Source organism: Copadichromis virginalis, linkage group LG7 (genome assembly GCF_057382275.1).
Source record: "Copadichromis virginalis isolate Kocher_CV1m ecotype Utaka linkage group LG7, C_Virginalis_male_GT1.1, whole genome shotgun sequence".
Classification (NCBI taxonomy): domain Eukaryota; kingdom Metazoa; phylum Chordata; class Actinopteri; order Cichliformes; family Cichlidae; genus Copadichromis; species Copadichromis virginalis.
The window spans coordinates 34,290,499-34,434,365 of NC_140624.1; the positions used below are offsets into that span (position 1 = coordinate 34,290,499).

At 40.5% G+C, this 143,867-nt stretch overlaps 7 protein-coding genes across 12 annotated transcripts; 5 read left to right on the top strand and 2 right to left on the bottom strand.

Moving 5' to 3' along the window:
- The first annotated feature begins 2,053 nt into the window (after positions 1-2,053).
- c6.2 (complement component 6, duplicate 2) lies at positions 2,054-12,876 on the top strand. Its single transcript, XM_085463154.1, has 18 exons — positions 2,054-2,207; positions 2,555-2,726; positions 3,098-3,254; positions 3,958-4,102; positions 4,181-4,322; positions 4,857-4,995; positions 6,491-6,688; positions 7,001-7,244; positions 7,914-8,036; positions 8,144-8,310; positions 8,397-8,622; positions 9,290-9,458; positions 9,634-9,745; positions 9,836-9,968; positions 10,209-10,403; positions 11,360-11,447; positions 11,613-11,857; positions 11,942-12,876. The coding sequence occupies exons 2-18, from the start codon at positions 2,581-2,583 to the stop codon at positions 12,118-12,120; spliced, it is 2,808 nt and encodes a 935-aa protein (XP_085319280.1). The 5' UTR covers positions 2,054-2,207; positions 2,555-2,580; the 3' UTR covers positions 12,121-12,876.
- Positions 12,877-15,105: 2,229 nt separating this feature from the next.
- LOC146705481 (complement component C7-like) lies at positions 15,106-27,936 on the bottom strand. The gene is made up of 19 exons (XM_085463155.1): positions 27,884-27,936; positions 23,962-24,095; positions 23,778-23,830; positions 23,509-23,584; positions 21,839-21,980; positions 21,580-21,724; positions 21,220-21,358; positions 20,760-20,888; positions 20,386-20,629; positions 20,169-20,282; positions 19,898-20,064; positions 18,816-19,044; positions 18,543-18,714; positions 18,194-18,281; positions 17,950-18,082; positions 15,998-16,189; positions 15,696-15,792; positions 15,411-15,592; positions 15,106-15,303 (listed from the first exon to the last, which is right to left on the bottom strand). The coding sequence occupies exons 2-19, from the start codon at positions 24,025-24,027 to the stop codon at positions 15,128-15,130; spliced, it is 2,544 nt and encodes an 847-aa protein (XP_085319281.1). The 5' UTR covers positions 24,028-24,095; positions 27,884-27,936; the 3' UTR covers positions 15,106-15,127.
- Positions 27,564-60,451, top strand: LOC146705482 (growth hormone receptor-like). 4 transcript variants are annotated; one of them, XM_085463156.1, is made up of 9 exons: positions 27,564-27,898; positions 41,189-41,276; positions 53,697-53,832; positions 54,815-54,993; positions 56,376-56,554; positions 57,576-57,720; positions 57,894-57,984; positions 58,150-58,219; positions 58,574-60,451. In XM_085463156.1, the coding sequence occupies exons 1-9, from the start codon at positions 27,818-27,820 to the stop codon at positions 59,417-59,419; spliced, it is 1,815 nt and encodes a 604-aa protein (XP_085319282.1). In that variant the 5' UTR covers positions 27,564-27,817; the 3' UTR covers positions 59,420-60,451. The 4 variants fall into 4 exon arrangements, with proteins under 4 accessions (XP_085319282.1, XP_085319284.1, XP_085319285.1 ...); XM_085463158.1 differs by lacking the exon at positions 27,564-27,898 and adding an exon at positions 28,006-28,238; XM_085463159.1 differs by lacking the exon at positions 27,564-27,898 and adding an exon at positions 28,353-28,420.
- Positions 60,452-60,779: 328 nt separating this feature from the next.
- On the top strand, positions 60,780-68,434 carry ccdc152 (coiled-coil domain containing 152). 3 transcript variants are annotated; one of them, XM_085463163.1, is made up of 8 exons: positions 60,780-60,999; positions 61,405-61,510; positions 61,948-62,016; positions 62,823-62,887; positions 64,839-64,968; positions 65,738-65,865; positions 66,123-66,227; positions 67,646-68,434. In XM_085463163.1, the coding sequence occupies exons 1-8, from the start codon at positions 60,937-60,939 to the stop codon at positions 67,772-67,774; spliced, it is 795 nt and encodes a 264-aa protein (XP_085319289.1). In that variant the 5' UTR covers positions 60,780-60,936; the 3' UTR covers positions 67,775-68,434. The 3 variants fall into 3 exon arrangements, with proteins under 3 accessions (XP_085319289.1, XP_085319288.1, XP_085319290.1); XM_085463162.1 differs by having other exon boundaries at positions 60,781-60,999; positions 64,839-64,974; XM_085463164.1 differs by lacking the exon at positions 60,780-60,999 and adding an exon at positions 61,205-61,227 and having other exon boundaries at positions 64,839-64,974.
- Positions 68,435-70,474: 2,040 nt separating this feature from the next.
- nim1kb (NIM1 serine/threonine protein kinase) lies at positions 70,475-75,665 on the top strand. Its single transcript, XM_085463166.1, has 3 exons — positions 70,475-70,967; positions 72,712-72,980; positions 74,704-75,665. The coding sequence occupies exons 1-3, from the start codon at positions 70,703-70,705 to the stop codon at positions 75,460-75,462; spliced, it is 1,293 nt and encodes a 430-aa protein (XP_085319292.1). The 5' UTR covers positions 70,475-70,702; the 3' UTR covers positions 75,463-75,665.
- Positions 75,666-76,652: 987 nt separating this feature from the next.
- Positions 76,653-78,043, bottom strand: LOC146705485 (growth arrest and DNA damage-inducible protein GADD45 gamma-like). Its single transcript, XM_085463165.1, has 3 exons — positions 77,840-78,043; positions 77,518-77,725; positions 76,653-77,395 (listed from the first exon to the last, which is right to left on the bottom strand). Exons 1-3 carry the CDS (start codon positions 77,980-77,982, stop codon positions 77,282-77,284), a joined length of 465 nt encoding a protein of 154 aa, XP_085319291.1. The 5' UTR covers positions 77,983-78,043; the 3' UTR covers positions 76,653-77,281.
- A 4,025-nt stretch (positions 78,044-82,068) lies between these two features.
- On the top strand, positions 82,069-83,239 carry LOC146705486 (growth arrest and DNA damage-inducible protein GADD45 gamma-like). The gene is made up of 3 exons (XM_085465200.1): positions 82,069-82,184; positions 82,284-82,491; positions 82,614-83,239. The coding sequence occupies exons 1-3, from the start codon at positions 82,084-82,086 to the stop codon at positions 82,725-82,727; spliced, it is 423 nt and encodes a 140-aa protein (XP_085321326.1). The 5' UTR covers positions 82,069-82,083; the 3' UTR covers positions 82,728-83,239.
- Positions 83,240-143,867: the final 60,628 nt, after the last annotated feature.

The window sequence follows — 143,867 nt, forward strand, 5'->3', positions numbered from 1 at the left end:
AAAATCAAAGTACCCAGAAGAAACCCACATTGGCAAAAGGAGCACATGCAAACTCCATGAATTAAACTTCTCCAATTATACAGCTGAAAACAACGTACAGCGGGGCAAAAAAGTATTTAGTCAGCCACCGATTGTGCAAGTTCCCCCACTTAAAATGATGACAGAGGTCAGTAATTTGCACCAGAGGTACACTTCAACTGTGAGAGACAGAATGTGAAAAAAAAAATCCATGAATCCACATGGTAGGATTTGTAAAGAATTTATTCGTAAATCAGGGTGGAAAATAAGTATTTGGTCAATAACAAAAATACAACTCAATACTTTGTAACATAACCTTTGTTGGCAATAACAGAGGTCAAACGTTTACTATAGGTCTTTACCAGGTTTGCACACACAGTAGCTGCTATTTTGGCCCATTCCTCCATGCAGATCTTCTCGAGAGCAGTGATGTTTTGGGGCTGTCGCCGAGCATCACGGACTTTCAACTCCCGCCACAGATTTTCTATGGGGTTGAGGTCTGGAGACTGGCTAGGCCACTCCAGGACTTTCAAATGCTTCTTACGGAGCCACTCCTTTGTTGCCCGGGCGGTGTGTTTTGGATCATTGTCATGTTGGAAGACCCAGCCTCGTTTCATCTTCAAAGTTCTCACCAATGGAAGGAGGTTTTGGCTCAAAATCTCACGATACATGGCCCCATTCATTCTGTCCTTAACACGGATCAGTCGTCCTGTCCCCTTGGCAGAAAAACAGCCCCATAGCATGATGTTTCCACCCCCATGCTTCACAGTAGGTATAGTGTTCTTGGGATGCAACTCAGTATTCTTCTTCCTCCAAACACAACGAGTTGAGTTTATACCAAAAAGTTCTACTTTGGTTTCATCTGACCACATGACATTCTCCCAATCCTCTGCTGTATCATCCATGTGCTCTCTGGCAAACTTCAGACGGGCCTGGACATGCACTGGCTTCAGCAGCGGAACACGTCTGGCACTGCGGGATTTGATTCCCTGCCGTTGTAGTGTGTTACTGATGGTGACCTTTGTTACTTTGGTCCCAGCTCTCTGCAGGTCATTCACCAGGTCCCCCCGTGTGGTTCTGGGATCTTTGCTCACCGTTCTCATGATCATTTTGACCCCATGGGATGAGATCTTGCGTGGAGCCCCAGATGGAGGGAGATTATCAGTGGTCTTGTATGTCTTCCATTTTCTGATGATTGCTCCCACAGTTGATTTTTTCACACCAAGCTGCTTGCCTATTGTAGATTCACTCTTCCCAGTCTGGTGCAGGTCTACAATACTTTTCCTGGTGTCCTTCGAAAGCTCTTTGGTCTTGGCCATGGCGGAGTTTGGAGTCTGACTGTTTGAGGCTGTGGACAGGTGTCTTTTATACAGATGATGAGTTCAAACAGGTGCCATTCATACAGGTAACGAGTGGGGGACAGAAAAGCTTCTTACAGAAGACGTTACAGGTCTGTGAGAGCCAGAGATTTTCCATGTTTGAGGTGACCAAATACTTATTTTCCACCCTATTTTACGAATAAATTCTTTACAAATCCCACCATGTGAATTCATGGATTTTTTTTTCACATTCTGTCTCTCACAGTTGAAGTGTACCTCTGGTGCACATTACTGACCTCTGTCATCATTTTAAGTGGGGGAACTTGCACAATCGGTGGCTGACTAAATACTTTTTTGCCCCACTGTATAAAGTTCTGTTGTTGCATTTTAGTTTCTCTTATAGTGTTGCACGAGAACTATGTTTGGTGCCAGATTGTGAAAACACTTGGACAACTAAAGAAAGTGTGGGAAGACAATAAGCGTACTCCCCCCTTCGCTATCTATATCTGTCGAGTGTCAAGCACTGAACATCTGGTTTATGTCTGAGCAGCTGGGAAACTCCAGAGCTTTTTACTTCCCGTAACAAGGAGGACTTTATGTGCACTGATTGTTGTGGGGGGTTTTTTTTTTTTTGGTAGTTTAAAGTTTTTGGGCTCTGATTGGTCAAAGTAAGTCCAAATATCAAGCAGGTTTCCAAGAGAAATAACAGTGGGAGGTTTATGATTATTATTATTCCTGCTTTCAGGACCCTCAGAGTCACATTCAGCTCTGCCTGCAGTGCAGAGAGCATTTACTCCACTTACACTTAACGTTAACATTCAGCCAAACAGGTTAAGTACAGAATTACACTTGCTGAACAGGACATCACTGGTGAGTTTGATTTTTTTTCATGTTTTTAAAGAAATGCATTTTTTTTTTTTTTTAAAGGGAAAATACATTTTGCTGAAAGCTTGCAATTCACCAGTTCACACCTGGTTGCTTTGTTCTTTTATTTCTTTATAGTTTTCACTTACTTTAGTCTTATGTTATATTCATATAATGTGTCCACTGTGTGTTAAATATGATAAAGCATGCATTTTCCTACAAGAAAAAAGCTTCTCGCTTGCATTAAAAAGGAATTTTGTCCAATTGCAAAACACCACTTATGATATTTACCTGAATGAATAAAAGGAGATTGGGGACTTTCAATAATGAGCTGGGAATTACATCATCTTCAGTGGAGGTGAAACCACTTTGAGTTCCCATGATGGCTCCCTCCAGCAGCTTGGCCCTGCTGCTGCTCCTCAGCTGCCTATCAACCGGTCTGGGCTGTTTCTGCGACCGATACTCCTGGAGCTCCTGGTCTGCCTGCTCCAGCACCTGCAACCATGGCACACAGAACAGAGCGAGGTGAGACACACACAGAGCACAGACGGTGAAACCAATATAGACGCAAGCGATAGGTGAGAAAAGTGTATGATGCTGAGAAGAAACACAGGTGAGATGCAGCATAGATATCACAAACAGGTGGGACACTCTACAGAGTGCACATGTAATGCCTATTTAATCAAAACAGATAAAATGGCATGCAGAAGTGTCCTTTTTAGGATTTCTTTCAGAAGTTTTGCTTTTTCTTTTGTTTGCTGTTAAAGCCAAAGTAATTGTGCAACACTGTAAATCAAAAATGAATCCCTTTCCTCTCCCATTTTCAACTGCTGTAGAGAAATGCACATGATGCCAGCAGATGCTGCATGTAAAAGGATTTCATGCTTTTTTGACAGGCAGTTTCGGCATGATGAATATTTCTGGAAGAGCAGCTGCTTTCAGTTATGTCAGCAATACGACAGCAGAGCTTGCAACCAGCACGCCTGTCCAATCAACTGCCTGCTCACTGATTTTGGGCCGTGGTCCGACTGCTCGCCCTGTGCCAAGAAACAGGCAAGGAACTCGCAGTCACGGTGTAAAACAGTGACTCTCATCTTAACTCTACATTTTCTCCACACATTTCTAAACGGCCACATTATTGTCCTTGGATTAAATGGACAAAAAAAATGAACGACCAAAATAAGACGGTGTTTTTGAAAGCTCTGAAAAATACAAATAAAGGGTTTTATCTTTAAGAAAAAGCCTTTCATCTAAGAAAATATTAGGTCTACATAAGATTGAGTAACATAGATGAACATTTTTACCAAATAATAAACATAAAAAGAGTTGAATATATATAAAATAGATTTGATCAGCATTTGGGTCATACTGAGGGCTTTAGGTAACCAAATAGTTGGTTACTGGCTAAAGGGTGACTCCATATAATATCAAATATAATATTTATCCATCTGTTACTGTTACAGTATGTAGAGCTATCACTGCTGCTACATCACTGCTTGTAATAATCATGATCATTGTCATAAAAATATACCTCTATTTGTAATGGCATACTAAGGAGGAGTAATGCTATATAAATGATGAAATGAGCACTTGCCAATGCCTTACTAAGACCTTGATATTGTTTAATAGTGTGATATTTTTATAAAGTGCTGATTTGAGATTGGAGGAACAAATTAGTTTATAATGGAGGAAACTTAAAATCTAATATAATATAACCAGAATGATCACCGGCCTCATTCTCATGTCACTGGCACAGTTTCGGACCCGGTCTGTCGAGAGGCCGGCTCAGTTCGGTGGATCCGACTGCAGCCCCGAGCTGACAGAGGAGAGGCAATGCTATCCATCCACAGAGTGCAGGATAGAGTCTGTCAACTGCAGGGACAACTTCAAGTGTGATAACGGTTAGTGGTATATTAACATAAATGATATCTACATAATTGCTTCACAGTAAAAGAAATAGCTTCACATTCTTCCTGCAGGGCGCTGCATTAACTCGACACTGACGTGCAACAGACAGAACGACTGCGGGGATAACTCCGATGAGAGGGACTGTGGCGAGTTCACTGTTGTGTGTCCTGTAGAGAAGAGAGTGGCTCCAGGGTCTGACCTGGTGGGGAACGGGTAAGCTAAAGGTCAAAAGGTCACAGCTGAGATCCTGACTCATGTCAGTCCTCTTGCATTCCTCCCTCCTGTGTTCATATATTATGTTCCTCCTCCTCAGTGGTCCAGTCATATTTCTACTTGTAAACAGATAATCACCGTTTTGTTTTGTTTGAGGCTGATATCAAGCTTTGAAAGCAATTCAAATAGGAAAACAAAGCATCTGACGACTTGAAATTTTTGGTTTGTGCATAAATATAGAAGCATAATATTTTAAAAATATCACAGATAAAAAAATCCTTGAAAATTAAATGTTTAAATCTTCACGATAATAGTGAATATCATAAAAACATTTATAAACACAAAACTCTGACATAAAAATGCAGAAAATGCTTTCAGTACTTTTTATTACACTTTATTCCAGTTTATTTATTCAGAAATTTCAATATAAGCCAATAATGACATCGGCCTGTGGATGTACTTTTAGACTTTAAAATGGACTTTTTTCTTACAAGCGAATGAGATTTGACTTTCCCCCGATTTGTGTTCGTGAAGGTTTGATGTTCTCGCCCAGGAACCGAGGGGAGCAGTGCTGGACAACATGTTCATGGGAGGAACCTGCGTCATTGAGAGGCCTCCAAGCACATTACTCTACCACCGAGTTCCTTACAACTTTAAAACTTTGAAGATCAAGGTAGGTCTTGGTATTGGAGTCTTGCATTCATATGGAGCTGTTGTCACTTCCAGGTAAATAATCAGCAGTGACAGTCTTTACAAAGTCATTTTACTTGTGTCACTAAAGTGGTTGCAATAGAGTCAAATCCTACCCAACTGGCACATAATGCAAACCAGCAGCAGCCTGATCAAGCTAACACATGCACTGCCAGGTGCATCGAGCAGCCACCTTAAGACATTAACAGTATTTTCAATGTAATCTTTAAAAAGTGGAAAAGCTGAAGTGTTCCCAGCAACTTCCACACTTGTTAGCACCTAAGGAAGCTCACATTGAGTTGTACACAACACTGCTTGACATACGTTTATATAAACTGCTTGTGCAGCACAATGTCATGATGTGACGAACGACCATTGAGCAGCAAGGCTACAATCACTGCAGCAGACACACGAGTTAATGGAGCCTGTTCTTTTATTTTTATTGATCAAAGCTTGACTTTACTAAGCTTAACCCGGCAGTTCTGTGGAGCATTAGTGATGTATACCAGCAGCCCTGTCTAGGTAATTGGTAGCCCTTTATAACGTGCTGCTGATGAGCCACACTTTTCTCAAAACCTTCAGGGGTTTTTCCACATTCCAAAAAGGCAGATAAGCCACACAACCATTTGTGCACATTTATAATTAAAGCTTTCAAACAAAAGTATCCATAATAAGTACATTTGTGTTAAAACCGAATAACCCTAGAAATCCCAAATGAAACCCCCAAGCGACTCTCCAACCAAACTTCCCACTTGAGCTCTACCAGAACCTTTAAATAGTGTTCAAACCCCCGGGGACACATTTGCTCAAACACATTGTAGAAGGCAAAAGAGAGAACAGGCGCGTGATCGCTACACCACAAATCCACTTACACTAAGATCTATATTCATAATAATTGCGCAAATGCATTACCCACACTTTTCTAAACTACATAATAATCAACTACATTTGTGACAAGTACTGTCTCTTTAACTTACAGTATCTGTCCACCGTACGCCAAGTAGCCACTCGAGTGCAGAATCACACAAATCATTAAAATGTTCAATAAATATATTTATAAGTATATATTTAAGATCTCTAATGTGTACGTATGTTTCTTGATGTGCGAATGGTTTCCTAAAGTGCAGAGTGCTAACTAAAATGCAAATTTCCCCGAAAAGGCATCTGCTAATCTCTAAAATAAAAATCTAAATTATTCTAGACAAATAACGAAACGCCTCTTTATTACATGTGGACATTAGAAATGATGTACAGTATTTTTTATTGGTACTTATTAAAAAGCACTTTTTGTTTAAACACTGTGTGAAACATTCAATCAAACCACTGCTGTGCTCAGCCCAACAAAATGTGTTTTAAATGGAAAGGATGGTGCATTGAACGCCCTGCTATGTTACCCAAGAGTTGAACCGGTGCACCGCCTGTTTTATATGGCAGGGTTTGAAAAGTCCCAGGTAACAGATGTAGTTGTGGTTGTTTAGGTTGGAGAGCCAGAGGACTTCAACACTGAGCCTCAGCCGCTGCACGCCGAGTCCATTGATTTGAAGACCTCCCAAACGACGCCTGGCAGCAGCACGCAATCTCAAGGCTTGTTTTTCTTCCCGATCTTTTTCTTCAGTGCATCGTCTAAGTCGCACTCCGATTCTAAAAGTGAAGCTTTTGAAGCTTCAAAGAAGAAGGTGAGTCCAGAAAACTGTGGGATGCACTCACAAGTTTGACATGATGTAGTTTTGAGAAACCCAGATTCACATTATGCTTTCCCTCATTTTCTAATCATAGATGTAATGTTAGAAGGAGAAAGAAAAGAAAAGGAAAGAAAAGAAAAGACACGATGTTTACATTGTATAAAAAATGACCGCATTAGTAGGATCTGAAACACAGTCCCCACAAAGATAAATAGGTCAACATGTGTGCAGGAACACATATTTCTTTTTTATCTGTATTTTTCCCCTTATGATCTTCTTATTTATTTCTTGGATGTTCTTCTGTAGGACTCCAAGTTTATCAGAGTGAACCAAGTCCTTCCTGTGTCAACATTCAAGATTCGGGACCCGGGGGACCTCGTCCTGTCACAGCCCTTCTTACAGTTCCTCCACGCCCTTCCTCTCGACTACAACTACGCACTCTACAGGGAAATCTTTCAGCGCTTCGGGACACACTACTACAGCTCAGGGACATTGGGAGGCCACTATGATCTGCTGTACCAGTACAGCAGAGAGGAGCTCAAGAGTTCAGGTACAACAGCACAGCCTGGTGGAAAAAATGGAAAATGCAGCACTGGGCACATACAGTAAACTGAAAAATTAATTAAACACTAAAAACTGGAAAGAAAAAAAATGAAGGAAACACTCAAATACCACAGTACAACACAAAGTCAGTTAAGCTTCAGGGATATCAGATCTGTCCAATTAGAAAGCATAAAGCACTGTGAGGGCATTTCACCGGCTTCAGTGCAAATGAAATTAACAGCAAGTGCACTAGAGGAGCAACAATGAGACATGACATGTCACACAGCCAGAGTTTGACACAATGACTTCCACGTGGTTATTTGTGAATTTTTCTGACCAGTCTGTCAGAAACATCCTTCGGTGGCTCCTGTGCTCACAGCCCAGCACCGTGCCTCTTGACTGGCATTTGCCAGAGAACACCACAAATATTTTCGAGCAAGTCTAATTTTTTTTTGTACATCTGGTTAAACGAGGCTGAGTAACCATTCCTCCAGTTTTACCTCGCTTTCATCCTGACCTTTTTCTTTATATTCTCAACATATAGGGGAATGGGAGAAATACGCTTTGACCTGTTCACTCCTCAGAAACAACACGTTGTTGTCTACAACATAAAACACACAACAGCTTGTTTTGATTTCCTGCATTTCTGCATTTCTTGCTCTTTTTCTCTCTGTAGGTGTAACTGAGGAGAGCGCGATAGACTGCCTGGGCCGAGAGACCACCTGGACTATCATCCTCTACACAGAACACAGGCGTGAAAACCGATGCTCTAACAACCGGATGACTCAGAAATATGAAGGTAACAATAATACTATATTTCTGCCTCACTGCCTCAATAGAGAGCATTGATTTAGTTTCTACCGTGTTATCTTCTTCACTCTTTCCCTGCACATTTCTTTTGTCCAGGCTCATATGTTCAGGCATCGGAGAGGTCTTTCTCCATGGTGAAAGGAGGTCGAGCTAGAGAGGCAGCAGCTCTGGCCTGGGAGAGGCAGGGCGCCACTCCGGATAAAATATCCTTCAAGAACTGGGCAAAGTCTGTCCTCGAAAACCCTGCTGTCGTCGATTACAAGGTTAACTGTAGTATTCTTTCCTCAAGCATCACAGAAATAACCATCTACAAAAAATCTTGCACTTACATCTGAGTCGGCGTGTCCAGCTGCTTCCTCTCATAGATCTGGTTCATGGAATTCCTTGCGCTTCCACAAAGAGGAGGCACCTGAGGAAGGCCCTGCAGCAGTACATGCAGGAGTTTGATCCCTGCAAGTGCGCTCCCTGTCCCAACAACGCCAGGCCTGTTCTGTCCGGCACAGAGTGCAAGTGCGTTTGCCAGACTGGCACCTATGGAGCCAACTGTGAAATACGGGCTCCTGATTACACTTCAGGTATATCTGGTGCTCACCAGGTCTAGTTATAAAAACACTGTTGCTGTGTGATGTGGAAATACTTTGAATTTAAAGTGTCCTTAGTGAAATAGCATTGATATAACAGTGGGTTATTTCACAGTGTTCATTAAAGTGAAAGCCTGGGGGAAGGAACTGCCTCTGTGGCGGCTGGTCTTGATAAACAGTGCTCTGTAGCGTTTGCCTAAAGGCAGCAGTTTAAACAATTTGGGAAGATCTGCAGACTTGATTGTCCGTTGCAGTCTGGCTCTGTCCTGATGTATGGCGAAATGAAGCTTGTAGGCTAAAGCGCTTCGAGAGGTCAGTGAGACTAGAAAAGCACTGTTTGACCGGCAGTCCAACATGAAAAGATCCTGATCAGTGACGGAGCTGAAAATGAGGATTTTTTGTTGTTTCTGGTTTTTATTTGTAGACCGAGTTCTGCTAGTCAGTCACATTTTTTTTATTTGATTAAATCTAGAATATCTATTCTAATATGCCCCTCATTTTCTTAGGATCAACTTCTTATTTTGAACTTTGAATAATACTTCAGGAACTGCTAGCGAGTCTCAAAACCTTGAAGCAAACACAGTTAAGATGAAACACAGATTCTAATCAGGTTTTACTAACATTCACACTGGAAACATTATCTGCTTTGCTACATCCACAGAGGCGGTGGATGGTTTGTGGAGCTGCTGGGGGTCGTGGAGCAGCTGTGGAGCCTCCATGAAGAGACATCGGACGAGGCGGTGCAATAACCCCGCCCCTCTCAAAGGAGGACAGCCCTGCAGTGGCCCAGACAGACAGGAGGAGGCCTGTCACATCTCCATCTTCACAAAGTACTGTTTTTATTTTATATTTCAGTATAAGGAAAAGTTCTGTCAACCTTATATCTTCGCTGCTTTTACCCTGACACATGGACATAAGGATACACTGCTGCTCCTGTACAACAGCTGATTGTTTATTTTGACTATTCAGAATTACTGGACGATCTGATTTGTGTCTCTCGTTCAGACAGGAGACCTGTGACAATGATGACGACTTCACGATAGGCTGGAGGGACGAGCTGCCACCTGGTGTGCAGGGATGTCTGCGGCCAAAGAGCCCTGAGAACAGCTTCCTCCGCGTAAAACCAGACACACAAGCTGAAATGCGTCAGATTATGACATGTGCTTTATATAGACGCTCATATCTGCATTACATTATTTTGTGACAGAAAGCGAAGCAGTATTATACCTTTGGTGAGGACGAGGAGTTTGAGTGTGTCACTGGGTTTGATCTCGACGGTTTTCAGTACATCAACTGCCTTCCTGATGGAAGCTGGAGTCAAATAAGTGGGAGATGCATCAGTAAGTCTGTTTTCCCATTAAACCAGTCCACAGTTATCTTAGTGGTTTGCTACAATAGTCCTTAACGCACAAAAAAATGACAAACTGCTTAAGGATTGTGTGTGTGAATGTGTGTGTGAATGGATGTGTAAAGCGCTTTGGGGTAATTAGGGACTAGTACAGCGCTATACAAATACAGGCCATTTATCATTTACCAAAGATTAGCTGCGCCTGACGTCTATGTGATCCTGTAACCTTTAGGGAAGATTTGCCTTCCCCCTGACATCCCTGATGACACAAGTCTGTCTCCCAGCAAAGACGAGTACAGAGTGGGTGAAGTGGTGCGTTTGAACTGCAATGAGGCGGGACTGCAGCCGCTGCCGCGAGGTTTCTACAAGTGTGGTGACAGTCTCACCTGGGAGCCCCCAATACCTGCTGAACTGCGCTGCACTAATGGTACACTACACTGCTGGAGAAAACGGGGACCCTACTGGTCAAATTCTGATTTCTGACCTGCACTTTTCATTCATGTGTATTATTCATTAGATAAACCTCTGATTGGTTGGAGATACTCACCGGTCAGTGAGAGCAGGTGGTGATGGTTTTAATGAATAAAATGACATACACAGTTCTGAAGCTTTAGCTATTTGACAAGATTTCATTAAAAAACAAAACAAGTTCCAGTAAGCGGCCTTTAAAAGTAAAAAATCGTATCTGATTTGAAGTTTGGCAGAGGTTCCATTCAAGATCAGCTGCTCAGTTTTGTGCACCCACAGTGAAAAACCTCTTTTGCAGTTTTTACATTTTCCAAAGCCACCCAGTCAGATAGATTGGAAACTTTGGCAGGACATTCCCAAATGGTCAGAAGATTGAGCCAAAAACTGATTTTCGGTATTTGTCAAAATCTGATTGTCAAACATATCTCTCATGAATTATATCAAGACATTTTGAGCCAGAAAGAACATGCCAAACACAAGGTAGAAGTTGTAATGAGTTTTTGGCAAAGTGAATTTTATTTAGCTATCCTTTATTTATCGATGTATGGAGGCTCGTTGAAAACATTGAAGGAATTCCAGGCAATTATCTACAAACCGCCGCAGCGCTGGTGGACATCTGGTCGTTTCCCAGAGGAGAACCGTGAACAACAAATTGGCTAAATTTAAAGATTTTGGATTTTTGTGGACCTGTTCTCAAAACTTTTTATCTCAGATTTCAAATGAGAACCACATGTGTAAATGAGCAGTTTTGTTAAAAATTTGGCATATTTACATCAAAATTTTTACACCTTGATCTTTTTTGTTTTTACTTCTGAGTAGTTTAATCTGCTATAAATGATCATATCCATTAACCTGCTGACATAGTTTCTGTGGACAATACTTAGTTTATGCTGTTTCTGTATGTGCTGTGTGTAGAGGAACCATTTGTTCCTGATGTTCAGTGTGGTCCAGGACAGGTACTGCGAAACTCTCGCTGTGTCTGTGTCCCACGGGAGAGCTGCCTGTAAGTATTTACGAATGAACTGGTCACATTTGAATGGATTTTTCCATATAATGTATGCACTTTTACTTTTACAACAATCCTCTTTGAATGTTTGAAATGTGATTGACAGCCCTGTGTGTGTGTGTGTGTGTGTGTGTGTGTGTGTGTGTGTGTGTGTGTGTGTAGTTCACAGCCGGAGAATCTCTGCATCCTGAACATAGACCTCGGCGTCACAGTGTCAATGTCGCTCTGCTCCTTCCAAGCTGGTCGTTGCCACGGTGACCCGCTGTTCTTCGTCAGCAAAGCTGCGTGCGACGCGGGCACTTTGGACAAATTGGAGTGGGCCATGTTTAGGGCCAACATGTCCTCTAAGAGCTCTGTTCAGGAGCCTTGTGAACTTGACACTTGCTATGAGTGGGAGATCTGCTCTGGTGAGTTTCACCTCACAAAACCTTTAGCCTAACAGTATGAAGCACAAATAACTGACCTAATGTTAACTCACGTCTGTCCCGCAGTGTTTAAGAAATGTGAGTGCAGAGCTGCTCGGGAGTGCCCCAGAGTGAAACAGCACACGTTCTGCATAAAGCTGACCCGGCTCCAGAGGACTCGCAGCATGGACCTTTGCTCTATGGCCGCGCTTAAATGCTCAAAGTACGAGTTTGAAATTCTCAATGAAGGCCAATGTGAGTCGTGATGACGCTTTTAAAGCTTTTCTGCTGCATTATACTCAGCAGCACCTAACACTGAATGTTGTGTTTAAAACTGCATTCAGCACATATAGTTTTAGACCTCGTTGAGCACCACAAACATCAATTTAAAGACATAATAAACAACAACATGGTGTGAACTTTGACATAAAAAATGATTTTCAAAAAAGAAAGAAATATCACACAGTTACAACTTTTATATCTGGTAAAAGTAAAAAATGAAACTCCATTTCCAGGAAATGTTTATGAGGTTAAGAGGTGCTTTTAAGACTTGCATCATCATAACTTCCTGGTTGAAAAATATCTGCTTCTTCAGTTTACACATTGAGTGAACATGCCTGTGAGCACAAAATTTGGGGGAAAGTTAACAACCTCTCCCAAAGGGGAGCAATAGACTAGGCTGAATTGCAGGTTAGAGTGAAAAACCACGGCGAGCTTCGCTGAGCTCACCTTTACTTTGTTCTGAGTCGCTGTAATGGCCTCTGAGTTGCATGCCTCTCATTAGCCTATGAATATCAATAGCCTCACTTTAGTGATACTCTATAATGAATGAAGCAGTTTAAAAAAATCTGACTTATGTGTGAAGGAGGAAGAAAGCAGCAGCAGTCTGTCAGTCAAATCTAATTCCAGGTATTTTTATCCTTGCTAAATGTGCTTCACGTGCAAAAATAAAAACATAAAATTGTAACTTTGTTTTCATTTTCTCCTGCACTACTTTCTCATCCCTTGCCTTTTTTACACTGCAAATTAATGTGACTATATCAAATGGCAGCAACTCCGTGCACTTTGGCAGTTTGACATGCTGAGGTATCAGAATAACTCTCAAAATCAGTAAAGATGCCGAATTAAGTGACATGCAAGGATTTATAGAGAATAATAAAAAAATAGAAAATAGTTAAATAAATTTAAAAAATGACTTGATGATGTCAGAGATCAGAGGAGAATGGCCAGACTATTTTGAACTGAGCGGTAGTAACAATAACTCAAATAACTGTTCACTGCAACGAATGTATGCACAAGACGATGTCTGCATGCACAACATGTCCAGCCTTGAATGAGCAGCAGAAGACCACACCAGGTACCACTCCTGTCAGGTAAGAACAGGAAACTGAGGCTACAGTTCCACCAAAATTAGACAATAAAAGAAAAAACACAGCCTGATCTTATGAGTCTTGATTTCTGCTGAGACATTTGGATGGCTGGGTCAGAATTATGTGTAATGGCTCCACCAACAGCAAAAATAAGTCCTTAGATTGTATGATACAGTAACAAAAACGTTTTATTAACTTTCCGTATGTAACTAAAACAAGCAATTAGATTAAAACATTTGTGTGTACAGTGGGGCAAAAAAGTATTTAGTCAGCCACCGATTGTGCAAGTTCCCCCACTTAAAATGATGACAGAGGTCAGTAATTTGCACCAGAGGTACACTTCAACTGTGAGAGACAGAATGTGAAAAAAAAAATCCATGAATCCACATGGTAGGATTTGTAAAGAATTTATTCGTAAATTAGGGTGGAAAATAAGTATTTGGTCACCTCAAACAAGGAAAATCTCTGGCTCTCACAGACCTGTAACGTCTTCTGTAAGAAGCTTTTCTGTCCCCCACTCGTTACCTGTATGAATGGCACCTGTTTGAACTCATCATCTGTATAAAAGACACCTGTCCACAGCCTCAAACAGTCAGACTCCAAACTCCGCCATGGCCAAGACCAAAGAGCTTTCGAAGGACACCAGGAAAAGTATTGTAGACCTGCACCAGACTGGGAAGAGTGAATCTACAATAGGCAAGCAGCTTGGTGTGAAAAAATCAACTGTGGGAGCAATCATCAGAAAATGGAAGACATACAAGACCACTGATAATCTCCCTCGATCTGGGGCTCCACGCAAAATCTCATCCCGTGGGGTCAAAATGATCATGAGAACGGTGAGCAAAGATCCCAGAACCACACGGGGGGACCTGGTGAATGACCTGCAGAGAGCTGGGACCAAAGTAACAAAGGTCACCATCAGTAACACACTACAACGGCAGGGAATCAAATCCCGCAGTGCCAGACGTGTTCCGCTGCTGAAGCCAGTGCATGTCCAGGCCCGTCTGAAGTTTGCCAGAGAGCACATGGATGATACAGCAGAGGATTGGGAGAATGTCATGTGGTCAGATGAAACCAAAGTAGAACTTTTTGGTATAAACTCAACTCGTCGTGTTTGGAGGAAGAAGAATACTGAGTTGCATCCCAAGAACACCATACCTACTGTGAAGCATGGGGGTGGAAACATCATGCTATGGGGCTGTTTTTCTGCCAAGGGGACAGGACGACTGATCCGTGTTAAGGACAGAATGAATGGGGCCATGTATCGTGAGATTTTGAGCCAAAACCTCCTTCCATCAGTGAGAACTTTGAAGATGAAACGAGGCTGGGTCTTCCAACATGACAATGATCCAAAACACACCGCCCGGGCAACAAAGGAGTGGCTCCGTAAGAAGCATTTGAAAGTCCTGGAGTGGCCTAGCTAGTCTCCAGACCTCAACCCCATAGAAAATCTGTGGCGGGAGTTGAAAGTCCGTGTTGCTCGGCGACAGCCCCAAAACATCACTGCTCTCGAGAAGATCTGCATGGAGGAATGGGCCAAAATACCAGCTACTGTGTGTGCAAACCTGGTAAAGACCTATAGTAAACGTTTGACCTCTGTTATTGCCAACAAAGGTTATGTTACAAAGTATTGAGTTGTATTTTTGTTATTGACCAAATACTTATTTTCCACCCTGATTTACGAATAAATTCTTTACAAATCCTACCATGTGGATTCATGGATTTTTTTTTTCACATTCTGTCTCTCACAGTTGAAGTGTACCTCTGGTGCAAATTACTGACCTCTGTCATCATTTTAGGTGGGGGAACTTGCACAATCGGTGGCTGACTAAATACTTTTTTGCCCCACTGTATGTACAATGTCAAAATTTTCAGAGAGAAAAAGCCAAAACCAGCATCTTTATTATTGGCAGGGATCAATACTGATCACGTTGACCTGCTCTCCAGCACATCGCCTGGCCCCCGCCTCACATTCAGTCGTGGTCACGTGAGTGCTGCCGTCACCGGAGCTAACGCAGAGTGGAGTAGAGTCTTTGGGGCATTCTGATGCATTCCTGCACACGCATTTCCTCTCTGCTTCTGCAGTTAAAAAGCACAATGGTTTTATACAGCATCCTGTCACATATACATCCTGTTTTTGGCTTTTATTGTGAGAAAAGAAAAGAAAAAGTCTTCTATAAAGACACCTTGACAGATTGTCCCCGGCTGGCAATCCTCGCAGGATGTAAACTTCTTCTCTGGCCACCGGCAGTCGCTGTCACTGGTTAACACGAAGTTCCGGCCCATACACCGCAGAGCTCCGAGCTTACAGACATCTAGCACCATATTATGGTTTGCACGAAGTGTGGCACACAGCTGCAGAGAAGTCCTAAAAGAAGATAATACACAGAAACGGAGAGAATTTGAATTAGGTTTTATAAATAGATGGAGCATTTCCAATGTGCTAAATACAGAAATGGACATCAGCTTACGTGCACTGATTCGGCATTTTACAGACACACTCGTTCTTTCCCAGAGTCTCCCATAGTTTACATGTTAGGCCAGAAGGAGGAGAGGGAGCTGTGGGGGCTGAGGAAAGCATACAAAAAGCAGGATTCAACCATATATTAAAGCAGATATAACGTGACAAAAATTGACTGCACCTTACCAGCCCCCCACCAAAATGCAGCCAGAAAAAGTTATTGAGAAGAAAATACTGAACATATAACAGCTAGAGAGACAGAAGTCACCCTTAGAGAGCAAAAAAAGAAGAGCAAGATGAAATGCATTTTACCTGCTGTACAATGAGCAACAGCAGGAGAAGGAGACCACTGCAGACTGGGAGTGCAGATGATCTCCGACACCTCTCTGTCAATCACCGAGCCCTCGGGGCAGGACAGGGACACACTGTCTCCAATCTCATAGGCTTGTTTGGTTGGTGTGGCTACAACTAAATTGTTGAGTGAGGGAATCCCACATGTGGAACCTGGAACAGGAGGACAAAGCTTTTGAGCATCAGGCAGTGAGAATTACAACAAAACTGAACTTCCAATACAGTTACTAACAATGGAAAAACTTAAAACATGGAGATCTTTAAGGTTTTACTCAGTTCTGGGACTTAATTTTACTCCATCTTACAAGGCTGTGTAGGGTTTATGATCATGCTGTGTGCCCTGTTCAGCAGGTTGCTATGTCCAAAATTCAAGTGGTTATAAAGCAGCAAGGGGGAGGTGGTAGAAATGAGGCGAAACCTGCTGGTTCCCACAAACTGTACAAAAAAGATGGGCATCGCCACCAAAGACATCACCCGTTGAAGTTCTGCTATGAAGCATCCAACCATGGTTGAGGAGCATCTCTGACTGTTAGACTGTTCATATGCTAACAAGCACTCTCATGACCTGGATTATCCTCCTTTAAGGGCCCTAGAAATGATGATCATTTACAAAATTAACTTCAACTTTTATTCAGTAAGACCTGAAAATAGCAACTGAGTCCATGCAGTCATTAAAAAAACGTTTCTTTTTGCAACCGGAGGAGTCGCCCTCTGCTGGCATTACAAAACAATGCAGGCTTCAGACGGTTCATTAATGTTGACAGCAATATCCAAAATGTAATTCAATTATCAAAGTCTTATTTGAATGATTACCCTCATTACAGATGAGAGAGTGAGAAAAAGAAAGAGACTTGGGTGAGCTACAACTTTTCTCAACAGAAACCACCTCAACCTGTCTTATGTTATGTTCTGTAGGTTTTTTACTTTCAGTGGAAGTAACTGCATTAAGTGACTTCATCCTCACTTTGAACGCCCTTACTCCCAATCTGAGGCTTCAGGTGTACATGATCCCCGTGTCAAAAAACACAGCACCCACAGCAGAATAGAAAACAACAAAATGTAAGGAAAGTTTCTTCAATCTCTTCTGAGCAACATTTGATTCAGGACGAGCTGCTCAGATTTCACAGATATGGGTCAGCGTGAAATGGGCTGCTGCAACAGGACAGATCTGCTGACTGTCTTTTAGAAAAGAAAACACATCTGGTCGTATATTTGTTTTGATAACTGACAAAAACACCTAAGAAAACAATTCTCACAGTCAGGATGGACAAGTTGTTGAAGTGAGTGGACCCAGGCCCCTTTGAACCACGCACAACACCAATAATTTCTGACTCTTTTATCATCTAATCAGACAGCAGGAAATTTTTATCCGAAGAAAATATCGTGGTGTCTCAACCAACAGATAAGGCAAAGTTTTGACTTGGAAATCACCTCTGCATTACCTCAGTAAGTAACAAAGCTGGCTGTAGCCATCCAGTTCCCTCTTTTGCTGCACAAACCTAATGCAACCTGCCTAATTGTGACTATTGAAATAAATTTAAGATGACTGCAAAAAGAAGCCTCAAAGCTCCAGAAATCTCTGAACAGGAGCACAAAATGCTCATGTGCAAAGGTGTCAAGTAATGAAGTACAAATACATTGTTGCTGTACTTAAATAGAGTTGTCACTTTACGTTTTTGCCACCTCTGCTCATGTGAAGGAATCCGTTCATACATACTGAAGAATTCTCTCTGGACCAAAGCACTCATAAAACACCACATGGCACACAAAAAAATTACTCCATGACTCCAGCCCCTGAGTCCTGGCTTCTTAGCCAGTGGCTATATTCACACAGCAGTTTCTGGGATAACCTGATAGCAAAAGAAAAAATTATACACACACACAAAAAAAAATAAATAAATCACAAAACGTACTTTTACAAACCCTCGGTCCTGTAGTCCACTTCTGGTTTTCAGCACATGTTGCTACTGCATTTCCACTGAGGTAATACCAGTCCACGCAGGAGTACTCCACCGTGTTTCCAACCAGGTAAAAATCTCTGGGATTCTAGAAAAAAATGACAGGAAAGCTCAATCATCCTCAGCCTGATGGACTTAAAGAAGATTCTCAGTCCCAAACACCAGAGGTTCAGTAGCCTCAACAGCTGCTTAGCCTCACCTGAACAAATCCATTCCTGAGGTTTGGAGGAGGCCCACAGGTTTTTGGTGGAGTTACAGAAAGACTGAAGCACTGGGGCTCCATCATCCTGAACGCAAACAGTTTGCAGTTAGATGACTCTGATACTCCTAAATGAATGTCACTGGAGTGGATTAGTTTGCAATATCAAAATCACAACTTGTGGATCCAAATCATTAAGGACATTGCAAATAACCTTTAAAACCTTGAGATTGAAATGAATGAAAACTTTTGGTTTTGCTTTTTAAACTGTTTTATTTCATTTATTTATTTCCATTATATTGATTAAGTTACATTTACCAGACTAATACTTAAATAAAATGATTCTTACTGTAAATATTGGATGTCTGGGTCATCACAGGGCTTCTGTTCCACCTGCAGTCCCGTGCAATGTTGACCACCTCTGCTGGGGGCGGGGTTATTGCAGCTTCGGGTTCTTGACCTTTGGCCTCCAGAGCATGAGCCCCAGGAAGACCAGCAGCTCCAGCTGCCGTGGATCACCCCTGAAGAAAATCAGGAGAGCTTCAGTTTCCAGTTCTGTCTTGTTAGGAAAGGAGTTTGGATGGCACAAGTTCTGACCCCTCTGGGTTTTATGGCTGGTTACCTGGTTGTTCTCCAATCACAGCTCCGTTCTCGCATGCTCGTCCTGAGGTTCCCGGGCGGCAGACACAGCGACATTCGGAGCCCGTCAGCAGTGGCTGACCGTTGTTCTGACACGGCCGGCAGTGACAGGGATGCTCCTCCGCCAGGTACTCCTCTGTGGCCCTTTTCAGGTGGAGCTTCTTCAGTCCTGCACACTGCACTTCCTTAACCAGCTCATACAGAGGGCGCAGCTGAAAAAAACCCAACACATTTAAAACAAATACACATAATCCTTCATCAAGGAAGGTTATTTATTATGAAAAGAAACCAAATTATATCTTCTTAAGTGCAAATGCATAGCTTGCAGAAGCCAAGCCTAAACTCTAAACAACATTTATAAAGGCAACTCTGCAAAAGATCACGTCTCACTTCACTGAATCCAAACTCTAATTTTTCCCTTCCTGTGAGTCTGTTTGAGTTTCTGCCCAAACCAAAGAGTCACTTTATTTTTTTTGCCTATCCTGTTGGTCCACTTGATTGATCTTTATTATTGTTATTATTTATTTATCTATCATATTTTAAGTTATTACAGAATGGACAGATATGGATGGGGGATGGAAAGGAAGAAAGCAAGAAAGGTGGGAAAGAAAAATAGAGGGGAAGAGGGACAGTGAGAGAAGACACTAAAAAAATCCTCTCGATCACCTGATGGAAGAAAACAGAAAAAGAAAACGAGCAAAAAAGAGAACAACACAATAGGGAGACCACAGCAACAACCTAGATAAGTAGAGTAACAGAGTTTCTGAGCAGCATGCAAGACCGACAGCACATGGTATGCTTTGAGGCAGCAGCCAAGGAAGATATAGTGTGTGTCTATGAGCGCCTGCGTGCACACCTGTGTTTTCAAAAGGTTTCTCCATGTAACTATCTGCTAGAAGCTGTGGAGAACCATAGCCCTGCCCCGAGGGCATGAAGCAGGCACGAGTATGGTGAGGGGAGATAGGCCCCCACACCTGGAGGGGCCTGAGAAAGAGTCACTTAACCAGGATGAAGCAGACAATAGAAAGAAAGCAAATAGATGTTTCACTCTTTTCATTGTTATACCTTCTGGTTTATGACTTCAGGGAAGTCTTTGACAGATGAAGCCCAGTTATCGTAAACTTCTCCATTAGCTTCTGGGTTTTCCAGATCCAGAACACTCAGAGCACCAATGAGTCCTATATCTCCTCCGAACACATTGACCTTAATGGGCATCTTGTTAACACTGCTTCCTGTAGAAAGTAAGCGGAGGTTAAATCATTTATTTGGTTTCTTTGACCCTCTATGGGCCACTGTGTATGGTTCAAAAGTCTTGATATAAAAACCTTTCACCCACCGTGGCTGCTTGATACAGATTTTGTCAGTTTTTCACAGACTGTTTTGACTTTTTTCCTGAAGAAACGGCGCTTAACTTTCCTCCAACACCTCTGGTAATCTATATCTGTCGTACCTTTACAGAAAACAAGCCAGGATCAAACAGATTATCTCTAACGTGTGTGCATTATTTTAAATTGACTAAAATGCCTGGTGTCATTAATACCAAATATTCTTACTGGTAGATGCGAGTGCCTGACGGTCTAACTCCAACAAGGCTTGGTATTCGCCTCCAAGTGAGCCCTCGGAAAGGTAGTGTGTGCCATACTTCTGGAGCACCTGATGGTAGGCCGAGTAGTCATATGTGAGGGGCAGCAAGGACAAGGCCTTCCAGAAGCCTTCGGCCAGAGTCAGATACTGGGGGGCAGAGTTTTGAAACTGGGCCAGCTCCACTTTATTCTTCAGGATTATAAGTCGGTAGGCCTGGACAACAGATGTGGAAGGAAAAACTTGAGCAAGATGCTGACAGAGCCGACTGATCTGAGCCTAGGTACAGTTTGTTAATCTCATTGGAATTAAAAAAAAGACATAAACTGTATTTGTGTATACACACCTTGTTGTTAGTAACCTCCTTGTGAAACGTGCGCCGGTCGTGCACCAGAAAGGCGTTGCTCTGGATGTGCTGCATGTAGGACCAAGAGCTCTCGTAGGATTCGTCGCTCTCGTCATTGTCTACTGTCACCTGCAGCACAAACATCAGAGTTCAGCATTTTCTAAAATCGGACGTCAGCTTGTCACATCAGCTCCGTGTTGTTCAGGCTGTCAGTCAGCTCACAACTCAACAACTGCAGGCAATTTTCTGCAAACATTTATTATCCAACAGTTGGACAAATCAAACAGAGTTTTCCTCAAAAGACCATCATCCAAAGCAAATTTGTCACTTTGAGTGAACTTTTACCTGCAACTACTTGATGTCAAATTGAGCATTCTTTTATTATCTTACTGGGTTATTCATAGGAGTCAGCTCACCAACTTTATTTTGCATGAAAACTACAGGTTCCTGTTTGACTCACCTCAAAGTTATATCTGAGGATGTTGTGTGGCAGTCTGTACAAGACTTTATGGTCACCGCTGAACACCTTCCTACACTGCCCTCCAAAGCTTCGAGTGTTGATCACACCTGCTCTCAGTTTCCCTGTTAGCACATCGTACCTGCACAACACACACACACACACACACACACATCAGTTTTACACCAAACTGCAGCCTCAAAGGCTAGCATGGAGACAAATTGTTGAGTCCAAAACTTAGAGGAGAACCCACTGAGGTTATGCAGTCTATATTCTAGACACATAAGTTAAATATTCTCCTTCCCAAAAATCATATTCTGATCTGCAGTCACATTCCTGGTGTTGGGAGCTGTAGCTACTTACCCTCGACCTGTGAAGTCAGAGTTTGGAGGTGTTTTGTCGAGGTCACACGTGGCCAGGCTGTTGTCTTCGCCGCAGTTTCGCTCGTCCAGCCCGTCCTCACAGTCCTGGTCTCCATTACACACTAGAGACTGGCTGATACACTGACCTGCATGATGGTTTCAGTAAAGAGGTTTATCCACAGATTGCAAAAAAACCCCCAAAAAATGCTGTAGAAGGAATTTTAATTATTTGCGATATTTTTGTTTACACTGCAATTTACCAGAGTTGCAGCGAAACCTGTCTCCACAGCCTGCTTCCAGTGGACATCTTTTCTGTGGGACACATGTTTGTGTTTGAGTGGCCTCTCCTGAGCACGGCACACCGCCAAACTGGGCAAACACTTCCACGTGTCGAGTTCGTACCTGTAAAAAAAGTGATTAAAAACATGAATAGTCTTTTTGCACGCTAATACTGCTAGTGCACCCTATGTAAGCTCGCTTATTGGCATGGTCACATGCACTATTGAAGCTCAATTGCCTACAATTGTTGTTTATCAATACACTGCTTTGAAACCCACTTCCACCCCAGTTCTTCCTTTTAGCTAGTATCTGACTTCATAAATATCCAATCCTTGGTCACTCACTCCTGCTCTGTTTGGTGATGACCTTGCTTCTGCTAAGATAGAAACATTACTTCTCCTTTGACTGCAGTGGCTCTGACTAAACTGTAGGCATGCAAGTGTAATGAATAGATGGAGCGCTCTCACTGTGTTTCCTCTCACAGTCCTGAGGCCTTTCGTTTCTGTTGGCCTGAGGATTACACAAAGTGCAAATCAGAGTCTTCGTAATGGACTTGGGGGATCAGGCATCACTGAATGTGTGACTGCTGTGTAAACAATTTGTGTGTGCACTATATTCATTATGTCACAGCAAAGGGACAAACTGTGCAGAAATAATGCACATCTCGGGACAAAACACTGATCTTTAAAACATTATACTATAAGGATTGGCTTTAAAGTGAAGATCAGAAAGTGAAGATCAGAAGAGACAGAACCAAAAAAAACAAACTTGTGGGGTGATCTTTGCCTATGCCTCAAACATTTTTTGCATTATGTAACAGTTTGTTTAAACTAGGGGTCAGGCAGGCAAGCCAAAACTAAAGTTTGTTTTTAAGTTCCTAAAGATATTATTCAAAAAGTAGGGCCAAATTACCCATACAGCAAGATGCATGTGTAAAAATTAGATTTCGCTTCTAGTTCTCAAAGTAAAGCTAAAGTGGAAGTGCCATAAAGCTGCATCTTTCTAAAGGCCTGCAGGGGGCGACTCTGGCATCTTTTGTTGTCTAGAAATCTACGTGAAGAAAAAGGCCTAGGCTGTAAAAAGTTTCTGTATGATCTCAATAACTAGTTTTAGGCTCTATTTAATACAACATGACACTAATATTTTAAATTATCACTCCATTTAAAGCTCCTCTTCAGTAATAAGTGCTGTATAATTGCTACTCTTCAGAGTACGGAAGAGCAACTGCTGTTCGACATTTACACACGTCTTATTTCTGACTCCATTTTTGTTTATAACTGTTTCTGGCATGTGTGATTGTCAGCTTCCCCAGTCAAGTCTGGGGCTGTAGCTTTTCTCCCTCCATGCAGTGCCAATTTCAAAATTGCAGTTTGGCGTTCAGTTTGAGGTTTCACAACAGGACTTCTCAAATCAGTAGTTGATTTGAGATCCCATCTTTTATATACAGTCTATGGGTTTAGAGCTGTTTTAGGACTGGAGAGTTGATTCCGAGGCACTCCTTGTGCTTAAGTGTCCTTGAGCAGGAGTAGAAACACAATTACTCGTTAGAATTTACAGTGCCTCAGGCTAAAAGGCACTCTATTTACGTGCAAAGCTTTTAGCTACATGTCTCTGCTGCATGTAAGTGAATGCTGAAGCAGTTCCAATGTACCTTTGTACTTGTGCAGCCATCACACTCAGACCAGTCTCCATAAGGCCCCCATCTGCAGTTTACAGGCTGCTGACAACTGGGGATGAGGATGGGACAGTGTATTCATTGCAAAACAGTTATGTTATATTATATTATTTAAAATGAACAGATAGTAGAAAAACCTTTGATAATGAAAAAAAAAAATCTAAACTATGATTTTTGACAAACAGTGTACCAGAGATAAGTTTAACAGCCAACAGTGTCAAAGATTTCTGCATGTGTGCACCTACCAAACAGGAGAGATGAAGGCAAGTGACAACGCCAAAGCAGCAGCCAAATTCAGCTGTGAAAAAAATGCAGGGAAAGAGTTCATTTAATGTAAAAACTCCTCATTTAATAGTAGTTATGCTCGATTAGCCAAAAAAATACCTCCCAATTATTTTTAGATATAATCTAAATTTGATAAGTGCTTACCTTCATGATGTGCTCCTCAGAGTTCAGCCGTCTCCTCTGGACTAGCACAATAGCACTCAGGCTCATATAACCAGCTGGAGAGGGTTGGAGGAGGGTTGGTGGTTTTTACTCATTAGAGTTCAGGAATTCCCACACTGAAGAAACACCCACAATTCATAAGCCGTGAACAGAGACTTGGCGTTCTTTTCCACTGCTTCCATTTCTCCACCAAACTTTGTGTCACTGTGTGTCTATTTCCAGTAAAAATATGTGATAATCCTGTTTGCCTTGGGAACAACAAGAACGGTGTGCTGTTTTTTTGTCCTTTTTTCATTGTAGGAGAAAAGCAGCAGCTACGTCACAGCTGTTTATCCTGGATAAGGCTTCCATAAGCTGAGTCAGCGTGATTTAGCCAAAGGTCACATAGACTCATATTTGAAAACATTCGATTTTTTTGTTGCACAATTCATGTAGAAAAGTCCCAGGTATTAAATACTGGCATAAGTCCAGATGCCTTCATTTCAAGTACTTAAAACTCCCGTCAGAGGTAGAACTTATACAGGCAGACTGGATTATAGCCCAGCAGTGGTCTGTCATTATGCAACAAATAGCTGCAAGAAATAGTTCAAGTCTTAGGAATTAACCAGGATTTTTACATTAATTGGTGCTAAAATGACGAAGTTGCCCTTCGGTGGTCTAAACATAATGTGTAAGGCATGATTGAGAAAGCAGAAAATCTTTCACCTGGTGTGTAAAATCAGTAGATCAAGAAGATATTATGTGTGAAACTAAAAAAATAGAAAAGAAAGATCACACCCAAAAAATGTAAAAGTTTGCTAATGATGTTTAAAAGCACAGTAGCCTCTATTTTTGTCAGCCTGATGGAGCATAATAATAGAAGCTGTAGTTCTATTGTGTTTCTGCCTGTGTGCACACTTGGTCCTCTAGAGGGCACTGGTTACCACTGTGACAGTATCACAAGCCTGTGCTGTAGTGGTGCTTGATGGATGCTCAGGACACAGGACTATAAATTCTTGCTCATGTCTTTTTTTTTCTTTTTTTTTTTGTGAAGTGTTGTCGTTCGGGTGATTAGTATTTTGAATAATAATATAACTCTAGCATCAAATGTGCTAGAGCATTTGCTCTTACTATTTTTTACATACTATACTGCTGAGTGACTGTCTGCTCCTCGTCAAATACATTTCACTGCAATGTTGACCCTGTGCTAACTTGCATATGACAAATAAAAACTGAAACGGAAATGTCTTAGAAAGATTAACATGTTTTCTTTCCCTAAACCTTGCCAAAGTAACATGAATATATGGATTTTACACACATGATACATAAGTGAACACTCACACTTGTACAAACAGGATATTCACTATAGGCCACACAACACAGCACAGACTCATTTTGCACAGCAGACACACTCCACTTGAAGAACTACACATAGGAACCAGTTTCCCATGAGGCCTTTCAGGGGGTGACTTCCAGGTGAAATCCAGGTAACAGTTTAGTAAAATAAGAAGGCATGTATGCAACAATAAACAAAACAAAAAACTAGTATGGAGATAATTGTTAAATATTTTGGGGACGTCTTTATTGAACCTCTGTAAGTTATGCCAAATACATCTTCTTCTTCTTTCGGCAGTTCCATTTAGCGGTCACCACAGCAAATCCTCTTCCTTCACCTCACTCTCTTCTTGCATCTTCCTTTGCCACACCAACCCTCTGCACGTCCTCCTTCGCCACATCCATGAACCTCCTCTGCGGCCTTTCCCTTTTCCTCCTGAATATATCCACCACCCTTCCCCTGCACATGTCTAAACCATCTCTATTGGAATAAATTCAGGATTCTTACTTTAAAATACATCAACATATGAAAAAAAGTCAACCTATTTAATGCATCTTGGTAAAGATTCAACCACATCTGCTCTTCATCCGACCAAAAACAAAGCAGCTCCAAATCATGATGATACTGATGATAATAATTTTTATGAGATTCTTTGAGTTACTGTGACTGAACTGTAAGAGCAGTCTAAGTATATACCTGGTGAGAATTTCAACATATTAAATTAACAGGGTGTTCTGTGATTTTGTATCCTCTTCCCCTGAGAGTCTAATATCACTAACAGCAGGCTTCTTTTATAACCAGAACTTTTCACCTATATTGACTGAGTTTGCGTCCTATCTCAAATATCAAAACTGCAGAATATGTGTGTGTCTCTGTGTGTGCTATGAGATCCTATATGTTACCCTCAAACCACCCAGCATGTGGAGAGTGCTGGGTGGTTTGAGGGGTGGTCTGAGGACAGGGTCAAAAACAAGCTGTAGCTGACATATGATTGGGTAAGGACTCACATGTACTGCTGAATGGAAAAGCACTGAAATGTGACTCCACAGGCTGGGAGGCATTCGCTCTGTTAGTCTACGTGTAGAGTCCAAGCTGAAGCTGAGCTTTTTTCAGCCATTTGTTAAGTTTCTCTCACAGTTTCTCTCAGCACCCACGGCAGCTACCAATTAGCTGTAAGAGCTTTATTAAAAAGGTTGACTAATGCACGTAATTATGTAAATATATTAAATTGTTTAGATGATACTGTGTTATCCATTTTTTTCCCAGAGCATTTTCAACATTGACAGAAAAATATTGACATTTTTTATAAAACAAATAAAGACAAATGCACATGACACACTTATGATTATTGCAAAGGACAAAAGGTGAGAGTGAAAAAATACAAGACTAAGAAAATACTAAAAGGTTTAGTTTTTTTGTAAATTTTGTAAATCAACAAGAAAAAATTGTTAAAATTGGAAGAAATAAGGCAAATGTTTTGGAAAAAAATTGGTATATTACTTACTCAAAAAAATAGAAATATATAGGGAAAAAATAAAGATCTAGCAAATTCACATGAAAAAATATGAATTTGGTCATATTCAGGAGACAAAAAGTGTCATATTTAGGAGAAATTGAGAAACACAAAAACAGCAAATTGAGAAAAAACGTGGCAATTTTTTGCATTTTGCAAGAAAAAATTGTCAATATTGTCAAATATTGACTAAATTGAATTAATGAGAACAAATGCAGATTTATTGTTAAATATGTGACAAAGTTATTAGAAAAACCTGAAAATTTCATGAGAAAAAAACTTTACAAGACAAAAGCTGCCAACAAGGCAAATTTGGGAAAAATAAATAGCAAATGTCCACTTCTCCTAAATTTCCCAGCATGTTCTTCTCTTGCCCTAACATATAGGATCTCAGTATTTGTGACACCAACTCAGTACATTTAGGCATGTAAAAATGGTCAAGAGGGGCAGGCTGTTGTGTGTATTTCAGAAACTACTGATCTAGTTTTCCCACACAACCATCTCTCGAATTTACAGAAAGGACACTGAGTAAGTGGCAGTTCTCTGGGTCACAAGTCCTTTTCTCTGGTAAAAAAAAAAAAAAAAAAAAAAAAGGTACTTGTTGATGACAGAGTTCACAGGAAAATGGCCACACTGCTTCAACCGCAAGACATCAGAAACTCAAATAACCCATCATTACAACCAAAGTGTGCAGACAAGCATCACATCTTATGCAAAACTTTGAGGCAGATGGGCTACAGGAGCAGAAGACCACACCAGGTGCCACTCTTGTCTGCTGTGAACAGGAAACTGAAGCTACAATCCACACAGGCTCACCAAAATAGATTTCTGCTGTGACATTTGGATGGAAGGCTCAGAATTTGGCATAAACAACATGGATCCCTGGATCATTTACCAGCACAGCCTACCTGATCGTTGCTAACCTTGCCCATCCCTTTATGAGCACAAAGGAGAACACACCATGTCTCAAACTGGTTTCATGGACATGAAAATGACTTCACTGTGCGTAAATGGCCTCCACAGTCACCACATCTAAATCCCACAGATCCATGAAGACAGACAGGAGCAAGGTGTACCTAATAAAGTGTCCGGTAAGCGCCTTCTCACTGTTTTCCTGCTGTTCTCAGACTCCACCGGTAGATGGCGCCACTCTTTGCTTCTCCACAGCGTAAACACATCACAGCTGCTGCCGACTGACACACAGCGAGGCGTTCTTCGACAGCGCTGCCAGCTCATCCCGCATTCTGTGAACAAATACAAAAATAAAAGTAACATAAAAACCATCACGGCTCGCAGCAGAGATAATCCGGAGGTCATTTTTTCCTGAGCGAAGTAGGAGTTTTAGTTTTTTTTTTCCTTCTTGCGTGCGTTCGCCTTTGCCACAGCTTTACCCAGGACAGCAGTGAGACCTCCAGGACCGAGCACACTGCGGTGAGTTACAGATGTGTGTTGTAACCCACGCGGATCTAAAAGCCACCAGTGGATCTGGGAATCCCACACGCAGTAGATTAAGCCTTGCTTGTGTTGTGTGTGATACTGTCAGAGCTTCTCGTTCACGTTTTCATGAGGTTAGCCTGAAGAGGGGGAAGGACACAACTCCGACTGTGTAAACAGTAAGGGTGCTGCCACCTGCTCATTACATTTGTTTAGAACTACTTTAATACTAATTTAATTTTTACTTTGGTTATTTATTATTATTACTTTGAGAAAATACTAATTAATCAATTAAGCTATGTAATGTTTCCAAGCAAAAATTCTCTAGTCATGTGGATTTCTTTTCATGTGTCTTTTCCTGAGGATTTTCTCCTTTCCTTCGTCTTAAATGAGTAAACTGAGCAATTTTGGGGTTTTAGATCTTTACGAAACCTAAAAGAAGTTTACTTTTTGGATTGTCACACAAAACAGAACTTGGGGGGGGGCAGGGGATTACATAAGAAGCACATATTAATCAATTCGTTGATTATTGGAAAAACAATTAAAAAATAATCAAATATTTGGCAATGACACTAAAAGTGAAATACTCCAAATGCCTCATGGATTTTAGGAACGTTACAAAGGGAAATAATTAACTCCTACACTATGATGAATTGCAGCGCTGCATTCCATGTTTAATATCTTCAGCTAACATGTAGTGAAAATATATTTTGATAATATGAAAGTTAGAAATGAGGGGTGACTCAAAACTTTGGCACAGCACTATGTGATTATATGACTCTGAATGCAAAGTGGCATTAGATGTATCTTGTTTGAATCAGCAATTTTTGAAAATGCATCTAGAACCTGTCTAGGCTCCTCTCGTGGCAACCTTAGGGGACTAGACATAATAGTTTAGAGACGTTCAAAAGTGTGCATTTAAGCTCCTATAATTAACGCTGCATGTCAGGACAAAATCCGTTAAAACCTGTGGCGAGGTGCTGATCAGGGAGAGGGTATGAAACCGTTTCTAAAGCTCTGAGGGTTCCTGTGAACACGTTGGCTTCAATAACTCAAAAACGAAAGATATTTAGGGCCACCAGTAGTAACTAGGGCCTCAAAATAGCCTGGGATGCCTCTACCACTCTAACAGAGCTTTAGCGGTCATCTGGAGTACTTGCTGTGCTAGAGGACTCTTGGATTTCCAGGAAGAAGATTCTCTAACTGAATGAGTCAAAAACTGAATCATCTGGGGAGAATGCTAAGAACTAAGGTTGACAATGTCTCTGTATTTTATCAGGAAAATAGGAAGTAGGTGCAGAGATTTATTGAAACATGCAAATGCAATTATTCTTGTAATTTCTTTATGTAGTTTTCAGGACTACTTCTCCGGGTCTCTCAAGGGACGTTCAAAGCTCTTTGCTCTGTTCCATTGTCTGCTATCTTTTCTATCCAGGTCTGCTTTTACTGCACTGGCAGTGTGTTTGAGACTGTCATGCTGAAAAATTAAGCATATCAGATGCCTTCCAGATGGAATCAGAATGGTAGATCAAAATCTTACTGTACTTCCTTCATTCATAATTTCCTAATCAACTTTAACAATATCCCCAACACCGCAAATTTAGCCCCAATCCATGACACAGCCTCTCTGAACTCCATGACAACAATTTGAACTATCAATTTTAAATATGGATTCATAAGACCTGTTGTCACTGTTTTTATTCCAGTTCTTGTATATTATGGCATACTTCAGTATTTTCTCCCTGTTTCCCTTGGAATGGCTTCTTGATAACCAACCTTACACTGAGACAATTTCTGAGAAGCTTCAGTGAACAGTAGATGGATTTGCTGAGGACACAGATGTATCTTTCAGGTCCTGTGTCAGGTCTTGCTGGAATTTTTCCTATTTCTTTACGGCTTGACTTTTAGATACTGTTTAAACAAACAAACAAATAAAACAAAATTCCTCTGAAAATGATCAGATACAAGGACTGCACTGAATGTGAGTGACATCCTGGAGAACTATTCCTCAGACCAGTTTGAAGAATTAGAAGAAAGTCTGGTTTTTAATGAATGGAGGGTGGTGCTGGAGATGATGTGCTGAGAAGAATGTCTTTCCAAAACATCTCGAAGCTGAAGGGAAAAACAGACTTCCATCAAATATTGAACTAAGAGGCTTTTCTTAATGAGAAAATTCTCTTCTTATTTGCAGGAATAAAATCTCATTTGAACGTGGCTGGATGTTTTGTGAAGTAACTGAGTGCAAAGCTTTAAAGTCTTAAACCTAAGGTGGAATTTCCCTGCCTGTCACGGTGTTAAGTTTCCTGTTTTCATCAAATCTGACAGCCCTGTCCTAGTTAAAAAAAAAAAAAAAAAAAAAAAAAACCCAATGCAGTCTCACCCAAAAGATATTTTACTGTTTTGTTTTCATTTTTTTTAAGGTCCTGAAATGTTTAAACTGAGAAAATGCATAATTTCAAGACAAGTATGAGTAGTTTTAAAAGGGCTGGAAAATGGAGTTAAAGCTGTGCTTACAAATTGTGAAACAGTTTTAGTTCCTCAGTATAAAATGACCAAGGGTTTAATATCTCATCATCCACATTGCATGATGCCATTAAAAGATCTGGAGAAATCTCTGTGTGCAAGCGCCAAGACTGAAAATCAGTATTGGATACTGTGATCTATAGTCCCACAGACAGCACTGCATTAAAAATAGGCATGATTCTGAAACCACTGTCTGTGAGCACAGGTCACTGTGTCATCCACAAATGCAGGTTAATGCATTTGTTCATGCAAAGAGGTAAACATGATCCAGAAACACTGCCATCTTCTCTCGTCCAAAGCTCATTTAAACTGGACTGAGGTAAAGTAGAAAACTGTTCTGTGGTCAGACAAACTGAAATCTCAAATTCTTTTTGGAAAACATCCTCTGGGATCATCTGGCTTTTTATCAGCACTCACTTTAAAAGCCTGCATCTCTGATGGTTTGGGGCTGCATTATTGTCAGTAGGCACCACCATCAATGCTTTAGAGCAACAATGCTCTCATTCAGATGATGTCTTTTTCAAGGAAGGCTTTGCATATTTCAGCAAGACGATGCTAAACCGGAAGCTGCAGCTATTGCCTGCGATCCAGATCTACCCTAAACTATTTGTACGACAAAGATTCAGGACTGGTGAGCAGCTAGAGTCCTATATGAGACATATGGGACAACCTTCCTCTCAGCTATCGCAGATGTTTATAGACTTGTTAAAAGAAAGAGTGGATGCTGCAGAGTAGTAAACACAGCCCTGTCCAGACTAGGGCTGGGCGATATGACCCAAAAGTCATATCTCGATATTTTTTAGCTGGATGGCGATATAAGATATATATCTCGATATTTTTTTAAGCCACAAAGTAAGAACAAAAAGAGAGTTCTTAGTCACACTGTGTCCCAGATGTCACACAAGCACTTTTATTAACATACAGCACAGATGTACATGAAAAATTACTCAAAAATAAATTATGAGCATTCATTAAATAATAATGCTCCATAAATAAAATAAAACAATGTTGTTTTTGTGCATAACAAAGAGCTCACAATTGTGCAGTCAAAATGTAAACTAAAAGACGCTGAGCATAGTAACAAAGAGACAGATGTCACAGCAGCTCTATTTCCAAGTTTTACTGCGTGACTGACAGCCTGGAGTTTGAAATCCACTTCATAACCACGTACGTCTCTTACAGGTGCTATTTATGGTCCTTATACACACACAATACGGTAATATTACGTTGAAGCACAGTACGTATCACTCCGCGAGGCTCCTCGGTAGCCGTAATGCGCCGACAATCTATCAAGCGGTGCAGCTCCGTAGCTGACCAAAATCGTACTCAAACATTTTTGACAGATTGCTGAGCGCCGCGTACCACATAAAATCGGTTCGCGGCCATCAAGCACAACCAGAATTCATACATAAGGCGCGCTGTCAACTTTTGAGAGAATGAAAGGATTTTAGGCTATGCAGCCCGTAGGGACTAGCGCGGTTAGCTCGTTAGCATGGTTAGCTCGTTAACACGTTGACGCCGTCCAGCCCCACGCATGGGGCGATGCGCAGTAACTCGTTAACGGAGATTTGCCGTGTCCATCTTGTCGCTGCCTGCACGTGAAGCGATGGGGGAGGAGGGGGAGTTGTCTTCAGTGAAGGCGAGGCGGAGTAATGTTGCGTAGAGACAAAAGTAGACGAAAGAGAGGCAAACTTGCGGCTCCACAACTATAAGTATAACGCAACATAGACTATATCGATATAAAGGATATTGTCACATCTTATATCTCGTATAAAAATATATCGATATGTTTTAAAAACTCGATATATCGCCCAGCTCTAGTCCAGACTTTGTTTTTAAACGTGCTGCTGCATTCAAATTAAGCCAATATTTTTTTCATAAAATTGTACATTTTCTCAGTTTAAACATTTCATATGTTTTTCATTGTTCTATTATAAATAAAACATGGGGTTGTGAAATTTGCAAATCGCTGGAATTTTTATTTGTATTTTACAAAGTTTCCCTGGGTGGAAAAGGAAAAGTGATAGTATTTATACTGTAACCTTTGTTTTGTTTCAAGTAGGGGTGGGCGGTATAAACGGTATACGGTAGAAACAATATGAATTTGGCCAACGGTAGTGTTACGGCCCTAGCAGGGCCTCTCTCTCTCCTGAGGGTGCCTGTGTGGGCACTCTTTTGTTGTTTTGCCTTTTTTATTTTTGGAGTAATCCTGGGCGGGGATTAGTTCCCTGTTGGGGGTAGGCAATTCAGGGCTCCAGTCGCTGAAGTTTCGCCTTTCAAGTTGCCTCGAGCCCGGCACGCTCCAGAAGATAGGTAAAGTTTGTTGTGCTTAGGAACTGGGTAAGTTGTGTTTGTTTAGTGTATACTGCAAGAGGTAAGTTGGTCAGTTAAAGTAAGTTGTGTAGTTTTCCATTAATCGGTTAATTATTGGGTAGTCTGCGTGAGTTGGCAGACGGGTGTGGCAGTGGTCCTAATTAGGTGGTGTGTTTCTAACCCTTCACCATCCCCAAAATGGTTGACACAGCTGCTAGTGTACAGGTGTCTAGAGGCTTGTTTGTGAGCAATAACATTCACCTGGTTCCAGACTTCTGTGAATCCAGTGTTCACAGCTTTTTCAGTGTGTTTGAACGCCTGGCAACTGCACTGCAGTGGCCTTAAGATGTGTGGGGGGTGATGTTGCTGTGTCGGTTGACAGGTAAGGCTCAAGAAGCGTGTTCTGGTCTGTCTAGGCAGGACGGCCTGGTTTATGGAAAGATCAAAAGTGCCGTCCTCAAAGCCTATGAACTGGTACCTGAGGCCTACAGGCAGCATTTTCGACGGTTGGAGTTGGCGCAGGGACAGTCCTATCTTGACTTTGCCAGGGAGAAGGCGAGGCTCTTTGATAGGTGGTGTGCAGCAAGCCAGGTTAAGGATGTGGGGTCCATACGTGAGCTTATGCTGGTGGAGGATTTTAAAAACTCTGTTCCTGAGTCTGTGGCCCTTTATTTAAGTGAACAGAGGGTTACAACTCTACAGCAAGCTGCCACCCTGGCAGATGAGTTTAGGCTGACTCACAAAGCAAGTGCTGTGGGACAGGATATCCCTCTGCACTATAGCGCATCCTGGACAGGTGAGTGGGCCAGCTAAGAAGGAAAACGCAGTTATGGTGTTAAGACCTAGGCCCAAACTGTGTTTTTTCTGTCACAAGCCTGGCCATGTGGTTGCCAATTGTGTCAGACTGGCACTCAAACAGAAAGCCCACTCAACACGAGAGGGGCCTGTTTTGAGTAAAGTCAGTCGTGGCTCTCAAACTGACAAGCCTGCCAGGCCTACTGATAGGCTAAACCTGGAGCACAGTTTCTCGGTAGCACCCCGTAATCAGTGTATGAGGCCAACTAACCCTGAGCTGCCGCTGGTTGACCCATGTTCAAAACCACCCTTCAGACCTGCACCCCTTGCTAACAATCATGTTTGTGTTTCAGTGAAGCCTGCTAGCTGCCTGCTGGGTTCTCCACACGCGATGGTTCGAAGCCCTGGCTATCCCATGGGACACTGTTTTGAGGGTCTGGGGCCACTCTCTGGTAATGTGGTGAACCCACTGAGATGGGATTGGCAGCTCCCGCAGGCCATGCCTAACCGTTGCTACGCGGTTTGGTAGGTGGAAAGCCTGCAAAATTCGTCATGAAACGGTTATGGACTCATTTTTGGTTATGGTAATTTGACAAACCATGGGTTTGCATTTATGGGAGGGGGTGTTACGGCCCTAGCAGGGCCTCTCTCTCTCCTGAGGGTGCCTGTGTGGGTGTGTCCCACTACCTCCTGCCTGATGTGCCACCTTTCCCTCCTGTACAGCTGACTCCCATCAGCAATTAAGGGTATTTAAGCCCAGAGCAGGGTGAGCTCTGGGCCAGAGTGCCATTTTGTGTGGGCCCAGCTAGTGAGCTGAGTGTCTTGTGGTGTTCCCAGCTAGTGAGCTGTGTATTGTGGTTCCCAGCTAGTGAGCTGTGTATTGTGGTTTCCAGCTAGTGAGCTGCGCTTTCCTTTTGACTTTTTGCCTTACTGACCGACGCCTGAGTTTTGTTTGTTTCTTTTATGGTGATAACGGCTTGTCCGTCTCCTTTAGTTGAATTACTTCAATAAAACTGTTTTATTTAACTGTTTTGCCTCCCTGACTCCTTTTTCTGACCCGGTCACTTTTGTTACTTCCCCCTCCCCACCTAGACCCCTCAGGGGAATGTAACAGTAGAGATTTTGACTATACCACTGTACCTCGATCGCGCATGTTGATGGTGTCATCAAGCCTGTTTTGGTCGAAAGCATCGCAGTGGCTGCAAGCAATATCATCTGCAAATTATGCCGTTTGGCAGTAATAGCAAAGAGAAGAAGCACGTTTTGGAATATGAGGAAAACCAAAAACTGCGCTTCACTTCCGTACCATTGATTCATCAATGTTGAATTCTCTCGCAGCTGCTCTATTTCCATGTTGTTGCAGTAAATTAATGACTAACCTCGTATTGTGGATGGATTATCTCAGTTGTTCTCCTGACTGAAGTTTGGTCCATTTAAAGCATCATGCCATGCGATTGCATTTGTCTCTAACCATCACGTTAACCTTTATCGAGTGGAAAAAGTTAGCGTTCATCCTCTAGCTTCACTGTGTTTGTTATGCTAAAATAGCTGTGTCGCTAGCGGTCACGTAGCACATCATTATATACCAGCTAATCCAACTTCACTAACTCTACAAAAGTCACTGTTGTTTAGTTTTCTGTCTTCATTTATGCTGGAAGTGATAGCAGAGCTGTATGTTTAAATTCTTTCAGAAATCTCTCAGTCAGAACATGCAATATCATGTTTAGGTGGAAACTAGCGAGCTAACTTCCTGCTAACTTCTAACTCTGTTAAATTTAATAAATTCTGTTTTCATGCTTGGATGTTAAACTTAATTGTTACACTTGGTAAAGCAGCAACGCTGATCATTATACTAAAGATGAAAAATTTAGACAGTTTTTAACTCTCAGTGATGCCGCAGTGTTCGTTTGTCTTTAGGACCTGAAGCAGACGAAGTTTTGGACCCAGATTACTCCACGAGGCTCCTGACTATGGTAGTTGTAATGCTCCCACAATCCATCAAGTGGTGCGGCTTCGTAGCTTACCAAAGTCATTCTAAAACATTTTTGACAGATTTTTGAGCGCTTGTACCACATAAAATTGGTTTCGAGGTCAGTAATCACAACCAGAATTCATAGATAAAACGGATTATAAGGTGCACTGTCGATTTTTCAGACAATTAAGGGATTTTAAGCGCACCTTATAGTGCGGAAAACACGGTATACAGAGGAAAAGAATATATCGCGATATATATCGTTACCGCACATGCTTCAGATTATACTGTGATACGGATTTTAGGCCATATTGCCCAGCCCTAGTTTCAAGCATAAACAGATTTATGATCTTAAATAATTTCTCACAGTTAGTTACTGTATTATCACAAACAGGTTGGATGTATTTGCCAACTTGACCCATTCAATCTCAGAGTGATGGCTCTGACTCTGTCTGTGGGCAACACTTTTTAGTTAAAAAGGTTGGTGAGCAAAATAAAGACTTGGCATGAGATAATTTAATCTTATTAGATAAAACAGATACTGACAAAATGTAACTTTGAGGCGAATCATTTGCAGTTGAAAAAAAAACCCATGATATATCCCAGTATATGTTGGCATAAACATATAATATATCACAGTGTTAAAAATTGCAATCATATCAGATTCTATTAAATGCTAGTTATTTTTTAAAATAATGCTTTCACTAATTAGCAATATATTTGTGTGATATACACAAAAACTTCAAGAATTTCAAGCTGTTTTCTTTTTACATTGTCATTATTTGGTAGTGTGTGTGGAATTTTGAGGTGAAAAAGGAATTTAATCCATTTTGGAATAAGGCTGTAACATGAAAAAATGTGGAACAAGTGAAGCACTGAGAATACTTTGTGTACTTCCTCCTTTGTCCCCATTATAATTACTGCTGCTGTTGGACACAGGGCAATCAAGCCTGATCGTTAGACATAACTAAGGCTCATAAAAATTATGAAAACTGAAATTATGTCTGTTTGTGCAAACACCGGTACAACGAGGCCCTGAATACATGTTAAAAAGTTATGATAAGCTTCTCTAGAACCTGGTATTGGCCTTGAACATGGTAGCGGAGCCCAGGTGTGTTTATTTAACAGGCTCTGACCTCTGCAGCTGTGAGCAAAGTTTAGTCTGGAAGAGCATGAGTTAAAAAAAAAAAACCCTCAAAAAAACTGCACATGTAAGAAACCTACTTTCTTAACTCCGTGTAGACAAACAGAGGTAAACACTAACTTACACTACTGTGTGCATTTTGACTCCACTTTATAAGTTAAAGGTTATGTGTGATTTACCTACAGAAGTGTGGTATCTGCAGGTTTCCAAATCTGCTGTCAGTGATCACATATATTGAAACATTTTAGGGCCAATCTGTGTTAGCTGCTGAGAATCTGTTTTCTCAGAACAATACTGTGAGATATTTATCCTAAAAAAGTTAAGCTCAAGGACTTTAGATAATGGGATTTCAAATGGGCCCTCTGAAAACGATGCTAGAAAATCATCTAAAAACAGCCCTGCCTGTAGAAAAATAACCACAGTAGAGACTTGAAATTTTGCATAATTCCCGATAAGTGCAGCTTTTGTTTTTTCAGGCAAATCCAAGATTGTCAGACGGGAGGAATTCGATACACTGACATCGAATAACCCTGATCTAATTGTGTGAAACTAACTGATGCATTTATCAGTCACTTTCTTCATTTTTAATGATGTTCTGTATAAAATGAGTTTGAAAGAAAAGGAGGAAAGTTATCAGTGATTGCTGTAAACCAAACAAGTGTCTAATTCTGATAAATATTTAAAGTTAAAAGAATACAAAAATACACATGTACCTACTGTAAGTCCTGATATCATTCAGTAAACCTTTAGTAAATTAATATTGGGTGATTTGTAAATTAAGTCTAAGAAAGTCAATGCTCCAAAGTGAGCTTAGTTGAAGAAAGAAATATGACCTTGCTGCACATCTTTGAATAGCACGGCAACAAATAGCAGTGAATATATTAGAGTGGAGACGGTAAACTGGCAAGACGGCAGACATCAGAGAAACATTCATGTAGATCGAAGCTGAACAGGCTTAGAGAACAACATGAATGGGTTTGCATCAGAAGGTCTCTGCCTCTTCGAATGGAGATCAAACCACATCTTTGTTGATATGTTCTGAGGCAGGGATCGCAAACATGAGGCCCGGTGTCCAAAATTTTGCACATTCATGTCTTACAATTTAAACCTAAGAAGTCATGTTGACACATTTCATTCATTTACTAGAGCAACATGTTTTTTTTTATCATGTATAAACACTGAGACATGCTGTTTAAATTGTACTTTTTCTTATTTTAGGATACAGTATGTCAGGGATTAAATGTGGAGGACTTTCACTGGTCCGGTCCACTTAAGCAGTATGTAGCCCACGGTGTAAAATGAGTTTGACATCCCTGATCTGAGGTGTGAAAACTCATCATTATGCATAGAAGATCTTTATTTGTGAAAGAGTTAAATTATTAAAACATAAACATTTTGAAACCACTGAAAGTGTTTTCTGAGTTGTATGTGGTGCAGCGTCATTCACAAGGCCTACAACAAATACCGCCTTCATCCTAACATATGTGGTTTTGCGTTTTCTTTAACTTTTGAAAATTCCTTGGCACAAATTTATAAGCTCCAACAGTCTGAGCAGTGCTAAGTTTTTAAATGTTATAATAAGTGTTTGTGAGAAATATTTATACAAAAAGACCTTTATTATCATCCCTCATTAACACCTCTAATCTAAGCTCACAGAAGTGAGTTCTGGGTAGATTAATTTGGCACCGAAAAAATTGCAACTGATGTCAGCAAACAAGAGCTACGCAAAGCCCAGAGAAGTAGTAAGGTTGGATTTCACAAGAGCTGGCAGGACTCCAGCACCACTGGCTGAAGAAATCTGTTTAGTATTTCGAAATATGCCTTTCCAAGAAAGATGGATTGTTTGTGAATACCAAGAAGCATAATGAATAAAACACATTTCTTAACCTGCTTGTCCTTGCTGCTTTCGAATAACTGGTGTTGTCTCACTCATCCCCATCTTTGTGTAGCAAAAAAAGATAACAAAAACATGTCATTAAACAGGTTGCAGTTTTGAACAGCTGCTAAAATACTGCTATGGATATGCACTTACTGGCCACTTTGTTAGGTATACCTGCTCCGCTGCTTTTTAATGCATATCTGCTAAGCCTGCATTTAGACATGTAAACATGGTCAAGATGACCTGCTGAAGTTCAGACTGGGCATTGAAATGGGGGGAAAAGGTGACTGAAGTGACTTTGAACATGGCATCGTTGTTGGTGCCAGACGGGTTGGTCTGAGTATTTCAGGAACTGCTGATCTGAAGGGATTTTCCCACTCAACCAAGAAATCTGCAGCAACTGCACGATGTTATCACCATGTTTGCACCATGTTTAACCTATACAGTGAAGAATTAAGGCAGTTTTTCAAAGGAAAAAAGGGGGTCCAAGTCACCACTAGCAAGGTGTACCTAATTAAGGTGCCAGTGAGTGTAACTGTCTTACTGCTTCATCATTTCGTTGCGTTAAGAAGCTGCAGTTTCTGCTTCTGCTTCTGCTTCTTTGTGCACTCTGAGCTTCATATAATAAAGTGATTTGAAGTGTGGATGAATGAGACTTAGTCATTTATTCTTTTCTTGAGTTTAATGCAGGTAACAAGAAATGCATCCATTAAATTGTGATAGTGCAAAAGATGTAGCACGTAGTGGTGTCTGGAAAAACAAGCAACATGCAACTAGCTTAAAATGGACACTGGGCTAGCTTGTTAGCTCAGAAATTTCTTAGACATGTGGATGGACAAATCTGAAAATGTCACTCACTCTTAAACTGAAAGCTTAACTATAAAGAATTTTACTAGACAGTTTCCCAAACACGGATTAAACCTAAAAGACTAAAAGGAAAAAAAAAATCTGTGACAACTCTATTGAAAAAAGGTTTAGTCTAGGATGAGGCTTAATCCATTTTGGGGGAATTGAGCCGTGTATTTAACAAAGGCCTCAGTCATACAGCGAGCCCCCGGCAACCATTGGTTGCTAGTGAAAAATGTGTATTCCCTAACTGGCTGGCGGATGCTTGTTAGCTTCCAGCAACCACTCAACCAATCAAAAACCGTGAGTCAACTGCTTTCAACAACTTCTGTGTTCTTATTGTAACTCCTCTACTAATGTTCTAGATAAGAATTAATAAATAGCTAAAGCTGCTAAACAGAAACAAGCAAACAAACTGAAAATAAACTGAATTAAAGGCAAAATGTCAAAAATAAATAAAAATAAAAACTAATCAGAAAAGAATTTTAGAGCGCTCAAGCACTCCCAAAACCATAGTAGCCCTGAAAATAATAGCAATAATAGTTTGGAAAATAATGCTAAAATGCTAACTTCTAATGCTAACCCAGAAAGAAGATGAAGAGGTAATCTAACGACACAAATCAGTGGTGCAGATTTAAAACAAGTCTTACCTGAAGCGTTAGCAGGCAAAAGTGCAAATTGTTGTGATGATGAAGGGTGATTAAAGTGACTTAATAAGTTTCTGCTTAAGCATATTTGCTGTTTAAATAGTGTCAAAAACACTGGCTGGCTAATTTTAACCTTCAGTGTTTGTTTACAGTATAGGACAGTTACAGATCCAGGTATGAACAAGTGAAAAGAATGTTACCTGTCCATGGCCAGCAGCAGCCCGTATTGATTTAGGATATCGGTATGACTTTATTGTTATAAATTCTGTTTCACTGTTACCTTTGCACAGAGAAGGAGAGAGGAAGACAGAGAGGGGGAGGACAGAGATTTCTGAGATAAATAATATTTGTGTTTTCTTGTTTTCAGTACAGCTGGTCTTCTACATGCATTAAGCACTAGGTTGTTATATATTATTTTAGAATCTTTACTCAAGTCATGGATTTTTTTATTTATCAGTTATTGTGCAGAAAAACTGCAAAAGAATGCAAATGTGCAAAGTTTAATAAAGTTAATCCAATTTTCTTACAAGCAAGCTGAAACTATAAACATACAGAGATTGTTACTAATGTATAGCACCTGCAGCAGTGTGGCAGTCGTCGAAGTAGTAACATTCGTTCAGCATGGGAAGCTGGTATAGAATATTTTAGTAAACCAGGAAAAAAAATTCTTTGCCTTAAATAACAGTGCCTCAGCAGAGGTTTAGATCTAGTTACGCCCCGGTGGGAGCGTACTGGTTTAATGGTGGTAGTGGGCTGGGCCTTCGTCAGCTGTGTGGTTCAGTGGACTGCCCTGAGAAACTTAACATTACCCACATGTCTCCTCCACAGCTCCACACCATGGCTCACACTCTCACCATGCTCCTCTTTGTGCTTCACATCCTCACTGCTTCGGTGCTGCAGTCGGCCTCAGAACCAGGTAGGATTTTGAATATTTATTTCAATAAATCAGCATGCATGTTTGTAAAGCTGTGGAAGACCTGATTCAGGTTTGAAAACACAGTCATTAAATGACATTAATTCGTGCCTTTGGTTGTGTTTTGCAACTCTACTGCTATGACATCTGGTGCCTTCTACTAGCCAGATTTTCAGATGCTGTTGAACTGTTTTGTGGGAATAAAAATTGAGGAACATCATAATAACTGGGGAACTATTACCAGAGATCAGGATGCTTTTAATGGTCACAGGAGACTTTGAGCCTAGTATAATGTAAAATACTAATAGTTGCATACTTACTGACTTGTTTTGGCTTTAAATGAAATGGGTTGCATAACACATTCACAGAGAGCCTCGGTGAGCAGAGAGCAGATTTCTAGTGAAGTGGCTTCCCAGGAATTCTGAACAGAGAGCACTCGGCTGTTGTTAAACAATGGGAAGCTGTTCAGTTCGTAGAGGCCTGGCTTTCTACCAAACACTCCGCAAATGGAAGTGGAAATGCTGTGTATGTGGACACATAGGCTGTGTTTTATCCACAGTGATAAACTATGTCTGTGCTGGTTATTTATGTCACACACGGACATCCGGTGCTTTGTCTTGTTACATAATGCTCAGTAAGTTAGCAGAGGTGTGGACAGAGAACATAATCTCCTGCTGTTTGCTATTATCCTCTTTGTGCTCAGTACCCTTTAGGTGGGATTTTACAAGGCCGCTGTGTTTTGACAGGAGTGTTTGCTGCTCTAGAAAAAAAAATGAGACTGAGGACAACTTGTTGATTGAAAACAGTGAAGTCACAAGTAAAAGAGTTCTTTTTAAAAACAGATTTGGCAACACGCTAGCCAGCTTGTAGTGACCTGTACATTTCTGACTCACTCCAGTGATCTCAAATGTTGTGGAGGGATTCTTATTGGTTTAGTGTCACCATGGTTAATGGCTGCTTGTCCAGTGGGAGGAATATCTACAGAACCAACATAAACTTCATGATCTAATTGTGTAATATGAGAATCTACACTGGAATTTTTTAGTGTAGACAAGATTTTCAGAATCAACATAAATTTAAAAAGGCTGAATCATCATCAAAATATAGCCAGAGGCCTTGAAATTGTATTTACACAAATGTACACTATATGGACAAAGGTACTGGGACCCTCTTTGTAGCTATAATAGCCACTAATTGGTGTTGTGCTTTGTGATGTAATGCTTGCGTGCAATTGCCCTGCCATAGAAACCCATTCCATGAAGCTTCCTCTGCACAGTTTCTGTGCTGATGTTATATCCATAGGAATTTCTAGCTCTGCAGTAGCTGACTCAGCAGATCATTGGCGATGTTTATGCACAGTGGTCCCTCGTTTATTGCGGGAGTTACGTTCTTAAAAATAACCCGCGATAAGTGAAATCCGCGAAATAGCCAGCTTTATTTTTTACAATTATTATAGATGTTTTAAGGCTGTAAAACTGCTCACTACACACTTTATACACATTTCTCAGACAGGCATGAACATTTTCACACTTTTCTTTCTTATTTAAACACTTTCAAAGTTCAGACCTGATGGTGCAAAACATTTCGTCGACATTGTTGTGTTTGTCGGGGAGAAAACGTGCAAACATACAGTACAGCGCTTCAGAGTCACACTGCTAGTGATCAAAGAATTATGTAAATTTGACAAGCTGAATGCATTCTGTACTGTACAGTAGGGCTGGGCCATATCATACCGTTCACGGTAATACCGGTATAATGTTGGGCAATGATAAGAAAATGAAATATCGCGATAGAATATGGGTAAAACGTGCATGCGTAGTGCCTTTGTTTTCATACGCACATGGCGGAAAAAGTATGGCAGCGGAATGAGAAGAAATGAGAATGAGAAGGGCGAAAGCGGATCGTTGAATGAAACGGATGAACCAGAATTCGTTTGTAAAAATGCTGCAACTTCAGTGGTGTGGAACTGGTTTAGCTTTCGTCCATCAGATACACAACAAAGCACTATTTTTGGTAGAGCATGCTAGCGGGCCGTTGTTATTACCGTGTTGTTTGGAAAATATGGCACACTTAAAATCAATCCTTTGATTTTTCTGAAAATCGACAGATTATAATCCCGTGTGCCTTATGTAGGAATTCTGGTTGTGTTTACTGACCTCGAAACGATTTTATGTGGTACACGGCGCTCGAAAATCTGTCAAATGTCTTAGTACGACTTTGCTAAGCTACGAACCTGCACCGCTTGATGGCTTGTACAATAGCAAAAGCGTACAATAGCATTACTGCTATTGTAGGCAGGAGCCTCGCGGAGTGATATGTACTGCGCTTCAACATAATATTACTGTATTGTGCGTGTATAACGTCTTTTTAAGTTTTGTGGATATTATACATGGTTATGCTGAGGATATGTCGGCCAATTTCCACTCGAAATGCATTTTGGTTAAACTGTCCGCAAGGAATTTGCATTTGCACTGTTAAATTTTTATATAACTTTAATGCACATAAAAACAGCAGCTTGTTTAAGTGAAAACACATTGATTTTTTTTTTTTTTTGCACTAATAAAATGTGGCGTTGCAAAGTATTTTGTCTAGTGTCAATTATATTGTCCGTTATATCGTTATCGCAAATTTTGAAATGTATATCGTGATAAATAGTTTTGAAGGCGGGTCATCTACCAATCAGTTCAATCGCTGGCTGCTCCAGTCTCCAGACTGCATGCCTAAGTAACCTTTGGCCTAGATACTGAACCCCAAGTTGCTCTTCGATGTGTTCATTGGAGTATGACTGTGTGTAAAAGGCCTTAGGTGTAGAAAAAGTGCTTGTATGAATTAGGGCTGCCACAAACAATTATTTTGATAGTCGACTAGTCACAGATTATTTTTGCGATTAGTCGCCTAATCAGATCATGCATCCACTGGACGTAAAGCGTACAGCTTATAGCAGCAGCATGCGTCTGCTCTTATATAACTATCATTAGCTTACAGCTTGAAGTGTTTAAGGTATGTGCTAACTAAAAATAAAGACAAGATGATAGTTTATTAAACTTTTAATGAAATTTGTTTTTTTTAGTTTTTTTTTTTTTAACTTTTAATTCCACTCACTGGTTAGATTTGGCACTGAAAACGACTGCTGAGTTTAGGTAAAATCTCCGTGGATAGGATTAGGAGAGGACTGGTTTGGATTTAAACACACCCTTTCACAACAATGGCCCTGTTTGTTGTGAAATAATGAGTTGGGAGGGACCAATTGGGCTCAATTAATCCTTAACATGGTGCATCAGGGCAAGATGCAAAAGGACAACTTGTGCCTTTTTTCATCTGCCATATCAGTAGTTTTGACAAAGGGGCACTAGTTGATGCCCTGGAGATGAGAAAGGACTGTAACATCTGAGGCAACCAGTGAGGCATAAAATACCACACTCAATCTGGCATTTCCGCTAGCATTTTGAAAATGAAACGGTTAAACATAAATGAAATAATTAAGAAATGTAACTGGCTTTCAAAGTAATGATGATGAAAGCAGAGGAAAACGTTAGAGGATTTTAAAGAGTTAAAAAATAGTGAACAATCAGTCGGCTTTAACAGTTTTGTTCTTGTTTCACAATAAAAGTCAACATTATCTGTTTCAAGTTTCAAGGTTGTTTTGTTTTTTTCACCTAAGGTAACAAAACTTTTACAATAGCTCTGTCACATCTTAAGGGGTGTTTATGCTCTTTCTTTCCTCCTTGCTTGTTCCATTTGGCCCCTTATATGATCATCTGGGTCAAGCTACGGCATTGGAACAAATAGTACATTTCTTTTGAGAGCACACATAGCCAAAAATAACTCCTCTCACTTTCCAGCTATACTGAAGCACCAGCTGTGGGAGGTACTACTTCTAGGAATTGAGTGGTCTATGTAGGGGTCAACAAGTGTTTTTCCTCTTTGCTACTAGAGCACCACAGGGGATATTACTTAGAAATCAGGACATTTGCCGTTGATAAAACAGCATTTCCTCTCTTAGGAGGTTATATTGTTGCTTTTTGGCATGAATAAACTGTTTTCCTGCCCATGATTTGCCCATAAAGCTTGTTGGGTCTCTAAAAGGCTGGAACTTTAATCACCGATAAGGGCTTCTTGGCTCTTAGCCAAGGAAGGAAATGGCTTTTCTAAATGTAGCGCGTAAGGCATTTCCCCCCTGAGAGTGCACTTATTGATGTCTGAGCATGTGAATCTCTAAATCACTGTTTTCGCTGTCTGCTCACAGGAAAGACATTAATGAAGGCTTCCCACCAATATGCTGAGCACAGGTTAACAGGTGCAATAAGGGGAAAAACATGAACTGATTAATTAGGTGGATTTGGTAAGTGTACGAGGCAGTCCGTCAAAAGGAAATTAATTTATCTGCTATTTCCCTTCAGAGCTAAAACATAACATATCTTATCAAAACAAATCACACAAGGGTGTTTTGTTTTACCCTGAAATAGGCTGCCAGGAGGCCTCTGAGAAATAAACATGCAGTAAACATGTTTACCCCGTAAGCTCGTGGCAGATCTGTAAGAGAAGCCCTGTAATGAGAACAAGCTGTAAGCTGATATTGCCATCTTGGAAACCGTCTGCGTGTTTTGTAGCTCTAATGATATCTGCTGCTCCAGAACTCCTGCTCACATGTTTACTTACACCACAAGTGAACTCTGCTTGGTGGCTGCTAAGCAAACACAGCAGCACTTTGATGCACAAGCACAAAAATGAAAACCCTTTGCAAGCCAGTCTAGTTTTTTTAATCACTTCTCTGCCTGCAAATGGCCCAACTACATAACATGTGTATAATATGCTGTGGCACAATACACTTTTTCCATTTTGTCTTCTTTTTCACTTTCACTCAGTACTTTAAATACAAGTGAAATGAACCCTGAAATCACAGAATTGTTGTTAGCAAAAGTGTTTCTAAAATAAAATTACTCTGCTTACCCTTTCATCGTATTATATTTAGTGCTGTCAGCGTTAATCTCGTTAAATCAGAATCAGAATACGTTATTAATCCCGAAGGAAATGACGTTAATGCCATACCCACATTAACGTGGCAAATTTCCATTAGCCAGTTAGCGCGGATCGCCCCGTACGTGGGGCTGGACGGCGCTAACGGGTTAACAATCTAACTCGGTAACGGAGATTTGCCACGTTAATGCGGTTATGGCGTTAATGTCATTTTAACGAGATTAACGCTGACAGCACTAATTATATTATATTATATTATTTGGTTGCAACTTATCTTAAACTCAAACAAATAACAGTGCAACACCCCATTTGCTTTTTCCTTTTAAGACCATTTTAAGCAGGGAAGCTGTGCTTTTAGCAAATCAAATCATGATTATTTCACAGCAATGTTGTTACCATCGATTGAGTAATAATTTCACCTCTTATCATTTTATTGGGACATAATTAAAGTCGCATTCATTTGAAAGCACTTTATTGTTTTAGCTGGTGGAGCTAAATGAATTACGATTAATTTGCAACCTGCTGGGCATTCTGACTAATAACATGCCTTATTTAGAAGTTATTACATATCCACATAGTGTTACTGATTGACCAGAATGGTCAGCATACCTTCTGCCCATTGAAACAAGAGTATTATTTAACACTTTCCATGGCATCAGTAATCTCCTTTTTTAATTCGAATCATACAGAGACCATATTCAAACCTCTGTGTCATTGTTTTATGCAAACTATACTTCCCCAGTCACGTGCCTACATGTCCCTTGAGATCATAGATTATATATGAAGCTAGATAAGATAGATGGTGTCACTGTGGTGGTAGAAACACACTTCGAGTCAGAAACATTCGAGGAAAACTGTTTGAGGGTCAACACATGAGATGCAGATGGCTATTTTTGCATTTTGAATGAAATTACGCACTTTACAATATGACTTTGTGTATATCAAACTACAGTATATAACTCTTTCCAAGGTTAAGATTTTCTATGCCGGCACTACAGTCATGTGAAAAACCGTTTTCACACGACTCTGTGCAACCGAGTGAAAAACTAAGTACATCCTTGCTGCTTCCATTATTAACAAGCGTGACTAGCTTTTTGGGGGGGAAAAAAAAGAAGGCAAAAAAAAAAAAAGAGGTTTTGACATGTTGCCGGTCTGGAGCATCCAGGTTCATTTTAGCACAATGCCAGAATTTTTTTTTTCCAGGAATGGATACCCAGCAATTCTACCCCAAGGTCATACTGTGTAATACTCAGAAAAACTGTAAAACCTCCCCCGAGCTAGATCCTAAAATCTGCAGGCCTCAGTTAGCATGTGAAATGCTTGACAGTACAATTAGAGAAAGACTGAACAAGTCCAGCTTGTTTGGAAGGGTTTCTTGGAAAAAAGAAAACTCTTCTTCTCTCTAAAAAGAACATGGCAGCATGGCTTAGATTTGCATCTGAACAAACCCAAAGGCATCTGGAACAATGTCCTGCCATAACACATGCAGATCACCAGACCTCATACCAACTATCAAGCATGGTGGTGGAGGGGTGGTGATTTGTGCATCTTGCAGTCATTGAGTCGACCATGAAGTCCTTTGTATTCAAAAATATTGTGTCCAAGTGCAAAAGTGTTTCAGTGATCCAAAGTACATCAGCAAATCTGCAAGTTACTCATTTATACAAAAGGATCTACAACCCCCCCCCCCCCCCCCCCCCCCCCCCCGGAGACAGACACACACAAACACACACACACAATTTCTGTCAATGATTAACATTACAAGGAGATCAAAGTTGAATTTCACTTGAAGTGCAATTGCATCAGAAAGTTCTTATTTGTTGATTTTTTTTTTCCTTTAAAAAGAGGAAAAACAAATATCTGCATTGCTCTGCCTACCGTCAGTGGGGCCCTGCCTACAGTTTAAGAGTAATTAATAATAATTAATATGAAGTAATGTTCTTGAACGCTCACATTCAAGCGCATACCAACTCAAAGAAATGTTCCATGTTTTCATTTATCACTAAACTGAGCTACAGGAATCCACCACATAGCTGAGTGTCAAATTAATTATTCTCTTAATCCTGACACAGTTCTAAGGAGGAGCAGGGGATCGAATACACAGGTTATTCTAACCCATGACGGCTTTTTCTCTGAAGCAGGCCAAAGCTATTCATCTGCTGCCTCTCAGATGTGAAGGAGTCATCTCATTGTCACACTTCTATCTCATGTTTTATCCTCTCGGACATGTTGATGTAGTCAGCTGCCTGCAGCTACTGCTGTGTTTACCTAACAGCCTGTTTTTTAAAAAAAAAAAAAAAAAAGCTCTCAGCTTTCTATTTAAAAGGACACCTACTTGACATTTCACAAACATATCCCCATTCTCCCATGCAGACTGCTGTCCATACATGCCCTATTTAGCCAAAGCAAGTCACGTTTAACCACCCAAGTCAACAAAATACACAAAATAGATAGCCCCAACATACAAGATGTACTTTGCGGTGTCTCCCAGCACAGACTCAAGATTCCAGGAGACGGGCGGTTAATTCTAGGAGCTGGACAAGGCTGTAGAAGGTCCTTAACCCATCAGCAGGATGGTATCTGCTCCTTTGTGGACGGAGGACCAGGATAAGAACTGCCAGAGCTACAAAATGACCTTCAGCAGTCTGCTGTTGTGAATGTCTCTACATGCATAAAGGACACGGGGTCCATACAGACTACAGAATACAATTTTCATTTGCAATGAAATTTCAGCAAAATGGATTAACCTGCTGTGTATTCTTTTCATTTCTATCAAACAATGTAGCGTCCTTTCAAATCTAACACATTGCCCAGTCCATATCAGTGTAGATATCCAGTGTTCCTTTGGATTTTTTGACCAGTGTACAATAAAATAAAATTCAGGAAAATAATAAAAAACCAACATATAGTGTAAAAGGACATGATGGACACACAAAATTTAACTGTTTTTAAGATGAGATAATACCGGCTTTTATTTGGTTTTCACTTGGAGGGAAAAAAGCCCAAAAAATCACTCTTCCCATCAGCGCTGCTGATTTGTTCTGTGAAAGTCAGGAAAAATCAGCTGAAGCGCCAACATCCTTAATTATAAGTTTTGTGCATATATGGATTAAAAAGTGCCTTTTTATTTGGCAAAACTAATTTCCTTGTTTTGGGTTTTTTTTTTTTAAATTCCCACATCCCTGATTTGATATCAAATATTATTAAAAAAGATGAACCCAAAAGCGGAGAGGCGGGCTGTTAGAGATCATGCATGCAGATCTCTAACAGCAAGAGTCCAAAACAAAGACAAAATAGAATCCAAAACTAAACTAGGAACGCTTGGAAGTAAACAGGTGGAGGACCACAAAAATGAGGATTGGATGCCTTTATACGGAGACACATAAGGGCTAACAAAAAACAGCTGAGAATGATCAGAAAAGGGCAAGGGTAGGAAGTAAAAGTGCACACAGTTTCTAAAGGAAGTGCACACAGTTTCTAAAGGAAGCAAACAGAAAAGAATACAAACATTTACCAAGTGCGACAAGAAAACATACTGAACATGTCTACACAAGAAGACAGGGGCAAGGAAACACTAAAAGACGAAGACAAACTGGGAACTAACTAAACAAAAACTCCGTAAAGACATCAGTAAATAAAGATAACACCTGAAGACTCAAACGACAAAGGTAGAAAAACAAGACACCATAAAGACTGGATAGGGAAGCTCAGAAAATAAACATGTCAAAACTTCTAAACAAAAGGCACTAAATTAAAACTGCTCTACAAACAGTAAACTAGACACACAGAGAATCCAAACCTAAAAATAACCAAACAAAATGCAGGGACTACGGTCCCTGTGGAGATGATACACAAATCACAAACAATATGAACAAAACTGAAAACCTTTCATTTAAAAAAAGGAACAAAGTGTAAACCAGGAGCTCCCAAAATTGTAGCGCCAGTTAACAGCATTTTGTTTTAAGGTGAAATCTCTATAATATTGGAGAAAACCAAAACCGTTGCCGATCTTGCTCTGAGCTGCACAGTGGTGGAGTCTCAGGGAGGGGCAGCCATCTGGTGCGACTAGTTGGAAAGCGAGGGGAAGGTGCGAAGTTTAGCAGAGAGAGATGACAAACAGCACACAAAGGAAACATTTGGCCTGTTAGAGGCTTCATTAAACACACACCGGGAACACAAAGCTCCGGAAGCCGAAACATCTGCAGGAAGGAACAAGAACAAAGCAAGTGGGACTTCATGGGGGAAAAGACACAAGGTTAATGGTTTATCATCATTATGAAAATATGATGATAAACAAGGACAGAGGGGAATAGGGGTGAGGTGCCCAGCACAAAATCACAGGAGGTCCTCCAGATTTGTAGTTTAAAGCCCAATCTGAAAAGTAGAGAGGGTACCTGCCTCCTGAACCTAAACTGGGAGTTTAGCTGATAGCTGAAGACTTCGTCTCCCGTTCCTCTTTTAGAAACTCTAGGAACCACAAGCAAGCCAGCGGTCTGAGAGAGAATTGCTCCATTGGGATAATATGATACTATGAGGTCTTTGAGATACGATCAGGTCTGATCCTTAAGAACTTGGTATGTGAGGAGGACTTTCATGTCAAATCTGGATTTAGCAGGCAGCCAATGATGATATGGAAGAAATGTGATCTCTTTCCTAGTCTCTGTTAGGGCTTTCACTGCAGGATTCTGGATAACAATACAATTACAATACAATACAATTTTATTTATATAGCCCATTTAAAAACCAGATATATGCCAAAGTGCTTCACAGAAACCAATTAAGAGCAATAATAAATACAAGTAAATAAAATAATAAAATGAAATAAATAAAAATAAAATATACTGACAGGTGGGAGACATAACTAACCAATGATACAGCAGGTAGGCACAAGCCGAAAGGCTGAAGGTTAAATCATAAAAACATTAATAAAAGCAAAAAAAGATAAGTTACAGTACACTTAAAAATGCAGGGTCTAGGAGGCAGGGAAGGCAAGGCTAAATAAATACGTTTTTAATCGAGATTTAAAAAATCGAATTTAATCAGATGCGTTAGGTAGTTTAAATCTGATCTATCCGAAAGGTCCTTTTCTGTTACGATGGGTACCCACTCTTCCTCCATTGCCCCTGTTACCTCTGGTGTCCCCCAGGGGTCTGTGCTAGGTTCTATGCTGTTCTTTTTATACTTGTTACCCTTGGGCCGAATCTTTGCTAAATACAAATATTTTTTTTTAAATTAACTGAAAAATTTCCCCGATAAGTTGGGAATGAACAATCTTCTCTAGGATTTTAGACAGAAACAGGAGTTTGGAAATAAGTCTAAAGTCAGCGAGATCTGTCTGATCGAGGCAGCTCTTTTTGAGTATAGTTTGCACTACAGCATGTTTAAAAGCAGCCAGAACACAGCCCAATAACAATGACAGGCTTATTAGTGATAAAATACGGGGCCCGATAACGTTAAACCCATCTTTAATAATGCGAGATAGGTGGAAGTCATGAACAGCGTTTGAGGGTTTTAGGTGATCAATTATACCCTTAAGAGTAGGGAGCGAAACTGGATGAAACTGATTGAGGTTAGTGGAGCATCGTAAAGCTGGGGCCTGACTCATCACAGGGGGGTGCAAGACTCTTAGAGATAAGATTCTGCCTGCAAAATGATTTAAACATTCTTCACAAAGAGCTAAGGAAGACGATCTAGGCATTTCAGGACAGGGATTAATCAATGAGTTAAAAGTTTTAAATAAAAAATGTGGATTGTGACTGTTATTTGTAATGACAGCCCACAGGAAAGCCACTTTAGCCAACTTAACAGATTTCTGAAATTCTGGCGGGTCCTGCGAAGGATATCAAAAAACACCTGGACCTTATCTTTTTTCCACCGTCTTTCAGCTTGGCTGCAAACGTGTCGTAGAGCACGTAAAGAGTCATTTAACCATGGCTGAGAGCAGCTTCCACACCATTTTACCTTTATAGGGGCCACAACGTCAAGTAAAGAGGAGCATGTATTCATTTAAACAGTAACGTATTGTGAAGGTTCAGACAGACTTAGTGGATTTTTAGTTAAAGCTAAATACAGCAGATAATACTGAAAGTTTCTGGTGTCCCGTGCGACACCTATTTTGTGTCATCTTTGCACTGAAAGTTAGTTTAAGGCCTTGGTGTTCACTCTCAGGGCTCGTCATAGTAGATCTAAGGAGCTTGGAAAGAAGGTGACTGGACTTAGAACTGAGGAAGCTTCTTGGATGAGAGGTGAAACTTCAGGAAACTTAAAGAAGTCCACTAACCTTCTTTCCTTAGACTACCATGACCTGGATGACTGAGAACCGGCACACACATTCTTGTGTTTTAATATTTGTCTTTTTATTTGTTATTTGCTGTTGGGAAGTACTTTGAAATCCCCAGAAAGGTTCTATATAATATATATATGCTAAATATATGTGTCTAAACGTTTGCATAACTATAAATTGTGAATGTGAACATACACAGCATTTTGATATGAGTTCAGCATTTGCAGTAAATTGAAAAATAACACGTTTGTGCTTTAGGGTTAAAAAAAACCCTGCTAATCGTTTCCACATAGTTTTGGAAACTGCCCACATTCAATCAAATTGCCAAGCCAAGTCCAAATCAGTTTTTATGACTACCACAAGAAAAGTCCCACGCGTATCTTGCAGAGTGCAGTAGATATTTGGCGTCATCAGTATTGTTTAAACAAATGTTTAAAGTGGTGTTATGTTACTGTGTTGCAGAAAGCATTGAATAAAGGGGCAAAATGACCTTATGGTTGAACGTGTTGAGCATGCACATCAGTGCTTGAAAAGAACAAGAAGCAGTGCTAAATTACTAACTATGCACTGAATATTATGCACCACTTAAACTTTGGTTTCTGAATTAAATATGTTTTTCTTCATTCTGTACAGAAAAGACCAGTTAAACCACATTATGCTCACATTTTTCACCTTTGCATTGATCACAGTTCACACAGACAGGATCTGGGACAGAGTATCGTAAGTCTGTGAAGGTTCTCAGTTGTATCGTATCGTAAGGAAACTGCAGAAATGTGCTCTCTGCACACGTGTTTCGAGTTTATTCAGGCAGTAAAACAGATTCCTGGAGGTTCTTTCTGTGTAACTGTGTTTCTAGGTAAGGCAAAAGCAAATAGCTTGTTCCGTGAGCGTCGTGGCACTGAACTCTCCAGCTGCTGCTTTCTCTTAAAGAGCAATAAAATGACTTCCAGGAAACTGCTGATACTCGCCTTGTGGCTGCGCTCCTCAGTGGAGTTAGATTACCATTATTAGCTTGTCACTGAAGTGTATCTTTGCAATCCTCAAAAGCAACAAGATTTTATAACACTTGCAACAAGGAAAAGAAAAGAGAAGTAGATATTTGCTGTATTAAAGATAATTATGCGTAATCTTCCCCTCTGTTCCTCTCTCCCTGTTTCCTTCAGTTCTCTCTGAGAGACGTCCACACCTCACTGGCTGTGCTTCCCCAGACATGATGACTTTCCGTTGCAGATGGAATGTTGGCCCTTTCCAGAATCTCTCTGATCTCAGAGCTCTCCGCTTATTCTACTTTATAAATGTGTAAGAAGAAAATATCTCTCATCACTACCAGAGTGCTTTTTTGGGAAAGATTAGGAAGGGGAAAAAAGAAGAAAAACATGGGTCATAGGTGCCTGTTTTGTACAGGCATTCGCACATCTGCAGGTTCTTAAGCACAGCTTTAAAGAGTTTCTACACATATGTAGTGTGAGGAAAACGCCAGTTGTTTGCAGCCTTTGAAATGATTTTAAAGTATTAGAATAGAAGTATTTTTAGCCTGTTAAGTGAGCAAAAACACAATAGAAACACTTTATGTGTAGATAAACCATCATTTAGCTGCTTAGGTCAATCAGGGCCACTGGGTTTATACCTCCAATGCGTAAAATTTAAACTTATGGTGCAGACATTCACTCTGTTGACAAAGCAAAGTCCAGCTTATATTGTAACGTTTAACACGCCTAACTTCGGGCAGTTTACGCTTTATTGCCTTAAATACTCTTTTTAAGTACACACGTTTTCACACAGGCAAAGTAAATTTTCTAATTGTCAGCAAATGCAATAAAAAGATAAAAGAGGAATAATGAAAATCCCAGTTCCAATCCAGCTCCAGACTGTCACCAGGCCGACCTGCACTACCTTCATGACCCATGAATCCTTTGGCTGTATTTTATGTGTTATCAGCTGTTGCTTGATTGTGAAACTAGGAAAAACTAGATAAATTGCTTTAATTTTACATACATGTCATACTTGATGAGTTCATATAATACAGTTGTTTATTCCTCAAAACTCAAACAGAATATTTAAAAGATTAGTTAATCATACTGCCTCTTTTCATTATTATCTATAATTCCCCTCAGAACAAAATGCCATTTATTAGCAGGGTAGGTCATAATCTTATCTGCAGATTACCATGAAATCGCATTTCATGCATACATGGGAACAACCCTTTGTTCGTGACCTTGCACTGCTCATGGATTTCTTACTGTAACTGACTAATGCGCTGATCCTGTCCCCCACCATTCAGACCCCCTCATCTGTCTTCTAAAAATTGGAGTGAATGTCCTCACTACAGCAACGAGACGCCAAACGAGTGCTTTTTCGATCAGAACCACACCTCGATCTGGACATATTACAACGTCCAGCTCCGTTCCAGGGATGAGACCATCCTCTATGATGAGAAGGGTTTCTTTGTTAATGACATTGGTGAGTTCACTGCCTCTTTACACACACTGAAATTATTATGTTAGAAAAGACTAATAAAAAGATACAGTTGTAAAGTTTTCGCATGTTACACTGTCACCACTTTTAACTGTCACAGCATCACAAGTACGCGAGGTGGTTATATGACATTTTCAGGGGTGAACAATACTTTTGATCTTTGTTACAAAATTTTGTTTCTGTTTGATCTTTTTCTTATAATTCGCTAGAGAAAACTTCAAAAAGGGAATTTTTGGTTAACATAAAGGGTTATGGCCAAAGTTCAGGTCATCCCTCCTATGATTGCCTGTGCAATTATGGATAACATCTCCCATGAGTCTTAGCATTTGCATATTTTTCAGGCTTCATAGGAGCTGCAGAACAGGTTTAACAGAGCTACAGTGATTTCTAGTGTCCTGCAGAATTGATTATAAAATGCTCTTGCATGTATATGAGACTCGCTTACATGGTCAGGGCCTTGCTACATTTCTGATAATCTGTTACTTTACGTTATCCTCGACTCCTAAATTGTTACACATCCAGTATTCCTCAAAAAGAAACTGGGGATGCAGTTTTTCACCCGTCAGCCTGAAAGGTTTGGTTTATTGTCGTCACCCCGCCAGGCGGCATATCTCTCACCTCTTCTCTCTTTGTGTCTGCTTTAAAGGTTTATTTATGAAGGACTTATCTGTATTGACGTTTGCAAAGGCCAATAAATGGAACATTTAAAAAATAGAGCAGAGACATATCTTCCAGCTTTTCCTCTAACGCCTCGTGCAGCTCAAAGTTTTTCACTTACTGTTGTGAAAACGCTTAGTTAGGATCTTTATAGAGCACAGAGCACACATGACTTTCATCTACTGATAGTTTCATAACATTTTTTCTCCCCCCCCCCCCCCCCCCTTTTTTTATTGTTTAGTCTAAGCCTATTTTTCATAGAAATATCTACAACAATGTGCTTACAACTTTGTGCCAACTGTTTGGGAAAAACTTTTCCTGTTTCAACATGATTAAATCTGAACATTGACGGCGAGCCAAGCCATCAGTGGCTGACTTCACTAATTCTCTCGGGCCGAATGTGACTAAAGGCTTGATGTCAGGTTTTGAAATCTTGCTTCAGGATGACTTGCAGCCAAATTCCAAGAAGAGGCGATTACAGCAGTGCATGTATTCCATTTGCTTTGTAAAAACAAGTTCAGCAATCATTTGCAATGTTCTGGTCTTTGCTTGCTTTCATGTAGGCAGTGAAAGAGACAGTCGAGGACAGTGATGTAAGGATCCGTCTGTTATTACTCAACAAATTAATTAGTTCAGTCCAGTGGAAGACTTCCTGACACCAGCCCCCTTACTGATGAAAAAGTGCTCTAAAGTGACCTTCTGTTCCGCAGTGCAACCGGATCCTCCTGTCAGCCTGAACTGGATGCTGCTGAATGTGAGTTTGACTGGCATCCACTATGACATACTGTTGAGCTGGAAGCCTCCTCCATCTTCAGGTGTGGAGACAGGGTGGATGAAGCTGCAGTATGAAGTTCAGCACCGTGACAACAGCTCCAGGGTGTGGGAAATGGTGGGTGTGTCATGAATCTAATACACAGCTCAAAAAAATTAAAGTAGCACTTCAAACTTCTGGGGTATTTATCTGGTCAGTTAAATAGCAGAAGGGTTGTTAATCAGTTTCAGGTGCTTTGGTGTTATTAAAATTAACAACAGATGCACTAGAGGGGCAACAATGAGACAACCCCAATAACAGGAATTGTTTTACTGGTGGAGGCTGCTAACATTTTTACCTCCTATTTTTTTGGTTTTTGGTTTTTTTGCTTGCAATTGTGGGGGTTTTTTGCATTTGGCTAGGGTCAGTGTCACTATTGTTAGCATGCGGCAATACCTGGACCCTAAAGAGGTTGCACAAGTAGTCCAACCTCTGGCAATGGCCATCAATACAAGATGAGCACTGCCGAGGTACAAAATGCACTCCAACAGGCTACTGGTGTGAATGTCTCTAACCAAACAATCAGAAATGTCATGAGGGTAGCCTGTGGGTCTGACATTGATACCGCTGACTGGCCCCGAAATTCGCCTGACCTAAATCCAATAGTTATGTTTTGCTCAATCTGACACTGTCAGGTTGCACCTTCGAGCTCAGTGACTCCCAGATATGGGATAAGATCCCCCAGGACACCATCCATCATCTTGTTATGATGATGGTGTCAGTCATGCATACAACCACATGGAGGCCATACAAACTACCTGGTATCATTTTGAGTTGCTGCAGTTGAATTTTGGCAAAATGGACTTGCCTGCTTTGATTTTGATGTGTCTTTGAATTCGGCCCTCTGTAGGTTGATCATTTTCATTTCCATCAAATTATGTGGCATCCTTTCATTCCTAGCACCTTATCCCGGTACATATCAGTACAGATATCCAGCATGATTTGTTTTGGGGGTTGTTTTTAACCCATCGAGCTCTGATGCATTTTCAAAAGGTTTTTGGGGAGCATGCACACTGGCTGATTTTGGTAATAATCTTTTTATTGTTGTCAAAGGAAACCTAAATGTCAGACTTTGAAACCTTATTTTTTTTCACCACAGGCTGACCCTGTTTTGAGTACAAGGTGCTCCCTTTACGGGCTTCAAACTAACATCAACCATGAGATCCGGGTTCGGTGCAAAATGCTCGGTGGGAAAGAGTTTGGAGAATTCAGCAAATCTGTCTTCATTCACATCCCATCGAAAGGTAAACTCACTGTTTGACTCAGTGTTTGAACCGGGTGTAAACGGTGTTGTAAAGACTTTTCAGTTTTAGATCATCTTATATTTGTCATGAATTAACATTTGAGTACTATTTCACGTTTTATGTGAAGTTTAATGTAATTTTTTTTTTGTGTGTGTGTCCATTGTTTTCATCAGTTTCAAGATTCCCCGTGGTGGCTTTGCTCATCTTTGGTGCCTTGTGTTTAGTGGGAATCCTGATGTTGGTTATCATATCACAGCAAGAAAAGTAAGCATTTTAGATTTATTAGGCTTTTATGCTAAGCTGAAACGGTTTTGGCTGCTTAACTTTGAAAATCTACCACAGGCTCAGACGTCAATTGTGTTTACTGTTTTCTAATTTCTTCCATGCACTGTGTGGAATTTAGTATTCTTTTTTTATTTATTTCCCAAGGTGGATGGTTATCCTTTTGCCTCCTGTTCCTGGACCCAAAATTAAAGGAATTGACTCTGAACTTCTCAAGGTGCTTATCCAAAGTTGTGACACTTAAAATAACTTGATTATCTTAATTACAAAACTATATATACATATACATATATATATATATACATATATATATATATACACACACATATATATATATATATATATATATATATATATATATATATATATATATATATATATACATATATATTACACACACACACACACATATATATATATATATATATATATATATATATATATGTATATATATATATATACATTTATATATTCGAATGACTATACACTAGAGTACAGTCTACAGGTTAAAAACAAGACTTAAATTGCAATGATGGCCTCTAAGTGCATTGGTATATTTTCTTTCTCACAGAGTGGGAAGCTTAGGGAATTGACATCAATCCTGGGTGGTCCTCCTGATTTGAGGCCGGAGCTCTACAACTCCGACCCCTGGATGGAATTTATCGATCTGGACATTGAAGAGCAAAGCGACAGAGTGACAGAACTGGACACTGACTGTCTCATGAACCACCACCTGACTTCTAACTGCTCCCCACTATCACTTGTTTTCAGAGATGACGATTCAGGTCATGCAAGCTGCTGCGATCCAGATCTCCCATGCGACCCAGAACCATCACCTTTCCTTCCTCTGTTCCCAAATCTTGCCCTCAGTCAGGAGACATTATGTGCAGCAACCTCCGAGCCAAGCTCTCCCATCCAAAGCTGCAACTCTGGGGAGCTTCCTTCATTCGTAACGGACAGAGACACTTTGTACACTCAGGTGAGTGAGGTGAGGTCATCGGGCAAGGTGTTGCTCTTACCTGAGGAACAGACAGAGGGGGAGAAAAAGCCTAGTAAAGAGAAGGAGGACGAAATTGTGGTAGAGAAAGAGAAGAAAGAGTTTCAGCTCCTCGTGATGAATGCAGATCACAGAGACTACACTTCAGAGCTCAATGCAGGAAAAACAAGCCCAGAATTATCCACAGGGGACCTGACTGAACCCTGTAAAACATTTCCGTCACCTCCCTATGAATCAAACACCACCTCGCCCCCACCAATCCCTGCTCCTGTCTACACTGTGGTCGAAGGTGTTGATAGACAGAACAGTCTCTTACTGTCACCAAATTCAGCTCCAGCCTCACATCTGATAATTCCAAAGAACATGCCGACACCAGACGGCTACCTGACCGCTAACCTTCTGGGAAGTATCACACCGTAATTCAGTGTCGAAGTGTGCAAATTAAAAATCTGGAGGTTGAATGTTGACTGCATCCTTTGGCAGAGTTTTGTAAAGGAACTGAATAAAAATGTGTTTTACTCTGATTGTAGAAAAGGGAAGCATTAAAAGGGAACGCTCGAGCTGAAAACTGCTGCAGTCGAAAACCAGGTCTGCAACAACTTAACTAACCACCTTTGTTAAAGCCGTATTAACCAGTAAAAGAGTAAATATTGATTGCTTATGAAGTGCACCTTCCAGTATACATGTATTTATTTTATTTGCATTTATAAGATTTAGTAAAAAAAATTAATTTCCTTTCATCCCTGGTGGTCCTCTTTGTTTAAATCTTTGCTAATGTTTTGTCATTTGGTGCTGTAAGCCAAACAAGGACAAAAATGGATTGCAGGTGCACAATTCCCTGCAATATTTAAACGAGCAACACCTTCTATGCTACAGATTCACATTTTAATCAGCATTAATGTTAAAGGCACCACGTCCTTGTGCATATTGTACATATGAAAAGACAATATTTGAAAAGAAACAAATAAATAACCTTCTTTTTGATTTTCTTTTGAATGACATTTTTTTTATCTGTCAGATCAACTTTGCCTCAATGCAAACTCAATGCATTCAGTTCTGTGCTTTTCAGAATGCTCAGTGTATGTCAACATATTGATTCCTAAAAAAAGAATAATAAAGCATGATTTATGTGTGACAGGATAAACAGGAGATCAATGTAAGATGCTAATTTAATATTAATATTATCACATATTGTGTTCTTAAAAACTGTTAAAAGTTTTGAGAACTAAAGCCAAAACGATATGAACTGAAATTATTTTGCTTAGTGAGTATTTGTGTTTATAGTGCATGGATTCTTTTGCTGTTTTTTTTGTTTTGTTTTGTTTTTTATTTCTGGTTGGCTTATATGCATTTGATGCAATGTAAAAGCTAAAGGTATATGAACAGTGTTAATTTGTATGGTTATTGCAATAATCTAAAAATATTGTCAAATAAATGAAATAAAAAATCAGATTTTGACTTTATGTGTCTTAATAAACTAAAATGTGTTTTGTTTTTCTGCGTTATTTATGTAAAAACCAGTGACTCTACAGCCATTGGTAAAAACCCACAATCTACTAAGTATCTTGATTTTTGGGTTACTTCTGAGTAAGTCAAAATCATAAAATATCAAAAAAATTCTAAATTGGGGACAAGTCACAATATATATATTTTTATTTACAATAATAAAAAAAATAGAACATGGTAACAACTGTCACCATATACATTTTTTTCTCTTAAAGGTAATAATTTATGTGAAATTTATATAAACTGCAGATTTTTATTTATTTATTTTACTAAATATTAAATCATCATAGCACTGCAGAGAAACCGCTTCACTGCTAGTAAGCTAGCTGTATGCCCAAACGAGCTGGGGTCTTTGTTAGCATCATGTTAACATCACTTATGAGGAAGATAATAAAGACAATACTATACTGACTTGCTCTCGGGCTTAAAATATGACAAAGTTAAACTGCGTTAATCTTGAGAAATTTCTGGAGGAGTTTTGTCAACTAGAACAGGTAAAGTAATTTACATTGCCCTATTAGCCAGCTAACTTGCTAATAGGCTAACTTCATCTGCTATTTACTTTCTCATTTTTTTACTTTCTGCCTCTTTGTTAGACTAGGAGTTTATCTATGAACTTTTACAGGAAGGCTTTCAAATGTTTTTATTAATGTCAGCTATCTTTTTTTCTTGTGTTGTTTTTTTTATTGCTCGTAGTCACTTAAACATAAGAAGGAAACCTAGTAAGTAAAAGAGGGATTAGACTGTAAATAAACTTAATCCTAATGAACATACATCATACATTTGTAATAAATGTGGATTTTACTTTATAATAAACCTGAGACTGTTTGTGTTTTATTATATATGTGCATATGTGTCTTTATGGAATAAAGTATTTTCTCTGGATCTTTATTAAACAGAACATAACTGAAGTTAATGGCAGAAACAGCATGTTGGAGATCATGTTGGAGGATGCTAATAGACTGGTGAAGTTTTACCAGACCAAGGAGAAGAGCCTAATTGAGGGTGAGTGTTAAAACTCAAAACCTATCATTCAGTTTAATAACATCTCCCTCTGCTGGTGGTTTTGCATTCATCGGGCCCTACTGGAGTAGTGCTGTATGATTCATATATAAAAATAATCGTTATTCAGCTTATACTGGCCTTGGTGAAGGCCCTGGGTTCATCCTCTTTATGAAGTGAGATGTTATAACTTGTTGATCTCATTATTTGACATTTTAGCCACATTTCATATCAGTATCCAGCATTGTAATTCCACATATGTCATAGAAAAATACCATCTGGCAGATATTAATAACAAGCCGGATTTGGTAGCGATTCACTTTACAGAAGAAAAACATTTTAAATATTTGGGGATTTTTTCTGTAAATTATTAAATTTATTTCTGTTTTATATATGTATTTGGAGCATGAAAGTAGACTTTGTTTCTGAACCTCTTTCAGAAAAAGATAGCCTTCTTCTCACAGTGAACAAACTGCAGCAGACTCTGCAGGAGCAGTGCAACCTCAGAGGTATCTCTAATAACATATCAAACACACATACACATATATACAGCAAAAAAAGGTACCCTTTGTCAGCTCTAACGTTTTACATATCAGGACATAATAATATAATAGTTCTTAGCAGGTCTTAAAATGAGGTATATACATGTGACATATTAGTGACATATTATATTGTGTTGTTATTTATTTAAGAACTAAACCAGAATGCAGAAATGTTGTGTTAAAGACTAAGTGCACCCTGTGCAGTTTGTAGAACAAGTTTTAGTAGCAAGAACTTGAAGTAATTGTTTTCTTCTAGGATTACTGCCTTGTTTCAGTATCCAGTTTTGGATAAACTTTAGCTGTCGCAGAGATGGCTGCACATTTGGTCCTGTATGCTGGAGAGGAAGCCCAAACCATCAACCCTGAGGTGTTTCTATTGAGATGCTGTGTTTAGTTCTCTCCAAATGTGACACTGCACATCATGGCCAGACATCTTCACTTTGGTCTTGGCTGTCCAAAAACCAGTGTTCAAGAAATCATGTGGGTTGTTCTGGTAACCCTTCCAAACAAGCCATACTCGTTCAGTCTTTTTCTGATTGTATGTCACGAACTTTAACATTTGAAATGTGAAAATAAGGCTTGTCTGGGTTGTTTGAGGTTTCTCTGAGCATTACATGGTCTGATTTGTGGGGGAATTTGCTGCGATGTGCACTAAATAAGGACTAAATAATTTTTATTATGTCTTGATATGTAAAACCTTTATATTTTTATATATTTTTGATAGGGTGATAATCAACTGAAAATGACTCCATATCATCTTTTTCATGTTTCAGTGAAGAATGAGAGACTCAAGAATGATATGGCAGATCTGAAACAGCAGAATGAGAGAACAGCAGAGGTATGAACAGAAGTAGGAGCAAGCAACAGGTGTTTCCTGTAATCACTCTGGCTCCTTAGACCTAAACTGTTAGGCTACAAAGCAAAACTAAAGGGTTTATCAGGTACATAGAGTGTTTCTACCTAGCTAAATCTCCATAATAACATATGCTGAACACATATCCAGAGTAGGTTTTCAGGTTATGAAAACGAGTTTGGTTTAAAGACCATTGTAAGTTGACACTTTTTGTTTGCCACAGATGGTCTTACCACCAATATGCTCTCTGTGTTTGATTTTTCTTTTCAAAGTTTTGAAAATACAAATTTAACAAGCAGATCATGTCTTGTTGGGCCGAATCTTTCTTTATCTTGTTTATGTGGTGGTGCTCATGTGTTTCATAAGCAGTCTAGGCTCAGTACTTTCAATACTTTATATAAATTTGGTGGTGCTAGAAACACGAAGACCGACATTAGTGACGTCTGAGCACCTCAGCATACAGGACTGAGCACGTCTGAGAACCTGTTCAGCTGTTTATGATGAGTGAAGGAACTTAACCCTCTCAGGCTCAAATTAAACTTTTTGTTGCTAATCCACAACCAAGTCCTGCAGTGGTACTTCTGAGTAAAAAAACCTCATAAAATATGTATGTGGGTTAATCCGGTTGTTAGTTCTTAACTGTTGCAAATCGGCAACGCCTGCCTTGAGAGGGTTAAACTGATGAACATCTATCATAGAAATGATACAAAGCTTTTCCTAGAGTTGGTCAAGTGAGAAACACAGAATTATACCTGCACATTTTACTTTCTCCTTTGGTTTTTTTGATCATGTAATGTGGCAGTCTTGTTCAGTCTTGCTGTTGGATGTAGTTGATGCTGCCTCTATGCAAGACACCTTGAGGCAGGAAGGTGCCTTTTCCTGGATTATATCCAGTATAGATGTTACAATATGATGTTGACATGTTTGGCTGTCAATCTGTTGTGTTTGGCTAAGCAGAAGTTTGCTGCGGTGTTGTATTCGTTGGGATTGCACCATGTTATCTAAAAGTTATAAATCAATTTCTCTTTTTTGTCGTGAACAGCAATGCAGCAGGGTGCCAGAAATTTGCAATAGAGCGTTCGGCAGATGATGCAGAACGCACATAAATGTGTTTTCACAGAGGCTTTGGGTTTGTTTCAGATTTAAAGGTTGCTTTGTACAAGTGTTTTAATAATTACTTTTCTTAGAGCCAAGTAGTGTAAAGAAATTTCCCATTTAGTGCAACATAATGCTTCAGGTCTTGTGCTGTTGTAGCTAATAGCAGACAGGTTAGAGAACTGATCAGCCTATTTTGTCACAGAATATTTAATAATGAAATTACTTTTTACTTCTTAATGCGTAGCATATGATGTCAAAAATATCATGATTAAAGTTTAAGAGGTATAAAGTGAAGCTGTCACTGAGAGTGCACAGAGAGGTAAAATATAATAATAATAATAATAATAATAATAATAATCAAATTGTACAAGATTATGAGTTTTCTTTCTGCATTGTTTGGATCACCAGTGTTTCATTTTGCTGCAACAACTTTTAAAATATTCTTTACATCTCTTCGGAGCCATGGGCTTTCTTTGCCTTCAACAACAGCGTTTATTGATGCTGTTGTTAGAGGCAAAGAAAGCCTGGGCAGGTCACACATGCTTCGTAGTGCACTCTATTGCCAAGTATGAAACAAGTGAAGCTATGCTTGGATTTACCCAAATTTATAACTTTAATGATTAATTGTAATAATAACAATAATAAATCATGATAAGTGTGTCAATGTTATCTAAATACAAAAATATGCCTGCAAGTGACAGAGCTGTCGATCAAACTCTGTTTCAGTATGTTGAGAGGAAATCTTTAGAAGTGAAAACATCTGAGGGGTATGAGCCTGTCGGAGCCTGTGCTAAAACTTTGCGCAGCAGTAATTTCAGCCTTTGTATGCTGTTATCAGGTTGGAAAAGCTGAAGTTCAGCGGCTGGTCAGAGAAATGAGAGCAGAAGAAGGGAGACACAAGAGGGCGCTAGAGGATCTAAGACAGCAGTGTGGCAGGGAGGCGGAGGATGCCCACAGGGAGTATTTTAGTCAGTGTAAGGCCTCACAGAGTGCTCAGTGCACTGAGACACTGGTTCATGTCCAATGAACCCATTGCACCCTGACATGCTACAACAAATGTATGAGAACAAGTAGGATGGAAGAGTTCCAAACACTGTCTGATAAATGGGATACCTAAATCACATTGCCTGCAGACACACCAACACAAAAAAAGCATTGTCAGCTTGCAAAATCCTTTCATAGTCTATCTTTTTATGATGTGCATTTAGACATTTCAGTGCAGCTTTAATAAAGTCTGCAGAGGGTTTGCTTCTCCCTCTTATTTAGCTACATGCTCGCTACTCTGATTAGGAAGCTCTGCAGAAACTGTTAAAGGCATCAAACAACTTACAGTTTGCTCAGATTTGCAGGAAATCTTTAGTTTTGTTGATCCTAAAAAATGTTTTTGTGAACACGTGCACTTGTTTTGTTGATTGATTGCTTTTTATGGCTGTAGACAGAGTGAGACAAAGCATCAAGCAAATTATCTCACAATTTGACAGCCTTGAGCTCTTATATGCATAATGGGAGCACACTCCATTGAGTGCATGAGGGGGTTGTAAGACTCAGAATAAGTGAGAGTGGAGATGTTATGTAATGTTTCAGGGAATACTGACACATTATTTATATAATTTATGGTCCTTGAGTCCTATTGCACAACACGGACAGCTAACAACAGATCTGTTGAAGTTTCCTTACTTTACATCAGTTTTTTACTGACAAAATCAGAGAAATCTGCCTGTGATTTGTTTTATTCAGTGGAAGCTAAAGATGCTGAATGTAAGAAGCTGCTGGAGAAAAAGGATCTGGATCTAGAGGACATGAAGAAGAGACTAAAAGATCAGGAAAAGGAGAGTCAGAACGAGCTACTCAAGTTACAGATGGAGGTAAAATAACATAATTGAAATTGTAACCATCATACTTAATTTGATTAACATAGATCTACATAAATATCTGTCATTGCTTTTAATATATTTATGATGTTTAATAATCAGGTTTAAATTGTGTGTGATTTTAATGAATAATATTAAGAACACAGGCAGGAGCAGGAGTCTAAATCTTTGAAATAAGAATAAACTCTGCTTTGGTTTTGAGTGTCTAGTTTCAGTTACAAGCTCATTGTTTTGCTCTGTGTTTTTGGCAGTTTGGTGCAAAGTTAGCCAGAGTTCAGAGTTCAGCTCAGTGGAGCCAACAGCAGCAGCAGCAGCAACAACATGGCCCAAACCTTCCTCAGAGTGTCTTTAAAAGGGTAAGCAGCCCACACAGAACCTGTTACACCCCCTTGTTTAAACTGTTGTCAATCTGTAACTGAGTGTTTTGGTGTGATTTACCGTATTCCAAAAGCACAGGTGAGTAAACACCATGTGTGTTACTGATGTACTGATGTATCCTTCTCATAGAAACTACAACTAAGAGTAGAGCAAAGTCCATTAAGTCTTAACTAGAAATCTTATCTTGTTAGTCTACACGTTTTAAGTCATCAGGCTGCTTCCCGGTATGCTGTGTAAGCTTTATCAGCCTTTGTAATGCTTTAACAGACATAAATTCCCACTTAAATGGTAGGCTGACTGCCTGTATACGTTGCTTTTCTAGTCTTATTTGACCACTCAGCTTTCAACATGGGCATGTCTTTACCCCGAAAGTGTCAGCTGGATCATTTTTGAAGCATAAATTAAACTCCAAGAAGTGAAATGGCAACTTTAGGTTCATTGCTATAAATGAACTGCACCACAGTTAATCTTGATGCTGACTGTCACAAACACCTCCTTCAGGTTAACACTAGCTGTCCACTTTATTAGGTATACCAGTTTGGTATGAGCAATACTCATCACACCAGGCGTTTTTCCAATCTTCCATTGCTCAGTTTTGGGGAGCCCCTGTGAACTGTAGCCACAGGTTCCTGTTCTTAGATGGCAGCGGTATCACCTTGTGTCACCGTCCTCCATCTACATTCAGAGATGCGCTTCTGCCTTGGTTGAATATAGAAAATGCACACTAGATATAACCATCCAATATTCAAATTCACTTAAATGACCTTTCTGAGTCATTCTGGTGCTTGGTTTGAACTTAAGGAAGTCATCTTGACTGTGTGTACATTGCTAAAATGCACCGAGGTGCTCCCATGTGTTTGGCACGTCAGATATGTGCAATAACCAGTAGATGTACTCTGTAAACTAGTCAGTGAGTGTACTTAGCCACTTAGCAACAACATTCCTTCAAGTGGGGTAGTTGGTTGCTCATTTTATGTTACAGAAAAAATGTCTAATGCTTGGGTTATTTTTGGTATCTCATAAATCCCAGACAGGGTTTTGTGTGTGTTTTGTTGAAAACTGCTAACCAAAATTTTCATTATTATGATTTCAAAATTTATTTCATTAGGGGGGAAACCGTTCAGTTATGTGTTTTCTTACATTTTGGGCTTTAAATGATTGAATAAGAAAATAATTTCAAAAGGCATGAAATCATGAACAGCAATGAAAATATCACTGAGTGGCTTCAGCAGCCACTCAGTGCAAAGCACATGGCAGACTAGATTTTTCATTTAAACTCGTTTACCTGGCATTAATCTGAAGAATAGAAGCTAGTATTTACAGGGCGTGTTTTATAGGTCAGCAGTGATTTTGTGTTTTCAGAAGTGTGTTGTATGTCTTTTTATGTTTTTCTCAGAAGCTGCAGTTTTTCCAGGAGGAAAAGAACAAAGAGATTTTTGCCCTGCGTCAGAGAATCAAAGAGCTGGAAGAGAATCAGCGTGCCAGCAGCATCCTGGACAGCCGTCCAAAGAGAAGAAAGATTTAATTTGTTTAGAGGCTAACGAGCTGCTGACCTGCCAGTGGACGTGCATGATTCCCATAGAGCATTCTGAAATTTCCAATCTTACATATTCAACAGGACATTTACTTGGTGCTTGTGCAGTGTGACTAGATTTGACTGCAAGTCCAGTGCTCTTCTTGCAGGTGACCAGTGTAAAGAAAGTACAAACACATGCTGTATTCCTGTCTAAGGATTTAATCCAATTAGACGCCTGCAGGGAAGGATGGAGGGAGAGAGTGTAGGTGGAGTAGTGCGATTGTGAATGAATTGGCTGAAAGGGCAGTCTGATTCAAGGATGTAAATCTGTTTATCTGTTTTCATTCAAAGAAATCATTAATAGTACTTATCCCCCTTTTTTCAAGGTTATTGTAATTCACACTGAGTTCTCTTTGTGTTCATATAGATGCATTTTCTCTGTGGTTTATTGTTCTGAGCATTATTAATTGACAGAAGTCTTCAACTAGCAGAGTGTCTTGCCATAAGCTAATGTTTTGTGTGTATCATAGACTGTGTAAGAAAATGTGTATTAAAAAAACTTCAGTTGATCCAGTGAAACATCGGGCACAGCTCCTCTGTTTCAAATCTTTTCTTCTTTTTCTTTTATAAATTGCAGCTCTGTTTAGAATAAAGTAGATGACACAGCAATTTATACTTCCTGTATCATTGTGTGAACAGCATGGGTGTTGTCAGTGTGACATATTGTCAGCTTCTTTAAAAAAGAAAGCATTAAGTAGTAACACAAAGCCAATAACAAAGTTGGTGAAAATGAGCTGTAAGAGCTCTTCACAGTGGTTTACACGTGGAAACAGTTACAGGTAGGCTACAGTGCTACAAGCCTGTCTGCTCAGCACTGCTTCGATTAATTGCTGGAAATCAAGCTTTGGCTGGTTGGATGGAGATTATTTGCTACTAGCTTTTATGTTAGCCTTAGCCCTTAGTGTCACGATTCCATCTTTTGCACAGTAAAAATAAAACTTCACACGTTCATATATCCACTCGCCTGCTGCATCATTTTCACTTTGATTTCCAGGGTGTTTTTGAATTCAGCCCTCTGCAGGCTGATTATTCATCCTTTTATTCCTAACATGTTACCCAGTGATAGGTTTGTAGCTTGAACCCATCCGCTGGAACGTTGAAGACAATATAATTACACTGCTAAGCAAGACACAAATAGGCAAAGTTCTTCATGGTACTCGTGCACGGGAGAGACCGGACAGAGCGCCGTTCCTTCGCTTGACCCCAGTAGCTCTCGTCCGTTCTCCCATACACTGTCCTTTTATTGAGGTTACATGAATATGCATAAGTTCATTAACATATGACGTCTACATACAAACAAAGAGTACCTTGCCTGTGTGTGTGTGTGTGTGTGTGTGTGTGTGTGTGTGTGTGTGTGTGTGTGTGTGTGTGTGTGTGTGTGGACTGCTGATCAAAGGGTCAAACATCCTTGGTCAGGAAGAGGGTAGCCTCCCCCTCACCCTAGATGGTTCATCCTAGATAACACGGTGAGGAAGTCCTGCAGTTCATCTAAACAAAGAGCACTTAGACTAGAACAGACGCAACTACGTTAATCCTACCATAAAATAATAAGACACGGTATGACCTCTCATGCTCCCAAAGTGCTGTCTAATACACACAAAGTTTGCAGACTATCAAGGATCAAAACCTCTACCAATCTACAACTAATTACAAAACTCTAAGCATATATAAGTAAATATTTCTAAGCATAAATGACAATCAACAATACAAACTCTAACACCCAGCACACATCAGTATAAATATCCAGCATGATTTATTTTTGGCAGTGTTGTTTTTTGAGGGGGTTTTGAGCAGTGTGTATAATAATTATGATTTTGTACATTTGCATGGTTTTTGACTGCTGTCTGCTGATTAATGTCCTTCCACTACTCTACACAGGGATGACATACCTGAATGAAGATGCTCATGCCTGCTGAGGCGTTGACCTTTCTAATCTCGTTATCTGTGCTGTTCTGCCAGCATCTAAAGGGGACAGAGAGCTAATCTCTATGGGAACATTTGCTAATGCCGTTGCATAACATTTCATCTTCACAAAATCCAAGAGATCAACTTTACCTAGATAGCACATGGATGTCAGTTGCACAGGTGTATTATGTTAGACATGAAATCCGCATTCTGATCATATAAACTCTAAAAACAACTTATTTGTGCATATCTGTTTTATGGCCCCTTTTTTGATGTTTGAATTGATGTTAGCTGTATGAAAGGACTGGGGCAGACTCAGATTAAAGCAGGATTAGAGGTCATGGCATCATCTTAAGCTTTCGTTTCTTGGACACGAAAAGAGGCTGAAGATAAGCAAAGGTGAGGGGTGTGGCCAGAGATGCCCACACTGACTGAACACTTTACTAATCGTTGTGACGCTCCCCCTACCACGCTGCCTTGCATGTGATTTGCCATGAGTGTGTAGTCATCTGATTTAGAGGACTGAGAAGAGAGCGAGGCTATGACAACGCTGCTCTGAAGACATTTTTTAGGGTTCTGTACAGAAAAAATAACCCCCTTTTTTAATATCATTTGCAAGGGGCTCTGCAGCCATGGTTTGATGCAGAAACTTGGTAAGAAAATTTCTCATTGTAGTTATTTGTGTGTGTTACTGTTTTATTGCAACCATTTCACTACTAGGCTTCTAAAACAGTATAAAACATGTATTCGTTGCAGATTTAATTAATGTTTTACTTGAGCGATTTGGTTTCAGTGAAATAAGTGTCAAAACTTAATAGTGGTTCTTTTGGGGAAATTTATAGAGAATATCAGGAATCAAGTAAAAAACAACACCTTTGTCCCTCTAGTTTACTTCTATATGCTCCTCTGTACTGTAACTTACATAAGATGGACTGTTAATGACTCCACCACTATCTTCAGCCTGCTGCAGAAATGCCTGGAGGCCAGTACCAGGTGGCGAGCGCCAGGCTCCACCACAGCCTCTACAGCCTGACGGACAGCTCTGATGCTGGGCCTGAGGATGAGGAGACAGACAACCTCACTCCCCTGGAGAAGCTCACCAGAGATATGTGCAAGGACGAGCAGACCATCAAGGAGCTGATCATAGGGCGCAGAATTGGATTCTATATGGTCCGCGGGGAGATCGGCTACGGGACATTCTCCAGGGTCAAACTGGCTTTCCACGCTCTGACGAGAGGTAGATGGATATTCTGAATCTTCAAGATAATCTTCACTTATATTTTACCTTTGCTTCCTTTGCCTCTGTCTCAGACTCAACCCTATCAAAGCAGAGCTTGAATAGAGTGTGGATATGCAAGGTTTAAACTGGTTGCAGCCCTTTGTTGACAACACTTGAAAACCTTTTTTAAAGACTACACACGTCTGATGTTTGATGGGCCTGAAACTGAGAAAAAAACACAGCTCATGCAATAATGAGCAATTTTATGCAACACAGTTTCCAAATTTAAACTCATCTATAAAGCTTCCAATGCACCAGATGCTGATTAGTTGCTCAGTTAAAAGGAGAAATTACTGAAATACAGCAGCAGAACAGCTGCAACCTGATTCCAAACCTGATGTGTTGAGTCGTTTCAGGACAGGTGGCAGAAATCTGACCTGAAAAGATCCAATTATTCACATAGCTTGAGATAGCTTCTCTTTGAATGTGTTGCAAAACAGTCCACCACAAACACATTCAACATACAGCAAAGTTAAGCTGAGGAGATTTTCACATTTGCAAAGCACAAACAGATTGTATCATTATAAATACCTTCAACATTTAAGCACAAATCCAATGACTTAAAACTGCTAATGGTGGTTGAACCACTAGAACCACAAGAACTGCTAGAGAAAACAGGTTACTGCAAAATTGCTGCCTTTCAAATGGCCAGGTCTGTGACCACTCGCAGTTAGTTGCCATCTTCAAAGCAACTTGCAATGGGAAGCAGTAAGAAGGAAGGGCAATGGGAATGAAACAATCAGTCCCCTGTCGATTGGGAATTGAATGGGGTCAAACTGACAATTACATGTAATTTTGTTTGTGATAATACAACATTTAACTGTGAAAATCTGTTGCCGTCTTCATCCACAGAAATTCATATGAATTATTTTGATTCTAGCCAGAATCTCGTAGATTTGAAACAGAAATTTAGATATTTAAACTGCTAAATGGCATAAGTGCTTGGAAAGACCTGCTTTTACATAGGAATATAACCAGAATACAACCAGCTGACAAACAGTTGAGAAAAGTCTGCTATTGCAAAGAGACATGTCGCAGCTGAGTTGCACTTATTGCCTAAGACCGACTCATATTGGTTGAAACATGTTAGCATTTTTTTATAAATTAGATGGCAGTTATTTGCAAACAGTTGCCAATCTGTCTGAGACTGATTGCCATTTGTGTTGGTCTGCAAATGTTCAAAGACAGGTTGCCTTCCACTATGCACCTGGTTAAACTTTTTCTATTCCAAGGAGTCAAGTCTGAAAAGCAGCTGATATCTGGTGGTTCATCTGGATAAATTAATTAAGAGGACCAATCAACTGCAGCTGATTATATATTATATAATATAAACATGCTGTTCTGGTGATGCCAGTCCTTTTTCATCTTATCCTGCTTTAAGCTAAACAATTTCAAACATTGGGATTTCAGGTTTACCTTCAGCAAGCTAACCCTTTATTAACTTTTTGATCATTACTTAATAATTAACACCATATGTTATAAATTTAATAAAAGAATTCTGCTCGCAGTCACTTCTTTAGTTAAAGACATTTTTTTTCCGATTCATTTAACTACTCTCTCCATGTATCTCCATGCAATGCAAAAGCACTCCGGTTTCTGTGTAAGCTTTCAGTTTCTGTTCGACTTTCAGCCTCTGATGTCATGGACACCTTCTCTGGAGTTATGTTACCATGACACGATCATTCTGTCCAATCTTTCACAGACAAAGTGGCTCTGAAGATCCTGGATAGGACGAGGCTGGATGCTGAAGCCCAGCGTCTTCTCTCCAGGGAGATCAGCAGCATGGAGGCCCTGCACCACTCAAATGTGATCCGTTTGTATGAGGTCGTGGAAACGCCGAGACGCCTCCACCTGGTGCTGGAGTATGCAGGAGGAGGAGACCTCCACAGCAGGATATGCAGCGAGGGAAAATTGTCAGACAATGCCAGCAAGATCACCTTCGCCCAGATCCTCTCTGCCATCAAACATATGGTCAGTGATGTTGAAAGCTTTCAGAGCAAGATGCTGCTTGTGTTTGCCATCATGCAGTTTAGTTATGTGCTCAGTGAAGTCACACCTTCTCACATGTGAGACACACACAAGATGTCATCTGCTTCAGATGTGTCATGGCTGCTGGCAGTCCTCTGTTTGGTTTGAAGGTGAGGGAGCTGCCTGGGTAGAGCGTGCAGGAGGCAGGACACATGACAGACGCTGGCTCACTGTGAATAAGCCAGATTATAACCTGCCCTGTTCACACAGGAACGCAAACTGGATTTTTACTGAGAAGCTGGCAGGTCAAAGATCAGCTAACAGTTAATCCCACCATGTCTGACACAGAGCTGTTATAATTTTACCCATTTTAAAAAATTATTTGAAATGTTATCTTTTCTTTTATTTGGTAAATTTCTAGTGTGAGTTTGCTTGTTTTGGTTCATTTTCATCAGCTTCACGGTTCATTTTAGTTTATCATTATGCATTTATTATATTAGGTATTTTAATAAAAACATAACCCCTCATGACATGTATGTATTGTAAGATGTTTTTGGTGTTTTTCCTGACTGGAAAAACACCAAAAACATCTTGATGTGTTTACATACATCAGCACACTAACAAAGGTTAAAAGTCAGGACATTCACCAGGGAAAAACCAGAATGACACAACAAAGACCTGATGACAAAGTCAGGGCTTAAATACACACACGAGGTGGGTAATTATAGATAAAGAACAGGGCTGGAAAAATAAAGAGAGGTGGACAGAATCAAACTAATGACATAAAGAGGAATCAAAACTAAACACACAGGAGACAAGAGACTAGCAAAATAAAACAGGAAGTAACCAAACAAAGGAACATCTGACATTGCCAGGAAACTGGAAACCATCCGGGGGATAACTGTAAAGAACGCAAAAAACTGAAAGAACTACAACAAAGAGTCTAAAGCCAGAAGCACTGGGTCAAATATCCAGGATCATGACAGTGGCATCAAGTCTGTGCTACCTTACATGAGGAAATGTACTGTTATTTTTGGCCATGAAATACTCGATGCACTTTATGCTTCAGTAAATAAAATCCTGCTTAATATTTTTATTTCAGTCTTGGTGATTTTCTTTTAGGGAAAGAATAAAACCTCTTTGGCAAGTCCCAATTTTTTTTCTCTGCAGGAAAATCCTGATGAAGACCTGATGAAGATCCAATATATATCTCATATTTATTCATAAAAGGGTTCTTTCCTTATCTTATTGTATAAGATATTATTTTAGTGACTCACACTCAACTCTTATAGTCAGGTTGCATTAGAAGAATGAAAATAGGGTCCGTTAGATGAAATCTTGGAATGGAGAATGGAGACATACATCAAAAACATGCAAAAACATGATTATAAACAAGCCTTTGTGCTGACCCAGTTATCTAAACCATTGGAGTGAATATTTTAATTTTCACTTTAGATTTTTTTCAGGGTGATTGTGGGTTTAGCTGTAACCTGGGCAGCTTAGGTGCAGGTCTGCTCAGAGCACTTTTTTGTGTTCCAAAACAATGTTAAAGTTGTGCGGTCACTGAACTGGTCACCATTAAAATTATAATTCATTACAGCCATCCAGCTGTACATCTAAATTCCCAAAAGCCTTTTAACAGATGCAACTTTAATAGTGAAAGTCTAACCTCACATTTACTTTACAGTTTGAAATTCCAACCTTCTCTTTATGTTTTGCTCTGCAGCACAGCATCAACATCATCCACCGGGACCTGAAAGCAGAGAATGTCCTGTTCACCATCGACGGCTGCGTGAAGGTGGCTGACTTTGGATTCAGCACGCAGATGTCAAACTGCAACAATGCCCTGGACACCTTCTGTGGCTCGCCGCCCTACGCAGCCCCAGAGCTCTTCAGGGATGAGTCCTACCTGGGGCCTCCGGTAGATGTTTGGGCAATGGGAGTCCTGCTTTTCTTCATGGTGACCGGCACCATGCCGTTCCGTGCCGAAACCATGGGCAAGCTGCGGCGCTGCGTCATTGAAGGCAATTACACCATCCCCCCCTGGGTGCCAGGACCCTGTCAGAGGCTCATAAAAGGCATCTTGAAGCTGGTCCCCAGTGAACGATATGCTATCGACCAGATGCTGGGTTGTGATTGGCTCTTACCTGTGGAGTTCCCCTGGCCGTTTCTCCCTTCCGACTCAATGACCACCCTGCGGAGCCTGATGGTCTCGGAGAACACCAGCCTGGAAGAGGAAGTGGAGGAGGTCAGAAGCTCGCTGGAGAAGCTTGGCTTTACCGCAGAGCACCTGCAAAACAATCCGCTGAAAGACAGTCGGAGTCCTGTCACCGGGGTCTACCGCATCCTGCTTCACCAGGCCCAGAAGAAGAAGGGCTGCGACTCTCCCCCAGTAGTCCGAGGGATGGTGAGAGACCCCAAGAGGGAGGGGCTCCGGGCCTACAGGGGCCTCAGGCACACCTCCAAGTTATGTGTGCTTTCATAATAAAGCACTGCTTTTGCACAGACTTATTTTATACCAACTTGCAACAAACAGGAACATTTTTAAATGACTTGTAGCTTTTATAGTTTTTAGCTTTTGATAAATTTGTTTCACTCCTCCTAATGCAACTCAGGTGTCAACCTGCAGCAATGCCCCAGTCACCTTCTGCACTGTTTGGAATACCCTAAATGTTAAATAAACATGGAAGTGCCTAATGAAATTAAACAAAGGTAGTAATCAATGAAGGAATGTGTGTTTTCATTCATTTATTATTACTTTTTAGCAATATTTAAACACATAAAATATTTTTTTTCTAAAGCCCAACAGACAATATAAAAGCTGTAAAAAGAGAGAGAGAATGGGACGTACATTAAATGAGAGACAACGCTTATGCCCTGTTCACGAAAGTGTAACTAAAGTAAGGAGCGGTGCCTGATGCAGATTTCATTTTAAAGGCAGAGCAGGTGGTTCTGCTGCTGCACCCAAACACAGCTGATCTCCTGTCTTTGTGCTGTGTTTACCAAAGTTTCACCAAGTGCCTGCCAGTACATAATAGTCCCGACAGCAGCTGGCAGGATACCATAGATAGTCAGGACCCCCACCCTCTCTTCTCCCCAAAACCGGCCCAAACCAGCCAGACCTCACTCAGCACTGTACTGACTAACCCCTCCGACTCCTCCCAGCCCTGCCCTGTCCGACCCCAACCTGCAGGAAGCAGCAGATGGCGCGGCGTGGCCAGGGAAGACATCTGCGGGCTAAACAATAGGCACTCTGTTCGGACCGCTGGAGCTGACAGGCCGGGAGCCCCGCTATTGTGCTCTGCGCCATACATATGCAGATGAAGTCTGGAGGAGGAGGGCCTGAATGTGTTTGCCCCCTCCTCCCTCAGATGTCAGGCCGTATCGTCTCTCCACCCAAAGGGAGCTTAAAGCTTGTGTTAGTTTCAGCCCTCCTCCCTCTAAACACCCCGAAAAAGCACAAAAAACAGAGTTTTGCAACTGCAAGTGAAAACACAACGCAAAATTCATCTTTCAAGTTTTATTGAGTATTTTCCACTTACAGCTTCCAATAATGTTTGAAACAGCTGATAAGTTAACACCAAGTTAGTTTCCAGCATTGCCTCAAAAAGATCAAACACATTAAGTCAAATTTTATTTTCTTTTTGTTTTCACTACAGGCTACATAGTAAAATATTTATAGGATAAGCTAACAAATTCTCATGACGTTAAGTTAATTGAGCGATTTTCTAAAGTGAAACCTTTAGAATATAGACATTTTGTTGTTTTCTATATATGTTTTAGAATATTTTGTCATTGTTAAATTTCTAAAGTGAAACCTTTAGAGAATTAAGACAATTCTGGAAAGTGGGAAACATTTCCGCTGACTGCAACTGATGTCATGTTGCTCAGCGAAGAGGACATCCTTAAAAAGTCCCTTTCTAAGAAGGCCTCTCTCTCAGCACCGCTTCTTCTCCTGCTGCGCGTGCTTCAACGTGCGACATTTGCTCTGTGGAACCACAGGACGCAGAAATCGCTTCTCCTTCCTCTCCAAACCTCATCCGCACAAAGAATGAGGGTCGATGCGTCGCTCTTGTGGCATGCCCGACCTCATTCACATAAAGAATGAGAGTCATCTTGGCATGGACGGGACAAGAGGCGACGGTTCACGGGGGCCCCTCGGGCCGGCGCCGTGCTGCCTGGACGGGAATCCTCCTCAGGAGTATCCAGGGATGAGCAGAAACAGGGTCATCCTGTCCATCAGGATGAGTATTTCCAGATAAGAAGCTTTGCAGCATCTGAGCGAGTGAGGAGCAGGTCCCAGATCAGCGCTCGGGGAGGCTGATCTCAGGAACCCAGTCGTTCAGATGCCTGCTCTCCTCACAGAACAGGTGCAGCTTCTCCAGAGCGGGGTCCTCCCAAGACCCGTCAGCCGGGTTCTGATCAAACAGGAAGAGGAAAGCAGATTTAGTCGCACGTTTCTTTTCAGAAAGCACAAAAAAATAAAAACAAAAAATCAGCCTTGAAATTCTTCACAGTGCTGCTACTGAGCTCTACATACCGTGATGAGGACGCAGTGCGCATCTTCAAACTGTTCCGCCTTGTCCCCAACAATCTCCACTAGACGCTGCATGTCGCTCACTCTGACGATGCTGATGTCGTTGTCGAAGCAGAAGGACTGGATGAGGGTGAAGTGGATCTGGAGGGCGATGTCACACTCAAACTCCTCATCCATGGCCAGGACGCAGAAAGACACACTGTCCGGGTCTCTGTGGGGACATTAAAGAACAAAATCCATGAGATTCTACCCACAACTGAATAAATCAGCGTTTAAATGAGTTTACACGTAGTAAACTTTATCTTTCCAGCAGTCTCATACTTACAGGTTCATAACTTTTGCGCACTCGTAGACACCAACGGTGAGGGAGTCGTTGTCTTTGGCGGTCACCAGGACCTCCTCGAGGGCAGTGCCGGCGCACTGAGCACGCTCGGTGGGTTTCTGGATCAGGACCTCCTCAAAAGTCATGATGAAGGCTGTGAGGATATTCCGCTGTGGAAAAGCTCGAGAAAGTCTGAAGAGTAAATCCGCAGAGAGAGCAGAGTGCTTTCACAGCCGCGGTCACTCTCTTTTATACCCTGCAGCTCGTGCGGCGCAGTGAAAGCTCTGTGCCCTGATTGGCTAAAGCTGAATGGTGTATTGGTATGATAATGCTATTGTCACACTCCGGCTCGTGGCAGATTGATGGGGGTCATCGAGCCACTCACACCCCCGGCTGCACGCAGCAGCTTGCCCTGCAAGCTAAAAATTGCTTAATTATATTACAGAAAGCGTTTGATTACTCTGCAGCACTTTAGTGCAACGCACTCAAAACACAGCATATGATTCAAGTTGCAGTGACACATCGTGCACCTGTCTTTTTACATGTACTCATAATAAACTACAAACTGAAGTAAAATGCGCATATAGCTACTCGGAAATCTTTGCAAAGGTTACTTATGGACACTTTTAGCCCCACAAACGTCTTTGTGAACTTTACTAAAACATTTTTTGAACTCAGACAAACTTCTAATGTCTTTTCCTTCATTTTATACTTTTCTGATAGAATCTAAGTAGCAGAATGGCGAAAGTGTGAAGCTCCCCTCCTCCCTCTCAGCAGCAGAGAAAGGGCAGGTGGATGATGCCATCTGTGGAGTACAGGCTGGCCATAAAACTGCCCCATTGTAAGCACAGAAGCTCCTCTATTGTCACGGTCTTCTATACAAATGCAAATCATCAGCGCGTGCCAGAACGCAGTGCGTGCTGCACAATCTGCAGTGCTGGCCCACGCGAACCACGTGGCCATCAGCTGGCCCCCAAATCCTTCCTTCCTCGGGTTTTATTTATTTACTCTGGGGAGTTCAGGAGCCACGCGAGTTACGCAGAAATAGCTTTAAAAGTTATTTTCCTTGGAATTTGGCCCATAGTTCCACTAAATGCTTTCATTTGCGATTTAAGTGGTCCCGACAAACTTTTACGCAGGACTCCATTTCACCTGCTCCACGCGTTAGGCACTTTCAATGTAACATATTGTCATTATTTGGTAATTTTTAGTATCCAGTTCAAGTAACCTGACCTGTGTCTGGTTTTATTATTATCCACAACTTCTTTTCACTCCGAAACTTTTACGCACGATCCTGCCTCATTCGGTTCACTTCTAGTGTCGTTTCTCTTCTCTTATTTGGTGCCATTTCATCTGCATAATAATCCAAAACACATCTTGCATCAGGTCAGACCTGTTGCCATTGCTGCGTAAATTGCGCAGGGGGTTGGAGGTGCAGACACAGGTCGGTGGTGATTGATTCAGCACTATTGTTCTATGGAAGGCACAGTGGCAGATGGAGAACTGTCGCTATGAGGGGACCCCCTCCTCCAAGCCCCCCTTCTCCAAGCCCCCATTCTCGTTCTCCTAAACCTAGGTCATCTTCGACCCCAGGGCTTTTTTTTTTTTTTTGTCTTTTGTCGACATGTCTCAACATTCGCAAGTCTGTTGTCTGAGTTTTGATTAAGTTAGAATACCAAAGATGAGACTTCACAGTCTAAACTTGCAAAATGTAAAAGGCTATCTCCCCAAACAAGTAGAGGCAAATAAAAATCACTCTCAGTTTGAGCTGTAATCAGACGAGAATGCCCCAAGTGTTTCGTTTAACAACAAAATGCTTATCTTTGCATTATTGCAAACAGGGTCATTTATTTGTTTTTACTTCAGTCCTCATCTGCGCGTCATCTGGCCCAAAGTTTGATTTGGATCTAGCTGATACAAAATAAAACACACATCTACTTTTAGGAAGGATAAGCTCTTATCACCACGGGCCAGGCGCGTGCAAATCGATACCAACCCATTGTTGGTGAAGCACATCTGCCAGATGGTGGACTCTCCGGCAGTGCGCGACAGGTGCTGGTGTTCAAAGCTCTTTGCTGGTGACCTGCGGCGACTCAACAGAGCCCACCCTCTGCGTTATAAAGGGAAATGTCCAAAGGTGGCAGATAATTCAGAGGTTTGCAGAAATGTGTTTTTAGTGTTTGCAGAGATGACTTAAGCTCTGTGAATAAAAACAAAATATTTGTATATATTTTTGCACTGATAAAATACGTTTTTGAGTTAGAGAGCGATACACATTACATAACAATCATATTTAGCGTAGATCCACGCAGTCTGTCTACAATTCTGCGTTTTAAACACAACTTACAAAAATAATCTTTGCAGGAGTAGAACATGTGTCTATTACGCCCAGCAGGTGCTGCGTGACTTCTTTTGTTCACCCTCACTTTACCTTCCCCCTGGGACAGATGGTATCTGCCGGTTACTATGGAGAGTGATGCAGAGTAGAGAGATAAAGCACGCAGGCATCTCCAGATGCCACGCGCCAGTCTTTACACATGCAAAGCAGCGGCCCGTGCCATTTCTTAATCTACAACAAACAGTTCATGCTGTGAAGCTGGTCACGACGTCTAAAAGTCTGCCTGACAGTCAGTACAGTTAGAAGGGTGGATAGATCTGATTATTTTGACATCAAACATTGCTGAATACCCTGCATTGATGCTGTTTTTAAGAAAGTTTCTGCTTATTCTTCCAGAAAATTTTCTACGACGTCTTAAAAGGGCCCTGTCCGACGGTGTTCCAATAGTGTTTTAGCTGTTCTGACCACAGCATTAATAACAATTTGGACATTTCTCGCCTATTTACAAATATACATTGTGCATATTTCATAAATTTTTATATCTTTGCATTTTTACACCAGCTGCGGTTTCAGTTAGGAATAAAATATTTAGCTTTTAAAAAACTTCAAAAAGTGGTGAAAGCATGAAAATATCTTACAAGTCTCGAATAGATTTACTGAAGCATTTGTGTACACAAGACTTTATCTGACTAGCTTATTAAATCAAACTTTTATTTATACAGAAAAATATAATGTCATCATTTGAAAACAAACCAGTTCAACATCTAATGCGCTGTCTTCAGATTTTAAAAATCCATCTTTAGATCGATTTTTAACAGCAGACCAAACCAATCAGCCACTGCCACCCATTCATTTCCACAAAAGGTTAAACTAAAACAGCAAGTCTTTCTCTGTGATTTCAGCTCATTTTAATAATCTTTATAAGCTTGCTTAGATCTGATCTGAAGTTAACTTTGACATGATGAATGGTGTTAGGATTCTAACCTTGCAGGAAAGCTTTATTCAGAGCCCAAACTCTGTGGATGAATGGAGTAATACATTTTAAATGGCAAATATGAAATGATATGGATGACATAACTGGATCAAAAGGATGTAGACTTCTTACTGTTTTCACTGGAGCTTTTTATTGCACTGATCCAGGCAGACATCAATTCGCACAAAACAGCAACAGTTACATGGAGAACCTCAAGAATGCAAGAATGCAGGAGTTTTGACCAAAGTTACTACTAATGCTCTGTTACTCTTGATGTAATCGAAGATCACTCCAAGTTTTATTAAAACTAGCTGATTGCACAAGAAAGAGCAAGTTTGAAACAGATAGATTTGAAAAGTCTGAAATGAACCTGACAAACACTTTGTTGATGTTCGGTGAGATGCCACAAACACCGGTAAATTTAACTCCATGCAAATGAATGCAAATGACTGGGTGCATTAAAACAAGCCCCCCTAAAGCACAATATTATGATTTGGAAAGCGTGCAGTTGCATTGAGAAATACTTTAGATTTAAATATCCTTTGGCTTCATCGTTTAAGCATTTCAGTGGCGTTATCAGTCGCTTCTTAATCTTGCAAAACTTTGAGGACTTTCACAATAGTAGTCTGGTCTTGCTGTGTGGTTTCATTATTCTTGTAAGCTGAAATAAGCACTTAAAGGTCAGGCTTTCTACATTTGATCCTTTCAAATGAAGCTGCCCCCAACTTTCTAAGACTTTTCTATGGGCACGCGTGCCTGAGGGTGGGATGGGGGCTGCTGGCCTCTTGTTACCATTGTGCTGCAATCAGCCAATGAAAGAGTCAGCACGTGCTGGGTCTGCAGTATAAATGTTGGCAATCTCCTGGAAGCAGCACAAACAGCCTTTTCTGGACTTTCTGATACTGCTTCAGCTGAACTGTGAGATACAAACTAACCATGCAGTCTCCTGGAAAATCTCTGAAGGAAGCTCTGCTGTGTGCTCAGAGCGAGGAGCGACTCACTGTTGGAGTCTATGAGAGCGCCAAAATTATGACTGAGTAAGTAAACTTCATGTGACCTTAGCATCTTCTCTTAAGATTAGGGTTAATAAACACTGAACAGCAGCGCTTAACAGGATGATTTTTGTTTGCCTACAGAGACCCGGACAGTGTGTCTTTCTGCGTCCTGGCCATGGATGAGGAGTTTGAGTGTGACATCGCCCTCCAGATCCACTTCACCCTCATCCAGTCCTTCTGCTTCGACAACGACATCAGCATCGTCAGAGTGAGCGACATGCAGCGTCTGGTGGAGATTGTTGGGGACAAGGCGGAACAGTTTGAAGATGCGCACTGCGTCCTCATCACGGTATGTAGAGCTCAGTAGCAGCACTGTGAAGAATTTCAAGGCTGATTTTTTATTTTTATTTTTTTGTGCTTTCTGAAAAGAAACGTGCGACTAAATCTGCTTTCCTCTTCCTGTTTGATCAGAACCCGGCTGACGGGTCTTGGGAGGACCCCGCTCTGGAGAAGCTGCACCTGTTCTGTGAGGAGAGCAGGCATCTGAACGACTGGGTTCCTGAGATCAGCCTCCCCGAGCGCTGATCTGGGACCTGCTCCTCACTCGCTCAGATGCTGCAAAGCTTCTTATCTGGAAATACTCATCCTGATGGACAGGATGACCCTGTTTCTGCTCATCCCTGGATACTCCTGAGGAGGATTCCCGTCCAGGCAGCACGGCGCCGGCCCGAGGGGCCCCCGTGAACCGTCGCCTCTTGTCCCGTCCATGCCAAGATGACTCTCATTCTTTATGTGAATGAGGTCGGGCATGCCACAAGAGCGACGCATCGACCCTCATTCTTTGTGCGGATGAGGTTTGGAGAGGAAGGAGAAGCGATTTCTGCGTCCTGTGGTTCCACAGAGCAAATGTCGCACGTTGAAGCACGCGCAGCAGGAGAAGAAGCGGTGCTGAGAGAGAGGCCTTCTTAGAAAGGGACTTTTTAAGGATGTCCTCTTCGCTGAGCAACATGACATCAGTTGCAGTCAGCGGAAATGTTTCCCACTTTCCAGAATTGTCTTAATTCTCTAAAGGTTTCACTTTAGAAATTTAACAATGACAAAAAAAAAAAAAGATTCAGAAAAAAATCATCTAAGGTTTTCACTTTGGATATTTAATACTGAATTTAAAAAAAGGTTTAAATAAAAAAAAAGATCTGACTTTAAATCTTGAAGTGTGAAACAAAAACTCTTTCAATTTAACTTCATGAAAAACGAAACTATTTGTGAATTCTTGCATATTTTTTCACATGAAAAGTTACAAATAAAACATTTGAAAATTCTACTTTGCTTATTCACTATTCTTTAATTTTTTGTCTCAGTTGTCTGAAGTAGAAACACAGTAACACTTGGATTTTTTTCCCCGTGGCAACATTTTGAGCTCCTTTTAGGGAGTTTTACTTTTACTGGAATCACCCAGCAAGGTCTGCAGCTCCTGAGTGAAATGGGAATAAAGTTAAGAAAACCAAGTATATAACAATGTAATTGCACAGCTCAGATTATTGTTATCGGACTCATTTCTTTATAACAGTAAAGGATTAGGAGGGGTTACGAGATGGATAAAAAACAATAAAGTGGGAAAAATAGATGCATAATGGTAAACCTCTAAAAAGTTTCATAGTCAGATGAAAAACAGCTAAGACCAATCCATTTACTTCTCTAGAGGAGGTGAGGTGATTTTAACGTTACCTGGCATGGCCAGAGATTTAAATCTGCTGTTTTCATTCCTTCTACAGTAATGATTACAGATCAAATTAAGTTTGTCTCTGTGAGCCTGCAGCTTCTCCTGTACTTCAAATGCCAAAATATGTTTTTTCTTTTAGTGTGAAATTCCTACGACCGCTGCTATCAGGTGACCCTCTAATCTCAAAAATTGATTTAAAAAGTATTTTTTGTATATATTGTTTATCACGCTTTTTCAAGTTGGTACATTAAAAACCTAGTGGATTAGCTATTAGCAGCTTGTGTTTTAATACTATAGCCAGAGAGGCCGACTTTGACCTATGAAGGAAAGCTTTCAGTTTGTGATATTCAAGTTTGTTTTGCTTCCTGTTAAATTATTACAAAGTCCTGTTGATGATGAACCTAAACTCGAGTTAAATGTGACCAAATAATGAGTGCAGTCTATAGACGGGCAAATAACATCTGCATCTATCTCAAAAACTGATGACTTTGACAACATAAACATATTTGACACCTTTAACTTAGTTATATATCCCCCTTTTCAACAGAAGTGAACTATTTTTTAAAAGACTTCACAGACAGAGGTGGAGTGGTAAATTGTTCCAGAGCCTTGGCGCCACAGACCAAAAGGCTCTGTTTGCCTTAAAGGCTTCAGTCTTCTACAAAGGACAACAAACAGATTTTGAGCTTTTGAATGAAGACACTGAGCAGCACTGTGTCTAATGTGTCTAACAAGAAGTTGAGATAAATAGTCTGAATCATTTTCATGTACATAAGTGTGCTGGATGCAGTTTTAAAACATACTCTTAAATCAACCCGGAGCGAGTGTAAAGAGAATAAAGTCGGGGTAATATGCAAATTTGTAAAACTCGGTTCAGACTGGAGGCCTCAGATGACTCTGTGTTAGAGTTTGTATTGTTGATTGTCATTTATGCTTAGAAACATTTACTCACACACCCACACACACACACACACACACACACACACACACACACACACACACACACACACACACACACACACACACACACACACACACACACACACACACAGGCAAGGTACTCTTTGTTTGTATGTAGACGTCATATGTTAATGAACCTATGCATATTCATGTAGCCTCAATAAAAGGACAGTGGTATGGGAGAACGGACGAGAGCAACTGGGGCCAAGCAAGGAACGGCGTTTGTCCGGTTCTCTCCCGTGCACGAGTAACATGAAGAAGCTTGCCTATTTGTGTCTTGCTTTGCGGTGTAATTATATTGTCTTCAACGTTCCAGCGAATAGGTTTATGCTACAAACCTATCACTCTGCTTCTCTGTTGTCTTTAAGGAAGGACCCGTCCCATCCTGGCAACAAACTGTTCCAACTTCTGCAATCTGGTAGAAGGTTCCGCATCTTCCGGGCAAGGACAGAGAGACTCAAGAGGAGCTTCTATCCCCAAGCCATCCGTGCCCTAAACACACACACCCGCCCTCTCACATCATCTATAATTGACTGAGACAGGACTCTTCCAGACACTAAACCAAGGCACAATGTACATTTCAATTCCTTTAATTTTAAATATGTTTATATTGTCTATCCTGTAAAATAGTCAGATGTCTATTCATATTAATGTACAGAATTCACCTGCTTGCTGCTACTACTGCACATTCACCCAATGTATATACTATATGTGTATATATATATATATATATATATATATATATATATATATATATATATATATATATATATATATATATATATATATATAATGTTTTTCCTCTACACCCCCCCCCCACCCCCCCAATTTTTTTGCACATGTCGAGGAGCGTGTCAGGCTACATTTCACTGTGTGTTATACTTGTATAACTATGCATGTGACAAATAAAGAACCTTGAACCTTGAACCTTGAGCAAGATGATGAAAATGTGTTTTTCACGTCATTTTCACACATACACTGCTAATTTATTGGTTAAAAACTCTGTGTAAAGTTAGATTGAGCAGATATGGAAGTACATGGTTAACTGTCTGGAGCATTTCGTGCTAGGAAATGCTCATTCAGGCAGCACTCCCAGCCTAATCCATCAAGCTTTTCTGATCTGATTCTTTCCAAACTGTTTAAAGTTTAGTCTCCTCATTTAATTGATGGCCAGTTTATGCAGAGGTAAGTTTATGTTTGAAAGAAAAAGGGTGTTTATAAAACTTTGCAGTGACTGAACCGATGACATTTTCTGAGGCTAGCTCATTTAGTATTGCCAACTCCAAACATTTTAAATTATTTCACTCTTGTCAGCATGCTAACTGTACTTTGTACCCTGTACCCTTCTTTAAAAACACCCCCCGTCCAATAAAACTCAGCTACACAGAGGTTGCATGGAGGTTAATGGAGGTGATCTTCTGCTCCTGGCACATGCTACTTTTTTCTTCTCATTCTCAAATTTACAATTCAGAACCTTTAAGAAGCTTTTGTGTGCTTGAATTCAGATTTTAAAGGCGCTCTGACCTGCATGTTGCCTGCAGTGTGAACTATTGTGGCGTCAACAGCTGCTGCAGGCCCCCCATGCCCCAAATGACATACACAAACACACACACAGACACCCATGATTGCTACTTAAGTCTTTACTTTTTCTGCTGATCTGCTTTCTAATGTGATGTTTTAAAAGATTGAAAAATTAAACCAAAGAAGAAGAAAAGTGGTTGATCTAAATCAGTTACACCCTAAGTAGCTTCATCAGTCTGTGTTGCACTCTGGTGTGTGCACGTACGCACACCCAGCAGCCCTTTGTGACACAAAAAAAAGAGGAAGAAAAAAGGGCCAGGCCAGCTGAAACGTAATCAGCCCTTTAAATTTCCACAGCAACCAACCCAACACTCACTCCATCTGCTGTCCAATTTAATGACAGAGAGAGAAAGGGAGAGAGGAGGAGGAGGTGGCCCTGTGCCTGGCACAAGTCTGCTGCCATTCATCCATTCAAAGCCAAATCCTGACTAACAACAACATCCCCCGGCCGAGCAGTCAGCAGAAACACATCTGAAGTCTGAGCACAGTAGGACGGAGCGGTCTCTAAAAGTAGTTAAACAGTTTTGGGCATTTTAGAAAAATGTGCTTTTATTTTATTTTATTTTTTTATGATACACTAAATGAGAACCAGTGTCTGCCATGTGCAGGGGATAGCTTAGCATCGCTGGAGTCAGAGAGCAACATTAAGGCTGGAACTGGAAAGGTTTAAAACACACCTGCAAACACATTTAAGGGTACATTTTCTGTCTGCTTCTCTGAACCCTAAACAAACCCAGCTGCCCTCAGCCTCAACCCAACCATTAAGAGCTGTGCTGCTGCAGGCGCATGCTGCTTCTCAAGTATCCTTTCAACATAAAAGCTTTCTTCTCCTCCTAAAGTCTTTTCAGTGCTGGAGAGCTGCAGCAGATGGTAATGACAGGCTGCAGGCTCAGTGTGTGTTTCTGTGTTCTCCTGTTTTATTGGAGTTTTGATTGAGCAATCCATTTATATTTCTTGCTTTGCTCGGTTATTAGGGTTTTTTGGACAATAAAGGCTTTTATGCATCTAAAATCCTAAAATATTGAATAATCTAAGAGCCCTAGCCAAAGCCAAAGTCAATTAAACTGTTTTTACTTTAGAAAAAACAAAATTGCAGAAATCAGTAGCTGTCTGACAACAATGCTAATCTTTTTTTTTAAACTATGCAAATTTCCTGATTCATCCTTTCCATACGCCTGCTGCTGTTGCGCTGCTTGTGTGCATGTGTACATACGGGACAGAAACGCCCACCCTGTTCCCCCGGTCATCAGCTGCTGATGCTAATTTCTGGTTGTGATCTCAATCGCCCAGACCTGCTCCGGCTCGTAATGAGTCTAATCACTAATTACATTAGCAGGCCCCCTGAAGGGTGCGCTGCTCATCGGTGGCCTCAATCCTGCACAAAGATCCGGTGTAAACACGCCACCATCTAAAGAAGCAAACCAAAGCTCGTTTGTATTTGTAACAGAGAAAACTTCAGCAATTTTACAAGTTAATTAGAAATCAGTGAAAATACATTTGTTTGCATGACAATTTCATCTTTCGGGTAACAAGAGTGTTTATAAGTAAATATGAAGACAAAGAGATTATCTGTTTTGTCCAGCATTGCAGCTTGTTAAGATAAAGTGGACTCAGAGAGCTGAAGCGCTGCCAGCTGTTGCCAAAACACGGGTCTGTTTCTCCATTGAGCGTTGAGGCCCTCGAGGGCCTGGCTCAGCTGCTGCTGGTTCAACACGGCAAATTGCTGTGTATGCATTTAGCCTTACAGACAACATGGCAGAATTTCAACACTGAAATGAGTCCAAAGCCACCATAATTTATGTAATAATGTAGATTAGAGGCCAGATTTGAGTGACACAGCAGTGGCCCGTATCCTTGTATGCTGCAGAGGAGGAAGATCAGATGGCTAAATGTGCCTGTGCCGCACCTCCACCCACTGCACACCCACACCAAAACAAAACTCTGGCAAAAAAGAAAGAAAAAAAAAGCTACAGCCAACACGTCTACGCCCCCATCAATGGACACAAAGAGCAGAAAACGACAGGAGGGGCCCCAAACAAAGGTGCAGCGAGACCTGGGCCCTCTCTCCTCTTTTGTGCTGAAGAATGGCGAGGTCCAGGAGCAGCTGCTGCTGGCTGCATGGGACATTTGAGCCGGTCCTTTTCACCAAAAAACAAAGTCTGGCGCTGTGAGTGGACAGGCTGCACGGCTGGAGGGGTGGAGAAGAGGAGGAGGGAGGCTGTATACAAAACGAAGGGCACACTTTGCCAGATCGACGTAGAGTTGACTCCCCATTGATCCTGCAGATAAGCAGCAGCAGAGGAAGAGGAAGGTGGGGTTTAGCAGGGTGAGGGGGGGGGGGCGTGCTTTTAAAGTGAGGCCCTTTAAAGTTGATGGGAGTCACATCAGTCACAGCACAAAGGAGGACCCCGAGGTCTGCCATATGGTTGTAGGCACATCATCTGTTCAGGAATCACTAAAAGAAATCCAACCTAGGCCAATAGCGGCTCGAGCTCTGCCGACTGCACTACTCAGCAACAACAAATCTCTGGTTTCTGATTGGCCGATGGGATGTAGTTATTAAAAGCTCAGCGTCTCAATTACCCAGACAGGTATAGAAGTGAGAGACTTTGTTGTTTTAGTACTTGAGGATGATCTGTGTGGCAGATTGATAAGTGCTATTAATATTTTATTTCCTCTCCTTTTGCAGCTGTCAAAATCCGTTCTTTTGTATACTTTTTAGGACTTTTTGCTGGACTCCTTTTGCCTCAGATGTCCACTGAAACTAACCAGTTAATCACAGGATGAAACAAATACATTAAAAAGCAGTCAGTGCATTTAGCAGCATTAATCAAACCTCAGATTTTAATACAAATTTAAAAGAAACCTAATGCTACATATTTGGGCGCTAACTTTTACCATATGAATAAATCTTTTTTCTTTCATGCACCAGAACTATTTTAAACAAAAAGAATGAGATTTTTACAGGCATGTGGCCTAAAATAAACATAACTTGTATTAAAACTGTAATAGTTATTTGAGGTATAGGTCATCTGTAGGTATTTGTTTTATTCCTCTAAGCCGACCTGACCTTTGACTCTCTTTCTGCAGTTGTTGCAAATGATTGTATCATAAAGGACAGAAAAACATGCTGCCCTGCAAAATTCAAAATGCAGGCCAGCATGGAACATACAAAATCTTCAGTAAATAGTGTGAGAATTTAAATGAAGCCATAATTATACATTTATTCAGTATGTCATGTATAATGATGTTAATCAACTGCGTTTATGTGTCAGAAGAAGATTACTTGTATTCATTTTAAAAGCATTTTTCTTGAAACTGCTTATTGCATTAAGTATGTCTGGCTGTAGGAAAGAAAAAAAGCTGACTTACATATGACATCTTTCATTTAATGGAATCTGGTCAAAATTAATCCATTGGTATACCTTAGTGATTCATTATTTTAAGAAATACAATTTGATTTTAGAAATTTTAGTTGCAGTTTTACTCAAAATTATTGTTACAAGTGCACGCCTGCACTTGCCTAAAGGCATAGCAGAGGGAACCCGTGTGTTAGGAGATGAAAGACTCGAAAGAAAAGGTTAAAAAACAAAAAATCTAATACATTTAACTGGACTCTCTCCTAATCTTTATTTAGGAGGGGAATGAAACCATGAAACGGACGAGCACAGTGTTTTTGTGAGGCACCACAAATATAAAAAGCGATCATAAATGAACAGTTCTTTTTAATAGGCTTGTTTGTATTTCTTCAAATGTAACACGTTATTCTGAAAGATGACCACAGCTGACAGGTGGAGTAGGACCATAAAACATGGCGTAAAACGGACATAAACTAATGCACTTTACACTAACTGGTAAATCGTTTAGGTTGGCTTTCCAGCTAAAGATATAATGGACCTGTCTTCTTCTGTCAGCCTGTAGCATCGCAGTGGCACTACAGCTATCACCGCTCTCCTCCAGTCGGCATAGTGAACGAAGATAAATAGCTCCACCTAGTGGTTAAAAGGGGTTCCTGCATAACAGTGCAGCGTATCGTGGAGCCTGGTCTTGATTAAGTCCATCAAGGCCAAAAATGACCGTAAAAACATGTCAATTAGATTCAGATGATAAAATAAAGAAGCTGAACGTTTCTTTATTTGTTGCAATAAATCTGTTAAAATGATAAAATAACACAAATAATCATGGGCAAATGATGCACTTAAATTCTATTTCTTATCTGTTATTTCTAGAACATTTTATTATTAATCATGATAATTAACTAACTATCATTCATAATTATTTTATATTTCACTCTCCATTGTGATTATTATTGTTATTCTAAGAGGATTCTTTACTTTGAAATCACTTTTAGCTGGATCTGTATCTGTAGTGGAATTATCTAAAGGATATTATGGCTTGTTGTGTGGTTCAGAGAGGCCAGACACTTGTGCTCCAGTTTTGCTGATTGACAGTCTAATACATCATTAGCCTACTACCTAGCACTGTGCAGTGCATAAGTACAGTTTATAGTTACACTCTTGCTAAGCAGGCTTGCTTATATTAGCTGACAATTTAGCACTCCACACTACTGTGCAAAAGGCTTGGCCCATCCCTCATTGTTGCTTCCAATGAACCAGACTTTTTATCTTTCTTAAAGCTATTTTTTAAAAAGGTGTCTTAATCAACAGTTCTCCAGGTCTTTCAAAGTTTTTCTCTGACCACTGGCTGCTTTTTCATCCATTTTCAGTCCTTATAACTGACCACCACTGACCTATTAATCATTCAACCATAAAAAGGCACCTAAACTCAAGGGAAAACCAAACAGAAAACATAGCAACGTTTTGCTATGTCACAAAAAACAAAACTTGTTCCCATTTCTATAGTTAAATCTACAAGAAATACCAAAGATAACAGTGTGTGCTGTGTGTCCCTAACAATACCAAAGTCATGACCAAGAATTAGGGAGAAAGAAATCCAGCAAAGACCTGATGCATGACCTGAAAGAGCTTTTCAAAATCAATAAAATTTTGAATACAGAAAAGTGCTGATTTTTATCCACCATGCAATACCATCTGGAAAGCATCCGATCAACAACAGCTTGATTTTTCAGCACGACAATGACCCCAAACACAATAACAATGCAGTAAAAGAACAGAAAAGGTTAGAAGAAACAAACAGTGGAACCAAATCCGTCATGGTGCCCAGACATCAACAGTATTGAAGCAGTGCGGGGTCATCTTGACAGAGAGTGAACCAAAAGGCCGACAACATCCTAAGAAGAACTTTAAATCTCCTTCAAGAACCTTGGAGAACTATTAATGAAGGCTACTTAAAGAAATGACAGCTTCCCTAAGAGAACTCAGGCTGTGTTAAAGAATAAACATATATTTCCATGTATATTTGCACCTTTCATTAAATCTTTGCACATATTTCTCATTTTCCAGGCAAAATATAAAGAAATGAACGATGATTTGACACTTTTTCACAGTATCGTAAATTTGCTCCTATTAGAATTTGATAGCTTGAAAAGCAGCCAGTGGGACGACCTCTGGGCTGAGTATATCAAGCACAGCCACAGCACTGGGCGGGTGGTGCCGACGGGTCAAGATTAGGTTAAGTGGGGTGTGTCGTGCAATGAAGTAAAGTCGGTCTGTCGGGTCTCCAAGCTGCAGATGGGACCCCTTCTCCTCTGGAAAGTCCCGTTCCCACAGGCACCTGTTGGCTGGAGTCTGGTGATAAGGTTAATTGGTAGCAGTCAACCATTCCATCTCTCGTCCACATTGCTTGGCTTTGCTGTGCTTTGTTTGCACTTGGGAGGTCCATCTTCCCTAACAGTTTTGTAGAATTATCTTTTTGTTATAGCTTTTTTAAAATCTCAGTGGATTTGATAAAGGTCCGCTAGATTTACCAAAGCTGTAATTCCACTGTTGCGTCAGTCGGATGGTTAAAATACTCAGAGGAGCCTAAAAAGACAATCATGAAGTGCATATCACAACTTCTGTTTCTAGTCCTCCTTTTCTCCATAATGCACATTTAGATGGCGATGACAGCTGCTGCTTGGATCTGCCTCCCAAAAATCAGACCACCCAGTCGTGAAGCTAAAGCAAAGTTTTGAGCAAGTGTGTTTTTCAGTCACCAGAGAGTCTGTGTGTGTGGTCACTGCGTTGGAAATACATCCACACGTCCTCATAGCAGATCAGCAGTAGGGAAACAGGCTACAGGCAGCAACATGTTTAAGTCCAGTCCTTTAAACTGGAGGCGGACAGTTGAGATCACAAGTCTCTGCTGACTTACAGCAACTATTTGCCTGACTGGAGAAACAGTGTCAGACGGGGAAGTCAGAAGTCCGGCAGCTTTCCTTTTAATTGGCTCTCAGCTGCTGGAAAACAGACGTTCACTTACACATGAACACAAACACGATGGGCAGCACATGTGACTTCATTACTGTGGGAATAACACAAGCAAACACACGCCTTTTCTGGTGCAGCACTGACCCAGTGAGAGGAGGAGAAAGCCAAGTTTTAGAGCACTAATGTAGCTTCTTGAGGGGTTAAGTTCCAAAGATAGGAGGGTTTCCCCCTTTATTTCAGGATTAAACCAAATAAAAGAACCTGAACATGCTATCAAGGGAAGTGTGGTAAGAACACCTCCTCCGCCTCTAAAGTTTGAGTGTTTTATCAAACATGAATCTGTCATTAGCAGCAGATATAGGCACACTAGAATCCATCTACAGACTGCTTTTGTATGTGAGACCACACAAACAGGACAAAACTAATATTCAGGGCACTATTTTGCTCCAGTCCAGCTATAACTGCTGCTAATTTTGTTATCATCCCTGTCTGAGTCATCTCATCCACTTATTTTTAGCCGTCTGAAACATTTCAGTCTTATTGCACTCGCTAAAAAACACTCAACTTTATTGGACCCTCCTCAATTTACAAAGATATGCCATTATATTATAACACTTTTGCCTCCATTTTTGCCTCCATTCTGTCTTAATATTAGAACTGATACTTGAGCAATTTGAATACTTCTGCTCAGCCTTCTGTCTGGTTCCTCCCCCGTTTTCTCTGATTCTCCCCTGTTTCCTCTTTTAATCTGTCTCCCCCTTCCCCTCTCTCTGTCCCAGGGTGCGCACACAACAGACTGGAAGTCATTCCAGAAAGAAATTAACAGAGGAGTCTAATACTCTAATGCTCCCACACAGCAAATTGGATTCGTGCGCTTCACTGACTCTGGGTATCAGTTTTTTGCAGGACACAAAGCCTCCCGCTGCAAGCCAGAAACATAGACTCTGGGGGGAGACGCTGTTGCTTCGACACTGCTAAACACTTGCAAACTGAAAACTTACAACCCGCGAACAAAAGTATGTGGACACCCCGTCATTTAGACAGTGGCCTTTTCTGCTGCTGTAACAGCCTCCATCACTCTGGTTTCAAGCATTTCTGCACAACATAAGGAGCAGATATACTGCAGAGACTCGCTCCCACTCAGCCGTGAGAGATTAGCGAGGTAGACACTGATGCTGGGTGATAGTGCCTGGATCAGGTGAGCTGTACAGGACTGTGAGCTGGTTGGGATGAGAAACACGGTGTGGTTTTTGAAGGAAAACGGTTTTATTTAAACAAAAATGTCAAATCGTAGTTCTGGGCCTTCTTGTAAGAGGTAAAAAAAAAACCTTAAACCCAATCAAAGTAACACATGAAAACTACTCAGAGGAAATCCAACCCAAGCTCACTGACTGACAGGGGGAGCTCAAACACACTATAACATGTCTTATAACTAAGACACAAAACCAACAGTTATTTCAATAGTTACTTAAAGCTATCAACATTTAAATTGCCATATCCCTCAACAATCAAATGAAACAAGCAACATGTTTAAAGTAAACCATCACCCCCTCCATTATGAAGTGGTATGATCCAAACAAAACTTTCTGAGTTTTTAACACTGCTGAATTCAAAGGCCTATCACAAGTAAAGCCATAGAAAGACCAAATAAATAAAGCCAGTGTATTTTAAACATATAACAAAAAATCATGCTTATTAAATTGAATTCATGATTCATTTACACATAACTGGTTTGCTTTATTAGGAACACTTGTTCACATGCTTCATAATGCAAATGTCTAATCAGCCAATCACATGGGGCCTAGACGTGGTCAAGTCGACTTGCTGAAGTTCAAGCAGAGTATTTGCGTGGCCAAGAAAGGTAATCTAAGTCACTTTAAATGTGATGTGGTTGTTGGCAACAAGATGAATGGATACCGAGGAGACCTGAGATTGGCCGTGGAATTGTTTGTGGAGGTGCTGTCGGAGGTGGAGGAGGAGTTGGACCTTGAGGCCTTTCCCAGTGAGACACAACTGTTGTGACTGATTGCTGTGATGGATGATTCTAGAGCATTTTTAAATGCCCCTGGGCTTGTTTTATCATAAATAAATCACATGTTCTTAAGTGCTACACTGTTTTTACACTCCCTGGCTTTGTTCATCTTCTGGTTGCCACAAAATTAGAAGGACACTTAAGAAATCACTAAAAGCTTTAAAATATTTTTCTTTACGGGAAAAATGTGATGCTATTTCTACGTAGCATTTCTTGCCTTGACCTTTGCAAACTGTGAAATGTTCTGTATAATGAAAACATATGCTCATTTAAAGTTTTATAAAAAAGCAATTATTTATTTCTAATGAAAACAAGCTAATTTGAACATTTTATCCATTTTTAAACAGCAACGCACAAACAAATAAAAATCTATTACAAGTATTTAATTGCATGACTGCAAGTTTATTTCAACCTTTAGTAAAAAGAAAAGCAGAACCTTTTTTTTCATTACTGTTTTTTTTTTCAGTTTAGAGTGTGTGTGTGTGTGTGTGTGTGTGTGTGTGTGTGTGTGTGTGTGTGTGTGTGGGCTTTGTGACTCTAACTGCCAATTTGGTGTAAAACCGGCTTTCATAAAGTCTCCCTTCGGGTCAAAAAGCCTGTTCCATGTAATCCTAAATCAGCAGCTCGTTCCTCATTTCTTCACCTACTTTGCTGTTATATTATGTTTCATTACTTTGCTGTCCTGAAGCACCAGCGTTAATTACGTTTGTTTGAAAATCTGTCCGTCTGCCACGCTCTAAATTACAAAAGCTGTTGCCGCTTCAAATTCTCTTTTTCTCCGTGCTTCAGGAGTGAGGCGCTGGAGCTGAACTTTGATCTCTGTGTACTGTAAAAAGAAAAAAATAACAGGGTCCCTGATCTAAAGGCTAGTTCTACTTTAGAAAGAGCACTTCCAGTGATTACAGAGAGGATGTTCTCAGTGAAGGTAAAAAGTTCCAAATCCATTAGAAATGGATACAAAGTTACAAAGTTTCTTCTGTGTTTGAATTTAAATGTCTCTTGGGAAGAGTTTCTTCACACCGATGTCTTTGGTCAGAAAACTGCATCCATGAAAGGAGAGGAAAAAACTGAGCCCCTAACCAAAGACAGGTTAAAGGGGTAAAGTTGTCTGCATGCTATGGTCCACACTGTGTAACCTGGATGTAACTGGCAGCTTTGTTGCTTGAATACCAAGGATCCGCTGCTACAGCTCTACTTTGTTTGCATGTTTTACCCACAGACAAGCCAGCCAGCGCGCATAACCTGGATAATCCTTCTTTTCTGACTTGTTAAATGATCATAGTTTACAAAATGCATTTAATGATCTACTGAATGCACAACACAGGAATTATAATACAGACATTTGTGTACAATTTCACAAACTTAATGTTTACTTTAATCAAAAAACAAAGGAGCTGAAGGCTTTTCTTCAACAGACTTCTATACAACCAGAGAGTTTGTTGTAGGTATCGCCCTCTATTGGCCATTAAAATGATAGCAGACTTTAGGCTGTGTCCATCTTTTAAACTGTCTGTGGCAGGAGTGTAAGACCAGTGTTGGGACTAACGCGTTATTAAGTAACGCGTTACAGTAACTACGTTATTATTGTGGTAACGAGCATGGTAACTAGTTATTATGCCAAAATCAGGAACGCGTTAGTCGTTACTGGGATTTAGATAGGCTCGTTACTCGTTACTTCGTGTGGTGGCTATCGCGGAGCTTCCACAGATTCAGTAACATTAGCAAGTGGGGGAGGCCAGCAGGTGGATGAAGGAAAAGGGACGCAGAAGGAAAAGAGACCCGAGGCGGCCGCCGGTCCAAGTGTGAACTGAACTTCAGGTAAGAAGTTATGACCTGCAGTCTCTCTGGGTCAGATATAAACCAAGTTTAGGTGGAGTTTATTTTCGTTATTCTGACTTTTTCCGTACTGCGTGCTAGCTAGCATGATGGAGTTTCTATACAGCTGGGTGGTGCTATGAAGTTAATGATGTTGAACTTTATTTTGTTCATAAGTTATTAGAGTTGCCAACCGTCCCGTCTGGTATTCAGAGAAAATATTACGCGTTTCTTATTGAGGTGAAAAGGAACAGTTTGTCCCGTAATTCAGCTACAATGAAAAAGACACAAAGCTGGAGTTATTCTGTGTCTTTGCTGCACAGCTGCCTCTTCTTCTCTCATCCTCCCCCCTCCCTCTCCCGTTTCTACTTCAATCATGAAACTGATCAATGATCAGCTGATCGGCTCTCTTGTTTGTTTATCGCTCACTTTGCGCCGAAAGAGGAAACCAGCGGATGTCGCGCTACACAACAGCAGCACGTTTGATCAGCTGTTGTTAGAATTTATTTAATATTAATTTCTAGTATCAGCTGATGTTTGCTGGAGCCACAGCTGTAAAGCTGCTGGTCATGATGTCGGTTTGGTTATCTGGTGAGAGGGAAACATGAAGATGAAACCAGGAGATGTCCTTACTGAATCATCAGAGCTGAACAGGTGATGGAGAAACAGGTTTACCTTTTAGGTGACATGAATGAGTTGAAGAGAAGTTATGAACTGTTTCTGAGAGACAAATAACACCAGGATGCTTTTCTATGTAGCTGACAGCTGGTAACTGTGCAGGGGCGGGTCTAGCAAAGTGTTGCCAGGGGGGCATGTAGGGCATTAACAGGGAAAGGGGGCACAAAGAAATACTTTTCTTTCTTATTCTCATTTAAAATGTCTAGCTTTTAAAAAAATAATTATCTGAATCTTACAACAAACGATTGATAGATTGATGCATATATACCATCAAAACAGTGTACATCACTGACACAACAGTGTTTGTTTTCATTCAAAGGCTTTATGATTTTTCCTATAATGGTGGGCCGGTCTCTAGTCAAAATGCCCGGGCCAATTTTCTGTCCCAGTCCAGCCCTGTATGCAGCTCATCTGCAGTCTGGTGTTGCCTACATCTTCCTATTCAGAAGACAGAATTTCTGAGTTCTGAGTACAATCAAAGCACCACGACTGCAGTTTTTGTGTTGGATGTAAAAGGCGCACATGACTCTGTGACGTAGGCTAGAATCATGGCAGCAGTCAATGGCGGTCCAGGCGTGGGATTTCTCTCGTGGAAATATGCACATTATCTTTTCCTTTCTATTGGTAGGTGGCACAGTGCACTTGTGGCAAGTAAGCAAGCTAGAAGACTGGCAAAGTTATGGAAGAAACACATTAACAAGAGAATTCTGAGTAAAACCAAAGTTACTTTCCCTAGCAACTAGTTACTTTGAAAGTAACGAGTAACTTGAAGTAACTGAGTTACTTTTGAGAGAAGTAACTAGTAATGTAACTAAGTTACTATTTTAAAGTAACTTACCCAACACTGTGTAAGACATAAGTCCCGAGGTCCAAAATTTGCCTGAGTCCAATTCAGTCCACTGGACAGCTTTGAAAAAAAGTGAACAAGGGCTTAAAATTTGGACTACTAATAAAGACTTGTGAAGCTCCCCCCTGATCATTCATACTGCACTAAAGTAATAGGTAAACAATTCAACAGCAGAAAAGTTCCTGTTTTTCACTGGCTGCCATAGGATTTTCAGGTTTTTTTGCAATTTCCAAAAAGGACTTTTTGTGATATAGCAAAACGTTTCTGTTTTATAATTACAGGGCAGTCTGGGCAGTGAGCTACTATAACCTTTTTTCTGTAATTTTAAAGAGTGTTTAAAAAGTTATGCTGTCAGATTTCTCTGTACTGTTGAAATTGCACTTCTTCTTATATTAAGATATTTCAGGCATTAAGTGTGCAGATAAACTTCTTCACATTAACAGGAAGGGGGAGTGAATGGATGTATGGAGATTTGCTGTTATGCTTACGGTATGTATATAATTAGCTGGTTAGTTAGTTGGATCTGTGGGGTTGTGGTTAACACAACTATCTCACACATGAAAGATCCCCACTTCAAGATGGAGAGGATATACAAATTCAGCCTCAGGTGTCAGTCCCGTGCCTGGATAAAGGGAAAGATTGTGTCAGGAAAGGCATTTGGTACAAAATCTGTGCCAAACCACATCTTTTGGTGATCCCTCGAGAAAAACGGGAGCAGCAGAAAGTTCCTTCTTCCTGTTGTTGGGTACTTAGAATCAGAATCAGAATACTTTATTAATCCAAAAGGAAATTAGCAGATGTAGGTTGTAGCCACTGTCACATCATGAGATAGTCATGCTAAATGTTTTTGTCCGAGACGGGTCATTGTGACCAGCTTTGGATTTCTCTCACTTAGATCTGTCCTCAAAACTCAAAAAAGGTCTCTATTCCAGTCCACTTTGAAAAAAACAGCCCAAAGTCACAACCCAACACTGATAAAAAGAAATAAAGAGACAGATTTTTAATCATTAATGTTTTGCACTTTTTAGGAAAGGTTCCTTTCAACCCAAGGAGCTTGGAAAGAAAAGCATCATGGTTTACGACACCAACTGTCTGCCATCTATAATCCAGTTTTGAGATCCCTTCCCAGACGCCTTGATGCCCACTCACATCCTGGGCCATCTGACCTCAGGAAATCACATGATAGGGTGGGGCCAGGTTTCACAATGAGCTCACCCGAAACCCTGGCTGATTGTGACCCACACCCGCTTTCACACCTCATGTGATTAGGTAGAGGATCATCAGGGGTCCTTTGTCCCTCTTTGGGAGGAAACTCCTACTGGGTTTAAATCTGGGACTCTCCACCATTTGACCTTAGAACTGAAGAAGCTTCTCGGATGAGAGGTGAAACGTCTTCAAGCAACTCAAAGAAGTCCAGACGCTTTTCTTTCCAAGCTCCTTAGACTACGATGACCTGGATGACTGAGAACCTTCACGTGTTCCTTTCAACCCAAAACCACTCGGTCACCCTTGGGTGTACAGACATATATCTATGTATCAAATTTAAATATTAGAATTTCTCGTACCAAAACGAAGCTTCTTGGGTGGTCTGTACCTCACAGTACGTCTTAGTGTTAGATATATCAAGTAAAATTGCTCAAAAGGACACCAACAGCAGATCTTCTTAGCATACAGCTTTCTGTGTTGGGATGCCTGTTAATGAAAGAGACCCCATAAAGCTGTTATGAAGGGGGAAACTAGAGGCCAAAATCTTGCTTCTGATCCTCTAAAGTTGATCATTTTAACATGAGAGTCTATGGGGACTGACTCACGTTTGGAGCCAGTCTTAGAGTTAGCACTTTCATGTTTGCTTTATTTTCCTGTCTCAGAGACAGCTGCCTGTGTTTAATGCATTATATCTCATTTTGAAGTCTGCACAAAAACCAAATAGTGTCTTTCTGGGGGTTATTTCTGTCATATCGCCAACAATAAGCTCGTCAGACACCCAGCACAAACTCCAACTAGCTGTGCTCTTTCTATCCTACTCCTTTCAAATCTAAGGATAAACCCCTTGAGATTTAGTGTTTGTCTACAGAATGTCAACTGATGACCTCGTCCTTTCTCACAACCAACGGTGGGATTTACAGAGGAGGGAGCGATCCTTCTCCCGATATTAAACCATGAAAGTCAAAGAGTGGATTTACGAGGTTTTGGCAGGACGGCGGTGATCTGCAGGCATGACGGACACATTATGAACAGCGGCTGCATCGCTGCATTTCTCCTCGGAGCTCCTTAAACAATTTCCCCACAGCTCATTTTTAACCTGCCACACAGCCGTCATCACTTAGCTCCATAATTCCCCAAATTCACGCATAATCAAACAAATTAGCCTTTATGCTAATTTCTTATGACTCAATTATGTTAAAAGCCCAGCTTGAATGACAGTCATAATTACAGCCATAATGCTGGCAGAGATATTACCGGCGAATAATACGGTAATGGATATCAAAGGAGCAAGCTTCATCTGCCATAGAGAGACGCTGCTGAGTGGGTTAGCAGGAGTAAATAAACTCTGATGTGTTTGCTGATGAGCTGTTTTTTGGTCTACAGCACTGCTGAGACTCCACAGAGGTCAGAGCCACGAACACACTGATGGATGGAAGGAGACCCAAACGTTTTTAGGGAGTTGACTTGATTTCAGCTCTCTGGCCCTATTTACCTTTAATCTCTTTCTAAGGTTTTGAGTGTGATGTTAAAGAGTTTACAGAGAAGTTCTTTGCCATGTGCGTGACTTCTCACTCATCCACTGACTTTGTTAAAAAGACTAGTTTATTCCAAGCATGTGGACTTGAGAGCATTATGTGGAAACTCTAAGCTTTTCTGGTGGTTGAGGCTTTGATGCATACAGTACTGTGCAAAACTCTTGAGCCAGCCTTCATTTCTTTACATTTTAGGAAAAAGAGGAATTGTTGCAGCAATTTATTGAAATGGGGAAACACACAGGAACGATATATTATGTTATATTAAGCAAGAACTGAGTTTAAAAGTCAATATTTGGTATGACCACATGTATTCTTCCACACAGTCTAAACTCTCTTAGGCTGTTTCCTTGTCATTTCTTTAACTTGTCTTCAGGAATTCTTCTCCAGGCTTCTTGAAGGATATTCAAAGCTCTTCTTTGGATTTTCGCAGCCTTTTGTTCCATTCTACATGAAGATGATCCCACATTGCTTTAATAAATAATAATAATAATAATAATAATAATGGATACTTTATTGATCCCCATGGGGAAATTACTTGTTTTTCTCTGCATTTGACCCATTCACTCAGTGAAGCAGTGGGCAGCCCACTAAGCAGGCGCCCGGGGAGCAGTGTGTAGGGACGGTAATAACATTGAACTACGGGCACTTGGGAGGCCAGTCCATGACTGATGGTGTTCCATTGTGTGCATTGGCAGTCTGTTTAGGATCATTGTCATGCTGAGAAATTAAGCCATTCTCAATCAGATGTTTTCCAGATGGTACTACGTGGTTGATAAAAATCTGACGGTACTTTTCTGTGTCCATAATTCCATCAATTCTGAAAAGAAAGCCAACATTACTGAATGAAATGTAGCCCCAAACCATGACAGAAGCTCTGCCAGGTTTTACAGACTCACTGTTGTTCCTCACCTCTCTCCTCCACTCCTCTATACATACTGATGAAGATTTCACCCTACAATGTCAAATTTGGATTTATCAATCTATAATTCCAATCGCCAATGATTTACAGCTTAGTTCTGGTGTAGTTTGGCATTCCTGAACCTTTTTTTGTTTCCCAGTCTCCTTAAGGACGGCTTCTTGAAAATCACTCTTCCACTGAGATGTCTGATGAAATTAGATCCAACATTAGATGGATCAGCTGAAGGGACAGATTCATCTTTCAGATCATATCCTTGCTGAGGGTTTTTCCTCCTCTTTCTTAAGCACATGACTTCCAGATACTTTTTATCTGTTGTAGATGTTTTTTATGCCTTCTGCATCTTTCCAGCCTGATCAGGAGGTTCAAACCAGGACCCTTCTTGCTATGAGGCAACAGTGATAGTCACAATGCCTCAGTAGAAAATAAGAAATAGACAAGTAATAATGTAATGTGTGTATGTGTTAGTCACAAGTAAGGTGACTCACTGTCATATTTTTATTATTTTTATTTTTATTAAATACAATGTAGCAAACATAACAGCCTGCTATGACACAACATATAACCTTTCCTCCTGCAAACCCAGAGCTTACCACACATATAATATAAAAATATTAATTTTAATTACTATTAGCAGCTTATGGAGTAAGTCCAACAATGTCTGCACTTCATTTTTGAAGAAGGAGAAAAACTGAGGAAATATATTCAAACTGCCCCGTCACACACACTCATCATGAATCCACACCAGCCTGTGACAAAATAATAAAATCTCTCGTCCCACTTGTTCAGCAGTGTAGTCTGGATGGCCCCTGACATTTAAATGCAATCCATATCATGAGTGGATCTTCTACACAACAGTTAAAATGTTTGTCCTCTCTCTTTTTTAGATTATTGTTATTTAACGTGTAATTGCCGTTTATCATCACTGCCCTTTTTTCTTATTATTTTCGTGTCCCCCTCTCGATATTTCACCCTGTGGTGTGAATTTTATTTTAATTGAACATCAGTAGAAAATGAGGACAGAGGGACTTGTTTTATTTGAAAGGTTAAATATTCAGAGCATTTCAAAATCAGCACTAATCTTTTTGAAAAGAGTTACAAGGTTATGTTCGAGTGGAGGTTGTTAGTTCCCTCCTACAGCTCGTTATGTAAATGCTTACAAAAGTACTTGTTTTTAATAAAATAAAATAAAAAATACTATGATTTGAATGAATCTGAAATACCGCTGAAAAACTATTTAAGTGATCACTCCCACTGAGATGTTCAGTGATTAATGATGCCACTAATGTACCTATAATAGATGTAATATTAAAAAGAAAATGTTTGAGGAGCAATGACCTAGAAAAAGCTGCTCAAACTGCGGCAGAGATAAAGGCCACATTCCTGTCGGTCCCCACACTTGTCATAGTCATAGAGGTTAACTCCACATGGATTCACACTTGTGCCTGTGGAGCAGTCTCTTAATTAAGGCCCAAAACAGGAGCTTCCCATCACATGAACGTATGAGTCAAATAGATTAATGTCAATAACTTGAAGATTAAAGACTGATCTGTTTCAATATATAATACAGATTTTTATTAAAATATTATTTTTCTACTTTGTTGGTATTTATCGTAGAAATTTAGAAGAAAAAGAAATAATAACTTGAACTATTTAGCACTGTGACCTCAGTCAGGCATCCAAGGGGGTAAACTAGGAGAGTGCAAGTCCCAGATATACACAGTGAGCTAGTTTGGCTGACAAAAGGACAATGTCTAGGGTGAATGCCTCATTCGGGACTAAGATGATGTCAGTATAATGTCAGTTAGATGATCAATCATAAAAAACATTCATAAGGGAATACATGCACCTCCCAATCATGTTAAGAGATTTTCTACATTATACAATATAACCAAATCTCTATAATACAATATAATCAAGTGTGCCTTATATTTTGTGTGTTCATATATTTTCACATAACCAAACTTATTGTTAAAGAGAACATAATGCATTCCTTACCTCAGTGTGTGATGTCAGATAAGCATGATATACTTCTGTATTGTTATTTTCAGTGTATGTGTGCAAGGTCAGATAAGCTGAGATAATGCCTGACCTCTCCCCTTTCAGTTAAAAGAGGAAGTACTATGTAAACTTACTTTCACTATAAATAAAGCAACGGAGCCTGCACTCGGTGTGTGTGTCTTCCCAGAGACATTCACCCGTGCGCACGTATTCTAATACTCTCTGAGTCGGTCCGCAGTGTCTTATTTCTCTTACTTGTGTTTGAACAAATGTCAACCCCTGACAATGCACCTCCCAATCATCTTTAAACCCAAATAAGTCAACAGAATGTCCATCCATCAATCATCTTAACTCCCTATCCAACGTATGATCATTAGCCCACGGTTACAATCATGTAGCCTATCCCTGCTATAGTGGGACTTAAGGGAGTGCATGCTGTGCAAGCTGCAGGCTTTATCACAGGGCCAACATAGAAAAAGAACCACACACTGTCCAACCTGATGTCCCAACCCAAAGCTTATAATAGACACGCTGTTCCAACGTGTCCATTTCTTTGGCTCTCGAAAACGTGAAATGGGAATGCAAGCCATAAGCTGCAATAACAGCACAGCGAGATATTTTATTTTAAGTCATGCAACTTTCCGCATGCATGTCCATTTCACGTTTTGGAGAGGCAAAGCGTGAAATGGACATGGTGGATCAGAGTTCTATTACACGTTTTGCACTGTCACATCCACACCTACAGCCAGAAGCACTAATTAACCTGATATGCATGTCTTTGGACTGTGGGAGGAACCCAAAGTACCTGGAGAGCATGTGAATCCTACAGAAAACACCAGCCTGATTAGGAGGTTTGAACCAGGAACCTTCTTTCTATGAGGCAACAGTTACTTACCACCATATCACCATGCTGCCCTCTTCAAGTGTCTGTAAATATACACTGCAAGGCCTTTGACTGCTATTGGCATGTGCCAGTGCATTTAAAAAGGCATGCACATACAGAGTAAGGAATGGTTTAAAAATATGCACAAATCTACAGTCTTCTTTGTTTTCTTTTGGCTGCTTCCTTTAGGGGATGCCACAGCAGATCATCTCCCTCCATCTCACTGGGTCCCTAGTATGCAGTATTTACATTACAAAAAACACAACAACAAAAAAAAAACATGTGATAAGTTTCCACAGGAATTCTTTTGCCCAAACACTCTGGGAGACTAGTGAAGAGGCAGAGGTGAGTTTGCATGAGTGATGGGATTATCCTGTCATTTATCTTGAGTTAAATTTGAGCAATAATTAATCAAACATTAAGCAATATGTATTTTTCTTAATTCATAGGTAAACAAGGGGGAACATGTGACTTGGCTGTGCTACAACAATCAAATAAACAATGAATAAAAAAGTCTGTTAAAACACGTTGTGTGTTTATTGTGCCGATGTTCTGTAATTTTTCTGTCCTGTTAAATCTACATGTTAAAGTTCAAATTGGGCCTCTATAAAAATACTAGAAGTATATATACAGAACAAATAAGGCAACAATGAGCACATTGTTAATTTTTATTTGCATTCATTCATAAACATGCTGGACATGAAAAGTTCACAGAGCATAAATCTGGAAGTACCACAGAAGCAGTTAAAGGATAACTCCGTGATTAAAAACTATTAACAGGTATTTGAAATTATTGCAGCTTAAATCAAAACCCCATCATCTTTTTTTTTAACCCTTTTTCACCAAAGACAGTCAGTTTGGTTTGTTACTGAGACAGCTCTTCTGAGCTTAAAACTCAAAAGTAATTTTTGTAAGTGTGCACACTTTCCTCTGCACATCTGAGGTGTTGGTTGAGGTTAGCAAGCCTGTTGACCGTGGGCTTTATAACCCATTCTCATTTCAGACTAGTTGGTTTGGAATGGCTGTTAGTGATCTTGGAATGCCATCCTTCAACATCCAGCATCCCACGTGCAGTTTGAGTGTTATCTTTTACTCAAACAGAGCTTTATTTTTGACATACAAATTGCCATGGTATTACAGACGCTATCTCAAGCAGAACTGGAAAAAGTCACACATGCTTTCATCTCATCATGCTTGCACTACTGTAATTCCTTCTACTTGGGCCACAGCCAAAAAGTCCATCTCCCACTTTCAGCTCATTCAAAACTCAGCTGCAACCCTTTTAACAATTTCAGAAAGGCATAACCACGTCACTCTTAACCTTGCTACACTACAATGGCTACCTGTTAGTTACAGAGGTTATTTTAACTTTTATTTGTTCTTACAAGTTCTTGATTACATCTATATAATGGATTTATTTAGGCCTTATTAGCCAAACCCTATGGTGGCCCTGAGAGGCCAAACGGACGGCAACTTAAGAAAACACCAGCAATAAGAAAAATGCTGTAAAAGCACACAAAACAGAATGGAAATAGGAAAAAAGAAAACAGAAATATAGGAAAAAACACAACTTCTTTTAAGTGGCTCCCAGCTCAATTCTTAGCATATTTTGGTTCCTGCAACTGGTCCGTCAGGTTATTGTCTCCCCAGAAACACTTCCCTTGTGTTTTTTCCTATTTCTGTTTTTGTTTTTCCTATTTCTGTTTTCTTTTTTCCTATTTCCATTGTGTTTTGTGTGCTTTTGCAGCGTTTTTTTTTTATTGCTGATGTTTTCTTAAGTTGCAGTCCATTTGGCCTCTCAGGGCCACCGTAAAACCTTTCTTGAGGGACAAGCATGGTTCTGGCCTGGTTCTATGAAGAACTGTGCAGACTATGTTATACGTGGTGTTTCTGTGTATAGTCACCAGGGGGCAGTGTAAAAAACATGTGGGACCACTAGTACTATGGACTACACTTGTTTATGGTTGTGCTGCTGTCGGTCCACTAGTTTAACGAGAAACAGAAAGCAATGAACTCTCTCCGTCCTCTTTAAGAAACCTTTTCAACTCATCAGACTTCCATCTTTGCAAAGCATCATCACTGTTCTGCTGTGTGCTGTTGGCTTTTTGGAGCACATCTGGGTTGACTCCATACCCAAAAATCCTTCAACATGGTAGCCAAATACATAAACAAATGGACGCAAAAACTGTGGAACTCTACCAGAGGAAACGTAGTTAGCAAACTATGTTTCTGCTTTTAAATCACTCCTCAAAATTTACTTTTACAGGACAGCTGTTTTCTTCATTTCTTGAATCTGTTTTATTTCTCTACCGCCGCTTTTTTAGTTGATTTGTTATATTATTCACATTTGTTCATGTTTTATGGTTTGTTTCTCAAGTCTTTTTTTTTTTTCATTTTTGACTTTGGGCTGTTTTACCATCTTCCGTAAATCATTTTGTAACTATGTTTTGAAAATAAATCCATTACTATTATAAATGTGGGGGTGACATTCTGGTACTGGACTAGAACTGGGCCTTTCCACCTCTCTCTTAGACACAAAGAAATCTCAGCCAATCACAGCCTTCACTTTTCATGCCTGCAGAGGAGCAAAGATGTTATTACGTGAATCTTTTTAAATCATGTTCCTGTGAATCTTTGGAATTTGGTTCCAAGAAATTTGGTATACAACCTCCCCTTTGGAATCAGGACAGACAGCAATAAAATGATGAAAACTGTGGTGGTTTGTTAAGAGATGACAGAAGCCAAAAGTTCATGTTGACAAAATAGTAAGACATTAAGAGACCAGGGGCCTGTTCTTCGTACCGCGCTAAGTGAGTTAGCTGGATGAGATTGTTGACGATTTCGCGTGATCCTGGATCGTTCGGTTCCCTGAAGCCCATCCGGGACTTGCTGTCATAGCAACAGAGCCGTAAGCGTAAACCTGCTGGGGAGCAGGTTTACTTTATGTAAACAGGATTAGATCGCGGCCACGCAGGTATGCCCGCGTCATTCATACGAAAGCAACAGCGATATTCCACCACTGTTTCACCATAAATAAATAACATCACTGTAACCAAAGATAATGCAGCACTTGATCCTTTTATTGATGTCACACAGATACATACAGGTCAGTCCCCAAAAAAAGGGAAATGTACCAGTAATCACGCCATGTCATGTAGGTGACCACGCCAGATGCAACACACATGCCAGAGTGGGAATAGCACATTACGTCGTGTAATCACGATGACAGCCCACGGCTATAAAAGCGAAGGTGGAAGTGGGAAGTCTGTCGCAGCCATGTCCTGTCCGTTTGTACGCGAGCCACCCATTGCGGAAGGTGCAAGAGTGATAAGGAGAGTGTTCAGAATCCAACGTATATTGCGGGATAGACAGGATCCTTTAGCACAGCGCGACAGTGTGCTCATAGAGAGATACCGATTTTCCCGTGAGGGTATCATCTACCTAACCACCCTGCTGGATCCCCATGTTAAGAGTACCACTCACCGTAGTCGGGCATTAACAACTGCACAGACTGTGTGCATTGCCTTGCGTTTCTTTGCGAGTGGCACGTTCCTGTACGCGTGTGGAGACGCAGAGAACGTTGGCAAAAGTGCCGTCTGCCGGGCCATTCGCAAAGTGTACCTGGCACTCAAGCATTACCTGGGTGTGTTTGTGGTTTTTCCAAGCCACGTAAGACCACAGGTCGTCAAACAGGGCTTTTTTGCCATTGCAGGTACAGTAAATTGTATAGTGTATGTGATGCAATCATGACCTATGGTGGTAACTGTAGCTCGAGCGTCCGCAGGCTTCCCGAATGTGATTGGTGCCATAGACTGCACACACATTGCGATCCAGGCCCCCCCAGGCCCCAATGAAGGGGACTTTGTCAACCGAAAGGGGGGCCACAGTATAAATGTGCAGGTGAGTAATACTGACATTCCAGATGGCAATATATAATGGGAGACGTGTGTTCACACATGATACAATCCCCCAGATGGTGTGTGACTCCATGTGCCACATCACAAATGTGGAAGCTAAATGGCCCGGATCAGTGCATGACGCACGGATCTTCAGAGAGTCAGGGTTATGCACATCATTTGAGCGTGGTAAGTAAGGGAGGCTTATATTGATACTACATACACCTTTCGGGCCTGACATAACAGCAGTTCCCCACTACACAGGGGCCTACGATGGGATCCTCCTCGGGGACAGAGGTTATGCATGCAGGCAGTACTTTATGACACCGTTCCCTGACCCCGACCCTGGGCCACGAACCCGCTACAATGCAGCTCTGGCCAGGACAAGGGCACGCATTGAAATGACCTTTGGGCAACTGAAGGAACGGTTCCAGTGTCTGAGACGCCTGAGGGTTGCACCTGACAGGGCATGTGACATCATTGTTGCATGTGCCGTACTGCACAACATTGCCACCATCAGAGGGGAGAGGACCCCCGTGGTGGAGGTGCAGCCTGAAGATGACCTCCAGCCAGTGCACTTGGACCAACCTAGTGGCAGAGCTGCACGGGACAGGATTGTGCAACACAATTTCGCATAATAAAGAAATGACATGACATATTTTCTATTGACGTTTATTTGTGCACCGTTGTCTGTCCCATCACACACAGGCCGGTCATCAGAGTTGCCTGGAAAGACAGAGCATATATGCTGTGTCATGCAAGGTCAGCAATAGTGCACCGAGTGAACGTGTGTTCCTACTCACTCTGGAGTTCCCCTTGGAGCAACTCGATTTGCAGTTGCAGTTTTTGCCTCATTAGAGCTTGTAGTTCGATCTCACCTAGGAGCTTTTGTTTCTTCAGCTCAGTGTACTCTATTTTCTGCTGGAGACTTCTCTTGTAGAGCAGACGAATGCCACCCTGTGTCGAATGTAGTGACAACATTTAACGGGGGATGCATGTCACATGGGCAGTATAATTAGTCACAACACAGCCCACCTCTGTATCAGCAGGCCTCTCTGCCGGCCTCTTGGCCTGCGAATCATACTGCAGTCAGACACACATGGCAGTACACAGGTGGATGGCAATTCAGGCCAATGCATGCATGTACTCACAGGGTCTTCCTCCAGACCACCGCCATCTGACAGGGTTGCGTCACTGTCCTGTGCAATGGTAGCACAATGGTGTTACAAGGGGATGTGGTACAGCCTATTGGTCTGTACAATTGGGTGGGGACAGGTATATGTATATCTCCCAACTTACTGTGCATGCTCCAGTCACCCCTTCCATGGGAACAGGTAAGAGTGATGGGGTGTCATGTAACACTACACACAGAGGAAACCCACAGTTCCAATGTATGTCACAGTTCGAATAGCATTTTCATTACGGCAACAACCACACATTTTACATTGTGCAAATGGCATCATGGGCCCACTCACCAGTTATGTAGGTGCTGCTGCTACTGCACCCCGGCTTCTGCTGGTCTACGGAAGAGCTGCCCCCAGGGATGCCCTCAACAATGGGTCTGGTGGCATTCAACCTTAGAGCCAGCTCCTCTGCTGGGGTGTGACGAGGGGGTGCAGGACCACCACCTGTCTTTTGTTGCTCTGCCCTCTTCTTGGTTGCTGTTATACACACACACAGGAATTGTTTCAGGGTGTCTTTTCATGGGACTGACAGCAATATACGTGTTGGATATTACCATTCTGTAGTATGTTCTTGTATTTCACTTTTACTTGTTCCCATGTTCTGGTGGGTCCGGTTGTGGCTCTAATGTGTACAGGGATATCATGTGATATGGTTTGATATGTTACATTATGATATGGTATGGTGTCATGTGATATGTTGCATTACTTACGCGTTTAATTTGTCAGCAACTTTCTGCCAGCCCTCTCTCCTTGCCTTTGCAGCCTTCGTGGTGTTCCCTTGCGTTTTGATTTCACTCTGGTGCTCCTGAAATCCCTCTATCAAGAGTTCTTGCTCTGCCGCGGTGAAATACTGGGCGCGCTCCTTCGCCATTTTCGCCAACCAATCAGCGGGTTGCCGATCACTGTTTCTGCTATCGATGCGTATCCCCTTTTACGGCACCCAGTGATCGCACATTACTTCATCCAGCTGTACTAATCGTCAACAGCAGGTGTGTTCGGGGAACCGGATTAGCGCGCTCACGGTTAGCGCGATGGTTTGGTCTTGGATGTTTCATTTGATCTTGGATGTAGTAAGCGACGTACGAAGCACAGGGCCCAGGGGCCTGTTCTTCGTACCTCGCTAAGTAAGTTAGCTGGATTAGATTGTTGACGATTTCGCGTGATCCTGGATCGTTCGGTTCCCCGAAGCTCATCCGGGACTTGCTGTCATAGCAACAGAGCCGTAAGCGTAAACCTGCTCGGGAGCAGGTTTACTTTATGTAAACAGGATTAGATCGCGGCCACGCAGGTATGTCCGCTTCATTTATACGAAAGCAACAGCGATATTCCACCACTGTTTCACCATAAATAAATATTATCAATGTAACTAAAGATAATGCAGCACCTGATCCTTTTATTGATTTCATACAGATACATACAGGTCATTTCCTAAAAAAGGGAAATGTACTATTAACATTCTATTACATGTATGTGATTATTACAGATGTAATTCATATTTCAGAGTAGTAATTGTAAATTACTTCGTGTAATCAAGATGAGAGACCACGGCTATAAAAGCGAAGGTGGATTTGGGAAGTCTGTCGCAGCCATGTCCTGTCCGTATACGCGACCAACCCATTGCGGAAGGTGCAAGATTGATAAGGAGAGTCCTCAGAATTCAGCGTATATTGCGGGATAGACAGGATCCTTTAGCTCAGCGCGACAGTGTGCTCATTGAGAGATATCGATATTCCCGTGAGGGTATTATTTACTTAACCAACTTGTTGACGAGGGGGTGCAGGACCACCACCTGTCTTTTTTTCCTCTGCCCTTTACTTGGTTGCTGTTATGAACAAACTAACAGAGTATTACAGGCCAGTATTACCTTGCCAAGAGACGCAAAGCAATCTAAGAGATAAATATTACCATTCTGTAGAATACTCCTGTATTCCACTTTTACTTGTTCCCATGTTCTTGTGGGTCCTGTTGTGGCTCTAATGTGAAAGGGGATATAATATAACATATTATAATATAATATAATGCCATATGATATTGGACAATATAGTGTCATATGATAGATCTACCCTACCGCCTACTGGTGTTGGCCAGAGGGGCCGATGGCGCGATATGGCAGCCTGGCTACAACCGTAGCTGCCTCCACCAGTGTGTGAATGTGGGAGTGAATGAATAGTGGTATCGTACAGCGCTTTGGGTGCCTTGGAAAGCGCTATATAAACCCAATCCATTATTATTATTATTATTAAATTACCTACGAGTTAGATTTGTCAGCAACTTTCTGCCAGCCCCTCTCTCCTTGCTTTTGCAGCCTTTGCAGTGTTCTCTTGCGTTTTAATTAAACTCTGAAACTCCTGAAATCCCGCACTCAAGAGTTCTTGCTCTGCTGCCGGAAAATACCGTGCACGCCCCTTCGACATTTTCGCCGACCAATCAGCGGGTTGCCGATCAATGTTTCTACTATCGATGCGTAGCCCCTTTTACGACACCCAGTGATGTCACATTACTGCGTCCAGCTGTACTAATCGTCAACAGCAGGTGTGTTCGGGGAACCGGATTAGCGAGCTCACGGTTAGCGCGATGGTTTGGTCTTGGATGTGTCATTTGATCTTGGATGTAGTAAGCGACGTACGAAGAACAGGCCCCTGGACATTAGAATTCTTAGTGGACTGGCTTTTGTGTTTATGATAGATTGATTGCAGGTTGTAAGGCATTCACTCCCAGGCTCCTTATCGTTGTGGTCAGAGGTCAACCTGAGCACTTGGCTCTTCACAGTCAATATTTTTTGCAACTCCTTCCTTCTTCCACCTCCATTGTAAGTTGCTGTTATGGATCAGATCTTCATCTTGGTCAACAAAAGAACGCACCAAGGGTCTTTAATGTTCTATCCCTTAACTGCTGCGTTGATAAAAACGCCGCCTTTTGTAGGTGAATTGCTGTGCATTGTGATAGATGGATCCTCAGCAACTTGCAGAGTAATTGCATATTTTAGGGCCCTCAGATGAATTATCCAGGGCTGATCCGTCATTATAATACTGAAGCTCATGCCGTCATTCGCGGTGAGAAATGTTGCTCGATAGTGGTATTTGCACAGCTGCAGGGGGTCATAAATTATTACAGAGGACACATGAGCATTAGTTCAACTCTTTCATCAGAAGGTCTTAAACAAGGTAGCCTCCTCCTTCGTCATATGTTGTCAAAGAGGCTCTCTCGTGCTTCTTTTTTCATGTGTCCTGGGTTATCTGTGCTATGACGTCTACATGCAACAAAACGTTTTTCTAAATTGTTTTAGGCACCAGTCACCTATTCATTTTAAGCACTGACACCCTCTTCATGAGAAAAAGCGACTATCTGAAAAGAGTCAGAAAAAGCAAACCAAACCTTACCAAACCAAACCATAGCGCTGGTGCTGTGTTCTGCTTTGTGGTTGCGATGTTAACATCACATGTTATCACATGTATAATTCAGGATAATCATGGGACAACATGAGAAGATTTTGTGCTATTTTAGCATGTCTTCTTCAAGTACACATTTAAGTGGTCCTCTGTATTTACAGACCGTTTTTTATTCTCAGAGAGAATGATTCACACTTGAACCTCTATCTGAAACAGGCTGTTTTAGCCCTTCCCACAAAGAGCTGTGCACCTGATATGAACATATTAGGATGTAATACAAAAAAATATCTAATCACCTGTAATGTCCTCCCTTAAAAAAACAGCTTTTATATGCACTTGCATTAACCCATAAGGAATTACTATTGTTCTGGTGCTGAAGTTTTAAAATATATTAAAAAACAACCATATTAGGGTCATGTTTTAAGTTTTGGAGTAGATGGTATATGTTGTGGCAAACCTTGAAGGTCATATTTGACTGACCAGTAAAGGTGGACAATACGGTTAAAAGTAAGTGGTTCCTGGATTACTTATATTTCCCAATATAAAGTTCAATATTTAAATCAGCCATGTATGCAAACTCCATTTCAGCACCTGGGGATCGAACCACCAAGGCCTTTGGCTTCAACTACCATCCGATCCATACATGGGCCACCCACAGTATGGGTGGATCAATGGCCCACGTATGGATCAATGTAAAATCTGTGTTGGATTCATGTGATGAATGCAAGAGAATCAAGACATGACGTTTCACCTTTAGATGTTTTGTTTCATTGTGGAACAGTAAAATGCACAATTCACTGAAACCGATTAAAGTTTTCTTCCTTTAAGTCATGAAAAAGTAAGTACATCCCAAGGAAACTACTGATTTGTTCCAGTATATTTCAGCAATCAAATGAGTGATGAAACAGTGCCTGTTCTTTAAAGTGATGCTTTCAGATCTGTAAATATAGAATCAGGGTTGCCAACAATAAGGTCTTCTTTTAGACAGGAGGGATGTGTCTTATTTAAAACCTCTTATATTCTGGGTCTGCTGCTCTCATTGCCACTGAACAGTGCGGTTTCATGATCACATGGAGAGCTAAAGAGCTTTCTAAACCTTCGGGGTGGATGCCAAACAGTCTGGTAAGGGATTTAAACTGATTTGAAACCAATGATTCCACTGTAAAAGAAAATCTTCAGGAAGTGGTTTAAAATTTTGAACAACTGCCAGTTTCTCCAGGTCTTAAAAATTTTAAATTCATTATAATTGTCATTATAATTGTTTGATATTCAGACTTGGGAACATTGGCAGCATTTTTTCTCTCTGGCTGTCAAAATGAATACTCTGGCAGGTGGCCATAGTACTGGAAGGAGAAAAATAAAATATGAGAAATATGAGTAAGAATGTACAGCAAAAGTATTTCAATTAATAAATGTGAGCAAAAACTAAAGTGTTACACTTTTGCACATTGAACGTTTGGTAATACTCCTGATATCAGTCATCCTGGTAAAGAGGAAAGAGGCTTTTATGGTGCTTATTAAAATGATGTCTTGCTTCTAGTGTAAATTTCAGGTGATGATAAAAACCTGTGTGCAGCTTTGTTTTATGGCAAAGACTTGTTTGCTATATATTTACGTAGATATATTGGTACTAAAACTAATATGATACACTCAATGTGTGTGTGTGTGTGTGTGTGTTTATGAGAATGTGTGTAAATTGATGCATGTGCCCAATGCCTCTAATGTCTCTCTGTCTCTCTCAACGACTTTTCATTCTTGTTGTGAGCAGGATATGGATCACCACCGTTCATCGCTCGGATGCCGCTGTTCGGTGCCTGATAACTCTGTCCAATTAGATCACAGACGCTGCTCGTGCTCGCCGCCTTAGCTCACTGCCTCAGCTCGTCTCTCCGGGTGACAAATGTGACAATTACCCAAAGCACCAGGAGCTGCTGTTCATTCCTTATTAAAGAATCAATCAGGACTAGGCGTGCTGGGCCCTGAGGCACTGGCACTTCAAGAGCCCTGAGGATGTAGGGCTGGAGGTTATTCTGCATGCCGACTTTCAGTTTTTAAGAGTTAAAAGTGCTTGTTTTTGTTGCATAAGAGCAAATTAAAGCACTTATCTTTTACATCCTCAAACTTTGCACTAACTGGATGTTAATATCCTGCAAAAACCCTACAGAAAAATAGATAAAACTTCCACAATCAGATTGGAAGAAATGCTCCATAATTGGCTCCATTGTTTCACCCGACAGCTCTCTCATGGGCGGCCACGTATCCTTTCAGTCAAACAGGTGCAAAGGCTCAGACCAATCAGACAGGCAATAAATGCTATACACGTAAGTACAAACTTAAAAACTCATATAACAATAATAAAAGTATACAATGGTTAAAAACAAAAAGAATAAACACTATAAAAAATTAAGGAAAAAACTGCAGCCAACACTACAGTGCAGTCTGTTGAACTCTTAGCCTGACCTCTCTGGGGTATGGGAGGTGGGATTCAGTCCTGCATCACAATCCACAAGGAATGAATAACTTCCCAGGCAGCAAAGCAGTTCTTCTCCCTCTCCTTCATTTAGCATCTCTCTAAAATAGAGGACCTCACCGGTACATAATGTAGAGGTGAAGATTAATCATCGTCTCCTGTCCCTGGCTACTGGGCCTTAAGGTGGACTGACCATCAAGGTGGAACATCTCATTTGGTAAATCACACGCTTTACACTTTACTTTTAATCTCTTGCTGTTTTTTGCTGATTGTTAAGCACTTTGATCAACCCTGTTGTTTGTAAATGTGCCATATAAATGAATAAACCGGAACCTACTCAGAGAGGAACATCAAGGTGTCTAATAGAATCCCTTCAATAGCCTACGACACATTCTCACACACACAGTCTTCTGGGGACCATGGGTGCTGAACATAAAGGGTGCTCCAGCTGACCAACATCCACAGCTACTGCTATAATACAGGTAATTTCAAATGCAGTCTTCAAACATCTCAACAAATAACAAAAACAGAAGATTTCTGTGCAGCTGGCTCACAGTTCGTCTCCTAGCTGAAGCGACAGCGTCTGTATTTTCCAGTGGGGGGGACAAAAAAAGTTATAAATGCGATAGCTTTACCTACGAGACTGAGAAAATAAGGAGAGAAAATACAGATTTCTTCATTCTCTACAGATTGTTTTATTCAGTCCATTAAATGTTTTTAACAAATGAAATGATAAAAAGATTCACGTTTGAAAGGTTTATCTGGGCAGCTAAACAGAAGTGTTTGCAGTTACAGTTCACAATAATGGACTGTGCACGTGAGCCTGTGGTATCCATGGTGACTGCCGTAGATTAAATCATGGGTAGCAACAGAGACATTATAAAAAAAGGAAATGCCACTGAAATAAAGTGAAATCTACTGAAGATATCCACAACACCAAAGATGATGATAGTAATTTAATAACCAGCACAAGAAGCTTTTAAAACCTAAATTTAAAACTTTTTAAGTTTCACATTTTCACATCTTGTTCCATATATAATGTTTTTTTTGTGCTGATAATCACTGAAATTAAGGTTATTTATCTAATGAGTAACTACCTTAATATATATAACCAAACTGCTTTATCATTTATAAATGGTTCATTTTTGTGTACAGTTGTTATGTAGACATATTATTGGTATAAACACTTTCATTCTTGTTTGCAAAATTACTTTTATCTGGTAACTTTCTTGGATTGTGGCATGCAGGTTTTGGAGCTACATGCAGCACAATTTTTCTGACACAAATTCTTCTTCTTCTCCTCATTATTTTTGACTGACAGCAATGCTGTGCTTTCACAGCTCTGTTTCAGGAAGGTGTAAAACAACATGCCGAAATAGAGCAAAATAAATAAGAAATTGCTTGTTGAGTGGGTGTACCTGAAAAGAGGATGACAAAGACACAAACTTGTTTTTGTATTGTTAATACCACTGATTTTAACTCTTTACATACGTGCGCTCAGATATAGTTTTATTCTTGTTTCCAGTGCAGAGGCCTCTTAGAATACAGAAACACAGCTGTGTTGTATTTTGGCACCACTGCATTCAACCGCTGAATGCATTCCACCAAAGGATCGGCAGTGTGTCCCAGAGGAAGTGCTCATTCAAAATAAGTGATCACAGCAGATAAGATGGTCAGGAAGTCAGAGACAGAAACACCAAAGAGAATCTGGAGGATTTTCAAATTAAAAGGCTCAGTGCAGGTTAAACATTTTAGCTATGAAATGCTTCTTGGTGTAATTTGATGGTGTGAAGTCTGCAGAGATGCAATATTGAAGACACACCAAATGCTACCTTTATGCCTGCTGTGGGTTGGAAAGCACACAATATTTCATTTAACATCTGCTTAGATATCATAGAACACACTTGGATAAATCCACAGAAAAGTGAGTCCTTTCACCCTGTGCACTGACCCTGCTTGATTCCACCAGTTACAAGAGTTTACTAACAATCATACTGTGCAATATGTCTTCAGAGACCCAGACATATCATGACTTCAGGAGAAAGATTCATTGAATAAAAGTAGAACTATGTGAAAGTCAAGACTGCAAGGGTCACAGCTACAGAGCTCAGATAATAGCAGCTACTTATGCAATATTTATAAGGAAGCAAGAGGTGGGCAAAGGGTTTATATCTTCATTGAGAGGACAACAAGATTAGTAACAAAAAGCAGAAGTTGCTTTATACTGCATGGTATATAAAGTATTTCTGGTGGAGAAAACCTTTCCTCATCTCAGCAGCACATACAGAAATTAAACAAGTTTTGACAAACTTCGAGACAGACTAAACATTCAAAGCATAAAAAGTCAAGTCTTTCAGACCAGGTTCGTAAATGGATTTGCTAAAGCAGTTCATCATTCTGTAATGAGGATTGCAAAATCACAAAGTCACTCTTGTCTGCTCTTCTTCTGTCAAGACAGTGCGCTGTAAACATTTTCCATACCTGTTGGTAATGTTCTTGGAAAATACTCAGTGTTTACACTTCTGCATAAACCATCTGCTGCCTTTTCAGCTAAGAGACTGACGTTCATAGTTTGGGTTAAAGTGCGACCTTTCACACCATTAAATAGAATAGCATAGAATAGAATAGAATATAATTCAACTTTATTGTCATTGCACATGTCACAGGTACAGGGCAACGAAATACAGTTTGCATCCATCCAGAAGTGCTTTACCCATGATATAGATATATTACAATATATATTAGCAATAATATAGATATGTAAGTATATAACAGAAATAGGTCTATTGTGGTATGTAAGTATGTACACGGTATGAAGTATGTTATGAATATGCTATAAGTATGTACAGGCTATGAACAGGATATAAATATGAAAAAAAAAAACTATACAGAATATGAAATAAAGAACTATACAGAAATATGAGATATAAAGCTATACAGAAATATACAGAACTATGCAAGTTGTAAACAGTTGTAGAATTAAAAATTATCGTATTGTATTATATTGTACAGAAACATTAAAAGTCCAACTTTTAACAAACGACACTCTCCTTAGTTTTCTTAGACAGACTACAAGGTGACACAGGTCCTGCCCAGGTGTGCACATGTGATGCTTCGTGTGCAAACTCTGAGGCCACTCAGCTTCTCTCCCTGTATGGACACATGGCTCTAAATGAAGATTAAATCCTGTTCGATGCATTAATACAAAGCATTTTCCAATTTTCTATTTCTTGGCTTCGACTTCCATCGCTCACTTACAATTTCATTTCAGTCCTCATAACTACTACGATGGTGGTGATTACTGAGTCATTACAGCCGCTATAATGATATAAGCATTTACACCTGATTTGATTCTAAACTCATTATCTGTCGTCTTTGGGAGGATGTTATGAGAAGCTGCTGTTCACTAACATTCATTTACTCATGCACTTACTTTCACACACTTACCTCTTCTGTTTAGAAGAGGCAGACAGTTATTTGCCAAATCATCCAGAGACTAACCAGCAGGGTATCTTAGCTTGAGTTTGAGATGGCAAATTTATAACAAAAAGCCTGCAGTACAAAGTGGAGGTGTGAGCAGGAAGGGGAGAATATGGGAAATGTAGGATTAAATATGCTTGGTTGTTTGTTTTTTTGTATAGAATAACAACAAATGAGTGATTGTAAATGTTATTCTTCTTTAAAAAATGAAGTCAAGGTCAGACACAACAGAGGCAGGATGGATAGTTTTAATTACATTAACTCACAAAGTAAAGAGAAGTAAATAAGTCGAACAAGCTCAGGCAGGAGGATTCAAATTATCCAGTGCCCCTGCCTGAGGTTTCTTCCTGTTAAACAAGAGTTTTTCCTTCCCACTGTCACCAAGTGCTTGCTCATTGGGCATAGTTTGATTGTTGGGGTTTTCTCTGTATTATAGTAGGTTCTTTACCTTACAATATAAAGTTGTGATTTGGTGCTACATAAATAAAATTGGATTGAAAAATAAAAGACTGGAGTGGAGAGCAGACAGGTATTAATGTCCTGCAGTTCACAGCTGGGACAAAAAGGCAGCAGATATCTGTGAAGTTAAGCGTGTGTTCAAGCCACAAATACACGTAGTACTGTGCTGTTTAAATCTTTGTGATCAAGGTCTCTGAAAACAGGATGGAGGTTTCTGGCTCAACTTTGAGTTCTTCTAAGGTGCCTGGAAAAGAGCAAGGGTATAAAGAGGTCGAAACTGTATAAATGTAGCCTGGGAAATTAGCGGCCTCACAGAAAGCAATAACAGCACTTTAACAACATACAGAGAAGGTACAAAGAGTAAAACACAAAGAGACAAAAACAAAAAAAACACTGAGTGAAAATGTACAAAAGGACAAATATACCAAAAAAAGGGATCTGGCTACACATGTTAGTTTCCAGCCCACTTGGCTGATATTGATCACCAACACCAACAGCTGCAAACATATACACCCTATTGTTAAAATACTGCCTGCTAAGGTATTTTGAGTATTGACACAATAATATTTCAACACATTACAGGTGGATTTACCAAGTACTTTACAAAGCAGGTCAACAGATGTGTGAAGAAAGGTGTGATGGGATGAAGCTTCATTAATATGCTAAGTAAGTTGAGTGAATTTTCACCTCGGTTTTATTCCAACATATGAACAACACTGATAGAATGAATGTTGTTATGCTTGCAAATTTTGACACTGTGTGGTCTATGTGGTTAATCTTTGAATTCAGGTATTTTCAGTGCGGTTGTCACATGTGTACAAAATCAAGTACCTAGCCAAGGAGTCTGCCTTTACCAACACTTGTGAAAGAAAGGCTTGTTTCAAAGATTTTAAAGATGAATTCAAGTGTCTGTTATACTGTATTAGGATGTCATCCTTGCAGCAATTCAGGTAATGAAATTTCTTCCCTTCTTGATGTTCCACAATCAGCTGTAAGTGCTATTATTACAGAGTGGAAGCATTTATAAACCACAGCAGCTCAGGCATGACGTGGCAGACCAGATAACGTTACAGAGCGGGTTTCGTCGAGTGCTGAAGCACATCATAAAATCAGCCAACGCTTCATATTTCCAAATCCCATTTTGCATTAACAGCAGCACAAAAACTGTGTGCTGGGACCTTCATAGCAGGGGTTCACAGCCAAACAGTTCCTGTGGGTGTCATGTGTAGATGGCTCCATGCTTTTGTTCATATAGTGTATGCATTGTGAATGCATCATTGCAGGTATCTTAAACTGAGCTGTTTAGACATGAGATCTTCTGCATGCTTATTTTTTAATGCAAAGGCACATAGTTCACACTTGTGTCATCTTGAAAGGTCAGACCTACTAAGACTGCGGTTGCAGACTTCACGAAAAAGTAGCCATTGTGCTCAACCAGACATAAAGCCAACACATTTATATGCCTTCTGATCAATGGAAAGGAATTGGTGTCTAAAAGGCTCATATGTTTCTTTAAAAGCAGATCTAATTCAGAACATTTTTTCATATGTCTTTCTGTACGCATGTGAAGATTTTTCACATATTTTCTATTATTTTTTCATACAAGGACGTCAAATTTGTCTAAATTATCCTCACATGATGACTCCAGATTTCAGTTAAGTACAGGGTGGGCCATTTATATGGATACACCATAATAAAATGGGAATGGTTGGTGATATTAAAGTCCTGTTTGTGGCACATTAGTATATGTGAGGGGGCAAACTCCTCAAGATGGGTGGTGACCGTGGTGGCTATTTAGAAGTCGGCCATCTTGGATACAACTTTTGTTTTTTCAATAGGAAGAGGGCCACTTTTATGTGAATGGTGAAGTTAACAAACAAAACCACCACTATTGGTCTGACACTAACCCACATTGGATGGATCCCTCCAAGACTGTTGGAACAACAAAAGTGATGGTTTGGTGTGGTTTATGGGGTACAACGATAGTGGGTCCATTCTTCATCAATGGAAACCTCAAGGCCACTGGATATTTGAAATTGCTACATGATGATGTGTTTCCCTCTTTGTGCGCTGAAGCTGGCACGTTCCCTGAGTTTTTCCAGCAAGATGGTGCACCACCACATTATGGGTGCCAGGTCCGAGCATTCCTAGATGAACAGTTTCCTGAAAAGTGGATTGGTCGTCGTGGGCCAGTTGAATGGCCCCCAAGATCTCCCGATCTGACCCCCTTAGACTTTTATCTTTGGGGTCATCTGAAGGCAATTGTCTGTGGTGTGAAGATACAAGATGTGCAGCACCTGAAACTACGGATACTGGATGCCTGTGCTGGCATTTCTCCTGCGGTGTTGCTATCAGTGTGTGAAGAGTGGGAGAAGAGGGTTGCATTGACAATCCAACACAATGGGCAGCACATTGAACACATTTTATAAGTGGTCAGAAACTTGTAACTAACTCATGAAAGAATAAAGTTACGTTGAAACCAAGAACACCATTGTTTTTCTTGTGACATTACCAATAAGTTTGATGTGTCACATGGCCCCTCTTCCTATTGAAAAAACAAAAGTTGTATCCAAGATGGCCGACTTCTAAATGGCCACCATGGTCACCACCCATCTTGAGGAGTTTGCCCCCTCACATATGCTAATGTGCCACAAACAGGACTTTAATATCACCAACCATTCCCATGTTATTACGGTGTATCCATATAAATGGCCAAATACATTTGGCTATATTTTGTGTTTAATGAGACTCCAAAACAAAACTGTGTTGTGCAGCTTATTTGAAATAGATATGGAAGGTAAAGTTCACAACAATCCAGCTGTTAATAAGGCCAAGCTTTGGGGGGGTGTAACCTTCAGTAGATGTTGTGTATATAATAAAGAGATCCCCGGGCTCGGTGAGAGGGAGACGCCTATAGTTTATTAAGTGGGTAATATTTTTTCATCCCTTTTTAATCATCATTGTCAGACTGTTTGTGAGCCTTTAATCATTGTTTATGTCTAGAGTTAACTGGAAACATGCTTTTTGATCGGCTGATGCACTTGACTGGCATTGACACGGACACATTATTTTCCTCTGAGCAATTCTTTCCTCGTGGTGACCCGGAGACTCTCCACCACAATCACAGGATGACCGATACCTGATCCCGCAAAGAAACCTCTGAGATCCTCCCAGCCAAAACGAACGCTCTGTTTAATGAACAAATACCAGTTCGGCGTGGTATGCTGAGTCACAGGCAAACATGTTTTCAGTTAGTTCTCGGCAGGAAGAGGTGACACAGATACTGCTGGGGAAATCTGATGAGTGCAGGAATAACATTTATGGGGAAGAGAACAGAGCGCTCGCTCACTTCTAGACAAAAGGGAAGGTTGTGTATTTGATGTGCAGCCATGCTGTGAGGACGTGGATCAGTTCAAATGGACAATAGCTGTGCACCAGTGGAGACAAACTAATGACTTACAGACATTGCCTCCATAATGTCTTGCTTCACACCAGGGTTGGACTGGGACAAAAAATCGTCCCGGGCATTTTGACTTGAGACCGGCCCACCAGGTATTATAGGAAAAACCATAAAGCCTTTGAATGAAAACAAACGCTGTTGTCACAGTGATGTACACTGTCTTGTTGGTATATATGTATCAGTCTAATAAACTTAAACCTACACCATCCTCCCTATTCTGGTATTCTAAACAGTACCCAAAAGTAGTATGCTTGGTCGAGTTAACCTCCTGAACTATCTACAACACATGGTGTAAACCTGAAATTAAGACAGAGAAGACTAGAGGTGAGACATGATCATTACTGATTACTGATGACAGATTTAAATATATTTTCATAAACTATTCATTTACCACATCAATAAACAGCATGGCAGGGCAAAATATTTTTTCTAACATGGCAACCTTTAAAAAGTGAAAGGAGATAGAAAGACAGGTGAGAAAGAATAAAACTTAATTGACTTTTTGATGACATTTTACACACAGTACTGGTACAGTATCTAGAAAATGTGGGAAAATACTGGCATCATATACAGTACTTACTTCTGAAGAAATTATGATGGTACCTAAAAAAAATTACTATGTACAATAATGGATTTCTATATTTTACATTAGATGAAAACGTTTGTTAGATTCAGATAATTATTTGTTAAAAGCGAGACATCTTAAATAAGAATAAGAAAGAAAAGTATTTTATTTGTGCCCCCTTTCCTGTTAATGCCCTACTTGGGCCCCGGGCAAAACTTTGCTAGACCCGCCCCTGCACAGTTACCAGCTGTCAGCTGCATAAAAAAGTGATCCTGGTGTTATTTGTCTCTCAGAAACAGTTCATAACTTCCCTTCAACTGATTCATATCACCTTAAAGGTAAACCTGTTTCTCCATCACCTGTTGAGCTCTGATGATTCAGTAAGGACATCTCCTGGTTTCATCTTCATGTTTCCCTCTCACCAGATATCCAAACCGATATCATGACCAGCAGCTTTTACAGCTGTGGCTCCAGCAAACATCAGCTGATACTAGAAATTAATATTAAATAAATTCTAACAACAGCTGATCAAGCTTAAACGTGCTGCTGTTGTTTAGCGCGACATCCGCTGGTTTCCTCTTTCTGGCACAAAGTGAGCGATAAACAAACGAGAGAGAAAAGCCGATCAGCTGATCATTGATCAGTTTCATGATTGAAGTAGAAAAAGGGGGAGAATGAGAGAAGAAGAGGCAGCTGTGCAGCAAAGACACAGAATAACTCCACCTTTGTGTCTTTTTCATTGTAGCTGAAGTCCGAGACAAACTGTTCCTTTTCACCTCAATACGAAACGCGCAATATTTTCTCTGAATACGAGACAACTCAGTTTTTTAGGGGACGGTTGGAAACTCTAATAACTAACCTTGTGAATAAAATAAGATAAAACAAGTTCAACATCAATAATATCATAGCACCCGCCCAGCAGTATATAAACTCCGTCATGCTAGCTAGTACACAGTACGAGTTATTGTAACTGACTGTAAAAAGTCAGCATAATGAAAATAAACTCCACCTAAACTTGGTTTATATCTGACCCAGATAGACTGCAGGTCATAACTTCTTACCTGAAGTTCACCGCCTCGGGTCTCTGCTCCTCCTGCCTTTCTGTCATCCACCTGCTGGCCTCCACCACTTGCTAATGTTACTGAATCTGTGGAAGCTCCGCAATAGCCACCACCAAACAACTGAGTTATTTTTTACACATTTCCCAGCATCTGGCCAAACCACCACCTTTCAGTGTTTACACCGTTACAGAAAAAAACGAAGAAAAAAAAACCCCCATCGGCCCACCGGGCAAATGGCCAGTCCAGCTATGCTTCACACACAAAAATACAATAAAATAAAATAGGTCATCATTTATCACCAGATTTAAAGTGGAATGATTGCGTTCTTACTTATTTTCTTTCATATGTATGTCATTAATTTAAGTTTCAAATAATGTCTATAGGTCAACAAATGCACAAGCGTGAGGCTTATACTGCTCTAAATCCTCCATTAACCCTTTAAGACCTACCATAGAACCAAGTCCGCCAGAGCTTATATTATATTTTTACATGCTGTGGAGCCATTTTTGGGAGCATTTCAAGTTGCTATACATCAATACAACCATTATAGCCCACATTTTAATAATATGTCTGCATTAGGTGCATAGAAATTACATAAATTGCAAAAAAGTGCAATAAACTACAAAAAAAATTGAAAATCGTTTTTGCTTTTTTAACATATATTTCTAGTTAGAGAAATTTAAGAGGCTTATCTCTCAAAACTGTAAATACAAAAAAGTTGCACAAAATAGTTTCCCACCACAGGAAATTTATTTTGAGTGTCTTCATAGTTTTATTTTTTCAAATACACCAATTTTTATATACTGCAGGAAAAATGAAAATAAATATTATAGCGCAAATTTGCAAAAAAGCAGCATGTGCATCAAAATAAACTATTTCCAGCAGTGCAATATGAGTCCTAAGCATCCCAGAAACGACACAGAAAGTCATAAAGTCAAAGATAACTTTTAAAAACACCAGTATAGGCTTATGAGGCCCTGATGGTAAAAAACTACATTTCTGCAAAAATGACATCCTTCTGGTTTCGGGCAGGTAATGGCGGACATGCGAAAGTTCGTTCTGACGTCTATTCCAACGTAGGAAGTGTTATGAACAGCTCATCGGATCGGCAAAGCATGTTTCTGGAATATTATGTTTTTGTTGCTGCAAGTGCTTTTTATGCAGTTTTTGCAAAGCTATATGTGGAAGGAAACCTTGACCTAGGACAAGCTGATGGCATAAGATGTAAGTACAACTCCTCCGGTTTCATATGCAAAAAACATTTATTGCGCTAGCTTATGTGGTTGCAGTGCTACCGCGATTTAAAAATTGTTACGCAAAACAGAGTGTGCCCTCCGACCGGTTTTAAAGGGTTAATGACACTCTCTTTGGTTTTTGTTTGTTTACTATTGGCTGTTAGCCAAGAAGCCCCACCCACCTGCTATTCAAACCTTTTTGTTTGTGAGGGGAAGCCAACGAGAAGAAGACTGGCTTAGAGAGAAAATCGCCTTTAAGGCAAGGGATCTAGAGTAGAGTAAAAAAGCTTCTTTGAGACGGTAGATGAATCCAGGTGCCAAGGATTCAAGGAATATTTTAAACTGGGAATCATACAAAGCTACTCTTGCAAAGTGAAAAAGTAAAAGTACTGGGCTGTAAAAAGTGCAGATAACAAGAAGTATTTTGTCTTTGCTATCTGTCAAAGGTTAGTTGATTGGTTCAGCTTGTCTGTTTGTTACTAGTATTACTTTAAGTTGGATGAAACTCAGAGGTGGGGTTCAACCAAATTAGAAGTGATCTGAGTCGATCACATGTAAATGCAGGAGGTTTTATTAATGTCTGGCAAAATGCCATATTTACAAATTCACGTCCAGTGTTGGAGTCTTAAACATTTAGGCTACGTCCACACGTACACGGGTATTTTTGAAAACGGAGATTTTCTGTTTTAAAAAATAATCCTGTCCACATGTAAAGGCAGAAATGAAGGAAAACGCTGCTAGGAACATGCCAAAGCAGCAGGTGGTGCTATATTCCTAACCGTGTAGAAATGTTGGCCAATCAGAAGTCTAGAAGCCTCAGTGGGAAAAGTAAACAAAGCTGGGGCATAGAAGCAGAACCGAGTTGTATGTGTGGAGGGACAGTAATAGTGATGGGATTTCCGGCTCCGAACCGGCTCTGCGGGTTGTTTTGTTGCTTTAATTAATTTATTATTAACAATAATATAAAATTAAGCACAAAAGGAATTACTAACGTAAAAAAAGTGGTTTTATTTATATATGTTTACAGTGGGGCAAAAAAGTATTTAGTCAGCCACCGATTGTGCAAGTTCCCCCACCTAAAATGATGACAGAGGTCAGTAATTTGCACCAGAGGTACACTTCAACTGTGAGAGACAGAATGTGAAAAAAAAAAAATCCATGAATCCACATGGTAGGATTTGTAAAGAATTTATTCGTAAATCAGGGTGGAAAATAAGTATTTGGTCAATAACAAAAATACAACTCAATACTTTGTAACATAACCTTTGTTGGCAATAACAGAGGTCAAACGTTTACTATAGGTCTTTACCAGGTTTGCACACACAGTAGCTCTGGTATTTTGGCCCATTCCTACATGCAGATCTTCTCGAGAGCAGTGATGTTTTGGGGCTGTCGCCGAGCAACACGGACTTTCAACTCCCGCCACAGATTTTCTATGGGGTTGAGGTCTGGAGACTGGCTAGGCCACTCCAGGACTTTCAAATGCTTCTTACGGAGCCACTCCTTCATTGCCCTGGCGGTGTGTTTTGGATCATTGTCATGTTGGAAGACCCAGCCTCGTTTCATCTTCAAATTTCTCACTGATGGAAGGAGGTTTTGGCTCAAAATCTCACGATACATGGCCCCATTCATTCTGTCCTTAACACGGATCAGTCGTCCTGTCCCCTTGGCAGAAAAACAGCCCCATAGCATGATGTTTCCACCCCCATGCTTCACAGTAGGTATGGTGTTCTTGGGATGCAACTCAGTATTCTTCTTCCTCCAAACACGACGAGTTGAGTTTATACCAAAAAGTTCTTTGGTTTCATCTGACCACATGACATTCTCCCAATCCTCTGCTGTATCATCCATGTGCTCTCTGGCAAACTTCAGACGGGCCTGGACATGCACTGGCTTCAGCAGCGGAACACGTCTGGCACTGCAGGATTTGATTCTCTGCCGTTGTAGTGTGTTACTGATGGTGACCTTTGTTACTTTGGTCCCAGCTCTCTGCAGGTCATTCACCAGGTCCCCCCGTGTGGTTCTGGGATCTTTGCTCACCGTTCTCATGATCATTTTGACCCCACGGGATGAGATCTTGCGTGGAGCCCCAGATGGAGGGAGATTATCAGTGGTCTTGTATGTCTTCCATTTTCTGATGATTGCTCCCACAGTTGATTTTTTCACACCAAGCTATTGTAGATTCACTCTTCCCAGTCTGGTGCAGGTCTACAATACTTTTCCTGGTGTCCTTCGAAAGCTCTTTGGTCTTGGCCCTGGCGGAGTTTGGAGTCTGACTGTTTGAGGCTGTGGACAGGTGTCTTTTATACAGATGATGAGTTCAAACAGGTGCCATTCATACAGGTAACGAGTGGGGGACAGAAAAGCTTCTTACAGAAGACGTTACAGGTCTGTGAGAGCCAGAGATTTTCCTTGTTTGAGGTGACTAAATACTTATTTTCCACCCTAATTTACGAATAAATTCTTTACAAATCCTACCATGTGGATTCATGGATTTTTTTTTCACATTCTGTCTCTCACAGTTGAAGTGTACCTCTGGTGCAAATTACTGACCTCTGTCATCATTTTAAGTGGGGGAACTTGCACAATCGGTGGCTGACTAAATACTTTTTTGCCCCACTGTATATATAAATATATGCGGTGGCCCCTAGAGACAAAACACGTACAAACTCCAAAACACATTTCTAGCATGAACTCAACTTCAAAACAGAGCTACTAGATCACTTAAATTACACAATTGAAAGCATGTGTGTATTGTTTGTGTATTTATACACAGGCACTCATATATATTCAAATAATTAAAAAAAAAAGTTCATTTCCCTGTTACTACCACACACCAAATCTGGTCGTTGGTACTTGCTGGCTTGTGTAGCCACTAGGTAACAAAAGCTCAACACTGCGCCCAGCATCCTGGAGCACTTCTGTTGTCTTTTGTACGTGTTTTGAGTTTTTATGTGCTTCTGAGTTTTTACGCGTTTTGGAGTTTGTACATGCTTAAGGGTTTGTACGTGATTTGAAGTTTGTATGTACTTTGTCTCTAGGGGCCACCGTAAATATACTTTTATTTATTCACACCACATAAAATGTAATAAATAAATCATATAATACAAAAATCAACTATTCACATTTCAACTTTTAACTATTTAAATTTTCAGCTTTTTCCTTTTACAAATTTAAACTGAAACAACACAAAACACTGCAAACCACAACACAATTAAATATAAATTATAATATAAAAACAAAAAGAAGATGCATATTCTCTGTCATATGGGCCCGCATGAATAAACTTTCTGAATCCTTTATCATCTGCAACTGAAAATAGTTGTGGATGATTACTATACCTTTCTAATGTGAGGTTGTTGTCCCTGGCTCTCTTTCTCTCTCTCTTCCTCTGGCCAGTGTTGCCAACTTAGCGACTTTGTCGCTATATTTAGCGAGTTTTCAGACTCAGAGTGATGGTAAAACTGAGTTTATGCTAAACTCAGTCAAGCAGCCTGAGCTTTGTGTGAATGTTGGACTGCAGCTTAAGGTCGCTACATAATGGTGACTGTTGTCTCCACCTGCTCTGTTGTCATCGTAACTGCTATAACAAGAGATCCCCAAAATTGGATAAATAAAGTCAGCATCATTCTGATGTTCTTCAGAAAATATGAGCTGAAAATTCAGAGAATTCAAATGCTGAAGATTGTAAAGCCAGAATCATCAAATAATTATCAGACTGGACTGTTTATTGAATCTTCTGAAAACCTTTAAGATGCTTAAAGAAAGTCAAAGGAACACCAAAGTCTTTAGGAACATCTGAGGATAATAAATGAAGAAGGTGACAGGAAGATGGAAAGCTCCATCCTTAAAGCCATGATGTTAACAAGGTAGGAAAAAAATGTTAGCAATGACTGAAAGTTACAGGGAAACTTGTGCCTGCTTTTAACTTTCTAACCTTCTGCTGCACCTCCTTTAAATCATTCTCTTGTGTTTTTAAAGTGGATTTTCTCAGTTTTCAGGAGACTTGGCTTCCAGGCTGAAAACACTTTTCACAGACTCCCATTGAACATTACCAAAGTGTTGACTGATATGACTTGTTTAGAAGTCCACATATTGGATATATGTATGTGTTTTTAAACAGAGACGCTCAGATGAAATATTTTGTTTGGGTGAGGAGGTTCATGCATGAGTAGAAGCCCCCGGGGTCCTCTCACTCAATCAGGCCCGCTCCTGATGTCACGACCACGCCGTGACCCTCATCACTTCTCACTTCCCACTCCGCATTTTCCCACCGACATAATGATGCACTACTGATGGTCTCTGAGCCCACTTTGATACAACTGCTGCTACCTTATTTAATCGAAACCAAACCTCTCAGCAATGTGTTCTTACTTTCTCTCTTCAAAATAAACCTCTCCCTGCTGTTTTACTGATACAACAAAGGGAATAAAAGGAAGGCTTGTTCTCGCATAAAAATTTATTGTTAAAACTTGGACATTGTTTAAACTGCAGGTGAAGTGTGTTTATGGCCCAGTCCAGGCGCTCCCTTTGGAGTGACAGCCTTGTCAAATAAACTTCAGGCTAAGTGTTAGCGCTCATTCCCTCATTTCCCAACAAAAGTCAAACACGTCACGGTCATATTTTATGCTACTAGCGCGCGCCTCTCTGGAGAGTTCATCGTACATGTTTGAATGAATTTTAATGGCTGCTCGTGAAGCTTATTTCCTGGTAGAAAAGGCTGATGAGAGCCCTTGTTTTAATGAAGCAGTGTATAATTTAAATGCATGAGAAAATTCATCTTCAGCCATAAAGCAAAGAGAGAGAGAAAAGCTCAGGAGATGTACATAGCATTTCCCCAGATATGCGTTTATTGCCATCATACATCTGTGAGTAATGTGCTGCCTCCGCTTTATCATGCAGACTCGAAGGACTTTTTTTCCCCCTCTCACAATATTTACTGCCCTTTTGCATTATTCATAGCAGTCGTGTCATGGTGAAATAAATAAATAAAAGGTATAGACCTTAAAATGTTATTATATGTATTTTTATTCTGTGTGTGCAAAATATCATGGCTGCAGGGTCAACTTACACACACACCTCCCTTTCCTGTTTTTAGAATGATTATAGGAATGGAAATGTCATTCTCTCCAGTGGTCCAGCTCTTTGGTTCAGGCTGAAACTCAACAACTAATGAATGGATTACAATGATATTTTGTGCAGATGCACACTGCTCAAGTCAACAAATATTCTGCAATATTGATCTGGTCAGTTAGGCAGCAGAGGGGTTTTTCAGCAGTTTCTACCCCCAAAACAGGAGTGGTTTTACAGTGGGAGGCCACTTTTTCCCCTCCTTATCTATTCTGACTGTTTTTTCAGTAGTTTTGCATTTTGGCTCGGGTCAGTGTCACTGCTATTAGCATGATGGAATACATGGACCCTGCAGAGGCTGCACAGGTAGTCTAACTCCTTCAGGGTGGCACATTGGTGCATCCAGTTGCCAGAAGGTTTACTATGTGTCCCATTGAGGAGATTCCAGGGCACAGCCAGTTACTCCAGGAGAGCTGGGCGGAGATCTCCAGGACACTGTCTGTAGTCTTGTTAGGAGCATGCTCTCACATTCTAGCCATACAAACTACTATGTGCCATTTTGAGACAGTGAAAAATGTTCAGCAAAATGAACTATCCTGCCACAACATTTTTTCACTTTGATTTTTGAGTTCAGCCTCTGTAGACGTTTTCATTTCTATCAAACGATGTGGCTTCCTTTAGTTCCTAACACATTACCCAGCCCAGTATAGACATTACCTAGATCAGTTAAGACATCCGGCATCTGAGATCTGATTTGTTTTCAAAGTGTTCAATGTTCTGTCTCTACACAGGCAACCAGAGCCAAACATAATGTCCTGCAGCAATGATATCACTCTTTGTAGAGGAATTTTATAGATTTCTGTTTCTATGATATTCTGGCTGGACTCAGAATGTTAAGTAGTTCACGTGAATTTCTATGTGTACAGATGACAATGTATTTCCAACAAATGGCAAATTATTGAGTTAATCTCTTATCAAAAGAGATTACATGGAACTGCCAACTTGACCCCATTTAATTGCAAACTAATAGCAGACTGACTCCATCTTACTGCTGTTTGTTTGGCATCTTAACACAACAAAGTCACATTGAAGATGGGATCTGAGTGCAGGTGGTCATAAACCGGGTTCCCATCGTTCAAGGAACCATTTTAACTCTTGAAAGCCCGAACGCCGAAATAATTGATTCCAATTTAGAAAAATGTTTGAAAATGAAACATTCATTTGAGTTTAAATTTGTTTCACATTTGCTACACCCATCTTCCTCCCACAGTCCAAAGACATGCAATTAGTGAGGTTAGGTTAACTGAGACTTCTAATTCGCCCATAGGTGTGAACGTGAATGTTTGTCTGTCTCGCTGTGTTAACTCTGTGGCATACCGGTGACCTGTCCAGGGTATACCTTACCTCTTGTCCTATGGCAGCTGGGATAGGCTCCGGGCCCCGACAACCTTGATAAGGATAAGAATGGATGTATTTGCTGCACCGCACGTTTTTTTCCCCAATTTATTTCCTAAAAATTTATTGTGCAATTAACTTGTGGAGGGGAGAAAAAATATCCCACTGATGACATAGAAGTATCATAAACACATTAAAATTCCAGTATCAAATACGAGGTTAAGGGCAACAAGTTTTTTGCACATAATTGCAGTGACTATGGTCAAGCCATGACTCCAACTACTGTTTTCCTAATTTGTCTGTAGCAGTTGTGTGTTCTAAGCCCCGCCTCCACTATAACTCACTGAACTGAGCCTCTTTGCTGTGTTTGTGCTCTTTTATCAGTCAGCTCTTATGCAGTCGGTCATGTTTTATGAATGCTGATAAATTAGAAGATGTTAATAAAAAGCAAATCATGCTCAGATTGATGGTTTCTAGACTGCATTTCAGCAAAAGCTTTTGCTCTTCACAGGGAAATGTTTATTTGCGCCAAACCAAAGCTCAAACGCTCAAATGCAACTGTTCAGTAGTTCTCAGACTTTCTCAAACCTTCGGGTAGCAAAAAGAAAACCGTATCCTTGCCTACAGATCCTGCATATTAACATGCATATATCTGTTTTTACAATCAGCTCTCCCTGTCTGCACAGCTGGAAAACAGGGCTTCCAGAAAATGCCCAGGAAGAAAATGACATAAATATTTAGGGAGTGATAAATATCAGTTTAGTTTTCACATGGTAACTGATAAAATAGCTTTGTGGGATGGTTGTTTGTGCTCCTTTAAGTTCACCACCACAAAGGTCAATGTAGCTTGTTTTCAAACACATGGGTTATCTTAAGTGCTGTAATCAAGCGGTGGTGAGTGATTGTGTGATTGCTGGTGATGTTGTTGTCCGAGCTATTGGCTTTCATGTTCTGCTGCTTCCAGACCTGGATCTATATATATAGAGAGGGAGTGGGGGGACAGGACTGTGGTAATGCAATGATAAATGGATTCAGCGAGGCCTAATTTTCATGGGGCAGGAAATCACTGGAGAAAAGCTAAACTGTACAGGCTGTAATTATCCTCAGGGAGAGATCAGTCACAAACTACAGCCCAGGAAATGGATGTATCATGATTCATAGTGAAGTAACATGTTGTACGTTCAGCCTTGCACTGTGATACCCGCCTTCATGTTCTCGTGCCCATTTATGTGCTTTCTCAGGGGATCTTTTCTTTTTATAAGTAATATACTATTCAAATGACCTCATCTCATTCCGCTTCTCAGGAGACACCGAGCTGTGCAGTGTTGGCCACTCAGCTCTGTTTCCTCTACAGCTGCAGCTACACGGCATGACGCACATGCATATACACATAAATGTAATATGTAAACTGTGAAGAGTGATATACTGTTGCACGATCCTTGTTATTCTTTAGAACCACGTGAGATTCTTTTGCTCTGTGTTTGCACAGTAAAATACTTTCAGTAGGTCTCAGTGTCAGTGCTCACAGGGATCTGGGGATAAAAACTTGGTAGGTGAGGCCACAGTAAGATGACTAACAGGTCTATGGGATCGCTGACATTTTATAGTTGTACCTGCAGCTGCTATGACACGAGCTATGAATCAAATATGTAGCTACTGCAAAGCTTGGCTACGCCGAGAAAATGTTTGCCTCCTTTGAATCTGTTCCATTTATTCATTTAGATTTTTTTTTAAAAAGTAATGCCTAACCTGTTGACATCTGCAGCACTGAAGTTTTTATGCTGATATATACCAAAGCATAAAAAAGGCTGCCAAGGATAACTTACATTTTTCTTGTTGTCAACAATTCTCATAAAAAGTTTTTTTTTTTTTTAAGTCAATGAGGAACATGTGTTTATTCAGCACCACAAAAACAGTATATGTTGGGCTTTTTATGTTCTGCACCAGTCCTACATTACCATGCTTCTGCCAAACTGTAAATGACTCCAACCAAATGTATATAAATCCTTTGATGAAAATGTAGCATTCAATCTTGTTTGGGTGACGTTTGCTAAACATTACGGTGCCGAAGTGTTTTATGGAAGTACGGAGCCCTTTAAAACAATGCATTTATCATTTATTTTTAAAGATTTACTGTGTTTTTAGTGTGATTCATGGTATTTGGGCTGAGTGATCCAATGTGGGAAGTGGAAAAATATTTAGGAATTAACACACTGTTGGTTTTGGCTTTCCAAGGGTTTTAAATCTGGAATGCATCTCACAGTTTAACTCTTCATAATATTCAAAAATTACAGTCAGTATTAATACGTATAACTGTACAGGAACTCTACCTGGAACTTTATCAGGCACACCTTTTCAACAGCTTATTAATGTAATTAGCTAATCAGCCACATGTGAGCCAGGCACCAATCTACAACCAAGCCACCAAGCTACTAACTCCACCAGCCTTCCAAATGGAACATGGCAGCAACTTATTGCATTTAGGTGTGTAGACATGGTCGAGACAACCAGCTTAAGTTGACGCTGAGAATCAGAATGTGGTAGAAATTTGATTTAAGTGACTGTGAATGTGGTGTTGTTGTGTCAGGTGTGCTGGTCTGATTATTTGAGAAACTGATGATCTGCTGGGATTGTCAGTCATCTGTAGGATTTCAAACACTGATGAGAAATGCAGAACATACCCATTGAGTCGTTGATTTCAGACCACTCGTTTCAACCAAAGTATGCAGAAGAACATTGAACCCTGAAGCAGATGGGCTACAGCTAAGAACAGGATACTCATGGCTGACCCAAACTGGACAAAATAAGATAAAAACATTGCCTGGTCTGTTGAATCTCACATTTCTGCTGCAATATTCAGATGGTAGGGTGGAATTTGGTGTAAATAGCATGAAAGCGTGGATCCATCCTTCCTCATGTGGTGGCGTACTCCTAAATATGCGAACAACTGTTATGTTTTAAACGTTCATGGAGACCTTTTTGGTTAAAAATAGCTCAAAAATGTCTCTTTTGATAGTTAATGTCACTGTTGCAGAGACAGTCAAATAAAGGTGTATTTTATGTTTCTGTTATAGATTCATGTGTATCTAAATTCACAAGAAATGGTTAAAAATGTATTAAATAAGAGAATAAAATGTTGGCATGTATTAAAAATAGTCTAAAATGTGGGATTATTAAATACTCCCACATTTTAACAGTGGTTAAAAGTGCTGTAAACCTTCTAAGAGCTTGTTTGAAGCAAAGGGTAATTGTCACATGACCAGAGTTTAGCAGAGAGCACAACTGTGTTATTGCAAGTCAAAACTAGTATAATAAAGAGAAACCACAAAATGTAGATTATTCTGCACACATAGTAATTATTTCTGTGAATAATATATATAATATATAGTTTACATTTATTATAATAAGATAAGATGACATTTTAAGTAATTTTGGTTTAATTTTTTACTTTTCTGCTTGAGACTGTTTCTGGTCTGAGATATTTACACTGTAAGCTTTTAGGTCTTTTTAGTTTTCATGCTTTGTGAAAACATAAATATGTCTCTGCATAAATATACAGATAAATAAAACTTCAAGGACATCAGTATGATGCTTGGCTATCCTTTTGTTGGACTAAGTTGCAGACTTCAGGGTCTACACCCCGAAGAAGACATAATCAGATAAGCTTTTGTGTTTTGTTAATGTCAAACCAGCTACAATTAAGGTCTCTTATTGGATGGATTTTTATTCCATACATGGCTATAATTGTTCCATTTTTCCTTCATCATTCCCTTCCATGGAGGACATCAGAAGGCCTCCTTTTATTTTCATTTTTAAAAACATTGTACATTAAATAAATTTACTACAATTAGAGAAATACTAGACTTATAGAAATACTTATAGACTTAGAGAAACACTCGAGTGTGACAGTCTTTTTTTCAAACCTGTCCAATAAATGTAAAGGCTAGTTAAGCATACTACTACTACTACTACTACTAATAATAATAATAATACTAATAATGTAGGAATGTGGCAGTTTGAATGACAAGTTTCACCACAGAATTTAATATCTGATCACTGCACGTACTATTAATTATGTGCTCACTCAGCTTCAGTCAGCAGAGGGAGCTGTTGCCAGTTTGTTGGTATTCTGTTCCTTTCTTGGTTTGGACACAAGTGTCAGTCTTATCTTCTTTAGATTTTGTCAGTTCCATGTAACAGGATTGGTAAGGTTCGACCTTACTAGTGTGTGTGTTTGCTATGTAATCTATGCTGGTCAGAGTCAGGGTGCTGTTTGGCCTCCTGATGTTCTGGAGTAAATATGAAAATAAAGCTTCACGCAGGAAAGGCCTTATTAGTCTGTCACTCCAAACTAACCATTGGACCCCTCTCTTCACCCTAATCCCCCCGTTCAGCTCCCACCATCCTTAAATCCCACCCTCCCCCCCTTTCTCACCCATGGTATTTTCTCCCCCTGTCAGAGCTGGTCGTGAGTGTCAGATTTAATCTGGTGCAGGGGTCGACCCTGCCCCGGGGGTGCAGGGAGAAACCCATCATTTTAAGTTTGTTTGTGTGTCTGTGTGTGTGTGTCTGTGTGATGGATATAACAGATAGAGGAAAGGACTGGGCCGCAGAGAAGGAAACAGCCTGACAAATTCAATAAAACACCTCAGAAGAGTGCCCACCGCACAGTCTAACTCACTTTGCCTCTCAGAATAAATATGAGTTTGTCTAAATCCGCTGCTCAGCGCATTACTGTTGTGCATAATTGACTCATTTTTTTTCGTCCCTGGACTATTCTTATGATTGTTGTTTCCCAGAGTGAATCCAATTACAGGTGTCATCATTACTCACAGTGGTGGATGGAGCAGATGATGCGAGGATCTGAATGCCTGATTGCTTCTTTTGCGAGGTGATCACATTGATTATCTATAAAATGTGTCAAGTAAGAATTTCTATTAGTCAGCCCCAAACGAGGCTCTAAAAAGTTAAATTAAGCAGTGAGATTTAAGTGTGCTTTGGCTCTCACCTGACCCTATTGACAGCTTCCTCTGAGTAATCTCGTCAGTCGACCAGAAGATCAACCAATCACAAGACAGATGGTTATTTCATGAAATGTGTAAGTAGTGGTTTTATTGGAATTTCAAAGAAACTCAAATGCCAATCTTCTGATGACCTCAAGGCTGTTCATCATCTGGATTCTGCCCAACTTGGTTAGATGGGTTTCTGGATAATAAGCCAGGTAGCAGTGACTGGTTTGTTGGAGCAACCGCATAAATGGTGGATGAAAAGTTCTCAGCAAACAAAGAAACCTGAACCCTGTCGCTATGTTAGTCCTGAAATGAAAATTATTGTACATAATCTGGAGAGTGTGAGATGGAGGCAGATGAACCACTTTGGCAGCCCCTAAATGGAGCAGCTGAAAGAAAAAGTTCGCCAAACTGATTAGAACTGAGCTTCCTTACTTTGAAAGGCACTACGTCACCACCAAGGCAAATATCCATCCACAGCTACTGTAAAGCCTGTTGAATGACATGAATTTACTGACTCGTTGACAACTTGACTAACATTATTTGTATTTCAGCTGCTGAGTGTGTGCCACAGTAAAACAGACACACTGGAAGCAAAGAGACATCCTGCGAAGTCCCATTGGAAGCCATAAGTTACGTTCTGTTATTTTTTCCCCTTTGTGATTCTTTACTTACCTTTGTCTCTCATTTCAGCAGTCCCATCCTCCCCACCCCCTTGTGTCTCCCCCTGTGCGATAGCCTGGTCTGCCCTAATGTGTTTCACCTGTAGCTAATTGTGTGTTTAGCCTTAGCCTAATTCTCTGCCAGATTTTCTATCATCGTGAAACCGAGGAGTATATGGCAAACAAAGGTCAAAACAGCCAGGCTTTCTTTGAGATTCTTTGGCTCGACAAAAATAATGGCCATCATGAGGGTGGTAATCAGCTTTCTGTTGAGCTGGGCTCTCGGCTTCAGACAAATAAAACGGGGTGTGTTTTACAGTGATATTAGAGGATGATTATAATGATACAGGCGATGACTCAGTTATTTTATAACCCAGTGTCGTGTCAGTGTTGCTGTTTTGTTTCTAAGGTGATGGCTGCACATTATAGCCCTGAAACTTCAAATTTGATATATTTAAACATTGTGTGTTACTGTCCCACATCGTGATAAAACAGACATGGAAATTACTTCAGTCTGTCAGCAGATCAAAGTGAAACTAATTGGACTGACTGAACAGGTATTAGTGTATATGTTTTGTTTGGAGGGATAGCTGCAATTCCAGTAGTCTAAAAGAGACTTAGCAGCAGATCAAGTATAATGCCAAGACATTTTCTTCATCAACAAATGAATACCTGGACAGTTTTAGTAAGGTACGACTTAACATCATGCACAGTTATTTAACTAGCAGAGAGTCTAAGATGCCTTTAAACATGCTGAAGTAAAACAAACTGAAAATGTGGTACGTCCAGGCCACTTTAAACTGAAACTCAGAACATAACCAGGTCACGGGTTCACCTTAAGTTACCACGGTGATTTAGTCAGAGAAAACTCACTATATGGCTCACAAAGCTGTTAATCTCACTTCGTACTACACTCCTCAGGTGTACATGAATAAGGATACTGTAAAAGACAATATTGTGTTTTATGTGTGGGAGATTACTTCTAGTCCCTTAGTCTCCTCTGTGGAAGGCTGACGAATTCGAAGGGAAGGACTTGCATGTGGCAACATGCATTCTTGGGTTAATCAGCTACCAAAACAAATAACAAAGAAGCTAGGATTACAACACACAGAACAGGATTTAATTCTCTGCAAAGGATGCCATTATCTCACCATTTCTTTTTATAGCAAGCAGACAGTTCTTGCTGTTGTAATAATTATAAAACGTTGATATACAGAGCCTTTAAAAGTCCGAGTTTCATTTGGTTTCAATGCATATGGCTTGCGGCTAAGAGCTAACTGTCTGGCTAACTGAGATGTTTCCTTTTTGGATAGCACACTTTCACTATATCTTTTTGATGTTTTCATTTACGAATTGCGTACCCTTCATCGTGACTTCGCCTTAGTCTATTTTTACCTTGTTTAGCTTTTAGATCTGTTATTTTTTATTTTTTAATTTACCTTGTGTTTTTATTTTTGTGCTAATTTAGGGTGACCTTGAGGGTCTTTAAAGGTGCCTATAAATAAAACTATTACTACCATCATCATCATCATCGTCATCATCTCGTCAACTTTGAACCAGACTACTGGAACACTTCTAGGTTTTTAAGACTTAGAACTTGCCTTAAAGTCTATAACTAAAAATACATGAACAGTGTAGAGAAAAACCCTAATCCTTCCTTTGAGAGACTGGGGGAAAAAAAAAAAAAAGAAAAAAAAGAAAAAAAGAAAAATCGGACAACCATGGATCTTCCCCCCTGAGACAAGCAGAAACAAAACAGTGGGAGTCTGTTTTCTTGGCTGTAGGGAGGTCACTGTTAAGTGGTGGGGTTAGAGGTGCAGAACCCGTGCCATGCCCTGAGTTGCAGGGGGGAAGGGCAGGAATCTCTAATCAATGGATCGAAGCTTTGACAGACTCAAAGAGCACAAACACATTAAATCATCTTTAAATTTAGAATAAATTGAGACAAATAAGCCCGTTGCAGAAGTCAGTTTCCTGGTTTTGGTTGCAGATTATCAAGATGATGCCATTACGTCCATAGCTTTGAAGCCAGTAATAGTGTTAGTAGATGCCTAAACATTAAAACCATAACATTAGAGTTTACTGTGTGTTTGCTGTAAAAAGATGAACAGTGCATTTGTATTAATCTTTACAAGAAGTGAAAATCTTGAGATAAATTCTTAACCTTCTTACATAAACTCACTAACCCTGTTAAGGCCTCTCACGCAGCCAAAAATCACTTGTTAGTTCATACTATAGGTCAGATGTGCATTTTACATCATGGGCCACATACAGCCCACTTTGATCTTAAGCGGGCCGAACTAGCAAAACTCACTTTTGTCCCATTTAATATAAGAAAAAAAGGACAAGTTTAACAATATGCTTTTTTTTTTTAAACATGAAGTAAATTATGTAGTAAGATACTAATTATTTGTGTGGTGGTCATCGAGGTATTTACCTGTAGAAAACGATAAAACCTAAATACAGTTAAAAGCATTGTGACGTTCTGTTTTCCTGCTGGATGCCCTCAGAATGAGTTTGGCAACGTGGACACAGACATGGACCACGGAAAACAAAAGGGAAACGAGAGCACAGACATAACAGTAAAACAAACTACACTGAGAACAGGGGAAAAAAAACAAAAACAAAAAAACAAACACCCCAGGCAGGTGGTGGAGGGCCATGATGGAGGTCCAAATCAAAAAGCAACCTGTCAAGGGGCCGACCCAGAGGCCGATGGCACCAGAGTCCATAATTTAACAGTTCAGGAGGCCGACTGTGGGGCTAGCGGTGGTGGCGAAGCGGGCATAAGTGAAGACCCTCGGGTGGCTTGACTGGCGGTCGATGGCAGCGTAAACTTGATAAAAGACAGGACCAGATGGTGGCGTCGAACCCCCAGACACTGGAGCCGGTGGAGGAGCAGCCGCTGTTGGTGGCGGCAAGGTGGCTGCACAGGGTGGAGCAGCAGGTGACAGTGTGGATGCCACCGCCAGTTGAGTAGGTGACACCATGGAAGCTGCAGGCGGATGAAGCAATGGCGGTGCAGGAGCTGCAGGTGGTTGTGATTTTCCACACCTCCAGCTGGTGTGGAAAATCCAGGTGGCTGCAAGGGCTCTCTGGAGCTCCCAGTGGAAACAAGTGCAGGACTAGCAGATGCGACGACCTCTGGCTGAGGTGGAGCTACCTGGCCAGCTCAGAATACACACAGCCTGCTCTAGGCACTTTTAGGCACTGACAACTTCACGTAGTCCATAACTGGCTGTGTGAGCATGGCAAAACTCCCCGCAGACGGAGGAGGAGGAGAAGGCTTCACTCTCCTTATAACCTCCAGGTGTCCAGAGTTGGCTAAATTTGCCATCTCAGTCTCTGGAAAAACTAGCCTTTTAGCAACAAAAACAGTATTTGTTGGAATAATTCCATGCTCTGAAGGAGCAAGTGAAAAACCAGTGTCCATGAGATGAACAGTTTTTATGTGGGCTGAGTCCTTAAAACCACCATCTGGTAACTTAACTAGTTCATTGTTGCAAGACAGAATTTACAGCACCGGAAGAGTCTCTGGCAAACTCACAGAACAGTCCAAAGGGGCCGAGGTTACCTCAAACACAGTCCGTCAGTCTTATTGCTCTTGAACAATATTAAAAACTGTTGCGAGTTCACCTGGTGATATTTTTAATGAACGAAGCAACCGCGAAAACAGCAAACAAACGTCAACATGCCAGTGCTGTATACAGGATAGGAAGAGTCAACGATCTGGAGAATCTTGTCTTCATTATCATTCCCCTTGTTCATTTTATTACTCTGATTTCAGTGTTTTTGCCTCGCAACTGAAGCGTGCAGTTTACCTTGTGTGCACTCAGATGGAGTTGAGACAACTAGCACCACCTGCGGCCAAGTGCCATAGTCTACAGCCAGATTCATTTGTGACACATCTGTGCCTGGGTCCATCTCCACGTTTGAATTCCTGTTTCATGCACAATACCATTTCTAACTTTCAATGTTTTCTGTTCTTTCCAATAAACCATTAAATTACATGAAATGCAAATTGTGTATTTTCAGCTTATCATACACGTGAAGTTTTACAAATCACCTCTCCTTTTGTTTGCCATTTCACAACAAAGAAATGTATTTAACACATTTTACTAGTGCTGTCACATTCTGTCAGCATAATCTGTCTGTGTCTTTTCTCTGGACAGTTTAACTGAAATAACGGGTTACTGACTTTGTATATTGCAATTGTGATAAGATAAAACTATTGATCCCGCGACAGGGAAATTTTTGCATTACCTCAGCTCAGGTACAGATATCAGAAGGAAATACAAAAATACAAATAAGTACAATCAATGAAAAAAGTAAGACAATACACTATATACACTGGTAGCATACACAGTATGTGATTATGGATATGGTTGAAAATATGCAAGACATAAATTATATAGCTTGACATAACTATACACACACACACACACACACGCACACACCCACACACCATGACTGTAACTCACCTGGGACAATCATGTAGTGTTTGCTAGGAACACTTTGAGCCAGTATAGGTAATTGATCAGCACAGCTGGTCTACATAAGTTTGATGAATGAAACAAACATTTGTGTGTTTGAGGAGATGGCAGTTAGTGACTTTACAGCAGCTAGACAGTGACTAGAAAACAATTATAGCCAGTGTGATTGAGAAGAGCTTGCGAGACTGGATTTAAGAGAGTGAGTGCCTGAGGGGTGCCCGTTTGTTTATGTTGTGTGTTTTACATATTGTGTGTGTTTGTGGTGCAGTGGAGTATTGCAACAAGGTACGACATTAATAAATGAAGTAAATATGAAAATTCAGTTGTGTTAACTAATGTGATCAACTTTTCAAGGTCAACTATGGCTTGTGTGAAAGTCTGGGCATCAAAAGAAGCCTCTGCTCACCATATCATCCCCAAACAAATGGACTTGTGGAAAAATTAAATGGCCCAGTCCAGAGGTACAGTACTGTCACTTTTGTGTTGTAACTTTATCACAAAACTGCATATTTAGGATATTTCTCCTGCGTGCTACCAATTTTCAGAAATGCTGTAAAGTACAAGAGAAAATGTTTTAATCCAGTTCCTCCGTGTCATTCTATTTTGACAGATTACAGAAGAAAGGGTCTGTACCATCATTTGCAACAAAGAAGCTTGTGAGGGCCTAAAATAGCAGGAGGTGGTGTACGCTGAAGTGACAAACAAAAAACCCACAGGAGAAAGGCAAAAAGTGGAGAGGAGGATAGTTTTCAGGTGGGAGACCTTGTTTCGCTCAAAAATATAAGGCAAGAGCATTAGGAACATTAATAAAACATTAATTATATACTCATATTTAATGACATCAGTTTGGCAGGGGTGCACAAAAGGTTTCAGAAGGCTTTGAAACTTGAACTTTTTAATTTAAGACTATTCATAATTTACTTTCAATGTCTTCACTTTGTAGTATGATGTGGCAGTTGGGGCAGTCTGCGACAAAAGACACTCGTAAGAAATCACACAACCACGAGCTTGTATTAAACCTTGTAATTTCATTTACAAGGTTTAATACAATTTTATTTGTTGTGTTTTGATGCACGATAGATGCTCTTTGTTGACCTATTTGGGGCAACACAAGAACAAAAGTATAGAGTGCAAGGATGTAACAAGGTGAGCAAAAAGAGTTTAGTAGCTGTGTCCCAAAACGTAGGCTGCATCCTTCGGAAGACCCCAGCCTTCGCGGTCTACGTGGGCCGGGTCCTTCGAAGACTGAGAAGGCCGGAAGTGAGAGGCTGTGAAATGGGATGGTCTAGCCTTCAGATTTGTGTCACCACTGTCTCGCTGGAGTTTAAACTCAGCCGTCTGCTCCTTGCCATCTCAAAATATAACAGGACATTGGCGTAAATTCTCGACCGTCT

Coding starts and splice junctions, on each gene's coding strand:
- c6.2 (XM_085463154.1), top strand. CDS start 2,581: ATGATGGCTCCCTCCAGCAGCTTGGCCCTGCTGCTGCTCCTCAGCTGC. Junction 4,996..6,490: donor TTAAAACTTTGAAGATCAAG/GTAGGTCTTGGT, acceptor GTGGTTGTTTAG/GTTGGAGAGCCAGAGGACTT. Junction 8,311..8,396: donor CTGCTGTCGTCGATTACAAG/GTTAACTGTAGT, acceptor CGGCGTGTCCAG/CTGCTTCCTCTCATAGATCT.
- LOC146705481 (XM_085463155.1), bottom strand. CDS start 24,027: ATGAGCCTGAGTGCTATTGTGCTAGTCCAGAGGAGACGGCTGAACTCT. Junction 23,831..23,961: donor CTGAGGAGCACATCATGAAG/GTAAGCACTTAT, acceptor TTTTTTTCACAG/CTGAATTTGGCTGCTGCTTT. Junction 18,715..18,815: donor TGTGATTGGAGAACAACCAG/GTAACCAGCCAT, acceptor GATTTTCTTCAG/GGGTGATCCACGGCAGCTGG.
- LOC146705482 (XM_085463156.1), top strand. CDS start 27,818: ATGGCCTCCACAGTCACCACATCTAAATCCCACAGATCCATGAAGACA. Junction 41,277..53,696: donor GCAGTCGGCCTCAGAACCAG/GTAGGATTTTGA, acceptor TGTTTCCTTCAG/TTCTCTCTGAGAGACGTCCA. Junction 57,985..58,149: donor ATCATATCACAGCAAGAAAA/GTAAGCATTTTA, acceptor TTATTTCCCAAG/GTGGATGGTTATCCTTTTGC.
- ccdc152 (XM_085463162.1), top strand. CDS start 60,937: ATGACAAAGTTAAACTGCGTTAATCTTGAGAAATTTCTGGAGGAGTTT. Junction 62,888..64,838: donor AGAATGAGAGAACAGCAGAG/GTATGAACAGAA, acceptor TGCTGTTATCAG/GTTGGAAAAGCTGAAGTTCA. Junction 66,228..67,645: donor CTCAGAGTGTCTTTAAAAGG/GTAAGCAGCCCA, acceptor TGTTTTTCTCAG/AAGCTGCAGTTTTTCCAGGA.
- nim1kb (XM_085463166.1), top strand. CDS start 70,703: ATGCCTGGAGGCCAGTACCAGGTGGCGAGCGCCAGGCTCCACCACAGC. Junction 70,968..72,711: donor TTTCCACGCTCTGACGAGAG/GTAGATGGATAT, acceptor AATCTTTCACAG/ACAAAGTGGCTCTGAAGATC. Junction 72,981..74,703: donor TCTCTGCCATCAAACATATG/GTCAGTGATGTT, acceptor TTTGCTCTGCAG/CACAGCATCAACATCATCCA.
- LOC146705485 (XM_085463165.1), bottom strand. CDS start 77,982: ATGACTTTTGAGGAGGTCCTGATCCAGAAACCCACCGAGCGTGCTCAG. Junction 77,726..77,839: donor TGCGCAAAAGTTATGAACCT/GTAAGTATGAGA, acceptor ATGTCCCCACAG/AGACCCGGACAGTGTGTCTT. Junction 77,396..77,517: donor CGCACTGCGTCCTCATCACG/GTATGTAGAGCT, acceptor CTGTTTGATCAG/AACCCGGCTGACGGGTCTTG.
- LOC146705486 (XM_085465200.1), top strand. CDS start 82,084: ATGCAGTCTCCTGGAAAATCTCTGAAGGAAGCTCTGCTGTGTGCTCAG. Junction 82,185..82,283: donor AGCGCCAAAATTATGACTGA/GTAAGTAAACTT, acceptor GTTTGCCTACAG/AGACCCGGACAGTGTGTCTT. Junction 82,492..82,613: donor CGCACTGCGTCCTCATCACG/GTATGTAGAGCT, acceptor CTGTTTGATCAG/AACCCGGCTGACGGGTCTTG.